Source organism: Odocoileus virginianus, chromosome 25, assembly GCF_023699985.2.
Source record: "Odocoileus virginianus isolate 20LAN1187 ecotype Illinois chromosome 25, Ovbor_1.2, whole genome shotgun sequence".
Taxonomy (NCBI): domain Eukaryota; kingdom Metazoa; phylum Chordata; class Mammalia; order Artiodactyla; family Cervidae; genus Odocoileus; species Odocoileus virginianus.
The window spans coordinates 20,553,613-20,697,791 of NC_069698.1; the positions used below are offsets into that span (position 1 = coordinate 20,553,613).

The 144,179-nt window shown below is 35.7% G+C and overlaps 1 long non-coding RNA gene and 1 other non-coding gene across 2 annotated transcripts; both read left to right on the top strand.

The window, feature by feature from the left end:
• Window positions 1-31,013: 31,013 nt before the first annotated feature.
• Window positions 31,014-103,313, top strand: LOC110123540 (uncharacterized). The gene is made up of 4 exons (XR_002309541.2): window positions 31,014-31,155; window positions 63,940-64,028; window positions 101,947-102,039; window positions 103,225-103,313. It is a non-coding gene; the product is annotated as an uncharacterized lncRNA (long non-coding RNA).
• On the top strand, window positions 64,594-64,700 carry LOC139031140 (U6 spliceosomal RNA). Its single transcript, XR_011483546.1, has one exon. It is a non-coding gene; the product is annotated as a U6 spliceosomal RNA (small nuclear RNA).
• Window positions 103,314-144,179: the final 40,866 nt, after the last annotated feature.

Here is a 144,179-nt window from a genome sequence, read left to right on the forward strand (position 1 = left end):
CTACAAGCAATAAATTCTGGAGAGGGAGTACAGAAAAGGCAACCCTCTTACACTGTTGGGGGAATGTAATTGATACAACCACTGTGGGGAACAGCATGGAGGTTCCTTAAAATCTAAAACTAGACTACCATATGACTTGGCAATCCCACTACTGGGCATATACTTGGAGAATGCCACAATTCTGAAAGTTAAATACACCCCACTGTTCATGGCAGCACTATTTGCAATAACCAGAACTTGGAAGCAACCTAAATGTCCATCAGCAGAAGAATGGATGAAGATGTGGTACATATATAGAGTGGAATATTACTCAGCCACAAAGAGTAATGAAAAGGTGCCATTTGCAGAAAAACACATGGACCTAGAGACTGCATACTTCACCTAGAGTGAAGTAAGTCAGAAAGAGAAGCAAATGTCACATAAGATTGCCTACATGTGGAGTCTAGAAAAATGATACAGGTGAATATCAGGGTGGGTAATGGAGGGTGTGATGAATTGGGAAATTGGGATTGACATATATACACCACTATGTATAAATTAGATAACTAATGAGGAGTTACTGTATAGCACAAGAAATATTACTTGGTGGTCCACGGAGACCTACATGGGAATAAACCCCAAAAAAGGGAGGTGTATGTATAAATATAGCTGATTCACCTTGCATTGTAGCAGAAACTAACACAACCTTTATAAAGTAACTATAATCCAATAAAAATAAAATTTAGAAAGGGGAAAATGATTGTCTTTCTGAAAGCAAAATATTTTAATTTTAATGAAATTCAATTTCAATTGCATGGAATGTGTTTTGATACACATATGTTAAGGAAAAATTATTTGCCTAACTTATTATCACAAACATATTTTCCTGTTTTTGTTGAGAATATTTATAGCTTTTTATCTTATATTTGTCTGTTTTATTTTGAGCTAATTTTTGGTACAAGCTGTGAGATAATAGTTAAGGATTATTATTTCTTGCATATTTATAAATGTTCAAGCACCACTGGTTAAAAATGTATAAATGTTCCATTGTCACTTGTTGAAAAGACCATTCTTTTGCAGTGAGCTGCCTTTGCATTCTTGTCAAAACTAAGTAGACAGCATTCATGTGGGCCTATTAATTGATTTTCTGTTCTGTTCTCATTTTCCATATGCTTATTCCCTTGCCTTGATTAATGCAGTAATCTTGGAATTCTTAAACTTTTTTTTAAGTGTTATTGCTCTTCTAGTCCCATTACCTTTTTGTGAAAATTCTACATGAACTTATCAATATCTAAAGGTAGAATGCTGGAACCTTGGTTGGGATCACATTGAATCTACAGATCAATTTGGATAAACTGTCATTTTAAACTATTGAGTCTTCTGGTCACAGACATAGCATATCTCTCTCAATTTAGGTCTTTGATATCTTTCGTCAGTGTTTTTCACTTTCCATCACACAGATCCTGAGCCATTTTTGTTAAACTTGTACCTAAATACTCAATTTTATGATGCTACTCTGAATAATGTTTAAAAAGAAAAAAAAGCTTTTCCAATTGTTAAGAAATGACAATTTTTTTTTTAAATTTTGTTTTTGGTGTATTGACCTTGTATCCTAAGACCCTTCTAAAAACTTATTAACTTTAGGAGTTTTTGAGTAGGTTCTTTGAGATTTTCTACATAAGCAATTGTGTCATCTGTGAATATATGCAGGTTTATTTCTTCCTTTTCAATCTAAATACCCTTTCTCTTTTGCTTTTTGCTTTACTAGTACAATGTTTAATAGGAGTTGTAAGAACAGACTTGTTCCCAATTAAGGGGAATGTTTTCACTATTCGATATTAAATATCTTGGAACTTGTATATTTTTATAGCTGCTTTTTATCAGGGTAGGGGGAAAAAAAAAAAAAAACTACCCCTAGGTTGCTGAAACTTTGATAATGAATGCACATTGAATTTTAAGTGATTTTTCTTTATTGAGTTAATCATGATTTTTAAAAAATTCTGTTTAAATGATTAAATAACAGAGTGGGAAAGGGTGTTCTCTGATGTTTTAATTAAGTTTCAGCCTTAGGTAGACACTGTTCCTGGTTATGGAGCATGTAACCTCATTGCTCTTGATTCCTCCCTTGGTTTTTAGTTCTGGATTCAGCATGCATTTCTGTCCCTCCTCTAACAGTAGAGAAGTTGTTTGTATGTTTATTTGTTTGCCTGTTCATTTTCATTAGCTATATGGCTTTTCACCACTGCCCAAAGACGTCTGTTTTTTACCCCTTCCGTTCAGATAATAATGCATTTTTCTATATAGGAGATAATGAAGATACAGACATATTTTTTATGTTCTCTCACAACAGCTACTCTTATCTCTAACATATTCAGAAAATTTCTCAATATTCTCAAACATTTTGGGCTTGGTGAAAAGAAAATATCTACAGAAATATGCCAGTCCCCTTATATCTCTGACCTCCATGAGGCGGGCATGGCAGCTTCCTCCAGTATTCTTGCCTGGAGAATCCCCTTGGACAGAGGAGTCTGGCGGGCTACAGTCCACGGGGTTGCAGAGAGTCAGACACGGCTGGGCGACTAAGCCCAGCACCAGCAGCTCCACACTGTCTCTCTGTACTTCTCTTTACCAATGTGTTAACTGTTCCAGTTGCATTCTTCTGCTACTCTCCACCTGTATCTGCTCCAGATAAGTAAACGCTCAAGTCCCGTCTATCCCTGAAGATGCTGTTTATATTTTGTGCTATATGATTACCTTGTAAGCTCAGCTCCCTGATAGACACAAGAAATGTGATGGATATTCATTTCATGTGAATTTTTGTTGTAAGCGGATATGTGATGTTCCTAACTGTCTCTATTCTTGAGTGAAATCTGGAAAGTGAAAGTAAAAGTCTCTCAGTTGTGTCCAACTCTTTGTGACTCCATGGACTATACAGTTCATGGAATTCTCCAGGCCACAGTATTAAAGTGGAGCCTTTCCCTTCTCCAGGGCATCTTCCCAACCCAGGGATCGAACCCATGTTTCCCACATTGTGGGCAGATTCTTTACCAGTTGAACCACAAGGGAAGCCAAAGAGTACTGGAGTGAGTAGCCTATCCCTTCTCCAGCAGATCTTCCTAGCCCAGGAATTGGACCGGGATCACCTGCATTGCAGACAGAGTCTTTACCAACTGAGCTATCCGGGAAGCCTCTGAAATCTGGCAGTCCTATCTTTTGAAAATGCTCTTCTCACCTGTGGAACATTTTCAACTTTCCCACTTTTTACCCTTCCAATGATCTCTTTACAGACTTCCCAAATTCTGCACTCTCTCTTTCCCTTCTGATTAGGTTTTCTTTCAGATCACTTCCTCCAAAATGCCATCTCACACTTCAAAAAGAGTAAAGAGTCCTTTCTATGTGGTATCTCATGACTTGTCCATTAACACTTATTTAATTCCTTGTAATTTCATGTTGCCTAATCCACATATTTATTTTTCTGAAAGCAGGAACTGTTCTGTCGCCAGTGTCTGTCACATTTTGTAGGCATTCAATGATCATTTCTGTATGAAAGGATTTCTATATGGATATCAGAAACAGTATAGACAAGAAGTATGATATTAAAGTCCTCAAGATCAACCTCAACATCAAAATATCACAAATGTTATATGTGTCTCTTAAATATGCAGGAGATCCACACTGCAATAAAATGGGAAAATTTGTGGGTTAGGCAATGAAATATAGAATCAATGGAGACAGACATGCATCATTTGATTAATACCCCTCTCCCCAGTAATGCTTATTATAGAGTAAATTGAAAATTTTAGAAAGAAAAATCAGAGGGAAAAGCTGAAGAGTAATCCAGATATACTCTTGTTTTGGGAAAGCAATAAACACTATTAGAACATTTTTAGTTTTTTTTTTTTTTTTTAATTATCATCAATATCTGTATGGGGCCCTTTGCTAAATCCTAATGTTAATCCTAAATAAACTGTATGTTTTGTGTATTTCTTGACTTTTTCTAACTATAATACAACTGTAAAGTAACAGAAAAGATGTTTAGGGAACATATAGATGAATTTCAAGAGAAGATGGAGACCAGATCCTCATTTGTAGGCAATGCTGGTAGGGGACAGTGAGCAATCCCAGGGCTGACAACCAGGAAACAGCTTACCTGGCCCAAGATACACAGACAATAGGCAGCTTCCCAACACACTAAAGTATATTTCCTTAGGGAATAGATTTAATTACTGTACTAGTAAAATCAATGGATATTCAAGTTATTTCCCCAAAGAATTCAACATTTATTCAACATTTGCACAAGAACTGAGAAAGCCTTCACCACTTTATACTCTGAGCCACAGTTAATTGCAGTTTAAACTTCTTAATTTTTAATATATATTATTAATCATAATCATGAAAAGAGTCCTAAACATTTTAACATAACAATGCTGGACTCATAAAGCTGCAGCCTCTTTCCAGCCTTTAATTGGAGCTAAATTCTCATTTTGCTACAGAGAAGAATTACATTAGATCTACAAATATTCCATAAATTCAGAACTTAACCTTGTCCTCTTTTGCAGTATATCACATTCTGAAGAAATTATCAACAGGATTGCTACCTTGTAAAATAGAGGAGGGAGGGTAAGGAAGATTGGTAGTTTATATCTAAGAACTTGATAGCTTCCAGTAACATCCAAATATCTAAAATTATTTTCATAGTATACACTGATAATCTTTGGCTATCTTTCACACTGAAACTAGGTTTTTGGGACCAAAATCATCAAAGAGTAAAAACATTTGAACACCACACAATAGCTCTTAAGTGAGTCTGTAAACATAAACAGGTCGAATAACTGTTCATACTCATCCCCATCTCTCTATCTCTCTGAATAGCTTTTCTTTTTGCATCTACACACAGCTGCAGAATGGGATTCAGCACATTGTCGTGTTTCAGAGCAAGGGATTTGGAGCCAGATCACCTGTGATTAGGTGCCCTTTTGTACTTCTCAATAGGTTTGTGGCTTTTAATAGTTTCCAACACCTCTCTAAAGCTCAGTTTGCTCATTTATAGATGAGAGGGTAATACTGGCATGTACTGTAAAGGATCGCTCTCAAAATTAAAATTTATGTAAAGCAATAGCCATGGATGTGGGTACATAGTGAATACTCAGGAAATATTAGCTGCAACAATAATGATCATATGTATCATTGAAAATCAGAATTGCGTGATTTGGAACATCTCATTAAGTAGTAAACAAGTCCTCTCTTTTTTTCCTGTAAAGGAAGACTCACATTTCTACCAATTATATTAGGATGTAAAGATGCTCCTTCTTTTGTAATGGGCTCAGTGTCTCTAGAATATGAAAATAGAGATTCTCTTTAGTGTTTATTTTCTTCACTGGTGGCTCAGGTCGTGAAGACTCCACCTGCAATGCAGCAAACCTGGATTTGATCCCTGGGTTGGGAAGATCCCCTGGAGAAGGGAATGGCAACCCATTTCAATACTCTTGCCTGGAGAATTCCATGGACAGAGGATTCTGGAGGGCTACAGTCCATGAGGTCACAAAGATTTGGACACAGCTGAGTAGCTAACACTTTAGTGCTTATTATTTTTGTTTCTCACTCCAAAATGGCCCATATGAGTAACCAGAGAGAAGGATCAATGGTCCTTGGTGTCCAGCAATAGTTAACACATAGATAAAAACTTTCAATTATTTAACTCTTGGTTTTATGGGTGGGACTCTTGATTTATGAAGTAAGAGAAAAATTTTGGAACATGACAGGTCTTTATTTGAACTCTGGATCTCTAACTTACTCCTTGTATAAATATGAAAAAAAAATTCTTTGCCTGTTTTTCCTTTTGTAAAGCTAGGTTAATAACATCTAACTTAGAGTTATTATAAGAATAAAATGATTAATAAGAACTAGGCCTGGTTCATAATCAGACCTTAATGAATGGCAGCTATTATCATTTTCATTTAGTTCAGGTCACTCTGCTTTACTAAGAAATAAACACAAACACAGAAAAAACAGCAAAGATTAATTTTACTATCTTATTTATAATGCAAATTACTGTCCTCATTAAAAAAGAAGCACTAGAATATCCTTTAAAATATAATTATGGAGGTTAAGTAATTTTTGACATGGTTTATTAAGGGAGAAATAAAAAATAAGTAGACTGTCTTCAGTTATAGCTACTGAAGATGCTTCTGTGCAGTTGTTATTAAGAACCACAATTTCAAGCCTATGTCTTCCATTTGACAGAGCAAAAGGTCAATTAAAAAAGCTTTCTTAAATTATTAAACACATCAGGCATACAAACAGATACTAAAATTAATGTCTCTATATCTAGCAACTCAGCTTAAAGAAAAGTCTTTCATAGACAACTGAAGCCGTGGGATGCTTCTCACAGGTACCATTATCTTCATATTCTCCTACTAATAGATACCCTTAATATCACTACTATTCTGAATTTGATAAATCGTTCCTAGAGTTTAAGACAAAAAGTGACCTTGGACTTCCTTAGTGTCTCAGATGGTAAAGAATTTGCCTGCAATGCAGAAGACCTGGATTCAGTCCCTGGGTCAGGAAGATTTCCTAGAGAAGGGAATGGCAACCTACTGCAGTATTCCTGCCTAGAGAATTCCATAGACAGAGGATTTTAAAAGCTATAGTCTAGGGGGTCACAAAGACTCGGACATGACTGAGGGACTAACGCAAACACATAGTGACCTTAATAACTCAGAAGAAATGCTCACTATTTTTTGCGAAGGTTTTAGAACAAAGATATAAGGATTATAAGCTTAAGAGAATTTTCTATATTGATTTCTGTGATTTTAATTTCTCAATTTGAAGTAAATAATACCATAAATTCCCACAATTGCTAAAAGTATATTGGTACCAGAAAGCTAAAGTTATCTCTGAATCATTCAGATAAATTAACATACCTATGTTTTTATTTTTTAAAAAATGTAATAGCATGATAAAAATCTATTCAAATGAAATGAAATATTATATGCAAGTTAACATGCTAAGAATACAGACATAAAAATAAGATTTGATCCTTGTCTTATATTTTGGGAGAGATTGAAAAATAACTGTTTTTTTCCTTTCCTTTTTGTTAAATATTTTATATAAAGGTCTTAGTCTACATTAATCTATAGCTTTTTTAAATGTTTGCCACTCTGAGCAAATTAGTAATGACCTTGCATAGATCTATACAGACACTTGAAAGCTTAATATCTTTTCTAACCTTCAAAGAATATTCTCAGGATGTTTAAAAACATATTAAATTTTTTAAGAAAAAGGCTATTAAATATCTTCTCCCCTCTCCTCCCCCCCCGCCCCCACTTCTTTTCCTCTTGGTGTCCCTATGTTTTTCCCAAGAAAGGACTTTTGCCAACAAAGGTCCATCTAGTCAAGGTTATGGTTTTTCCAGCAGTCATGTATGGAGATGGAGAGTTGGATGATAAAGAAAGTTGAGCATCAAACTATTGATTCTTTTGCACTGTGGTGTTGTTAAAGACTCTTGAGAATCCCTTGGACTGCAAGGAGATCCAATCAGTCCATCCTAAAGAAAATCAGTCCTGAATGTACATTGGAACGGCTGATGCTGAAGCTGAAGCTCCAATACTTTGGCCACCTGAGTCGAAAAACTGACTCATTTGAAAAGACCTTGATGCTGGGAAAGATTGAAGGTTTAAGGATAAGGGGACGACTGAAGATGAGATGGTTGGGTGGTATCACGGACTCAATGGACATGAGTTTGGGTAAACTCCAGGAGTTGGTGATGGACAGGGAGGCCTGGCATACTGTGGTCCATGGGATCTCAAAGAGTCGGACACGACTGAGTGGCTGAACTGAACTGAAATATCCTCTATTGAAAAGAATGTTAAAATGGATTTTCTTTAAAAATGCATTATTTTTCTATTTACAGAACAGAATTCTCTTCCATAATCAAGCAGGGAATATTAATATAGCTAAGCTTTTATTGTGCTGCTGCTAAGTCACCTCAGTTGTGTCCGAGTCTGTGCGACCCCATAGACGGCAGCCCACCAGGCTCCCCCGTCCCTGGGATTCTCCAGGCAAGAACACTGGAGTGGGTTGCCATTTCCTTTTCCAATGCATGAAAGTGAAAAGTGAATGTGAAGTCGCTCAGTGGTGTCCGACTCTTAGCGACCCCATGTACTGCAGCCCACCAGGCTCCTCCGTCCATGGGATTTCCAGGCAAGAATACTGGAGTGGGGTGCCATTGCTTTCTCCAAGCTTCTATAGTGTCAGCTTTAATGTTTTGGTCTCCTTCATATGGTGTCATGTTAAGAGAATGCAGGCATAAGAGAAAATGGTGAGACATATATATATACATATATATATAATACAGTTGGTCCTCTCTGAGTCACTGGAAACCCTTGTAACCAACTTCATGTTATGAGAAAGAACAAGAACATTTCTAAGACAAAACTAAGCAATGTGATTTACAAATCCCTCACAGATCCAAACAGACCATTTTCATTTGATTTCTATACACACACACAAGCACACACTGTCAAAGAAAACAAACATAAATGTCAAGAAAGCCCATATTGGACAACTCTGCTTTTCAGTGGAAAAAGAGCTATATTAACTTGTTTATAACTCCTCTATGGGTACTAGTACAGTATTGCATCTTGCCATTGATCCAAGCACAGATATGGTCTAAGATTCATATATGCTAAATAATCATCCTAAAATCAGATTTTCTGCCAGCATTCCCTGACAGATATGGTCCATTCTACATGTGACATCCTAAATGCTTGAGATAAGATCTATTTTACTAATTGACCTACTAGTAGATCTATTCTACTAATTTGCAAATATATTTCATTAATGATTTTAATAACAGGTAAAGGTACTTACAGTTACACGGGGAAGTTCTTTCTTCAAAACCCAAATTCTGAGACTATACACTGTAGATTTTGGCTTAATTTTGAGAATGGGGCATAGACATGCATATTCTGATAAAGAGCGATGTGTGCATGCTAAGTTGCTTCAGTCATGTACAACACTGAGATCCTATGGACTGACCCCCCAGGACCCTCTGTCCCTGGGATTCTCTAGGCAAGAATACTGGAGTGAGTGCCGTTCCCTCCTCCAGGGGATCTTCCCTGACCCAGGGATGGAACCCAAGTCTCTTAAGTCTCCTGCATTTGCAGGTGTGTTCTTTACCACTAGCACCACTTGAGAAGCCCCCATAGAACTATGTCCATGTATAACTGATAACTATTTGGAATGTCTTTCTGGATCCTGATAAATTATTCAACAATGGACCCCTTGATTTCTGTTATAACTCAAAGTCCTCAAATACTGTTGATCCTGACCTAGACCCAAGAGGCTCAAAGTTTCCTTCCCAGGAAATTGTTGATGGATTATAGAAAAGAAAGTAAATCAAGCATAAGAAATGACACAGTGGTTTTTATTTGCTCCCTACATGGACTACATAAGCACTGAAAGCCAATGTGTAGTGACAGGGAAAAGTAAAATCAGCACATGTGGAACTAAAGATGAAAGACAACTGCAATTTTCAACTTTCTGGTTTGATTACTGTTCTAAGGTTCAACTCATTATGACTGATGACTCAGTTTCATTACAGTTCCCCCTCATGCCTAAGATATCTTAACATGGTTTATTTTATTTTCAAACAAAGGTACTAATTTAAATATAACTTATCATAAACTTTAGAATAATTGGTATGTAACAAAATAATAACCGACTTATGGTCAGGACTATTGTTTGGAGATGGAAAATTGCCATTCCTCCATTCCTCACAACATCTGAAAAGAAAACACTTGCCCTCTCCTTTGCATTCACATTTGAATTAATAAATTTAAGATAGTAATAGATTTTGAAATTCAGATGAACATCACATTCCTTTATGAAAGCAACAGTCACAGAATATACATCAAGTTAAATTCCCTGGCCAATACAGGAATTACCTCCACGATATTTTGACAAGTGGCCAGCTTCCTAATGCTTTTAGAAATTTGTTGTGGTGGTGTTCGGTCTCTAAGTGCTGTCTGATTCTTTGCAATCCTATGGTCTGCAGCACGTCAGGCTTCTCTGTCCTCCACTGTCTCCTGTAGTTTGCTCATATTCATGTCCATTGAGTCAGTGATGCTATCTAACAGTCTTATTCTTGGCTGCCCCCTTCTCCTTTGTCTTCAATCTTTTCTATCATCAAGTTCTTTTCCTATGAGTTGGCTCTCCACATCAGGTGGTCCAAGTATTGGAACTCCACCAAAAGTACTTCAGCGGATATTCAGGGTTGATTTCTTTTAGGATGGACTGGTTGGATCTCCTTGTAGTCCAAGGAACTCTCAAGAATCTTCTCCAACACCACAGTTCAAAAGCATCAATTCTTCAGCACTCTGCTTTCTTTACAATCCAACTCTCACATCCATACATGACTACTGGAAAAGCCATAGCTTTGACCAGACAGACCTTTGCTGGCAAAGTGATGTCCCTGCTGTTTAATACACTGTTTAATGTCTTGTTTTGTCATAGCTTTCCTGCCAAGGAGCAAGAATCTTTTAATTTCATGGCTGCAGTCACTGTCAGCAGTAAAATCTGCCCACAGCTTTCACTTTTTCCCCTTCTATTTGCCATGAAGTGCTATGACCAGATGTCATGATCTTCATAATTTGGATGTTGAGTTTTAAGTTGCTTTTTACTTTCCTCTTTCACCACCATCAAGAAGCTCTTCAATTCTATTTCCTCTTCATTTTCTGCCCTTAGAGAGTATTGTCTGCATACCTGAAGCTGTTCATATTTCTTCTGGCAATCTTGATTCCAGCCATCAGGCCCAGCATTTTACATGATGTATTCGGCATGTAAGTTAAATAAGGAGGGTGCAAATATGCAGCATTGTCATACTGGTTACCTAGTTTCAAATGAGTCCACTGTTCCATGTCCAGTTCTAACTGTTGCATCTTGACCCACAAACAGGTTTCTCAGGAGACAGGGAAGGTGGTCTGATACTGTCATCAGTTCAGTTCAGTCTCTCAGTTATGTCTGAGTCTTTGCGACCCCATGGACTGAAGCATGCCAGGCTTCCCTGTCCATTACCAACTCCTAGAGCTTGCTCAAACTCGAGTCAGTGATGCCATCCAACATCTCTGTCGGCCCCTTCTCCTCCTGCCTTCAATATTTCCCAGCATCAGGGACTTTTCCAATGAGTCAGTCCCTCCTATCAGGTGGACAAAGTATTGAAGCTTCAGCATGAGTCCTTCCAATGAATATTCAGTACTGATTTCCTTTAGGATTGACTGGTGATCTCCTTGTAGTCCAAGGGACTCTCAAGAGTCTTCTACAACACCACAGTTCAAAGCATCAATTCTTCAGCACTCAGCTTGCTTTATGGTCCATCTCTCACATCCATACACGACTACAGGAAAAAAAAAACAACAACATAGCTTTGACTATATGGACTTTTTTCAGCAAAGTAATGTTTACTTTTTAATATGCCATCAAGGTTGGTCATAGCTTTTCTTCTAAGGAGTAAGCATCTTTTAATTTCACAGCTTCAGTCACCATCCGTAGTGATTTTGGAGCCCAAGAAAATATTAAAGCCTGTCCCTGTTTCCATTGTTTCTCCATCTATTTGCCATGAAGTGATGGAACCTGATGCCATGATCTTCGTTTTTCAAGTGTTGAGTTTTAAGCCAACCTTTTCACTGTCCTCTTTCACTTTCATCAGAGGTTCTTTAGTTCCTCTTCATTTTCTGCCATAAGGGTGGTGTCTGAGGTGTCTGCATGTCTGAGGTTATTGACATTTTTCCCAGCTTGTGCTTCATTCAGTCTGACATTTCACATGATGTACTCTGCATATAAGTTAAATAAGCAAGGTGACAGTATACAGCCTTGATGTAGTCCTTTCCCAATTTGTAACCAGTCCATTGTTCCATGTCTGGTTCTAACTGTTGCTTCTTGACCTGAATACAGATTTCTGAGGAGGCAGGTAAGGTTTTCTGGTATTCCCATCTCTTGCAGAATTTTCCACAGTTTGTTGTAATCCACACGGTCAAAGGCTTTAGCATAGTCTGTGAAGCAGAACTTGTTTTTCTGGGATTCTCTTGCTTTTTGCATGAGTCAGTGGATGTTGACAATTTAATCTCTGGTTCTTCTGCCTAAATTCAGCTTGAACATCTGGAAGTTCTCAGTTCACTTACTGTTGAAGCCTAGCTTGGAGATTTTTGAGCATTACCTTGCTAGTGTGTGAGATGAGTGCAATTGTGCAATACTTTGAACGTTCTTTGTTATTGCCTTTCTTTGGGATTGGAATGAAAACAGACCTTTTTCTGTCTTGTGGCCACTGCCGAGTTTTTTAAATTTGCTGGCATATTGAGTGCAGCACTTTAACAGCATCATATTTTAGGATTTGAAATAGCTCAACTGGAATTCTATCACCTTTACTAGCTTTGTTCATAATGATGCTTCCTAAGGCCCACTTGACTTAACACTGAGGAATGTCTGTATCTAGGTACTCTCATCACTTTAAGAATTTTTCATATTTTGCTATGGTTCACACAGTCAAAGTCTTTAGTGTAGTCAATAATGAAGAAGTAATGTTTTTCTAGACTCCCTTATTTTCTTCATAATATAATTAATGCTTTCAATTTAATCTCTAGTTCCTCTGCCTCTTTAAAATCCAGTTTACACATCTGGAAGTTGTCTGCTCACATATTGCGGAAGCCTAGCTTGAAAGATTTTGAGTGTAACCTTGCTTACATGTGAAATGAGCTCAATTGTTGGTAATCTGATCATTCTTTGGCATTGCCCTTCTTTGAGATTGGAATGAAATCTAAATTTTTCCAGTCCTATGGTCACTGTTGAGTTTCCCAAACTTGCTGACATATTGAGTACATCCCTTTAACAGCATCATCTCTTAGGATTTTAAATAGCTCAACTGGAAGTTGGATTGCTGTGATGTTGAATGGTTTCCCTTGAAAATGAACCAAGATCATTGTATGATTTTTGAGACTGTACTCAAGTACTGCATTTCAGACTGTTCCTTTGACTTTGAGGGCCACTCCATTTCTTCTAAGGGAGCCTTGCCCTCAGTAGTAGATATAATGGTCATCTGAATTAAATTCACCATCCTCATTCATTTAGTTCACTGATTCCTATGATGCCAGTGTTTACTGTTGTCATCTCCTGCTTGACTATATCCAATTTATCATGATTCATGGACCTAAAATTCCAGATTCTGGTGCAATATTATTCTATACAGCATCAGACTTTCCTTTCACCACTGGACACATATGCAGTTGAGAATCTTTCTTGCTTTGGCCTAACTGCTTCATTGTTCTTGGAGCTATTAATAATTGCCCTCTTCCCTTACCCAGTAGCATACTGGAAACCTTCTGATCTGGGGGGCTCATCTTCTGGTGTTATATCTTTCTGCCTTTTCATACTGTCCTGAGTTTCTCCAGGAAGGAATACTGGAGTAGATTGTCATTTTCCTTTCCAAGGGACCATGTTTTTTTAGAACTCTTCACAATGACCCACCTGTCTTAGGTGGCCTTTCCTGGCATGTCTCATCGCTTCATTGAGTTAGCCTCTTTGCCACAACAAGGCTGTGTTCCATAAAGGGATTTTAGCAATTAGGATCTTTTTAATCTATGAAGCAATCAATTTTATCATATTGGAGAGTTGTGATGCTAGAATTTTTATCTCATGCTAAAATCTTGCAAAATTGATAGATTGAAAGTTCAGGGAAAGTTTGCCAATGCCTTTTCAATGTGAAAGCTTTTACTGTTAATATTATCGAGGCAATGTTTTCAGAAATGCAGACAAAAGAATCTCGAGGGGTAGAGAATAATTACTATGAGCAATGTGACATGAATAGTTTGATGGTGAGTGAGACAGAAAACTAAGCTATGAAATACTATAAATTAAAATGAAAGTAAAAGCAACGGGGAGACCATGACATTGAGAGCGGTGCTTCAGGTGTCCTTCTCATCTTCTTGGACCTAACTGCACATTAATATTGCATAAGAAATTTAAATTTCTGCATATGAGTTTCTTCATGTTCAAACAAATTATCCAAAAACCTCTTCTCAGGGTCCCTTTGGACACTGACATCCTATGGGTAAATAAAAGGCCATATCACAAATACTTAATGTAGGCACTATACTAATCAATGAGGCATGCGGTGCTCAGAGCACTTGGACTAGAGCTGAACACTTCCACACAGCACTTCATCAAATGCTGAGCCCTGACCTCCCCGTTCTCACGCTGACCCAGGATGCATGGCCGACAGAGAGTTTCAGCGTGCCATCTGTCACATCGGCATCTGTAGTTTGAGGACTGGATGATAGCCAAAATTTCATCAATTGATGTATCACTCTTTCCATTCTTAAAGTCATACAGCTTTAAAAGTGATGTCTTTGCCTTTATCTACATTTTACTTTTGATAAATCATAACTCAGTGGTTGGCAATGAACTAGAAAAGTGAGTGAATAGTAAATCACTGGTACTGACTGTGACTTTTATCATCCAAGAGAAGATGGCCACTCAGTTGGGTCTGAGAGATTGTGAAGTAGAAAAGGCATGTTGAGTGTTTCATTAGCACCACTCCATCCTTCTCTGTGTGAATCCCTTCCTGTTCTTCTGTATTCCCTCTCTCCCTTAGTCTTGTCTATTGTACTGAGCTCTCAATACCAAAACCCTTCACTGCCGCACGGTTCTTCCATTCTGGCCCACTCTTCCACATTCAGGGCCTTTTCCCCTTTATTCAAACTATTCTGCATTGCATCTCAGATTCTTTCATCCCTGCTGAGTAACTGGCTTATGACTGAAATAGCTATTTGGGGCTAGACTATTAATGGCTAATAAAGAATACAATATGGTATCACTCATTTTAAAACTACAAATCTATTTGGTACAGACTATGGATCAATCTTAATGGAGAATTCAGAAATATGTACCTTCATTATCCTTGATCTCTTGGAGATCACTGTCTCAAGAGAGAGAACCTAAGTAAATAAGATAATGTGCAATGAGTGCTGTCAGAAATATTAAGCAACATACATTAAAAGTATAGAGGAAAATTTTGACTCAATGTGGAAGTAAAGGACAGGAGGAAATAGCTGGAAAATCTATAATGAAGACTGTTCTGTTCTCTCTCAGATAGGAGGAGTCGCTCAAGAAGACAAGGCAGAGTATCTTTCAGGAAGAAAAAAGAATATATGCAAAGCACTGTGGTTAGGAGGATAATGCTGGATTCCCTAGGCATAGGGATAAAAAGAGAAAAAGCCAACAGAAACAATCTTTACAAATGATCCTATACAACACATAAAGAAAGGCACTTGGACACTATCATAATATAGTATATGAGTACTGGTAAACATTAGAATGGTTTACATGTTTGAAAGGTCAGTCTGAGGATAGTGCAGATAATGAGTAGAAAGCGTGGAGAAGGAGAAAACTGGAAGCAAATAAAATATTTAAAAATCCACTATAAGTCCAGCCAGAATGTAACAATGAAAATAGGAATAGAAAAAGATGAATTCCTCTGATATTTGTTACTACAAGAATTGGCAGGGGCTGTTTTTATGGAAGAGGAGAAGAGGGCCAGGTGGGTTTGAGAGAGAAGGAAACTGATGGCATCAGAGGATTTGACTTGCATGCTTGGATATTTGGTGGAAACATGAAGATCAGGAAGAATATAGTTTGACACCATTGGAGGTAATTGGAAAAGAGATACAAAAGTATGACATTGGTTTGAATAAATACAAATAAAGTTATTTGTAGAAGATTCAGATAGCAATATCTGAAAATATATGTCTGATAAATTAAGAAAATGGGACTGTCTTGGATTTATACAATTGAAATAATTAGCTAAATATATAACAGTGAAATCACTTATGAAGTGTATGTAGCAAGAAGGAGACAGATGTAGGAGGGATATTTATATTTAAAGAGTATGGACAAAAGGTCAGAGAAGTGAAAAAAATAAGTGTTGTAATAATAGAAAAAAAATTCAAGGAAAAGATAAACAAAACACTTTAAGCACATGTAAGATGATGTTTCAAAGGAGGAAAAACTAGAAAGGAGAACATTGAAAACTGAAGTGAAAGCCTGGATCCAATAAATTTAGAACCTCCAATGTAGCAAGATATAGTTAAATAGAGTACTTTTATTGCATTGAAAACTAAATAGGTGGTGAGGAAATGGAGATATAATTATAGGCAAACATTTTGAGGGATATAGCCATTCATAGTTGTATCTTTAGTCTTAAAGTATAATTTAGTACAAAAAGGGACTCAAATATTCAGTGAATAAAGAAATTTATAAATATAATAATTAAGGTCATTTGGTAATAACTTGCTAAAAAAATCACTTGTCTGATGAATGGATAAATTATATGAAGAAAAATGTCCATGAGAGAAGACCAAGTTTATTAATTATCTATTGTTACATAACAATATTACTACAAAATTAGTGGACTAAAACAATTCATTTTATTTTTTTCCATTTATTTTTATTAGTTGGAGGCTAATTACTTTACAATATTGTAGTGGTTTTTGTCATACATTGACATGAATTAGCCATGGATTTACATGTATTCCCCATCCTGATCCCCCCTCCCACCTCCCTCTCCACCCGATCCCTCTGGGTCTTCCCAGTGCACCAGGTCCAAGCACTTGTCTCATGCATCCAACCTGGGCTGGTGATCTGTTTCACCCTAGATAATATACATGTTTTGATGCTAGAACATCTCTTGAAACATCCCACCCTCGCCTTCTCCCAGAGTCCACAAGTCTGTTCTATACATCTGTGTCTCTTTTTCTGTTTTGCATATAGGGTTATCATTACCATCTTTCTAAATTCCATATATATGTGTTAGTATACTGTATTGGTCTTTATCTTTCTGGCTTACTTCACTTTGTATAATGGGCTCCAGTTTCATCCATCTCATTAGAACTGATTCAAATGAATTATTTTTAATGGCTGAGTAATATTCCATGGTGTATATGAACCACAGCTTCCTTATCCATTCGTCTGCTGATGGGCATCTAGGTTGCTTCCATGTCCTGGCTATTATAAAAACAGTGCTGCGATGAACATTGGGGTGCATGTGTCTCTTTCAGATCTGGTTTCCTCGGTGTGTATGCCCAGGAGTGGGATTGCTGGGTCATATGGCAGTTCTAGTTCCAGTTTTTTAAGAAATCTCCATACTAACAGACAACACTGAAATACAAAGGATCATAAGAAACTACTACCAGCAGCTTTATGCCAATAAAATGGACAACTTGGAAGAAATGGACAAATTCTTAGAAAAGTATAACTTTCCAAAACTGAACCAGAAAGAAATAGAAGATCTTAACAGACCCATCACAAGCAAGGAAATCGAAACTGTAATCAGAAATCTTCCAGCAAACAAAAGCCCAGGACCAGATAGCTTCACAGCTGAATTCTATCAAAAATTTAGAGAAGAGCTAACACCTATCTTACTCAAACTCTTCCAGAAAATTGCAGAAGAAGGTAAACTTCCAAACTCATTCTATGAGGCCACCATCACCCTAATTCCAAAACCAGACAAAGATGCCACAAAAAAAAGAAAACTACAGGCCAATATCACTGATGAACATAGATGCAAAAATCCTTAACAAAATTCTAGCAAACAGAATCCAACAACATATTAAAGAAATCAAACATCATGACCAAGTGGGCTTTATCCCAGGAATGCAAGGATTCTTTAATATCTGCAAATCAATCAATGTAATACACCACATTAACAAATTGAAAGATAAAATCCATATGATTATCTCAATAGATGCAGAAAAAGCCTTTGACAAAATTCAACATCCGTTTATGATTAAAACTCTCCAGAAAGCAGGAATAGAAGGAACATACCTCAACATAATAAAAGCTATATATGACAAACCCACAGCAAGCCTTACCCTCAATGGTGAAAAATTGAAAGCATTTCCCCTAAAATCAGGAACAAGATAAGGGTGTCCACTCTCACCACTACTATTCAACATAGTTTTGGAAGTGTTGGCCACAGCAATCAGAGCAGAAAAAGAAATAAAAGGAATCCAGATAGGAAAAGAAGAAGTGAAACTTTTGCTGTTTGCAGATGACATGATCCTCTACATAGAAAACCTTAAAGGCTCTACTAGAAAATTACTAGAGCTAATCAATGAATATAGTAAAGTTGCAGGATATAAAACAATTCATTTCAGTTTGTGTAGCTCAAGAGCCTGGGCATACAGAAGCTGAGTGCTCTGATTCAGAGTCTCATAAAACTGCTATTAAGATTTCCATTAGACTGGGGTCTCACCTGAGGCTTGTTGTGAGGGATCTGCTTTCAAACACTTTTAATTGCCTGCACTGAATTCCTTGTGAGATTTTGGATTGAGAGCCTCAATTTCTTAGTACTGATTGGCTAGCGTCTATCTTTAATACCTCTCCATATGGGTTTCCCAATAAGGCTGTTTCTTTCTTCAGAGCCAAAAACAGGGAACATCTTCTTGAGAGATGAACACCACAATCTTAGGCATTATAATTAGAAAAATGACAGCCTATTCAGTTCAGTTAAGTTCAGTTGCTCAGTCATGTCCAACTCTTTTCCATCCCATGAACTGCAACACACCAGGCTTCCATGTCCATAACCAACTCCTGGAGCTTGCTCAAACTCATGGCCATCGAGCTGCTGATACCATCCAACCATCTCATCATCTGTTGTCCCCTTCTCCTCCTGCCTTCAGTCTTTCCCAGCTTCAGGGTCTTCAAATGAGTCAGTTCTTCACTTCAGGAAGCCAAAGTATTGGAGCTTCAGCTTCAGCATGAGTCCTTCCAATGAATATTCAGGACTGATTTCCTTTAAGGTTGACTGGTTTGATCTCCTTCCAGTCCAAGAGACTCTCAGGAGTCTTCTTCAACTCCACAGTTTAAAAGCATTAATTCTTCAGTGCTCAGCTTGTTTTATAGTCCAACACTCACATCCATACATGACTACTGGAAAAACTAAACTTTTGATGAGACTGACTTTTGTTGGCAAAGTAATATCTTTGATTTTTAATATGCTGCCTAGCTTGGTCATAGCTTTTCTTCCAAGGGGCAAACATCTTTTAGTTTCCTGGCTGCAGTTACCATCAGCAGTGATTTTGGAGCCCGAGAAAATAAAGTCTGTCACTGTTTCCATTGTTTCAGCAAGTATTTGCCATAAAATGATGGGATCAGATGCCATGATCTTCATTTTTTGAATGTTAACTTTTAAGCCAACTTTTCACTCTCCTCTTTCACTTTCATCAAAAGTTTCTTCAGTTCCTCTTTGCTTTCTGCCATAAGGGTGGTGTCATCTGTGTATCTGAGGTTATTGATATTTCTCCCGGCAAACTTGATTCCAACTTGTGCTTTATCCAGCTCAGTATTTCCCATGATGTACTCTGCATGTAAGTTAAATAAGCAGGGTGACAATATACAGCCTTGATGTACTCCTTTCCCAATTTGGAACCAGTCTGCTGTTCCATGTCCATTTCTAACTGTTGCTTCTTGACCTGCAGATTTCTCAGGCAGGTAAGGTGGTCTGATATTCCTACCTCTTTAAGAATTTTTTTCAGTTTGTTGTGACCCACAAGAAAGACTTTAGTGTAGTCAATGAAACTGAAGCAGAAGTAGATGTTTTTTTGGAATTCTCTTGTTTTTTCTATGATCCAACATATGTTGGCAATTTAATCTCTGGTTCTTCTGCCTTCTCTAAATCCAGCTTAAACATCTGGAATTTTTTGATTCATGTCATATTGAAGCCTAGCATGGAGAATTTTGAGCATTGTTTTGCTAGGGTGTGAGATGAGTGCAATTTCTGCAGTAGTTTGAACATTCTTTGGCATTGCCTTTCTTTGGGATTGGAATGAAAACTGGCCTTTTCCAGTCCTGTGGCCACTGCTGAGTTTTCCTAATTTGCTGGCATATGGAGTACAGCACTTTAACAGCATCATCTTTTGGGATTTGAAATAGCTCAGCTGAAATTTCATCACCTCCACTAGCTTTGCTCATAGTGATGCTTCCTGAGGCCCACTTGACTTTGCAATCCAGGATGTCTGACTCTAGGTAAGTCATCACACCATCATGCTAATCCAGGTCTTTAAGATCTTTTTTGTACAGTTGTTTTTTGTAATTTTTTAGTTCTTCTTTGTATTCATATTTATTTACAAATATATTAACTTAATGTATTTATAAGCATCAAACTTATAAACAACCAGGAAAAATGGACATGCTGCAAAATGTCATGACTAATTTAATTTTTTTTATTATCCCTTTTAGCACAAAATAAGGAGCTGCTGATTCTATTCTTGTCATATAAGGGAAGAAACTACAAAAATCTGATTAGTCACATATATAGTTAATTTGCAGTTCTTCAAAATTAAATGGTTTAAAGGATTGTTTGACTCAGAAGTCAAAGTGCTCCTATAGTTTCCTAAACAGTGTGGAATGAATCATGTTCCTGTAGGGATTTCCCTGTATTCTAATCTTCAACTGCATATGAACTATTAAAGTGTTCAATTGCATCTGGAGAGCCCACACAACTAATTTCAGGCACTAAATAACCGGTGGTGAATAAAAATAGCTAAATGTAATACAGGTATTTATTGAAAGGGAAATCAACTTGTTACACCATCAAATTGACAGTCACTCTGTAAATGATGCACTCTTTGATAAACCTAATATGATATATCAAAGAGAAGAAATAAATACTATTTCTTATGTCAACTCAGTCAACCTACTTCTCCTGAGACCTTGAGAAAAGACAAATTTAAGTATTACATTTTTGTTCTACTTTCCATATTGGGAAAAAAAAAAAAAAAACTGGTTTGAAAGGAAATAGCCACAGACTTTGTAATAGTTTGAAAGTGAAACGTGAAAGAGAAAGTCACTCTGTTGAGTCCAACTCTTTGCGACCCCATGAACTATTACAGTCCATGGAATTCTCCAAGTCAGAATACTGGAGTGAGTAACCTTTTCCTTCTCCAGGGGATCTTCCCAACCCAGGGATCGAACCCAGGTCTCCCACACTGTAGGCAGATTTGTTATCAACCGAGCCACAGGGGAAGCCATAATAACAGTTTAAACTTTACCAAATGTCATTATTACTACTTTTGAATATAATCCCTAAAAAAGTTATTATATCAAAAAATACTAAGCTTGGTAAAGGATTAAAAATGTATCTAATAACACAAGAACATTTATGTACTCTAAATAGATGTCACTCATGAGATAAAAGAATCCTTTATTAACAATGTTTCTCTGACCACTCCTAACCTATAAATTCAACATACATCAGTGAATGACCTTTGAAGGTAAAAACTCTTCCTCATGTAACAGGCATTTGATCCATATTAATGTTTGATCTTGTTACAAAGGTAAATTGAATGAAATCAAAACAATTTTAAATGAGTAGAAAGTAGGATAAGTATACAGATTGAGAGTTGTATACATCTAGGAAACAGAAAAAAGCTAAATTATTCACTTTAAACTATTACAGTTAATACCTTAGATGGCACAACAACCTAATCTTAGTAAACATATCCTTTATGTACAAATATAATTGTTTATAGGATAGACGAGCTCTGAAAAATGTTAAAACTCTAAATGTCTTGAGTATAGATGCAATGCATTTCTTTGCCGTTCATTAATGAAGCATTTCGAAAGAGGCATTTGCCACATGGTCATCAATGTGTATGTCAGGTATCGTCACGAATATAACAGACTCTCAACATTCAGGATACCAGAGAAAAACAGCAAAGAAGCTCTGCCAAATGTGTCCATAGGAGGAAACATGGAAGTAGAAGAGTCATTTTCCTAATTCTCTGAGATACCCACTCCTCTATATCCACTTAGCCATGTTCCTTGCTCAAGGAGGAAGGAGGGGAGCTCTACCCCAAGGCACAAAGCTTCTACTTACCTTTTCTCCCTATATGGAAAAGAAATGAGCACAATTAAGAAGATAGCAATACAGTCAATGTCTTTACATGTTGGTGAGTCTGACATTAATGTTATCATGCAGTGAGTGGACAAAAGTTAATAAAAGAATATGACAAATATTACAGTTAGTGCATCAGTTTTCTAAGTCATCAAACTCCATTCTAAGTACAATTCTTAAGTGCATTTGAAGTTTGAGTGTGAGACCTCGATATCACTTGTGCCTTTTTTCACGTCTTAGGATTAAAGCAGTCACTAAGACAAAGATGATTTGTGTTGAACTGGAGCCTGCCACTAAGACAAAGATGATTTGTGTTGAACTGGAGCCTGCCAGGCTCCTCTGGAGCCTATATGCAAAACAGGAAAAGAGACACAGATGTACAGAACAGACTTTTGGACTCTGTGGGAGAAGGCGAGGGTGGGATGTTTCGAGAGAACAGCATCGAAACATGTATATTATCTATGGTGAAACAGATCACCAGCCCAGGTTGGATGCATGAGACAAGTGCTAGGGCCTGGTGCACTGGGAAGACCCAGAGGGATCGGGTGGAGAGGGAGGTGGGAGGGGGGATCGGGATGGGGAATACATGTAAAAACCATGGCTGATTCATGTCAATGTATGACAAAACACACTACAATATTGTGAGGTAATTAGCCTCCAACTAATAAAAATAAATGAAAAAAAAATTATAACACATACCGTTTTAAAAAATTAAAAAAAAAAAAAAAAAGAATACCTCAGTGGGTTGCCATCCCCTTCTCCAGGTTATCTTCCCAACCCAGGGATCAAACCTGGGTCTCCCACATTGCAGGCAGATTCTTTATTGTCTGAGTTACCAGGAAAGCCCTGCGATACTACTACTCCCTGTTTAAGTAAAGTCAAGTTTTCCTAAAGTAGGTTGAGGTAAAGAACTCATAAAGTAACTTACCTTTTATAGTAGATTATCTTCATCTTGCTCAATTTTAAAAAATATTTTTATTGTGGTCACAATTTAAAATCACATAATAGAAAACAGGCTACTTTAACCATGTTGAACTGTACACCAAGAACATTAACATTGTTGTGCAACTTTCATCATCCATCTCCCAAATTTTCTACCTCCTAAACAAGCTCTGTCCCCGTTAAACACTAACTCTGCATTCTCCCTCCCCACACGAATATACGAATGTACTTTCTGACTCTATGAATTTGACTATTCTAGGCATCCATATGAGTGGAATCAAACATTATTTTCCTGCATCTAATGTATATTGGAGTGAATTTTTAAGGTTGCTATATGTGTTACAAACAGATATGCTCTTTTTTCCTTATGCTATACAGTAAGTTCTTACTAGTTATATATTTTATTCATAATATCAACAGTGTGTATGTGTGTATGTGTGTATATGTGTATGTATATATGAGATGAAATGACATATATTTCATATATACATAATATAGGACAATATATATTGATGCATAATACATAATCAATGTATATTATGATACATAATATCAACAGTGATAAATACACACGCAATCACAGTCTCCTAATAGACCCTACCACCACGTCCCCCTGCCCTGGTGTCCATACTTTTGTTCTTTACATCTGTGTCTCTATTTCAGCTTTGAATGAGGGTCATCTGTACTCTTTGACTAGATTACACACATACACACACACACACACACACACACACACATATGCTGTGTGCTCTGCTTAGTCACTCAGTTGTGTCCAACTCTTTGCCACCCCATGGACTATAGCCTGCCAGTCACCTCTGTCCATGGGGATTCTCTAGCCAGGAAATCTGGAGTGGGTTGGCATGCCCTTCTCCAGAGGATTCTCCCAACCCAGGGATTGAACCCAGGTCTCCTGCACTGCAGGTGGATGTTTCACAGTCTGAGCCACCAGGGGGGCTCTTGTTTTACTCTTTCTTGCTTACTTTACTCTGCATGGCCATCTCTAGGTCCATCCACATCTCCGCAGATGGTACAAGTTCATCCTTTTTATGGCTGACAATACTTTGGCCACCTCACGCGAAGAGTTGACTCGTTGGAAAAGATCCTGATGCTGGGAGAGATTGGGGGCAGGAGGAGAAGGGGGTGAAAGGTGATGAGATGGCTGGATGGCATCACTGGCTCGATGGGCATGAGTTTGAGTGGACTCCGCGAGTTGGTGATGGACAGGGAGGCCTGGCGTGCTGCGATTCATGAGGTCGCAAAGAGTCGGACACGACTGAGCGACTGAACTGAACTGAACTGAATATTCCACTAAAAGTGTGTGCCACAACTTCTTTATATATTCCTCTATTGATGGACACTTAGGTTTCTTTCATGTCCTGACTGTTGTAAATAATGCTATGATGAACATTGGGGTGCAAGTATCTTTTGGAACTATGGTTTTCTCCAGATACATGCCTAGGAGTGGAATTGCATGATCATATGGTAACTGTATTTTTACTTTTTAAGGAACCTCCATTCTCTTCTCCACAGTGGCCGTATCAGTTTATATTCCCACCAACAGTATCAGAGGGCCTGCTTTTCTCCAGGATTTATTGTTTGTATATTTTTTGATGATGGCCATTCAGATCATGAACTCCTTATTGGCAAATTCAAACTTAAATTGAAGAAAGTAGGGAAAACCATTAGACCATTCAGGTATGACCTAAATCAAATCTCTTTTGATTATACAGTGGAAGTGATGAATCGATTCAAGGGACTAGATCTGATAAATTGAGTGCCAGAAGAACTATGCACAGAGGTTCATGACATTGTTCAAGAGGCAGTGATCCTCAAGAAAGATCCTCAGGTGATCTAGTATTGCCATCTAAGAACTTGCCATCTATCTAAGATCCTCCATTATCAAGAAAAATAAATGCAAAAAAGGAAAATGGTTATCTAGAAGGCCTTACAAATAGCTGAGAAAAGAAGTGAAAGGCAAATGACAAAAGGAAAGATATACCCATTTGAATGTAGCATTCCAAAGAATAGCAAGGAGAGATAAGAAAGCTTTCATCAGTGATCAATGAAAAGAAATAGAGGAAAACAATAGAATGGGAAAGACTAGAGATCTCTTCAAGAAAATTATAGATACCAAAGGAACATTTCATGCAAAGATGGGCTCAATAAAGGACAGAAATGGTATGGACCTAACAGAAGAAGAAGATATTAAGAAGAGGTGGCAAGAGTACACAGAAGAAGTATACAAAAGAGATCTTCATAACCCAAATAACCACGATGGTGTGATGACTCACTGAGATCAAGACATCCTGGAAAGTGAAGTCAAGTGGGCCTCAGGAAGCATCACTATGAACAAAGCTAGTGGAGGCGATGAATTCCATTTGAGCTATTTCCTACGGCCATACCACCCTGAACACACCCGATCTCGTCCATTTGAGCTATTTCAAACCCTAAAAGATGATGCTGCACTTCATATGCCAGCAAATTAGGAAAACTCAGCAGTGGCCACAGGACTGGAAAAGGCCCGTTTTCATTCCAATCCCAAAGAAAGGCATTGCCAAAGAATGTCCAAACTACTGCACAATTGAACTTATCTCACATGCTAGCAAAGTAATGCTCAAAATTCTCCAAGCTAGGCATCAATAGTATCTGTAGACCAACAACGTTCAGATGTTCAATGTGGATGTAGAAAAGGCAGAGGAACTGACAGATCAAATTGCCAACATGTATTGTATCATCAAAAAAGCAAGAGAGTTCCAGGGAAACACCTACTTCTGCTTTATTGATTACACCAAAGGCTTTGACTGTGTGGATTACAACAAGCTGTGGAAAGTTCTTAGATAGATGGCAATACCAGACCACCTGAACTTCCTCCTGAAAAATCTGTATGCAGGTCAAGAAGCAACAGTTAGAACCAGACATGGAACAACAGACTGGTTCCATATTGGGAAAGAAGTATGTCAAGGCTGTATACTGTCACTCTACTTATTTAACTTATATGCAGAGTACATCATGTGAAAGGTTGGGTTGGATGAAGCACAGCTGGAGTCAAGATTCCTGGGAGAAATATCAATAAATTTATATATGCAGATGACATCACTCATAGGGCAAGAAGTGAAGAAAAACTAAAGAGCCATTTGTTGAAAGTGAAAGAAGAGATTGAAAAAGTTGGCTTAAAGTTCATCATTCAGAAAACTAAGATCATGGCATCCAGTCCCATCACTTCATGGCAAACACATGCTGAAACAATGGAAATAGTAACAGACTATTTTTTGGGGCTCCAAAATCACTGCAGATGGTGATTGCAGCCATGAAATTAAAAGACACTTGCTGCTTGGAAGAAAAGCTATAACCAACTTAGACAGCATATTAAAAAGCAGAGACATTATTTTGCCAACAAAGGTCTATATTATCAAAGCTTTGGTTTCTCCAGTAGTCATGTATGGATGTGAGAGTTGGACTATAAAGAAATCTGAGCACTGAAGAACTGATGCTTTTGAACCGTGTTGTTGGAGAAGATGCTTGAGAGTCCTTTGGACTGCAAGGAGACCCAACAAGTTCATCCTAAAGGAAATCAGCCTGGAATATTCATTGCAAGTACTGATGCTGAAGCTGAAACTTCACCTGAAGTGAATAACTGACTCATTGGAGAAGACTCTGATGCTGGGAAAGATTGAAGGAGGAGGAGAAGGGGATGACAGAGGATGAGATGGTTGGATGGCATCTCCAACTCAATGGACATGAGTTTGGGTAGACTCTGGGAGTTGGACAGGGAAGACTGGCATGCTGCAGTCCATGGGGGTCACAGAGTCAGACATGACTGAGCAACTGAACTGTAGTGATTCTGACTGGTGTGAGGTGGTACCTCACTGTATTTTTGATTTGCATTCCTCAGCATCACTAATTATTACATTAGTGATGTTGAGCATCTTGTCACATGCCTCTTGGCCATCTGTATATCTTCTTTGGAGAAATGTCAGTTTAGGTCTTCTGTTTACTTTTTTTCCCTCATTTATTTTTATTAGTTGGAGGATAATTACTTTATAATATTGTAGTGGTTTTTGCCATACATTGACATGAATCAGCAATGGATTTACATGTGTTCCCCATCCTGATCCCCCCTCGCGCCTCCCTCCCCATCCCATCCCTCTGGGGTCTTCCCAGTGCACCAGCCCTGAGCACTTGTCTCATGCATCCAACCTGGGCTGGTGATCTGTTTCACCCTTGATAGTATACTTGTTTCAATGTTATTCTCTCAGAACATCCTACCCTTGCCTTCTCCCACAGAGTCTAAAAGTCTGTTCTGTACATCTGTGTCTCTTTTTCTGTTTTGCATATAGAGTTATCATTACCATCTTTTTAAATTCCATATATATGTGTTAGTATACTGTATTGGTCTTTATCTTTCTGGCTTACTTCACTCTGTATAATGGGTTCCAGTTTCATCCATCTCATTAGAACTGATTCAAATGAATCACTGCAGGATCCTCTATGACCCACCTCCCAGAATATTGGAAATAAAAGCAAAAATAAAAAAATGGGACCTAATTAAACTTAAAAGCTTTTGAACAACAAAGGAAACTATAAGCAAGGTGGAAAGACAGCCCTCAGAATGGGAGAAAATAATAGCAAACGAAGCAACAGACAACGGATAATCTCAAAAATATACAAGCAACTACTGCAGCTCAATTCCAGATATATAAATGACCCAATCAGAAAATGGGCCAAAGAACTAAACAGACATTTCTCCAAAGAAGACATACAGATGTCTAACAAACACATGAAAAGATGCTCAACATTACTCATTATCAGAGAAATGCAAATCAAAACCACAATGAGGTACCATTACATGCCAGTCAGGAAGCTGCTATCCAAAAGTCTACAAGCAATAAATGCTGGAGAGGGTGTGGAGAAAAGGGAACCCTCTTACACTGTTGGTGGGAATGCAAACTAGTACAGCCGCTATGGAAAACAGTGTGGAGATTCCTTAAAAAACTGGAAATAGAACTGCCATATGACCCAGCAATCCCACTCCTGGGCATACACACTGAGGAAACTAGATCTGAAAGAGACACGTGCACACCAACGTTCATGGCAGCAGTGTTTATAATAGCCAGGACATGGAAGCAACCTAGATGCCCATCAGCAGACGAATGGATAAGGAAGCTATGGTACATATACACAGTGGAATATTACTCAGCCATTAAAAAGAATTCTGTTCACTTTTGATTGGATTTTTTTGGGGTGAGGCACTATTGAGCTACATGAGCTGCTTGTATATTTTATAGATTAATCCCTTGTCTGTTGCTTCATTTGCAAATATTTTATCCCATTCTGGGAGTTGGCTATCATTTTTTTTTTTAGTAGTGGAGTTTTAGGCCAGAAATTCAACTGACTTTTTCATAAACTAGTCCTAAATATCAGTTTCATAAATATTTTCATTATTTCATTTGTATATATTACTTTACTTTGTTGTAACCACACTTTAAATATGTCTTCAAGTTAAAAAAAATAAACTTTAAAAAGTAAAACCCAAGTTATTTTATAATTTAATATTAATTTTTTTAAATGTACAATTTCTACTTCCTGAAGCTCCATTAGATACTTAACATTGGAAAAATATATGAAAAATATTTCTGCCATAAAATATTGATTTATAATTGAATATTCAATCAGCTTTTATTCTTAAGAAAATAAACAAGATACAAGGTATTTGCATGCTTTCCACCCAGGCTGATAGTATACATCATGGTCAACACCAGAAGTTTATGTTTAAATCTGAGGGAAACTGGAAAAAACCACTAAATTTCTGTTCCTTCCTACAATTACTACATTTTGTCCAGTGTCTCAAAGCACTCAGGGCCTGTCTTCTCCTAGGCACCCCAAATCTTATTTCAAAATATTTCAATATATCCATATTGCAAAGCACTCAGAGAAGGCAATGGCACCCCACTCCAGTACTCTTGCCTGGAAAATCCCATGGATGGAGGAGCCTGGTAGGCTGCAGTCCATGGGGTCACGAAGAGTCAGACATGACTGAGCGACTTCACTTTCACTTTTCACTTTTATGCATTGGAGAAGGAAATGGCAACCCACTCCAGTGTTCTTGCCTGGAGAATCCCAGGGATGGGGTCGCACAGAGTCGGACACGACTGAAGGTGACTTAGCAGCAGCATTGCAAAGCACTTAATGAATTAACAGAATTAATTTTCCATATTTCCATCAAAGTGACTATTTTAAGAGAAAGAAATATTACTTGAGAGATTAAAAGTCAATGATATTCTGAGGTCTTCTGGGGAAATACCTTCTGGGGGATCACCTGAAATTGTATCATAACCCTCACTTAAGCCTTGAACTCTGCCCTCTAAGGGCTAGTTACAGTGGCACTGAGGGAAAAGACCTAGATTTGAAATGACTAAGATAAAAACAATTAAACATATATGCTAATGCTAATAATGCTTATTTTTAAATGGAATGTACTTACCCTAAGGAATTCAGAGAAGGAAGTTTCAGAGAAAGAAAATTTTACCATATAGCTAAAGACTGGATAAGGCTGGAGAAGCAAGGTAAAGCACAGATGAGTCCAGGGTTGTGTAATTTAAAATACAGTAATAACGTACTTAAAAAAAAAAAAAAAAAAACACGTCACTTCAGAATAAGATGATTTCATTATTTCCTTTTAATAAATCAGAAGACTTTAGAACCAAACGGGTTGAAAAATTTCCCTATTCTTTTCTCCTTCAACAAGAGTGATGTGTTTATTATCAGAGAGAGTTGCAAGAATTTTTTAAAAAAATTAACATTAATTGATTTGTTTTCTCATTGGAATTATCTTTTGCTCCTTTCTCACATTTTACTCTGAAGAATCTAGCAGCTAGTATGGTGCAAATACAAGAACTGCTACCCACAAATAGAAACTTACATGGTTAGGAGAAAAAAGACAGGTCTTCTACTTTTTGGGCAGAACATATTTTTTTTTTCCCCCCCATCAAATGACTTCTGAGAGAACAGTTTTTCTTGTTGACCTAGACAATATGAAATAGGATATAGTGGAATAACTTTATAGACTCTGAAACAGAGAAATCTTTATGGGAAACAACAACAAAAGCAAAACCCCAAAATAATACAAAATAGTCTCTTTTCTCCTTACCCCTATCCTTTTGCACTCAGCAGTTCATTCTTTACAACGCAAATGGATTTTCCTTTGCCTTCTTCCCTAATTAACCTTAGCATTAAATTTATTTAACTAAGATGCCCTATAACAAGGCTGGATATAAGAATATGCATGCTACTTCTCTCAAAATGTAACTCCTAAAACAGTTCAAAAAGCATAAGTAAAATCTGTAAAGGTCATTTTATCTTTTAGCAGTAGCATTTTCTCGCTGAGCCTTCTGAATTCACAGACTTTTCTTCCATTTTAGTTTTCTGCCCCTTCAAGCAGGTCACAGTACGAGCCTGATAGGAAAAGAAATGGGGTGCCTCTAATTCACTGCGAGTCTACTTGTGTTTCACTTTCTTCACATTTTACCTTTTGTCAGACTCCATTTAAAACCAAATAACTATTGGCCAAAGCCATGTCCACACAAAAATGGCAGAGTTAGATGTGTCCAAATAAGATCATAATTCTGCTTAGCTATAGCAGTTTACATGACTATGTGAAATACCAGCACCAAGCTAGAAGAAAAGTCTGCAATGAGCTTACTGAAATTGGACCCACCAAATCTATTTTCCTTGGTTTGGCCAGTGGTATCTGAAATCAAGATCAATTATTATCCATAAACAAATAAAAAAATGGTAAACTTTTAAAACATTTTAGAATTTTCATAAGTATGAAACACTTGTAGAGGAAGACATAAGACTACCAGAATATTATATTACATCATTTAAACTAGTTACTCATATAAACAAGTCTGGGCTTCCGCAGTGACTCAGAAGTAAAGAATCTGCCTGCCAATTCAGGAAATGTGGGTTCAATCCCTAGGTCAGAAAGATCCCCTAGAGAAGAAAATGGCAACTTAGGCCACTATTCTTGCCTGGGAAATTACATGAACAAAGGAACCTAGTGGGCTACCATCCACGGTGTCACAAAAGAATCAGACACAACTTAGCAACTAAGCAATAACCAATCTAACCATCATCCAGTACAGAGTATTCTATACATATTGTTGCTGATAACATCTACAAAAGATTTAGTTAACATATGAGTTTTTCAAACGATAGCTAAAGAAGTCATCAGAGATATACATAATACCTTCAAGGTTCTCTTCAGTCTACCAAGATACACTGTATATGTAAGTAAAGCATTCCACAAGCAGAGCACCATAATTTTCCTCTGCCTGTAGTCACAGTTACAGATTGTTATTGAAACTCTGTAACCAGAAACAAAGATGTGTGTTTTAACAAAATCCTATAAATCTGACCCCATTTGAAGAGGACTGATTCTACAACTGTGACCCAAACATGAAATTATAGGAAACAAAAATAGTACTTTTATAAAAAGAAATTCAGAATGATGTATATCTACTAAATGTTGCCTTTGACTCTTCTCACCTTTTACCTTCTATTGTTAAGAAGAGTGTGTTCATTTATATTTTCTCTATGGCAGATGCATTGATTTACAATGAGGCCATGTGCTAAAATTTAAGTTCTACTGTGTATGAAAGTCTGTCAATGTCAAAAAGAATACATCTGTTCTGCTTTCAGTATAAAGATAAGACATGAGAAATCCAGCTACTGGATAGAGCTTCTGGATGTTCTTTGGGAGCAAGTTGGAGCAAAGCTGTAGAACAGGTCTCTCATACTACTCCGCTGAACCGTGGTTACAGCCCTCCCAAAGAACTGGACTTAAACATTATCCTATCTGCCTGTGTTGGTTATTTCTGCAGTTGATCCTGATCAGATGTCAACCTCAACCATCAGCTACACTACTCCTATTTGTATATTCTCTGTGAGGTTAGATGATAATAAACTTCTTTCCCTTCTAAGGAAACAGGAAACCTGCCACAGTGAAGTTACCACTGGCCAGGCATTCAAATGCAGCGATTTTTCAAATAACATCTTGAGCTTTTAAAATCTTCTCTGACAGAAACTTCCACCAGCGTCCCTGGACTAAAAAATCTGGTTTAGGTTTGCAATATATAATATTATCAAAGATACCCATTTACCTAACTGGAAATGGAGCTCTAGTCTTAGGAGTAATTATGTGGCAGAGTTTTATCATTTATACAGTAAAGGAACCTCAAGCTAGAACCCAGAACGGCAGCTCACTTGAAAACCAAAACTTGATTTCTGCCACTCAAACTGTCCTTTGATGTGCACTTTCGTATCTTGTGTGTTTTTATGTTGATGACTTTTAAGATCTACTCTTAGCCATTTTAAAATATACAATTCAATATTATAACAATAGTCACTGTGCTATATATTACATATTCAGGATTTATTTATTTTATAACTGGAAGTTTGTAACTTTGGCTAGCTTTTCTCATTTCATCTACTCCCTACCCTTCACTTCTGGCAAACACCTATACATTCTTTGCATGTGTGAGCTCAGTTTTGTGTTTTCATTGTTTTAGATTCCACATATAAGTGAGGTCACACAGTATTCATCTTCCACTGTCTTATATCATTGAACGTGGATGGAGAATGAGGGTATTGTGCTGTTGCAAATGGTAATATTTCCTTTGTTTTTCTGGATGTACAATAATCTACATATAAATCATGTGATATTTTTATGCCACATTTTCTTCATTCATCCATTGGTGGGCAGTTAAGTTGCTTTTTATGTTTTGGCTGTGAATTTGCCAATGATGTAATGGACATGAGGGTGTATATATTTTTTTGAATTAATGGTTTACTTTCCTTGTGATATCCATTAGTGAGATTGCTAGATTATATGGTAGTTCTTTTTTAAATTTTTGGAGGAATGTCCATAGTGTTTTCCATAGTGGCTATATGAATTTACATTCCTACCAGCAGATCACGTGCTTCTTTCCTCCACGTTCTTGACAACACTTATTCCCTGTCTTTTTGATCACAGTTATACCAAGAACTGTGAGGTAATATTTCATTGTGGTTTTGATTTGCATTTCCCTGTTGGTTAGTGATGCTGAGCACCTTTTCATGTATCGCTTGTCTATCTGTATGTCTTCTGTAAAAAAAAAAAAAAAAAGTCTATTCAGATCCTCTGCCCATTTTTAAATGGAATTGTTTGGCTTTTGGTGTTGAGTTGCATGAGTTCTTTATATATTTTATTTATTTTTTTCATTTATTTTTATTAGTTAGAGGCTAATTACTTTACAACATTGCAGTGGTTTTTGTCATACATTGAAATGAATTAGCCATGGATTTACATGTATTCCCCATCCCGGTCCCATTGATTAGGTTGCCTTTTCATTTTATCAATGACTTCATTTCCTGGAAAAAAGGTTTTTTTTTTTTTTTAGTTTTACAGAGTCCCGCTTGTTTATTTTTATGTTCTTTTTGTCTTATTTTATTGTTCTTAAAGCCAAAAAAGTATTAACAAGTCCACTTTCAAAGAGCTTACAGCCTAAGTTTTCTTCTAGTTTACAAGTTCTAAGTCTTACATTCAAATCTCTAACCCATTTTCAAGTAATTTTCCTGTGTGTGTATATGTGTCAGTCCCTCAATCGTGTCTGACTCTTTGTGGACACGACTATAGTCTGTCAGGCTCCTCTGTCCATGGAATTCCACAGACAGCAATACTGGAGTGGGTTGCCATTCCCTTCTCTGGATCCCCAGGGGTTGAACCACATTACAGGAAGATTCTTCACCATCTGAGCCATCAAAGAAGCCCATAAATGATGGTCAAATTTCATTATTTTACAGGTGGCTGAACAGTTTTTCCAACACCATTTATTGAGACTTTCCATTCCCCATTGCATTTTCATCTTTCTCATAAATTACTTGACCACAAACATATGGGCTTATTTTGTTCCATTGTTATGTGTGTCTGTTTTATAATAATACCATGCTGTTTTTATTACTATAGTTTATAATATAGTTTGAAATCAGAAAGTGTGATGTCTCCAGCTTTACTCTTGTTTCTAAGGATTGCTTTGGCTATTCAGGTTTTTTGGGGGTTCCATGCACATTAAAGATTATTTAATTTCTCTAAGCTTTTATTTTTATTGAAGTATAGTTGCTGTATAATATTGTATAGGTCACAGATATGCAATATAGTGATTCATAATTTTAAAGGTTATACTCCATTATTATATAATGTTGGCTATATTTTTCAATGGACGTGGGTTTGGGTAGACTCTGGGAGTTGGTGATAGACAGGGAGGCCTAGCATGCTGTGGTTCATGGGGTCACAAAGAGTCAGACACGAATGAGCGACTGAATTGAACCAATATTTTTCATGTTATACAATACATCCTAGTACCTTATTTTATCCTTGTTTTATACCTAGAAGTTTGTAACTCTTAATCTCCTATCCCTATATTGACCCCCATTCCTTCTCCCTACCAGTAACCACTAATTTATTTTATATATCTGAGTCTGCTTTTTTGTTATATTCACTAGTTTGTTGTACTCTTTAGATGCTACATATAAGTGATATCATACAGTATTTCTCTTTCTCTGATTTACTTCACTTAGCATAATGCCTTCCAGGTCCATCCATCCATGCTACAACAAATGGCAAATTTTTATCCCCTTTTATAGCTGAGTAGTATTCCATTGTGTGTGTGTGTGTGTGTACCATATCTCTTTTATCATCAGTTGATGGACACTTTGGTTGCTTAGGTTGTTTCCACATCTTGACAATTGTAGATAATGTTGCTGTGAACATTGATGTGTATATATCAAATGTATAGGTTTATTATGTCCAAACTCTGTATTACCCTGTTTCATGTTCTGGTGTCAGAGTAACCCCTCAGTTTTAAGCAGCAAGAAAACCCATATGACTTCTTTGTGGGGACATTCACACAGCTTGACACATAGGTTCATTATATTTCATCAATATGGATCCAGGTAATCACTTCATGTCTCTCCTACTCCTTCAACCTTGCCTTATAATCTTGGTCATACCACATCAGGGGTGTTAATTGACACTGGCTTAGGTATTATTTGATTTTAGTAAGACATATTAAATTTAAAGGAGGCTTCAAGATTTAGGTTAAAAAATCCCTAAGATAGTGAAAAACACAGTGACCACTATTTATTGCCTTCTTAGACTTTCTTACGAGTTGTTTCTTACTAGTCTTAGCTAGGTCTTTCCTCCTGTTATACCTCAAATAATTCTCTTGTTCAGAGGGTCTTTGAAGGAAAAGATGCAAAGATATTCAAGGAGTTTCTATGCTTATTTTAAATTGTGTATATGGTGTCATATGCAGAATGAAAGAGGTTTATTTTTTCTACATACTGCATATTTTATAAAATGTTATATCTTCAATTATTCAATATTCTACATTTGTGTGACACAAATGTGTTTACTATGTACTTGCTATAGCTATGAATATTCTACACTAATAATGTAAAACTTATAATGTACAATTAGCATAATAGTTTCTAATCAATTTCACAGAGCATAGTGCTGAATTATTGCTGAATTTTTACCTTAATTTTTTTTTTTTTTTTTTTTGCAAAGCATTTGTTTCTGTCAAATAGTAAAAAGAATGTACAAGTTTCAGTATGGAGTTCTAATACTTCAATTAATGAGGAGCTAAAAATAAAAGTCTAGATTCCTTGAGACTCTCCAATCTACAATAGTATATGAATATTATTTATAAACTTAGCTAAGATAATAAACTTTCAAAGTTAATGAGGAAACTGTCTTAATTCTATAAATTAGGTTAAATTATTATCTTCTTATAGATTAAAAGTGAATAAGAAGAAACTAACCTTTAGTACGAGGGCATCAGAGGCCAGACAGACTGAAACCGCAATCACAGAAAACTATCCAATCTAATCACATAGACCAGAGCCTTGTCTAACTCAATGAAACTAAGCCATGCCGGGTAGGGCCACCCAAGATGGACGGGTCATGGTGGAGAGTTCTGGCAAAATGTGGTCCACTGGAGAAGGGAATGGCAAACCACTTCAGTATTCTTGCCTTGAGAACCCCATAAACAGTATGAAAAGGCAAAAAATAGGACACTGAAAGATGAACTACCCAGGTTGGTAGGTGCCCAATATGCTACTGGAGATCAGTGGAGAAATAACTCCAGAAAAAATGAAGAGATGAAGTCAAAGCAAAAACAACCCCTACTTGTGGATGTGACTGGTGATAGAAGCAAGGTCCGAAGTGGTAAAGAGCAATATTGCATAGGAACCTGGAATGTTAGGTCCATGAATCAAGGCAAATTGGAAGAGGTCAAACAGGGGATGGCAAGAGTCAACATCAACATTTTAGGAATCAGCGAACTAAAACAGACTGGAAAGGGGGAATTTAACTCAGATGACCATTATATCTACTACAGTGGGTAAGAATCACTTAGAGGAAATGGAGTAGCCATCATAGTCACCAAATGAGTCCAAACTGCAGTCTTTGCATGCAATCTCAAAAATGACAGAATGATCTCTGTTCGTTTCCAAGGCAAACCATTCAGTATCATGGTAATCCAAGTCTATGCGCTGACCAGTAATGCTGAAGAAGCTGAAGTTGAACGGTTCTATGAAGACCAACAAGACCTTTTAGAACTAACACCCAAAAAGAATCCATTCCCTTCATTATAGGGGACTTGAATACAAAACTACAAAGTCAAGAAACACCTGGAGTAACAGGCAAATTTGGCCTTGGAGTACAGAATGAAACAGGGCAAATAATAGCTGAGTTTTGCCAAGAAAACACACTGGTCATTGCAAACACTCTTTTCCAACAATACAAGAGAAGACTCTACACATGGACATCACCAGATGGCCAACACCAATATCAGATTGATTATATTCTTTGCAGCCCGAGATGGAGAAGTTCCATGCAGTCAGTAAAAAAAAAAGACCAGGAGCCGACTGTGGTTCAGATCATGAACCCCTTATTGCCAAATTCACACTTAAATTGAAGAAAGTAGGGGAAACCACTAGACCATTCAGGTATGACCTAAATCAAACCCCTTATGATTATACAGTAGCAGTGAGAAATTTAAGGGACTAAATCTGATAGACAGAGTGCCTGATGAACTATGGACAGAGGTTTGTGACATTGTACAGGAGACAGGGATCAAGACCATCCCCAAGAAAAATGCAAAAAACCAGAATGCCTGCCTCAGAGGCCTTACAAATAGCTATGAACAGAAGAGAAGTGAAAAGCAAAGGAGAAAAGGAAAGATATACCCTATTTGAATGCAGAGTTCCAAAGAATAGCAAGGAGAGATAAGAAAGCCTTCTTCAGTGATCAGTGCAAAGAAATAGAGAAAAACAATAGAATGGGAAAGATGAGATCTCTTCAAGTAAATTAGAGATACCAAGGAAACATTTCATGCAAAAATGGGCTCAATAAAGGACAGGAATGGTATTGCTCTAATAGAAGCAGAAGATATTAAGAAGAGGTGCCAAGAATACACAGAAGAACTTTACAGAAAGATTCTCATGATACAGATAATCTTGATGGTGTGATCACTCACCTAGAGCCAGACATCTTGGAATGCCAAGTCAAGTGGGCCTTATGGAGATCACTAAGAAGAAAGCCAGTGGAGGTGGTGGAATTCCAGTTAGGCTGTTTCAAATCCTAAAAGATGATGCTGTGAAAGTGCTGCACTCAATATGTCAGCAAATTTGGAAAACTCAGCAGTGACCACAGAACTGGAAAAGGTCAGTTTTCATTTCAATCCCAAAGAAAGGCAATGCCAAAGAAAGCTCAGACTACCTCACAATTGCACTAATCTCACATGCTAGTAAAGTAATGCTCATAATTCTCCAAGCCAGGCTTCAACAACATGTGAACCATGAAATTCCAAATGTTCAAGCTGCTTTTAAAAGAGGTAGAGGAACCAGAGATCAAATTGCCAACATGTGCTGGATCATCAAAAAAGCAAGAGAGTTCCAGAAAAACATCTACTTCTGCTTTATTGACGATGCCAAAATCTTTGACTGTGTGGATCACAACAAACTGTGGAAAATTTTGAAAGAGATGGCATTAACAGACCCCCTGACCTGCCTCTTGAGAAATCTGTACACAGGTCAGGAAGTAACAGTTAGAACTGGACATGGAAAAACAGACTGGTTCCAAATAGGAAAAGGAGTACGCCAAGGCTGTATATTGTCACCCTGCTGATTTAACTTATATGCAGAGTACATCATGAGAAACACTGGGCTGGATGAAGCACAAGCTGGAATCAAGATTGCCAGGAGAAATATCAATAACCTCAGATATGCAGATGACTCCACCCTTATGGCAGAAAGTGAAGAAAAACTAAAGAGCCTCTTGATGAAAGTGAAAGAGGAGAGTGAAAAAGTTGGCTTAAAACTCAACATTCAGAAAACTAAGATCATGGTATCCAGCCCCATCACTTCATGGCAACTAGATTGGGAAACATTGTAAACAGTGGCTGACTTTATCTTTTGGGGGGCTCCAAAATCACTGTAGGTGATGACTGCAGTGATTAAATTAAAAGACGCTTACTCCTTGGAAGGAAAGTTTTGACCAACCTAGATAGCATATTAAAAAGCAGAAGCATTACTTTGTCAACAAAGGTCCATCTAGTCAAGGCTATGGTTTTTCCAGTGGTCATGTATGGATGTGATAGTTGGACTATAAAGAAAGCTGAGCACAGAAGAATTGATGTTTTTGAACCGTGGTGTTGGAGAAGACTCTTGAGAGTCCCTTGGACTGCAAGGAGATCCAACCAGTCCATCCTAAAGGAGATCAGTCCTGAGTGTCCATTGGAAGGACTGATGTTGAAGCCTAAACTCCAATACTTTAGCCACATGGTGCTAAGAGCTGACTCATTTGAAAAGACCCTGATGCTGGGAAAGATTAAGGGCAGGAGGAGGGGATGATAGAGGAGGAGCTGTTTGGATGGCATCACCGACTCAATGGACATGAGTTTGAGTAAACTCTGGGAGTTGGTGATGGATAGGGAGGCCTGGCGTACTGCAGTCCATGGGGTCACAAAGAGTTGGACAGGACTGAGCGAAGGAACTGAACTGAAATATAGTACTGTTTATGACCCTTGAATGGAAGTAATTAGAAGGCATCTGTGACTAGATTTAGGGCAAAGAAGAACTGAACATTTATCGACCTTAAGAAGCCAAGAAAGTAAGATCTCAGCAAGGCATTTGACACATTTTTTTTGCTGCTTACCTCTCTCTCTCCCTTTCTCTTTCTAACTCATTTCCTTCTTTCTAGACAAATTCATTTACTCCCACTGCCTCTTCTTTTTCTACTTGACAGAAAACATGCTGCCCAACATTTCCTGAGTATCACAAGTGCATCTGTTACAGAAGGACTCTATTTCTAATTTTATTAATAAAAAAAAAGAAAAAATTGTGAGGAATTACTGTGATTGGTTCAGCTTGGTTTCAGTGCCCACTCCAAACAAACCAATAGTGGCCAGAGAAAAAGGAAAGCCTCAAATGGAACCCAAAGTGATGGTTGTGAAGGAATAGAGGTTTTGAAACCCATAATAGGGTGCTATAATCTAGTGAAAGGGAGAAATGACTGGCATATAAACTTGTTCAACAACCTACACAGACTATAGCTTAATCAACAGCTCCAGACTTCAGCTATATATTTCACTCCTTTAATCAAACTCCCTACAAGTTTTGAGTCATGTTACAAGAAAATAGAAGGAAAAAAAAAAAGAAAATAAAAGGAAGATTTTAAACCTGCAAACAAACAAATTTGTGGATCTGGATTTGAAAAAGTTCACTATTTTCCTGTAGGTTTTATGTACTATAGGTTTCATGTGAAATCTTGTCCTTTTATTATTCGCATGACTGAGGGTCAATGTATTTTATTTGTTTATATATTCTGCAGAATATATTAAGATAGTATAAATTAAAATCAAGTAAAAATGAAACAACACAGCTTCTGAAAATCAGGAAATTTAAAGTCAATTTAGAAATTATGAATAAATTAAAAATATAAAAAAATATCGACAATGTATACAATTCTGACCCGAAATTAATACTTGAACACATATAAAATACACATGGAGAGTGTTTATTGCATTCAAGTATTTCAGTTTTCAGTATTTGGGGACAGGGAGAATAAATATGTAAATTTAGATATTTTAATAAGCATATGCTAATTGCTTTCAAAAAGAAATTTGTGGCTAAATTTGTGTTTTTCCACAGTGGATGTATAACTCAGAATAGAGGGTGGGAGAAAGTTAATGATTCCAAAGGAAAATGTTTTACTTTCCAGAATGTAAATCAGGGAATTTACTGTCCAAAACTTTCCATTACTTAGGCTATTTATTACAGGGAGTATTAAATAACATGAGATGAAAGTGACAGAACAGATTTTTTTGATAAGTACACACTATTTTAAATAGTAGCTTCTGATAAATTGATGTAAATCTAAAACATCTTGAAAATGAACTACACTATTTCAAGTAGCTGAGACCAAAAATGAGACATCTGCCAGAGAGTCAGAAAAAGAACGAGTGACAAGATCAACAGAAGTTGAGTGCCTGCAAGTTGTAAAACATTTTATGGCATGATCTAGATGTTATTTTTTTTTCTTTTTTTAAGTGAAAGATGGAAAGTGATTCCAGCATGCCATATTTCTGGCATGAGGGAAATTTTTAATAGTCTCTACTTTGAAAGCCATCAAAGTGAGAGATTGTGTATCTGTAGTGGTATCTTCAAAAATGGAACGAGCCATTTTTTTTTAAATAAAAATCTGCATCATTTGAGAATGTGGAATAACAGATATGGAGCAGAGAAGGGAGTGTTGCAGTTAATACCTGAGGTGGAGGTGCAGAGGATAAAAGTCAGAGGTTTAGAACTTCCCACTCTGTTCAAGATCCTTTGACCTCTGCTAATTGTTTAATGCAAACTGTATGTTTCAAAAATTCTTGTATAACTCGCTGCAATCAGCTAGGAATTAACAACAGTCAAGTTACTCTGAATAAATGTAGGGCAGATACTATAAACTCCTTAGATTCCCAAGGTCCTAAAATTTTTCTAAAATACTAGAATAAAAATGAAACTACAGAATTGTCTTCCAGATCTCTTCCTCTGCAAAAGGATACCACCACTTTTGATAGCATAACTGCTACTTCTAATTGAAAATCTTGATCACTGGAAATTAGCTCTGATTATCATTGACTGATTATTTCTGCTGAAACTCTCTGTTTCCAAACTTTACTTTGTTAAAGATTTGGCACCTTGCCTTACCGCCAGGGTAGCTGTGGTTTTGTGGAAAAGTCATGTCCGACTCTTGCGACCCCATGGACTGTAGACCACCAAGCTCCACTGTCCATGGGATTTTCCAGGCAGGAATACTGGAGTGGTTTGACATTTCCTTCTTCAAGGGTTCTTCCTGACCAAGGGATCAAAACTGGTCTCCTGCACTGCAGACAGATTCTTCACCGACTGAGCTATCAGGAAAGCCCTGAAAAACTTAAACCCACTGAAGGGGCTCCTATGTAATTATCTCCTTCTAGCTCTTCTGCTCTCTGTTTAGACATGGTGGGGATTTGAACCCTCTGATGAGAATATTCCAGTTTTTTTGGTTAGTCTATCTCTCAATTCAGTTCAGCTGATCAGTCATGTATGACTCTTTGTGACCCCATGGACCGCAGTACCCCAGGCTTCCATGTCCATTACTAACCCCCAGAGCTTGCTCAAACACATGTCCATCGAGTCATGATGCCATCCAACCATGTTATCCTCCATCATTCCCTTCTCCTCCTGCCTTCAATCTTTCCCAGAATCAGGGTCTTCTCCCATGAGTCAGTTCTTCACATCAGGTGTCCAAAGTGTTGGAGTTTCAGCTTCAGCATCAGTCCTTCCAATGAACACCCAGGACTGATCTCCTTTAGGATGGACTGGTTGGATCTCCTTGCGGTCCAAGGGACTCTCAACACCAAGAAGACCAAGGAATCTTCTCCAACACCATAGTTTAAAAGCATCAATTCTTCATCACTCAGCTTTCTTAATAGTTCAACTCTCTTGTTCACATATGACTACTGGAAAAACTATAGCTTTGACTAGATGGACTTTTGTTGGCAAAGTAATGTCTCTGCTTTTTAATATACTGTTTGGTTGGTCATAACTTTCCATCCAAGGAACAAGTGTTGTATAATTTCATGGCCGCAATCACCATCTGCAGTGACTTTGGAGCCCCCCAAAATAAAGTCTCTCACTGTTTCCACTGTTTCCCCATCTATTTGTCATGAAGTGATTGGACCGGATGCCAAGGTCTTAGTTTTCTGAATGTTGAGTTTTAAGTCAACATTTTCACTCTCCTCTTTCACTTTCATTAGGAGGCTATTGGGCTTTTCTTCACTTTCTGCCATAAGGGTGACACCATCTGCATATCTGAGGTTATTGATATTTCTCCCAGAAATCTTGATTCCAGCTTGTGTTTCATCCAACCCAGCATTTCACATGATGCTCTCTGCATATAAGTTAAATAAGCAGGGTGACAATATACAGATTTGACGTACTCCTTTTTCCTATTTGGAACCAGTCTGTTGTTCTATGTCCAGTTCTAACTATCGCTTCTTGACCTGCATATGGATTTTTCAGGAGGCAGGTCAGGTGGCCTGGTATTCCCATCTCTTTAAGAATTTTCCACACAGTCTTCATATCTGGCCTGGAGGATTCCAAGCCATTTTCACTAACATTGACTGTTATACAATACTTCAAATATGTGCTTGCCTTCTTCCTAAAAGTTCAGCTCTTTTTCTCTGTCCTCATTGTGGTTATGTAACTCAGTAAACAGAAAACTGGGTCAGGGTAGCCCTGAATCCTTAGCATTATTTGTAGCAGAAGGATATCCATTAAAACTACTGATCATGTCTCTGGTCCCCAAGACTTTCTTAAGCAGCTTATGATTACTCTACTCACCACTGGTGCATTGTTTAAATCAAGAGCAAAAAATCATGACTTCATTCTCCCTTATCCTATCTCTTAAAAGGGATAGAATTATTAAATATTCCTCACAGTAACCTACAGTGATTTAACTTAGGTTTATTGACTGTAATAACTCTATACCTTAACCCTAGAAGGGAGTGATGGTACTCATAAGATACATGAAAAGTTAACAAGCTAGATTAAAATTAATTTTGAATATGAACATGAAGAGGTACCAAAATGCAAGAATTACAAAATGCATCCCTCAGTTAGCTCACAATTTTGCCTATATTTTATAGTCTGGATCATGATATTTTCAGTGAAAAGTGAATAAATATTGAATAAATCCTCCTCATATAACAACTTACTAAGCTAATTTAAGCAGCAGTTGGACTAATTAAAAAGATGTTAAACAGAAGATATCTAAGTTTAGGTTTCCCATAGCCCATTCTGAAACTGATTGCCTTATTTGGAAGATGATCCCAGAAAACTTGATTAAAATATGGGAGCATGGAATTGGAGGAGAAAAGCCAATATGGTATATTACTGAACTAGTAACCACTGCAGGTAATAGGGGCTAAGGTTTCAAGCACATCTTAAAATTTCCCTCAAGATTGTGAGGAAACGTGTGTATTTATTTACCATTTCCATTTGGTTAAGATTATCTCTAGATCAGTGTTCAGTAAAAGGCTAGATAGTAAACACCGGGGGTTTGGCAAACCACGTGATCTCTGTCACACTATGCAACACTGCCATTGTAATATAAAAGAATCAAACAGATAAGTGGTTAACAAATGGCTATTGTGTTCCTTTATTTACTAAAACAAGTAGGGAGCTGCATTTGGCTTGAGAGTCATGGCTTGACAACTCCTTCCTCTTCTAGACTCTCCATCACCCTGCACAGCATAGCAGAATGTGATCTTGCAACCAGAAAACATCCTTAGATGGAAAGATGCAGGAAGCCATGGGCTTCTGTGGAAATTTCCATAGTGACTTATTGGGAAATTCAAAGGATATATGTAGTAAAGATTATGAAGATAATAAAATTTGAAGTCAGAAAAGGAAATTACTTAAAAGAAAAATAGCAACAGAACTATGTTGCATTTTAAAAATCAGGATAAAGAGGCATCTAAATATTGTTGTTGTATAGTCATTAAATTGTGTCTGAATCATTTGCAATATCATGGACTGTACCCGCCAGCCTTCACCGTCCATGGGATTTCACAGGCGAGAATACTGGAGTGGATTGTCATTTCCTTCTCCAGGGGATCTTCCCGGCCCAGGGATCGAACCTGTGTCTCTTAAGTCTCCTGCATTGGCAGATGGATTGTTTAATCACTGAGCCACCAGAGAAGCCTAACCTAAATACTGGATGTGCCAAAATGTTCATTCAGGGTTTTCCATAAGATATTACGGATACCCCCAAATGAGCTTCTTGGCCAACCCAACACTATGTCAGGAGTCTCAAATTATTTTCTTTTAAAGATAAATCTCATTATGTTGGACACCTTAAATGTGTTTCATGCCAATTATATTTCAATAAAATTAAGTCCTAGATTATAAGAAAAAGACTTTAAATCTTTTTTATCCTGAATGATTAAGTTATAAAATTATTTCTTTTTGATATGTATTATCACATGAACACTAGCTATTGCCTAGTACTTTGCTCTTTATCCATACCACGTCTAATTAGCAACATTGCATAAGAGCATCTCTTATGCCCGCAATGACAATGTGATTATTCCTTGAAAATTACAAATCTTCAGTAAATGTGTGGGGTTTTAAAGACATTTTAAATCAGATAAAATAGAAATTAGTAAAAGATAGGGTAATGAAGCTTGAAATCCGACATCACCTTACCGAATCTCAAATATAAGCATGTGTGACCATTTTGAAATTTGTTAGTACAAAACTACAATTCAAGAAACTAAATTATCACTTTAGAAAATGGCTAAATAAGTTACAAATTATTTACTTTTTTAAACTTAGCATTCATTTTATAGGTATTTCACATTCATATTACATGTAGTTCACAAAGTAACACTTCAAAAACAAGGACTCACACATATGTTCCAGGTGAACCAAATAAAGGAAAGCTGCAGAGATGTAATTTGGGAAATTTTAAAAACACGTTAATAAGGTATTTTCATTTTGTGACTTTTCTAATTTGATTTTCAGTTAGGCTGTACCTGAAGAACTTTGACTTCTAACCATATCTTTATTGAACATAATTTTAAGATAAATGAAAGATCAAAACAAAAATGTACATAAGGTAATAGCTTTTCTACTGCAGTTTTAGAAGACTGTATTAGAGTTCAGTCATAAGCAACAATATTATTGCCTCATAAAATAGCCCAGTAGAGCTAGACTATTATCCCAATTGTGGTGCTATAAGACTTGATGAAAAATGTGTGCAATAACTATGAATGTAAACATGCAAGTGTATTGGATTTTTCTTTTCTTCCACATCAAGAGGTGGAAGTAGCAATACAAGAGAAAAAGAATGAAAAAGTAAAGGAATCAGATGTATGAACCATAAAAACATAGCCTAACAGCAAGTATTATAATGTTGCTGTGATATCTTAATAGAGGAAAATATTGGTGTTCATAATGTACTTACAAATTACTGGTTCATAAAGCTCAGTAGGATGGAGGCACAACCAGGATGTTATCTAAGTCTAGTGGGAAAGTAGAATTAAACTAAGTTTTGAAGACCTTATATCTTTAAATCTCTAATTTATTTACTAGTAGATAGAAGCACAGGAGAGAGATTGTGAAGGACATAGTGTGTGTATATAGACCTTATAAGATGAACTCACCTCAGAAAATAAAAATGGAAGAACAGGTATCTATTTAGAATGCATATGCTATATTTTGGGGCTGAAAATATCACTTGGTTTTTGATTGCCTACAGATTTTGTGTAGTGTTTTTTTTTAATATGTTTGCTTGTTTTCCCATTCCACATCAGTCAAAAATGGGTCTATGCATCTATAATTTTTTATTTTATATATATTGACTTTGCAACTATTTTACTTCCTAAGATAGGTAACTATGGTAGACACAATTCTAAAGTGACCCCAATCACTTTAAAATCACTGAGGCCCTACTTTCCCTTTGAGTGTGAGTACAACCATTGAATTAGATGTGATATCACATTAGGAGTCATTTACTAGTCAGCTGACTTTTAGTTTAAAGAAAAGGTGTGTGGGTGGCTGGGGATATCCTAAGTATGCATAACCTAGCCAGGTGAATCCTTAAAAGGAGATGAAGCATCAGAGAAATTATCCTTCTGGCCTGACTGAAGAAATAAACCAGCGAGTTGTGAGTAAGCCTAGAGGAAGGGGCATCTAGAAATTGAGACTGACCTCGGCTGACAGCCAGCCAGAAAAAAACAGGGGCTTCAGAAACTACAGTCTCAAGCACTGAATTCTGCTACACAATATGAAGGCTAGCACTTTCTATTTTTGGTAATTTTAGTTTTTTACAAATAAATATTTTCTCAACATTTCTAGTGTTTTAAATTGCAGGGTAATAAGTAAATGTTAATAGCATTATTTTTTCCTTAGTTATAACTGATGGAGAGATTTTAATATTTGACTAATTTTTGAAAACTATAGAACAGTTATACTTTTTCCATTGATTATTAAGTCACTCTGCATCATTTCATTGGTAGTCAGCTATTTTGATTATGATGTGGCAGTCAGGGTGTGTGTATCTTTGTGTTAAAGAAAGGGAATATCTTTTCTGAATTGTATTGAGTCTCTTGAAACTGGAAGTTTAAAATTTTCATTAAATTTGGATAAATACTATCATTTCTTCAAATACTTTTATCTGCAAGGATAACTTCGTCTTCTCATCTGGTACTCCAGTTGCTCATATATTATACTGCTTGTTCCTATATCACTGAGGCTCTGCTCTTTTTTTTTTTAGCTTATTTTTTATACTTCAATTTGAACAATTTTTATTGTACTGTTTTTAAAACTCACTGGGGTGGTGGAAATTTGGAGATTCTAATACATTGTTGTATTATTCAGTGAAAATTTTGTTTCTTATATTCCTTTTTACATTTCTGGAATTTCCATTTGGTTCTTTCTTGGTGGTGGTTCTAATAGTAAATCTGAAATTTCCTCTTTGCTCCTCTGTTTTCTTTTTAAATACTTCAAGATATGTCTAATAGCTTTTAAAAATTTATTTGTTTATAAATGAAACAAAGGTGAATATTTTTCAGTGATAAAAGGTACAATTCACAAAGAAGATGAAAGTGAAAGTGAAGTCGCTCAGTTGTGTCCAATTCTTCACGACCTCGTGGACTGTAACCTTCCAGGCTTCTCGGTCCATGGAATTTTCCAGGCAAGAGTATGGGAGTGGGTTGTCATTTCCTTCTCCAGGGGATCTTCCCCACCCAGGGATTGAACCCGGGTCTCCCGCATTGCAAGCAGACGCTTTACCATCTGAACCACCAGGGAAACCCACAAAGAAGATGGACAAATGTATTTAAAATTTTGCATATCATATGTTGTTATTAGATATCCAAAGGATAAAACATTACTAAAAAATATGAACTTTACTGAATTTCAAAATGTAGAATTGTTTAGCTGTTTAAATGAATGTTTTGCTAAGTCCATCATTTTTGTTGTTTATAGTCTATTGGTATTGGTTTATTTTCATTCCTGATAAGGGGTGACATTTTTCCTGTTTCTCTACTACACACTTATATTAAGATGTTCTTACCTGGTGTGTGCTGGACATTTTGAGCACAACATTGTTGAGAGTCTGGACTTTGCTTAATTAATATAGCAAATCATTTTGTTTGGATTGCTAGTTGCTTTACTGGAGGATGACTTCATCTTTCTGAGCTCTTTCCTTGAGCTTTGTTCAGGTGGATCTAGAGTGGTCTCTACTTTGGGGTTATGTAGACTTACCCAAATATATGGACTCTCTGGGTTGTCTCATGAGTGCCTGGAGTTCTCTGTGAGGTTTCTCCAGTCTGACATGTCAGAACTCCTATTTTTCTACTCCTACATAAAGTTCAATATTTGTTCAGCTCACAGAAATCTGGTAGTTATATTTTCCCAGTTGTTATACTTTATCAGGTCTTATGGGCTTGCCTGGTCACTCAGACAGTAAAGAATCTGCCTGCAATGCAGAAGACCTAGGTTTGATCCCTGGGTTAGGAAGATCCCCTGGAGAAGGGAATGGTTACCCACTCTAGTATACTTGCCTAGAAAATTCCATGAGCAGATGAGGCTGGTGGGGTATGAATCTCAACCTTTGAATGTACAGCTTAGTTTTTGGCTCTCTGCAGAGAATTCCTTCTCTGCATTGTTCTTGCCACTAAAGACCCCTGTGTCCCACTGCCTCAGTGACTCTGAGTCCAGTCTATTTCCTCAGCTTGATGAGTCTTCTATGCACTATTTGGCCTTCACTTCCTATACGACAGTCAAGAAAATGCTTCCAGGCTGGTACTGATAACAAGCCTAAACCTTAACTCTCATAATCTCATCTCTCAATGGTCACACTCTTTATGCACAACATAGAATTACTTCATACAACTTATATATACACTTAAAATGTGTTTTTAATAGAAGGGCTAGTCCAGCACAAGTTATTTCATCATAACCAAAGATGACAGTTCTTATTTTAAAATCTATACTGTCCTAATAGCCATATGAAATATTTCATCCTATCCCACCCTCTTCCTTTGAAACACTAACCAGCTCTGCCACAATCTTCCCTATTTATGGACCAGATTTTTGATTCACAATCTGTTTAGATCAATACTAACTAAAGAAAGTGAAGTTTTTGTTGCTTTTCCAAGAAATGCTTCTCAAACTTGTTTGGTGGCAACTGGGAATTATATTTACTTTTTTAAAAATTTAATTTATTGCTATGTATCTTTTATAAATATTTTCTTTATGAAAACTTTGACTTCTAAATAACTTTGAATATATACATACACACACAAGGTATATACGTACTTCATAATCTACATCACAGGCCCCCAACCTCCAGGATCTAATGATTGATGATCTGGAGATGATATAATAATAAAAATAAAGTGCACAATAAATTTAATATGTTTGAATCATCTCAAAACCATCCCCCCTCAATTCAGTCCCTGGAAAAATTGTCCTCCATGTAAACAGTCTCTAGTGCCAAAAAGATTGGGAACTGTTGGACAGAGAATAACCTTTATACATTTGAATCTTCAGATATTAAAAATCTGAGAGATATTTAAGAATATTTTCAACCTAAGATTTTATTTAGATATATACATATGTAATATATACATGCATATGCTATGCTGTGTTCACTCGCTTCTGTCGTGTCTGACTCTTTTTTTTCCCCATTTATTTTTATTAGTTGGAGGTAATTATTTTACAATATTGTAGTGGTTTTGCTATACATTGACATGAATCAGCCATGGATTTACATGTGTTCCCCTTTGTAATACTATGGACTATAGCCTGTCAGGCTCCTCTGTCCGTGGGAATCTCCAGACAAAAATACTGAAGTGGGTTGCCATGCCCTCCTCCAGGGGATCTTCTTGACACAGGGGTCAAACCTGAAACTCCTGCATTGCAGGCAGATTCTTTACTGCTGAATCATCAGGGAAGCCCCATATACATACATGCTATTATGTAAATATATAAAATATGTAGTGCATATATATTATTTGTTATATATTTAATTTGTTTTAGAATATTGAATGAAAATTGGAAAGCATTATATTGAATTCTATTTTACTAGGAAGAAAAAATTTAAGGAATAATGGAAATATATATTTCTTTTTGCTCAAGCTAGATAAAAATAATGAGACTTCTAAAGTTATCTAAAGTTTGTAGAGCATAGGAGAGCAAATGATAGGTGTGAAAATAATACAACAGTTTGAGACAAATTGAAGCAGAGGTAAACAGATTAGAAATTCTGAGTTTGAAAAACAGATACCTTTAGCAGTACTTTTTGTAAAAATGAATCCCCTGCCACATGTTGCAATATAATATAAGAATTTGATATCCCACATGTTAAAACCTTTCTAATATAAATTATTGGAAAATCCAGCATAGCTAATAGGTCTCCACTGCCTTTGACAACAGAAACTTTTAGAACTGGTCTCAACTAATCCTTTATGGTGTCTCAGGGGTGGATCAGCTATTAACTACTCTGAGTAATACAGTCTCCTTAAAAGGAGCTCAGTAGTGGGTCCCGGGAGGCAGGTGCATCAAAGGACACAGGGTAGTACTGGTGAAGCATTTTGCATCAAACTCAGGAGTGTTACTTAGCCATTTAAACAAAATAAATAAATAAATAAAAATTATCTTTAATCAAAGTCTGCAGTTTTACTGGTAACCATTAAGAAATGAGAGTTGTGATATAAACTTGTTAAAATATTACTAGTCTGACAGTTTTTTGTTGCACTGTGATCAAGCTTCTATAGGGAATTGGTAGTCAACACGTTATTATTTTAAGAAATTGCTTTTGTAAGAATATCTTCATAAAAACCTGTTGAGGAGTGGGTGGTTTGAGATCTCACTAATTTATCATTGTCAAACAAGGAGAGAATTTGAAAGAGCAACAGAATTATCTCAGCTATATTTTTTCCATTGATTTTATTTGGTAATACATTTGGGTCTATAATTAGTCATTTTTATTAACAAATATCCATCTATATTATAAGCAAAATATAAATTCTCAAAATGTCTTTATCAACCTAATAAGAGAAGCACATTATAGAAGTTTAAACTGTTCCTAAAAAATCAAGTTTTACTACAGAGAACATGCCATGTTTCAGAGTTATTACAACAATTTGCAATACATTTTGGGATTATCAATAAAACTCAGATTTGTGAATAAAACCCATCATAAATATTCACCATAGTGTTATGTAAGAAAGAAGGCAATGAGTTTTCAACATTAAGCAACAATTCCTCACGTTTAAATTTTTCGACAATAGACACTAAAATGATAAAAGAAAAAATGAAAAGTGTACAACTCTTCATGACATCCCTACATATGTGTATGTGTATGCAGATACACACACATATCTACACACATATTCATATATGAGCTTTTGCAGAGGTGCCAAGTTAATATTCAGAATCATATTGGCTAAGTTAACTCAACACTGTAGAAGCTGAATATTTCATACGTATGAAAATGCCTAATGCAAACTGCACTGTTCTGTGTAATTAATGAGTGTGTAAAAGAAGAGATTGGAAAATGCAAAACATCTCCATAAAGAATTCAGAGGCAGGTGGTTTATTTGTCCATGAAATAAATCTTTAATTAGTGCTCTGGAATATGATTTTGCAAAACAATATTTGTTCCATGTTTCCTACCACAAAAAGAAAAGTCAAGATATCTGCCTTTATTCCTCTGAAATAAATCATTTCTTTATATAATGATAAATGTATACATTAAGAAAATATCACATATATTACAGCCAGAAAGTCTCAACCCACATGCAAAACTCACCATGATAATCTTCTTGTTATTGAACATGTACTTTAGGCTGCTTTTCTTAAAATTTGAGAAACAGGAGGGCATGAAAACAGCAGAAAATGGTAATTCTGTAGTTTGAACCATATCAGAAATGAGACTAGGACAGGGAGAGAATGGCAAGTTGGATGTGAAGGAGACACAAGTTGTAAGTTAGGAAATTCAAACAGGGTAGAGAATGAAGTGATTTAGCAATTTTTTTTTTGTAGAATTCATTGTAGACTTTTCCACAACTCCTAAAATTTATTGAAAATACATGTTTGTAGGTAAATATTGATTATACATTTGGTTCCTGATGTTAAAACCTGAAGCATTTTATTAACTATACTCAATCTTGGTTTGTGATCCACATGTATCGTGTGCCAATAGTCTCATTGACTATTTGATCTGGGCCACTGGGTGCTTTTTATGAGATTAAAACGAGTAGCTGCTAGGAAGGCTTGTCATTCAGTAACTGATGTTAGATTCTAGCTCCCTCTGTGTTGTATGACCAAGCTCAAGGTCTGTTGGTCAAGTATTTAACATTTTGAAATGAACATGTGAAAGAAGTGTATTTCCAAAGGTTAGGAAGACCTACTTATGTGTAATCTAGGAACAGAGTAGGCAAAATGGAGAAAGACAGGAGAAGCAGCAGCCAGCATCAAGAGTCATGGAAATAAGTAGCAGGGACCCATTTGTGACTCAGATACAGAAGCAAAATTTTCAAAATAGGTCTTTCCAATTTTGAGCTGGGTCCTTAGGAAGATTGTCAAGCGGTCCCGATTTTGAGGTTGTAGTTCAGTTCAGTTGCTCAGTCATGCCCAAGTCTTTGTGACGCCGTGGAGTGCATCACGCCAGGCCTCCTTGTCCATCACCAACTCCCGGAGTTTACTCAGTCATGTCCCTTGAACTGGTGATGTCATCCAACCATCTGGTCCTCTGTTGCCCCCTTCTCCTCCTGCCTTGAATCTTTCCCAGCATCAGGGTCTTTTTAAATGAGTCAGTTCTTCGCAACAGGTGGCCAAAGTATTGGAGTTTCAGCTTCAACATCAGTCCTTCCAATGAATATTCAGGACTGATTTCCTTTAGGACGGACAGGTTGGATCTCCTTGCAGTCCAAGGGACTCTCAAGAGTCTTCTCCAACACCACAGTTCAAAAGCATCAATTCTTCTGTGCTCAGTTTTCTTTATAGTCCAACTCTCACATCTGTACATGACCACTGGAAAAACCATAGCTTTGACTAGATGGACCTTTGTTGGAAAAGTAATGCCTTTGCTTTTTAATATGCTATTTAGGTTGGTCATGACTTTTCTTCCAAGGAGTGTCTTTTAATTTCACGGCTGCAGTCACCATCAGCAGTGATTTTGGAACCCCCCAAAATAAAGGAAGCCACTGTTTCCACTGTTTCCCTGTTTATTTGCTATGAAGTGATTGGACCAGATGCCATGATCTTAGTTTTCTAAGATCATGTTGAGTTTTAAGTCGACTTTTTCACTCTCCTTTTTCACTTTCACCAAGAGTTTGTAGAGATGTATGGATTAAGTCAGACAACCTGAGAAGTTAGCTGATTCCTAGTGGGATTGAACTCAAACTTTCAGCCTTATAGTGTTCATCCATTGATTTTGACTGCATGACCTCCAGCAGCTAGGAGGTGAGTCACAGTGATTTTTTTTTCCCCTAATACAAGAATAAAAAATACAGAAAGTAGTGATGAAAAAATATTCTGTCCTTATTGATACAAAGGTCATTTTTAAAAAATTTTTGTTCTAATATGATTTTTATGATGGGAGAACTAAGATTAAAGTTGGTTAGATCTACCAGAAATGCCATGGCCAGTGACAAAAGAGTATACCATATCTAAGACAGAAGATGAAGCAGAAAAATGATCATAACACTGTACTTCACAGAACAAAAGTAAAGAGCCAAGTCATAATAACATCTAGTAAACAACCAGATGGTTGCAAACACTCAACAATCAACAGATTTTTTTTATTTTTTAATTAAACTTTTACAATGAATCAGGTGTTATATTTGTGTAATTAAGTGAACAACATATTCTTTGTTCCAAGGAGTTTAAGATATATTAAAATGTTAGCCCAAGTGAAAGTGGAAGTCGCTCAGTTGTGTCCAACTCTTTGCAAACCCCATGGACTATACAGTCCATGGAATTCTCTAGGCCAAAATACTGGAGTGGGTAGATTTTCCCTTCTCCAGGGTATCTTCCCAACCCAGGGATCAAATCCAGGTCTCCCACATTGCAGGTGGATTCTTTACCAACTGAACTATAAGGGAAGACCAAGTAGATGTGAACAAACTTGCCTTGTTTCTTGATGCTCTCTCATGTTCTTATAGCACCTTAAGGATACTGCAGATTTAGAAACCTTCATGTTTATTAATGATGACATAAAGATGTAGGCAAGTGTCTTGGATTCTGAAGGTAAAAAGAAAAAAAAAAAATATACTTAGAATACCCAGCCAATTTACTACTCTGAACTAGTGATGTAACTACAATGGCAGGCAGAATCACGGCCATATGTTCTCTATTAACTAATGTGGACCTATTTCCTATTTCCCTATTATCTTTCTCATCTGGCTGCCTGTCTTCCCCTAAGACAAAGACTTCAAAATGGAAATGGAAACATAAATGTAAATTTATTCTACACAGGGACTTAGGTCCAGTAGTTAAGACTTTGCCTTCCAGTGTGAAGGATGAGGGTTTGATCCCTGATCTGGGAGCTTAAATCCCACATGCCTTGTGGCCAAAAAAACAAATCATGGAACAGAAATTCTGTAAATTTCTGTAAATATTTACAGAAATATTGTAAGGATGTCTCATCTACACACAATAAAAATTTTCTTTCCTACACATATCTACTGATTGTATTTAACTTTTTATCATAACCTTGAAGATAATCTTTGAGTGTTATCCTAATAGGAAATTAGGTATGTGTTGATATAATATTTATTTGAATAGATATAATGATAGCATTATTTAGGTTAAAGATGGCAGGAATTTCAAATAGAAAGTTAATATAAGAAATACAAGCCTATTTAAAATATTTGGAAGGCTACATTTTAGACATTCACTGCCAAATTCATAGAATTTTTTATTACATGATTTCAGGTAGGAAAGCCATAACTTTAGAATAAATTATTTTCATATACATATAAATATTTGTAAAATTATCATTACATATAATTTGAAAGGAAATGTTTTTTTTTTATTTTGTTAGTTAATTTTAAATAGTATTAGATCCTTCGATTCGAGCTACTATTGAAGTATATGAACTATGAGGATATTGATCAAGTGAGTCCCCTAAGAGTATGATTTATAAATACTATATAACGGATAATGCAGCAGCAGAAGGCAACTAAAGTAGAGTGGGGTAGTAGATTTTGAATTTAAATCACTATCCACATTTCTCACTATTTTTGAGTCTTAATTTTGGTTTGTTTAACAAAAATACAAGGACAGATAAAAATACAATAAAGAATGTATTGCAACAGAAAAGTACTTTCCCTAACTCATACCTTTAGAACATGAAAGAAAACTTACTTATTGCACTGTGGAATGAATTGTAGCTCAGAGAGGTAAACTGACAAGCTCCAGACTATACATATTTTAATAGATTTATAACAATTAGAACCAGATTTTTTCCTACTCTCAGTTCTACAGTCTTTCAAATATTTAAACAATAACTCTTAAACTGCAGAAATTATTTATATAGAATAATACAGACTCTTCACTGTCTACAAAGCTTTAAAAAGCAGTGATTATGCAGGATTGGTTTATATAAATGTAAATTTTGTTAGCAATAAGATTATATGAACAATTTGTTGGGGTTTTGGGGGATTTGATGAAATTAACATTTTTGTTATTTGTGATGAAGGGTTTATTAATTTTTAAAAATACTTCCATATCTAAATCTCAAAGGAATTTAGTCACTGTCAATCTAACCACACAAATAAATGGATTAAATACATGAATGAGTTATTTCTTTCTGTCTGTAATACTGTCTCTCTCTTTCTATTCAATCATCCATCTACTCTAACAATTTATAGTTTTTAGTTTGAGAGAAATTGATTTGTATCCATAATTAATTCCTCACATACACAATTCACATGAGATAGTATCCATTTACTAGAGATGACTATTCAGAATCCTACAGAAGAATATTGTAAGGGCTGTAAGTTTCTTATAAGCTTTTCAAACATCCCTTTCTTCTCACAAGTTCAGAGTGCTTTATCGATATTAGCTCATTAATCTTCACAGCATCCTTGCAAAGAAGACAACAGGTATTATCACTGTCCTACACATGCAGCAACAAATAATAAAAAGGTCAGCTGCCTTGTCTCAGGTTTATGGTAGGCAGTCATGAATCCAAGCACAGCATGAATGCAATGAGGGTATATACACATATCCTGAGCTAAATCCATGGGCTCTGAACTACCTAACTTCCTTAATAAGAATCATGGGGTACTCTTATTAAAATACATATTCATCTTCAACAAACACATTGCAATGCAAAAAACAAAAAAGGGAGCTTGGGAAAATATCCTATAGGTTAAAAGACATCAAAGATATATACATAAAGTGAGTTATATAATCTTTGTTTGGATTATAATTCAGACAAACTGTTAAAACATGCATTTATGAAACAATGGTAAATCTGAACAATGGCCAGATATTTAACAATATTTAGTGATTATTGATGGATTTCTAGGTGTGATGATGTTATTATGGCCATTTTACAAGAATAGACCTGTTTATGAGATATATTCTGAAATATACAGTTGACCCTTGAACAATATATGTTTGAACTGCTCAGATCCACTCATACACAGATTTTAATCAATAATAAATACTATCATATTACACAATCTAAATTTAGTTAAATACCAGATGCCAACCAGAAGGGCAAACAAAGGAAGCACGTGTATGGAGGGATGACTATAAGTTATAAGTGGATTTTCCACTGTACAAGTTTGGGCACCCTTAATTCCTGGATTGTCCAAGGATCACCTGTATATGAGTGAACTGATATGATATCTGGGATTCACTCCAAAATCATACAGAATGTGGTAGAATAATTGTGTGTTAAGCATTTTCTTCTTTCATCATTAGTTGATAAGTGAAATATTTGAGTTCATTACACTAACCTTTGTATTTTTTGTATATTTAAGATTTTCTGTTATACCAAATTCTTTAAAGGGGAAATGACTCTCCCTAATAATTTATGGCTTAATATTTGTCAAGGGAGCTAAGTAAGAATATTTTTCACAAAGTCCCCAGGTGGTTTTATCAAGAGGAAATTCTTGGAAACATCTTAAAGACTCATTCTAAAATTTGAAAAACAAACAAAGAAACAAAATTGACATAAGAGTCAAATATTTTAGCATTTGTAATTTATTTACATGTAATTTTTCTATGCAAAACTTTGGGTAATACACTATTAGTGCTGGTACAAAATAATTTTAAATTTCCCTTTTTTAAGAAAAAGACTCAGGACTGATTTGACAACATCATAAAATAAGTTATTTTGCTAAAAAGTTTCTCTTGAGTTGAGTGGGTTATACAACTCTTATCAGAGATTTTACTAAAAATTAAGACAGCAAAGTTCATTTGCACTGAAAAATGTTTTACATCAGATCAAGATAGTTCTTCTCTGACATAGAATTTTATCAAAGTATGCCCTATTAGAAACAGGAATGGAGGCTGTGACTTGGTTTTGATATATATATATATATATATATATATATATATATTTGGGGAATATATTTTAAATAATTGCTTAAGGAATGGAAAAATCATTTGAAGGTATATATCAACCTTTGCCTATTCAAAGAATCATGTAACTATTTATGCAAATTTAATCTTCAGTTCAGTCTCTCAGTCACGTCCAACTCTTTGCGACCCCATGAATCACAGCATGCCAGGCCTCCCTGTCCATCACCAACTCCCGGAGTTTACTCCAACTCATGTCCATTGAGTCAGTGATGCCATCCAGCCATCTCATCCTCTGTCGTCCCCTTCTCCTCCTGCCCCCAATCCCTCCCAGCACCAGGGTCTTTTCCAATGAGTCAGCACTTCGCACCAGGTGGCCAAAGTATTGGAGCTTCAGCTTCATCATCAGTCCTTCCAATGAACACCCAGGACTGATCTTTAGGATGGACTGGTTGGATCTCCTTGCAGTCCAAGGGACTCTCAAGAGTCTTCTCCAACACCACAGTTCAAAAGCATCAATTCTTCGGCACTCAGCTTTCTTCACAGCCCAACTTTCACATCCATACATGACTACTGGAAAAACCATAGCCTTGACTACATGGATGTTTGTTGGCAAAGTAATGTCTCTGCTTTTTAATATGCTGTCTAGGTTGGTCATAACTTTCCTTCCAAGGGGTAAACATCTTTTAATTTCATGGCTCCAGTCACTGTCCGCAGGGATTTTAGAGGCCAAAAAAATAAAGTCTGTCACTATTTCCATTTTTTGTCCATCTATTTACCATGAAGTGATGGAACTGGATGCCATGGTCTTAGCTTTTTGAATGTTTAGTTTTAAGCCAGCTTTCCCATTCTTCTTGTTCAGCTTCATCAAGAGGCTCTTTAGCTCCTCTTTGCTTTCTTTCATAAAGTTTGTGTCATGTGCATATCTGAGGTTGTTGCTATTTCTCCCAGCAACCTTGATTCCATCGTGTGATTCATCCAGCAGGCATTTCACATGATGTACTCTCCATATAAGTTAAATAAACAGGGTGACAATATACAGCCTTGACACACTGGTCTGTAATGGAGGGACATAACAGCTTCCCACTTTATCTATCAGTATTAATTTTTAGCCCAATTTTCATCTTCCTTTGTGGTGTAAGTTCATGTACAGTTAATAGACTAAGGATTCAAGTGAGAATTCAGAAAGACCTGGCTGAATATTGCAGCTCCAATGCTCCATTGTCATGGAACAAGTTAAATTTATACAGGTTATTTCCTCTTCTCTAAATGTGGAATAGCAATATATAGATGTAGATTTTATTAGATATTAAAAGCATGTGTTTAATACAGTGCCTAGTTCTTTATAAGCATCTAACTGCTCTTTCAAACAAATTAGCAGAGTAATTCACAGATAACATATCAATTTCAGGTGTATAACATAATGATTGGATATTTGTGTATATTGCAAAATGATTTCCACAATAAGTCCAGTTACCATCTGTCACCATGATTTCAACACTTTTTCTTGTGATGAGAACTTTTAAGATCTACTCTCTTGGCAACTTTCAAATATGCAATACAGTGTTATTAACTATAGTAATCATGCTGTACATTATTATCCCATGACCTATTTATTTTATAAGTGGAGGTTTGTACCTTGTGAACCTTATCATTCATTTTGCTATCCATAACCCCTTCTCCCTCACATCAGGCTAGTACTAGCTTGTTCCTCTGTATCTCTGAGCTCATTTTTTTGTTTGTTTTCTGGTTTAGGATTTTGTTTTGTTTTAGATTCTATGTTTATGTGAGATCATATGGTATTAATATTTCTCTAGTTTATTTCATTCAGCATAATTAAGTTCTGTTTCTGCTGTCATAGATGGCAAGGTTTTTCTCTTTTCTATAGCTGAATTATATTCCTATGTATGCATGCATTTACCATATTTTCTTTATCAGTTTATCCATCAACAGGCATTTAGTTTCCTTCTACATCTTGGCTATTGCAAATAATGCTGCAACAAACATGGGAGTTCATACACTTTTCCAAGCTATTAGTTTTGTTTTCTCTGAATAAATACTCAGATGTGAAACTGCTGGATCATATGGTAGTTCTATTTTTAATATTTTGGTGAACACTCAAACTGTTTTTCATAGTGGATGCTCCAATATATATTCCCCTCATAGTGCACTAGGGTTTCCTTTCCTCCATATCCAGGCTAACACTTGTTTTTGTTTTCTGATCATTGGTATTTTAACAGGTGTAAGGAGATATCTCTTCGTGTTTTTTTTTTTTTTATTTCCTTGATGATTAATTATGTTGGGCAACTTTTCATGTACCTGTTGGCTGTCTGTATATTCTCTTTAGAAAATGAAAATTTATATCCTTTCCCCATTTTTCAACTGATTTTTTTATGCTCAGTTGTATGAGTTCTTTATGTATTTTGGATACTAACCTCTTATCAGATCTAGTGTTTTTCATTAAGTCAGTTGCCTTTTAATTTTATGGATGGTTTCATTTCTATTAAGAAGCTTTTTATTTTGATGGAGTCCCATTTGTTGATTTTAGCTTTTGTTGCTTTTTGTGGTAAATCCAAAAAATCTTCACGATGTATATTAAGGATCTCACCACCTACATTTTTCTAGGATTTTATGGTTTCAGATCTTATATTAGTCTTCAGTTCATTTTGAGTTAGTTTTGGGGTATGGTGTAAGATTTTGGTCCACTTTTAGTTTCTTTGGCATGTGGCTGTACAGTTTTCCCAACACCATTTATGCAAGAGGCTGTTCTTTCCCCAACTATATATTCCTCAATTCTTTCTAATAAATTAATTGACTGTATATGTGTATATTTGTAAGTTAATTAACTATATATTTTAACCCATCCCACAATATTTCACATTTTTGATGTCATAATTTACCACTTTTTAATTCTCTATCCATTGACAAATTATTGTAGTATAGTTATCTTTACTAAATTTGTCTTTTATCTTTTATACTAGCTTTGTAAGTGATTAGCATATCACCTTTACCTTAGATTGTTCTGAATTTTACTATATGTTTACTTTTACTAGGAGATTTATTGTTCTTTTGTTTTCCTGTTATTGGTGTCCTTTAGTTTCAGCTTAAACAAGTCTTTTACTTGCCTTATAAGGCTGGTTTGGTGGTGATGGATGCTTTTCTTCTTTGTTTGACTAGAAAACGCTTTATTTCTCTGACTCTGAATGGCAATTTTGCGGGGTATTTATTCTTGGTTAGCAGTTTGGGGGGTTTTGTTTTTTTGTTGTTGTTTGTTTGTTTATTTGTTTAGCAATATCATGCCACTCTCTTCTGGCCTTCAAAGATTCTGCTTTAAAAACCTACAGTTTTATGGCTGTTGCCTTGTATGTAATGAGTTGTTTTCTCAAGCTGCTTTTAAGTTTCTCTCCTTGTCTTTAAATTTTGGCACTAAACTACAAAAGAGCAAATAGACTTCACAGAGAAATTGCAGGCATATTTTAGTCTACTGTTTTAACTTTGTCCTATTGGTGGTAGTTGGTATATAATTCTTTCTCCATGTTACAATCCCATGGGACCTAGGAATGCAAGTTTCACTGGCCACTAGAGCCAGGTGATCTAGCAGGATCCCATCAGCAGCAGCCACAAAAGCCAGGATGCCAGATGTAAAAACTGGGGCACCAGGACATGCAGTCTTCCCTCCAGGAGATACTGGGTCTCTGCAGTGTGCTGAGAGACAGTGTGTGTGAAGATAGCACCCACACTCCAAGTCTGGAGGGGATCACAACTAGCCATTAGATGCATGTTTAATTAGCAGCCTAACCCTCAGGACACAGCTTTGAAGATGAGTCAATAGGCCTCTTCATAGAGAGACTGTAACCTCAATCTATTGCTTCTCTGCTTTGCCCTGGGGAGTAGTAGCTGATTAAAAACTTTCTCTATTTGATACTTTTCTGTGGGATTCACAAGAATTAGTTCCACTGGCCAACAGAGTCAGGAGATCTAGAGTTGTCCTGTGGGTGTCAACCACAAAAGTCAGGACACCAGCAGTGAGTACAAGCTCCTTTCTAGGATATACTGGCAATTTGGAGCAAGCCAGAAGGAGATCACAAAGATGATGCCAGTCAGCATTCATCCCCAGAGTGTATTTCAGTAGGCATCTACATGTGTATTAAATTAGATGCCTGCCCCTCAGGCCAGTGCTTTAAGATAAGCACATAAGCCTTATTAACAGAAAGTCTGGGTGCTTTTCAGTTAGCTACCTCTGCAATGCTCCCTGCGAGGGTAGGAACGCATGCACAAACTCTAAAAATGTTTTCTTAGCTCACTATAGCCTTGTTAGTCTTGTGGACTCAGGCCCTGCAGTCTTTCAAAGATAGATGTTTTGGGGCTCATCTCTCAGGTGCAGATCCTAAAATTTGGGGTACCTGAGGTGAGGTTTAAACTCTTCACTCCTCAAGGAGAATTCTGGGTTTGTGAGTTCCCTTCTGACTGTGGATCAATGACTGAAAGTGGAGTTTACAGTAGGACTGTCTCAGCCTTCCTACTGGTTTTGATGTGGACTTTCTTCTTGTTTGTCCAATGTGTAGGAGTCACTTAATTAGTTATTGGTTCTCTTTCAGAGTAAATTGTTTATGCATAGCTGTATATTTAGAGTGGGTGGGAGGATGTCAGTTTAAGTTCCTACCTCACCATCTTGAACCTGAATGCCTATATTAATTTGCTACACTGTCCCACTGTCTAAGTGTAAGTGAATTATACATGGACTCCTTCACTCTGGGTATCTGTGTCAAATGCTCATTTGGTGTCATTCTTTGTTCTCATTGAGGATGCATCAGTGGACAAGAAAAACAATTTTTCCATTATCATCGCTTGTACTGAGAGGAAGAAAACACACAGTAAACATAAAAAGCATCACCTGATAGTGATTATTTGGCAGAAAATTATTCAAATGATGAAAGAATGTGACAGGTTTAGACTAGATGGTTACAAAGTATCTTTAACATATGAGTACTAAGAATGAACCTATTTTGCAAATATTGGACACAATTTTCAGATAGAAGGGGAAAGAATTTAGCTAATCCAAATAATGAGAGAAAAGGATCAGTGTGGCTGAAACAAGCTGGGAATCAGTACCTTGGGAGCCTAGAACTAAGCAAGTAGGACTTCAAGAGATAGGCAAAACCTGGAAATTTTTCCTCTATCGAAGATGCTCAGGGTTTTACACAAGGGAATGCTGTCATGACAGTTCATTAAAAAAAAAAAAAAAAAATCACTCTGGCTTCTAGGAGAAAAACAGATTATAGACTAAGTATGTAAGAAGAAAGTGCAGCTCAGAGGCTACTGTGGTATCCATGAACATTAATGGATTACAGTGAGTGACCTCTTCCAACCTACTTCAGCCAGGTCACATCAGTGCTGTAAGGATTCTGGGGCCTAATAAATGTGTCTTTAGAAAATTATCATATATAGCACTAGTCACAGCTTATCAGATTACTTTCTGCCATTACAGTTGTCAATAGCTGGGACTTGGTACAGAGTGTGCCTTACCTATAAGTGGTGATCAAATGTTCCTATTTCCAGACTATAAGACAATGGACTCTTTGTTGTTGTTGACTGTTGAAAATGCTATCATTTCTTCTTCATCCTCCTCCTCTTCCTTTTTCCTCTTCATATGATCTTAGAAGAAAAAACCATGATGAGTAAAATAGATCTACCTCAAAGTTAGGGCTTCTAAGTTTTTTTTTTTTCAATCCAGTTACAAAATAATGTAAATTTAAATTGTAAAGAGCTGTGATTGAGCTAGATACAGCCAGATGGTCAGATGAAGGTCATGTAGTGAGATAATTTAAATTCATTTAAATTTCATTTATTTAAATAAAAATGTATAGTATTTATTTAAAATAACAATAATATATTATTTATTTAAAATTGAAAATACATAGTGTGTGACAGGCATCTAATATAATGTAGGAAAAAAAAATGGTCCAAAACTTTCAAAGCTTTTACTTATGTTTTGTTATAGACAAGCATTTGCTTTATATTTAGTGGTGCTGACACTGGGGGAAATTTCAGGTGGAAGCATTTTAATTATCTTTTTTTTTTTTTTTAAAGCTAATAAAGAGAGTAGAAGCAAAGATATTCCTAGGAGACTTAAGTATTATAAATATGCCTATAGTTGTTAATACTAGTTGATCCTCTGTTATATTAAAAGCAAAAAAAATTTAAAGACACTGCAAGCTAAAAGACAATAAGGGTCATTTAGTTTGCCTTCTGATTGATAAGCAACAGTTTTTCTTATAAGTAATTTTAGCCATGTATATCTTTCTCCTTTCCTTAATATTCACAGAAAACTCATTAAAGAATGACTGAATACTCAACTCTAATTCAAGGCCAAAAGAAAAAGTAAATGTCTCCTACCTTTGAAAAGCTGGACGGTGAAGGAGTTAGAAACTTCGACAAACTATTTCAATATAACGTTGTTAGATATCTCTTTCTACACTAAACAGCCAACCAAAGAAAAAACTAAAAAGCCTTTCCTTTCACATTTTCTATGATCCATAGAAAACAGGTCTCTGGTTTCCCTCTAACACATTTACTTTTCTAAAATCACTTAGTGCATTTTATTTTCTAAAACTTATTCATGTCCTACATGCTGGGAAAAAAAAGAAAAAAAAGTTTTAAGCCCTTATTTTATGGGACCTCAAATAGCTCCTGCATTTGACTTGATATTTACTCCTTCCTTCTTTAAACTCTCAATTTCCTTGGTGTCTCCTTCACTGTATATCATTGAGCTTTGGAATGTTTGTACATGATCCTTCCATGTTTTTTTCTTAGTATCATTTTCTCCCCCTAACCATCCTTGGGCTTTGAAATTGACCTTTTGCTCATTTTATTTTATTTTCTAGGTGCTCTGGTTCATGAAGACTTGCTTGCAGAGGTCTCCAACATCCTCATCTCCAGCATCTCTTCAAATAAAAGAGCCAATATAACATGAGTAAGTAAAATCAGAATTTTGTTTAAAGGTTTAATGATTTTGAAGTATGTGTCTGTAACTCAATAGCATAATACAAAATATTAGAATTACTAACATCAAGTATATTATTTTAATTTGCACTTTACTTTTCTAGTGGGCAGAAATTGAATTTGGTATATACTTGGCAGACTGCTCATAACATGGTTAAAAGTTAATATTGTTCCTAATCCTAGAAGCAGATAATGTTAGGAAAATATGCTCTATTAGAAGTAAGTGTCTCATATTATTAAATTACCATTGTCTAGAACATTAGTAATGTTGAATTGTGGTCGTATATTCTGGAAGAAGTAATTTACTTTGAGCAAGCAATAATTTACCTTCAAAACTGAGCTTTGTTTTTCTGACTGTAACCGTAATTGGTATCAGCTAATTTCCTCGCAAAGGGTCGGATGCGACTGAGTGACTGAACTGAACTAAACTGAATTCAAAGAGTGATGTTAATGTCATTTCCTTTGGAAAAATGCTGTGTATTTGCTTAAAAGGTAATGACAGTCTGTGTATATATAGGGATTCAAGAAAAAGCCCTGTGCTCGCTTCGGCAGCACATATACTAAAATTGGAACAATACAGAGAAGATTAGCCTGGCCCCTGCGCAAGGATGACACGCAAATTCGTGAAGCGTTCCATATTTTTACTATTACAGTATACTAACACATATATATGGAATTTAGAAAGATGGTAACGATAACACTATATGCAAAACAGAAAAAGAGACACAGATGTACAGAAGAGACTTGTGGACTCTGTGGGAGAAGGCGAGGGTGGGATGTTTCAAGAGAACAGCATGGAAACATGTATATTATCTAGGGTGAAACAGATCACCAGCCCAGGTTGGAAGCATGAGACAAGTGCTTGGACCTGGTGCACTGGGAAGAGCCAAAGGGATCGGGTCGAGAGGGAGGTGGGAGCGGGGATCGGGATGGGGAATACATGTAAATCCATGGCTGGTTCGTGTCGGTGTGTGGCAGGAACCACTGCAATGTTGTGGAGTGATTGGCCTCCAACTAATGGGGATAAATGAAATAAATAAATAAATAAATAAATTCTGTTACCTAAAAAAAAGAAAAGAAAAAGCCCTCAAGAGAAGATAAGGAAATAGAAATTTGGTGATTATTATGCTTGTCTGTGTCTTCACCGGAGCATCATTCCATATTCAGATCTAGATAAACTATTTAAAATGGGTAGGTGGGCCTCAATTCACTTTCACAATTTCTCAATTTTTCACCAAGTGGTCAAACATTTTTGGAAACCTGTTACTAGTCATAATGAGAGTTTTCACATCAAATATGGTGACAGAGGCCCAGCACTGCACATGCTGACTGCTGTCACAAAGGCTGAACACTGGAGATCAGTAAGCAGTATTTGGCCTGCAGATGTTCTTGTTTAACCTGCTGACATCACCACCATCCCCTTCACTCTTTATTGCTTCTCATTCCCATCTGGGCCATATACCATTAAGTTTACAATCATGCTTTGTTCAGCCTTGTTGATGGGCTGAAACATAACCTGCAGGAAAAAATAGGGAGAGAGAAATAAACTATCATCAGGTCAGTTCAGTCGCTCAATCCTGCCTGATTCTTTGTGACCCCATGTACTGCAGCACCTATACGTCATCAGCTCCCAGAGCCTGCTCAAACTCATGTCCATCGAGTGGGTAATGCCATCCAACCATCTCATCCTCTGTCGTCCCCTTCTCCTCCTGCCTTCAATCTTTCTCAGCATCAGGGTCTTTCCCAATGAGTCAGTTCTTTGAATCAGGTGGCCAAAGTATTGGGGTTTCAGTTTCAGCATCAGTCTTTCCGGTGACTATTCGGACTATTTTCCTTTAGGACTGACAGGTTTGATCTCTTTGCTGTCCAAGGGACTCTTAAGAGTCTTCTCAAACACCATAGTTCAAAAGCACCAATTCAAAAAATAAAAAGCACCAATTCTTTGGCGCTTGGCTTTCTAAACTGTCATGGAATAGCCCAAATAATAAAGTGAAAGAATATGGTGAATTTGGATTTGATTTAATCGGTTTTATTTATTCAAAGACTTGTCTAATGCGTAAACCTGAGAGAGAAATTATGGGTTTTCCAGTTGCTGCATTTAAAATGATGAATATGAATGAAATCATCTAGGTAGTGGTGTACTTTTGTTTCTAATCCATAAACTCTTTGTGGTAAACGCATTTAGAAACAAAATGTATAATGCTGGTAAAAGTGAAGTTCAATGACTGAGATGTATATGGGAGTATGTGCACTCTATGTGTAGAGTCTGGAAACCACACAGGAAGAGAAAACAGTCTAGAATGGAGCTTGGGTCTTTCCTGGTGTTCCAGTGGCTAAGATTCCCTGTTCCCATTGAGGGGGGCCAGGTTTGATCCCTGGTTAGAGAACCTAGATCCCACATACTTGAAAAATAAATGATCCCTTATGCCACAACTAAGACTCAGAATATTCTTTTAAAAAGCAATGGAACTCTATGGGATATCTGCATTTGAGTGTCAAAAAGAAAGGAGAACCAGCTGGTGGGGAAGTCGGAAAATGAATATTCAGTGTAATAGAAAGAAAACCAGAAATTAGCATGGAAGGGAGTTTTGAAAAAAAAGGCATTTGATCTGACAAGGACATTGAGTCCTTTACATTTAGCTATTTATTCACTAAATAAAAAGAGAAAATTAAATGAGGTGAAAAGAAATCAGATAGCAATGTTTCTAGGAGTAAAGGAAGTTGAGGAAGTAGAATTTTATAATAGAGAAGAATGTAGTGGCAACAGGTTGAAGGAAAAGTAGAGTCAAAAGACAGGTTTGTTATTTTATTTTGGCATGTTTACAGTTTGAAGGAAAGGAAAAATATGGAGAATTAAAGCAACAGAAGAAAGGGTGAGAATAGGCATAGTTTGATTAGATGAGAGGTTGAGTGATAAACAAAACAAACAAAGGGATTCACATTTATAGAGGACAGATGTTTATGCATTTATGGAAGAAGGAAATTACAGATAATTTGAAGATCAGAGGAGTTCATAATGGATAGTCTTTATTGTCCTTGTGATATAGAGTACACAGAGTTTGTTAGAATGAAGAAGATTCAGCCTATAAAACAACCTTATGAAATTTAGGATATTTAAAATAAGGATTGAGGAATTTCCTGCAAGAAAGACATTAAAAATTGTAGCCTAAAATGAAATACTCACATGGTTAAAAACTGTTCTAGGGAAGCCAAAGTCATAGATCCATATAAGGGACAGTTAGCTTTGCATTAAGAAAAAAAAAAAAACAAAAACAAAGCCCTCCTCATGATAATGGATGCTCCTCGTAATCGAAATCCTTTGCAAAATATGTGCTACAGACTCATTTAAAGGAGCAAGAGACTGAATCAGCTCAGAGCATGCATATGGAGACCTGGAAAAAGTATTAAGAATGTACAGTATTAATCAGATAGTGATGGTACAATAGTAAAGAATCTGCCTGCTAATGCAAGACATGCATAATAATCTAATTGAAAAACAAGTGAAGGACCTAAGTAGACATTTTTTTTTCCCAAAGAAAAAAAATGGTTATCAAATAAACAAAAATTTGTTTGAAAAGATATTTGTACCCCCAAATAATAGCAAAATTATTTACAATAGCCAAAATATGTAAAGAAGCTGTGTTCAATGATGGATGAATGGATAAAGAATAGAAGGTATCTTGGATCCCTGGTGTCTCAGCTGGTAAAAAATTTGCCCACAGAGCAGGCGACCTGGGTTCAATCCCTGGGTCAGGAAGATCCCCTGGAGAATAGAATGGCTACCCACTCCAGTATTCCATGGAGAATTCCATGAACAAAATAGCCTGACAGACTACAGTCCATGGGGTCACAAAGAGTCAGACACGACTGAGCAACTAACACTACTACTACTATCTTCAAGTTAGTGCCTCCATTTCCTCTAGATAAATACCCAAAAGTGGAATTGCTGGATCATATAGAAATTCTATTTTTAATTATTTAAAGAACCTCCATACTGTCACCCTCAGTGACTAAGCAAATATACATTCCAACACAAAGCACACAAAGCTTCCCTTGTTTCCACATCCTCTCCAATATTTGTTATCTCTTGTCTCCTTGATGCTATCCATTCTAGCAGGCATGAGATGATATTGTGGTTTTGAAGACTAGTGATATTGAGCACCTTTCCATATACCTCAAGAACCATTTAATTTCTTTGGGAAAAAAGTCTATTTAGAATTATTAATTTTCTTGTTACTGGGTGATATGAGCTTTATTATTTTGGATATTAACCTATTCTCTGATATATGGTTTGTAAATCTATTTTCACATTCTGTAGATTGCCTTTTATTTTGTTGATCAGTTCTTTTACTATGGAGAATCTTTTCAGTTTTATGAGAAAGTGAAAGTTGCTCAGTTGTGTCCGACTCTTTGTGACACCATGGACTATAGAGTCCATGGAATTCTCCAAGCCAGGATACTGGAGTGGGTAGACTTTCCCTTCTCCAGGGGATCTTCCCAACCCAGGTATCGAACCCAGGTCTTGCTCATTGCAGGCAGATACTTTACCAGCTAAGCCACAAGGGGAGCCCAAGAATACTGGAGTGGGTAGCCTATCTCTCCTCCAGAGGATCTTCCCAACCCAGGATTCAAACCAGGGTCTCCTGCATTGCAGGCAAATTCTTTACCAACTAAGCTATGTAGTCCCACTTGATCATTTTTATTTGCTTGTTTCTTTAATTGCTCATGCTATAGATGTCATATCCAAAGAACCATTGCCAACATTTATGTCAAAAAGCTTTTTTCCTCTTTTTTCTTCTATAAATTTTATGGTGTCCAGCCTTACATTTAATTCTTTCATTCATTTTGAGTTTATTTTTGTGGTGTTATAGGTGTCTAGTTTCATTCTACTACATGTGAGTATCCAATTTTCTCAGCACAGTTTATTGAAAGAGCTCTTTTCCTCCATTGAGTAGTCTTTGCTTCCTTGTCAAATATCAGTTGCCCATATATGTATGGGTTTATTTCTGGGCTCCCAATTCTTTCCCTTTGTTTATGTTTTTGTTTTTATGCCAGTACAATACTGTTTTGATTATTATATCTGTTTAATGCGAAGAATTGACTCATTGGAAAAGATACTGATGCTGGGAGGCTTTGGGGGCAGGAGGAGAAGGGGACGACAGAGGATGAGATGGCTGGATGGCATCACCGACTCCATGGACATGAGTTTGAGTAAACTTGGGGAGTTTGTGATGGACAGGGAGGCCTGGCATGCTGCAATTCATGGGGTCGCAAAGAGTCAGACACGACTAAGTGACTGAACTGAACTAAATTGAATATAGCTTGATTTCAAGAAGTATGATGTCTCTAGCTTTGTTCTTCTTCCTCAGGATTGGTTTTGGATATTCAGTATCTTTTCTGGTTCCAAACAATTTTTAGGATTTTATTTTAACTTCTGTAAGAAAATGCTATTGAAACACAAATAAAGATTGCATAATTTCTATTAACAGCTTTGCATACTATGGGCATTTAAAAATATTAATTCTATCAATTTATAAACATTAGGATTGTTGTCATTCAGTCACTAAGCTGTGTCCAACTATTTTTGACTTCATGGATGAAGCATGCCAGGCTTCCCTGTCTTTCACCATCTCCTGAAGTTTGCTCAGATTCATGTCCACTGAATCAGTGATGCTTTCTAACCATCTGATCATCTGGAACCCTCTTCTCTTTCTGCCTACAATCTTTCCTAGCATCAGGGTCTTTCCCCACGAATTGGCTCTTTGCATCAGGTGGCCAAAGTATTGAGGTTTCAGCTTCAGCATCAGTCCTTCCAATGCATATGCAGAGTTAATTTGACTGATTTGATCTCCTTATAGTCTAAGAGGCTCTCAAGAGTCTTCTCCAGCACCACAATTTGAAAGTATCAATGTTACATAGGAACCTGGAATGTTAGGTCCATGAATCAAGGTAAATTGGACGTGGTCAAGCAGGAGATAGCAAGAGCAAATATCAACATCTTAAGAATCAGTGAACTAAAATGGATTGGAATGGATGGATTTAAGTCAAATAACTATTGCGGGCAAAAATCCCTTAGAAGAAAGTGAGTAGCCCTCACAGTCAAAAAAAGAGTCCAAAATGCAGTACTTGGGTGCAATCTCAAAGTGACAGAATGATCTTGGCTCATTACAAACCAAAACATTCAACATCACAGTAATCCAAGTCTGTGCCCAAACTACTAATGCTGAAGAAGCTGAAGTTGACTGTTTCTATGAAGTCCTATAAGACATTCTAGAATTAACACTCACTCAAAAAAAAAAAAAAAAATGTCCTTTTCATCATAGGAAATTGGAGTGCAAAAAGTAGGAAGTCAAGAGATACCTGGAGTAACAGGCAAGTTTGGCCTTGGAGCACAGATTGAAACAGGGCAAAGGTTTACAGAGTTTCATCAAGAGAACACACTGGTCACAGCAAACACGGGGTTCATTTCCATTTATTTGTATCTTTAATTTCTTTTATGAGTGTCTAGTAATTTCAGAGTAGAAACTTCTCACTTCTTTGGTTAAAGTTATTCCTAAGTATGTTACTGTTTTTGGTGCTACTGTAAATAGAATTGATTTTGTTCTTTTTCAGTTAATTTTTTGCTAGTTCATATAAACTGTTATATGTTTTGTATGTTAATTTTATATCCTGCAACTTCCCTAAATTTGTTGATTACATCTAATAGTTTTTGGTGGAGTCTTTAGAATCAGTCATCTCTAAATACAGCCAGTTGACTTCCTTTCCAGTTCTGATGACTTTCGTGTCTTTTACTTAGCTGATTTTTTCTGGTGGAACTATCAGTTGAATAGGAATGGTGAAAGTGGGCATCCTTGACTTGTACCTGATTTTAATAATGTTTCAAACTTTTATTGTTGAATATAATGTTAACTGTGAGCTTGTCACATATGGCCTTTATTATGTTGAGGTACATTCCTTCTACACCTAATTTTTAAAGTGTTTTTACAATGAACAATTGTTGAATTTTGTCAAATACATTTTGTTAATTGAGATGATCATATAATTTTTAAATTTAATTTTATGAATGTGATGCATCACATTGTATGATTTGTGTAGGTTGCATCCTCCTTGCATCATAAGAATCAATTCTACTTGATCATGGGGAATGATTCTTTAAATATGCTGCTTAATTCTGTTTGCTAGTATTTTATTGAAGATTTTTGCATTTATGTTCATCAAGAATAGTATTATGCAGCTTCTTTCTTTTAGTATCCTTCTTTTGCTTTGGTATCAGGGTGATAGTGGACTTCTAAAATGAGTTTGGGTATGTTCCCAACTCTTCAACTTTTGGGAAGAATTTGAGAAGGATTGCCTTAATTCTTCTTTAAGTGTTTGGTTAAAATTACCAAATACTTCTGGTCCTGGATTTTCCTTTGTTGGGAGATTTTTGATTACTGATTCAATATCCTTAAGAACAATTCATCTATTGACATTTTCTATATCTTTCTAATTAGTCTTGTTAGGTTATATGATTCTAAGAATTTCATTCTATCTAGGTTGTAAAATTTCTTCATAGTAGCCTTTTACAATTCTTTGTATTTCTGTGATGCCAATTGTAATGGTTCATTTTTCATACATAATTTTCTTGATTTGGGTCTTTTCATCTGGTTAATCTAGGTAAAGATTTGTACATCTGAAGTTTATCTCTTCAAAGAACCAGTTATTAGTTTGATTAACTGTTTTTGTTGTCTTCTTGCTCTCTAGTTCAATTATTTTCCCTCTAATCTTTATAACTTTCTTCTGTCTGCTGACTTTGGGTTTGTTGGTCTTCTTTTTCTAGTTTCTTGAGACTAGACATTAGAGTTAGGTTGTTTGAGATCTTTCTTGTTTCTTGATGTAAGCTTTTACCATTACGAACTTCTCTCTTAGAACAGCACTTGCTGCATCCCATGTTTTTGGTATACTGTGTTTCCATGTTTGTTTTTCCAAGATAAAATTTTAGTTATCCTTCAATTTCTTTCTTGATCTATCGGTTATTTTAATTTCCATGCATTCATGATTTTTTTTCCATTTTCCTCCTGTTATGGATACTTAGTTTTATAAAATCATGGTCAGAAAAGATTCTTGATACAACTTCAGTCTTCTTGAATTTGATAAGACTTATTTTGTAGCCTAACATATGGTCTAGCCTATAAAATGTTTCAAGTGTACATCAGAAGTATGTGTATTCTGTTGTCAGCTATAATACTTTGTGGATAACTGTTAGGTCCATTTCAGTCTATAGTGTGGCTAAAGTCTGCAGTTTCCTTATTGATTCTGTGTCTGTATAATATATCCATTGTTGACAGTGGGATATTAAAGTACTCAACAATTATTGCAGTGCTGTTTATTTGTTCTTTAATCTGTTAGGCTTTGCTATTTTAAATGATCTGATATCAGTTTCATAAATATTTACAATTGTTATATGTTCTTGATAGATCAGCCTATCATTATATAATGGCCTTCTTTTTCTTGTTTTACCATTTTAAAGTCTATTTTGTTTGATAAAAGTATTGCTACCCCTCCCTTTTGGGGGTTACAATTTGCTTTAAATATATTTTCCAGTTCTTTATTCACAGTACATGTGGGTCTTCAAGAATATTTTATACATAGCATATTGTTGGATTTTTATTTAATCCATTCATCTATTCTGTGTTTTCTGATTGGAGAATTTAATCTATTTACATTTATAACAGTAATTAATAGGTAAGGGCTTACTATTGTCATTTTGTTCATTGTTTTGGCTGGTTTGAAGATTCACCATTCCTCATTTCTTGCTCATTTTTTGTCCTTTAATGATTTTTTGGCATCACTATGCTTTGACTTCTTTACCATGTTTTTGCTACAGGTTTTACTTTTGTGGTTACCATCAGGCATAGATAAAGTGTCTTATAATACCCTATTTAAACTGACAACAACTCAACTTGAATAGTATTTTGAAACTTTCCACTTTTACTTCTCTCCCAATATATTTTTTGTTATTTCTGTTATAATTTATATATTTTACGTTGTGTATCCAATAACAGATTGCTGAAGTTATCACTATTTTTACTGTTTTTTTTTTAAACAGTTGTAAATGAATTGCACATAACTGTTACCATATTAAAAAATCTAACTTTAACTCTATATTTAGCATTACCAGTGAGCTTTATGCTACTTCTTATATTTTTATGATACTAATTATCATCATATGCTTCCATTTAAAAATCCTTAGAAATTTTTATAAGGTTAGTCTAGTAGTGATAAACATACTCATATTTTGTTTATTTTGAAAGATCTTTATCGTTCCTTCAATTTTGAAGGACAGCTTTGCTGGGCATACAATTCTTAACTGACATTTTTTTTTTCCCCTTCAATATATCATTCAATTTTCTCCTGGTCTGAAAGTTTCTGGTGTGAAATCCACATATAGACTTATTGGATTTCCCTTTTATGTAACTTTTCTCTCTTCTCTTCCTGCTTTCAATGTTCTTTCTTTGACTTTTAACAGTTTCTTGTAATGCGTTTTGGTGTATCCCTGTGAAACTCAGCTGTGTCCGATTCTTTGCACACCCATGGACTATATAGCCCTCCAAGCTTCTCTGTCCATGGAGTTCTCCAGGCAAGAATACTGGGGTGTGGAGCTATTCCCTTCTCCAGGGAGTCTTCCAAACACAGGGATCAAACCCAGGTCTCCTGCTTTACAGGGAGATTCTTTATCACCTGAGCCACCAGGGAAGCTGGCACTAATCAGATCCAAGCTCTTTGGGGTTCCTAGGGCCCATGAACCTGGATGTTCATTTCCCTTTTCAGGTTTGAAAAGTTTTCAGTTATTGTTGCTTTAAACATACCATTTGTCCTTTTCTCATTCTCTTCTTCATCTAAAATTTCCATAATACATATATTATTTCTTTTGATTGTGCCCCTTAAGGCTCATCAGCTTTCTTTACTCTTTTTAAATTTTTTTTTTCTCTACTGAATGGATAATTGCAAATGTATTGTCTTCTAGGTCACTAATCCTTCTGCATAGTTAAGTCTGCTTCTGAAGGTTTATACTGAATTTTTCAGTTCAGTCATTGCATATTTTAGCTCCAATATTTCTTTGCTTTTTTTGGTGGAGATACTTTATATTTTATTGTTGAACTTATTTGTTGATGAATTGTTTTCCTAATTTTATTGAGTTATCTGTGTGTTCTTTTAGTTCAGTAAATTTCTTCAAGGGAATCATTCAGAATTATTTATCTGACATATAATATAGCTTCATTTTTTTTTAAAGTGAGTTACTGAAATTTCATTAGTTTCCTTTTATGGTGCCATGTTTACTGACTACCCATGGTCTTTAATTGCTTACATTGGTATCTGCGCATTTGAGTAAGTGGTTAAGGAGTTTCCTCTTTCAGACTTGATAGTCTTGCTTTAGCAGAGACAGTTCTTCAAAAGTCAACCCAGTATGGGTTTCTAGATGTGTCCACTGATAATGTTCTTGGGCAGGTAAGCTTGATATTGGGTCCTATTTTGGGGTGAGGCCACCGCAGATGCTCTGAGGTTAGAGGTCAAGTGTGTGGCACTGGCTGAGGACAGTTTGGTGGGACTGTTGGCTTGGTTCCCTCCTAAGCAAGGATGGGGATGGTAGCCACAGTTGCCTGAGTTCTCTGCTGAGGCTTACTAGATGGTCAGACTAAATATTGTACTCATTAGTAGGTTAGACTATAAATTAGCTTCCTTGCCTGGGGACCAAAATAGTCCCTAGGGCCTACATGGTCCATTGGTTAGGGATGCAAATCAAATAAGACTATTCACGGACTTCCCTGGCCAGATGGCACGTTTGGTTTTGCTCTGCAGACAGGAAAGCTGTGGGTTGTGGTCTCTGTTCAAGTGCCCCTGTGTAAGCAAGACTGCTGCATGAACTAGACAGCTTCCCATGTGCTCTGATTAAGTTGCCTGGTGGGGTGGACTGAGTACAATATTCAGTAATGGGCAGGGCGAGCAATTAGCTTCCCTGCCCAGGTGGAGATGGAAAACCATCTCCAAGTTTAACAGAGCTCTTTATATGTGTCTTGACTCAAGCTAATCAATGCTTAAAGTTCATTACTGGGCAATGACACTAACGTTGCTCTTTGGACAACCAGCTCTGCCTATGGTACTGTCTGCTCAAACTTACTGGGCTACGCATCTTCCAGGTGTTCTTGCCAGTCTTTCTGGTTGGGGGGGAGGGCAGGAATTACATTTAATCATGACCTAGCTATGATTCAGTTCCCTTCTGATGGCTTTCCCTCCTAAGCAGGAAGCAGACCAGACTCCAAGGTCAACAAGATTCTTCATTTAAGGACACATATCAAGTAGGTCTGCATCCTGCTGAGTTCCCTGGTCAGACCATGCCATTGTTTTGACTCTGCAGATGAGCAAAGCAGCTGGCTGGAACTACTGCTTGGGTGGTTCAAGGAGGAACTTTATTTTCAAAGATCCAAGTGCTAATGATTGCAAGACCCTCCCCACTATTCTTTCACAATCCAATTCCCAGAGGTCAAGCCCTGCAGATTGCCCTGAAATCTTCATGAGGTGAGACTGGAATAGGGGCTCCCAAGAAGTGACCCACATGCTTGGAGAGTTAGATCTCCACCTTGTGCTCTTTTCCCACGGAAGGATTCATCATCTCAGAGGAGGTCTCTCCTTACTGCACAATCCTGGGGAAAAGAGCAATGTAGTCAGTGGGTAGCTGCTCCTTTTACCCTTCTAACACAGTCTGTCTTGGTCTCTGTGGTTAAGGGGGGCATGCTTCAGCTTCATTCCATGTTCTAGGATTTATTCAGTGGTGTCTTGTCTATGAATGGCAGTTAGTTGTAATTCTTACGAGAGGAAACATGTCAAGAATGTCCAGTGTTACCATCACAGTGACGTCACTCTCACACATTTATAATAAGGGGTTTTGGGACAGAATTTTGACTTTGATTCATGATCTTCAAATATAGTATGTGTTATATTTTCTCCACTTTAACTAAATTAATTAGTCCTCTTCCAATAAATACATATTAGAAGAACTTGTACATCAGAACTTGGTGACTTGCTTATTCTGTTCAGGTGTGTGTTTCATGGTTTAAGGAAATTTAACTTTCACTCTTGTTTTCAACAAGTTTTATTTAGTGTCTATGAGGCCTAGTACTAGGAATAAGTGTGCAGTACTGAGTAACAAACAATGACTGTTATGGGAATTATAGTCTGAACCTTTATTAAGCATTCTTATCTCGTGTTAAGTGTTAGAAAGGAAACAAAGCAAACAATATAATGCCTACAAATTATAGTAAGTGCCATGAAGACAGTAAAATTCTTGGGGAAGAGAGTAAATTGAGTGGCAGTTTACTTGTCGAAATCTTCAAGATGAAATCTTGGAGTGGGGAAAATATTCCCTTCAAAGGAAGCAAAATATTGATGCAGTCACTGGAGGTGGAAAAGGACTTGTTACATTAAAGGAAATTTTAAAAATCCAGGATGGTTTTAGGATACAATTTCATGTCCAGATAGTGACATTTAAAAGCAGACAGTGGCCAGAATCACACGGGCCATGCAAGTGGTTTTGGAAAGCAGTCAAGGAGTATTTTTTTTTTAATCACATAATGTTCTATAAGAGTACTAAAAGTGTTATGTGTAAATATGGAATAGAATTCATAAATCTCAGAAATAACATCTTAATTGGGATTAAAAAAGTGCCAGATATCAACAAATGGCATGATACTCTTAACTACAAAACTTAAAAAAGGCATGAATAGACAAATTATCTTTAGGGATATGCAACACATAAATAAAAAATAGTTTGGAAATCAAAGCAAATTAAGGATGCTGTGTGCTGTGCAGTTGTTTCAGTCATGTCAGACTCTTTATGACCCCACAGACCGTAGCCCACCAGACTACTCTATCTGTGGAATTTTCCAGGCAAGAATACTGGTGTGGGTTGCCATGACCTCCTCCAGGGGATCTCCCCCCCAACCCCAGGGATTGAACCTATATCTCCTGCATCTCCTGGCATTGCAGGTAGATTCTTTACATGCTGAACCATCAGGGAAGGCCCAAGTTAAGAATAATGGTAACCTCTGAGAGAAGGCAGAGTGTAGGATAATACAATGCATTTAATAACATTTGAGTACTTAATCTTGGTATCTGTTCAATGTTGATTATATTATTTTGATTTCTAATTTTCTAAATTACTACTAGTGTTTTAAATATATCAATGTTTATTTTTAAAGTAGACATTAATAAACCAGTCAGGAGGTCTGTCAATTTGGTCTTGACTAGTGGAGTAGGTGAGGGAAAGGAATGCGTCAAGGACAGTTTCTAGGTATGTGGTTCTATTAACATGAGGAAGGGTGTCACTTCTTCCTGAGATGGAGAAGATTAAAGGAGGTCTAAGAAAGACAAATGTCTGGTTTGGTTTTGAACGTCTTGAACTTGAGAGACCCATCTTAGCAGAGATGTGAAGCAGGAGATGGGGCTTAGAAATCTTTCACTCAGAAAAAATGTATGAAGATGTACATTCGGAAACCATAAGTTTATAGAATGCATCTGAGGTCATGAAAATAGGTATATAAGAGGGAGAGAACAAGAAAAGGAGGAATAAAAGATGGTGAAAAGAACTCCAGCTTTAGAAATCCTTTGAGGGAGGAGCTGAATTTGAAAAATAAGAGTAAAGGGGTAACCCTAAATACAGGGAGGATTATGCAGAGAGTTTTGTTTCAAGTATTCCAAGGGAAAGGACTGTCTTAAGAAGGAAGAAGTGTTTAACTTTGTTGAATGCTCTTAATAAATATAAAAATGACAAAAACTATTTCTACTTCATTTTGCAGTACTGAAATAAAGACTCTATTATGTGTAACTTTTTGTTGTTGTTGTTGGTACAAGAACAGATTCCAGATTGGAATGAGTTGAAGAATAAATGGAACATAAGAATATGGAAGTTGAGCTTTAAAAACATCTGGAGAGATAGAATAGTAAATGGAAATGTTATTGTCATAATATTAGAGATGATGAATGTGCAATGATAATAGAAACAGGTTGATGATGCCAATGAGTGACAGTCAGTAGTAGTAATTTCTGGGAAGCTAATAGGACTAATGGGATATAAATATACTGGGATATCCCTTATAAATGGGATATAAATTTTACTGACCTTTGAATGAAAGAGAAGAACTATGTCCAGAGTACAATGGTGAAGAATTGGGATATATGTGAATATGACTAAATTTGTAGTCTTTGAAGCAAAACTTATCATTTGGGGGATATTCTCCTTTCAGTGAGGTAAAGGTAAAATTGAGGGAAAGGAAGGAAAAGGAATAGAGAAGCTTTGAATCAGTAGGTAAGGCACTGTGGACTAGAGAGAAAGAATAAGCTAAATATAGAACATGCAGCACTCTTGCATGACCTGAAGTAACTTCAGAGCTTTGTGGTTATTCTCAATCCACCTGGCTTTGATGTCTCTCCTGGAATTTCAAATAATAAGCCATCACTCACCACACCATAATAAGATCTTTGTCCTCATCTATCATTTTCTATTAGTACCATCATCATTATCCAAGTCACCCAAATTCCAAACCCTAGAGACACTGATATCTTCACTTCCTGGCAGCCAATCAGTTCTTAAGTATAATTGTATCTCAAAAACTTGCGTGTCTTTTATCATTTTTTCTTATGCAGGTACCACACTAGCTTAGAATCTTATTAGTTCTTACCTCCCAATTAGTTCTTACCTCCCAGTTTCCCAAATTCCACTTAATCCACCTGTATACTGTGTTTATATTGTCTAAAATGCAGACTGAGTAAGTTTCATTTCTTTACTGAAAATCTTGGAAGATTTCCATGGTTCTTTACACCACCTATAACCCCTTAGTCTTATATACCTGGATCTTTGTGATATGATTCAACTCTGTTTTGCAGCCTCATCTTTTTTTTTTCAGGGCTTATACCCCATGATTATGCCAAGTAAATATATATTTTATTACCTATCATATCTGACATTTTTATTAAGTAATTTTTCACTAAGCTCTGGGTCTTACAACTGTAATACTCCTACCTTCTAAGCTAATTTTTTCCATCTGTATGTTAAACCAAATTCAAATCCCATCTTCATTATGGTGTATTTTCTCCTCTATGCTTCTATTCCCTTCCCCCAGTTTCCTATAGTCTTCATTTGTGCTTTTGCATGTTTGTTAATTGTCATAGTCACCTCCATAGAACTAGATGATATGGATTCAAATGTTTTTTTTGTTAAGTCGCTCAGTCATTACCGACTCTTTGCAACCCTGTAGATTGCAGCACACCAGGATTCCCTGTCCTTCACCATTTCCCGGAGCTTGCTCAAACTCATATTGAGTCGGTGGTGCCATCCAATCATTTAATCCTCTGCTATCTCCTTCTCCTCCTGCTTTCAACCTTTCCCAGCAGCAGGGCCTTTTCTGTGTCAGCTCTTCGCATCAGGTGGCCAGAGTATTGAACCTTCAGCATCAGTCCTTCCAATGAGTATTCAGGGTTGATTTCTTTTAGGATTGACTGGTTGGATTTCCTTGCAGTCCAAGTGACTCTTAGGAGTCTTCTCCAGCACCACAGTTTGAATGAACCAATTTTCAGTGCTCAGCTTTTTTTATTGTCCAGCTCTCAAATCTATACATGACTACTAGGAAAACCATAGCTTTGATTATGTGGATCTTTGTTGGCAAACTAATGTCTCTGCTTTTTAATAAGCTGTCTTCTTTGTCATAGCTTGTCTTCCAAGGAACAAGAATCTTTTAATTTTATAGCTGCACTCACTGTCTGCAGTGATTTTGAATAAAGTCTGTCACTATTTCCATTGTTTCCCCTTCTATTTGCCATGAAGTGATGGGACCAGATGCTATGATTTTAGTTTTTTGAATGGTGAGTTTGAAGCCAGCTTTTTCACTCTACTCTTTCACTTTCATCAAAAGACTCTTTAATTCCTCTTCACTTTCTGCCATTACATTGGTGACATCTGTATATCTGAGATTATTGATATTTCTCCTGGCAATCTTGATTCCAGCTTGTGCTTCATCCAGCCTGGCCTTTCGTCTGATGTACTCTTCATGTAAGTTAAATAATCAGGATGACAACATATAACTTTAATGTACTCTTTTCCCAATTTTGAACTAGTCCATTGTTCTAGGTATGGTTGTAATAGTTGCTTCTTGACCTGCATATAGGTTTGTCAGGAGGTAGGTAAGTTGGCTTGGTATTCCCATCTCTTTAAGAATTTTCCTGTTTGTTGTGATACACACAAAGGTTTTAGCATAGTCAATGTAGCAGAAGTAAATATTTTTCTGGATTCTCTTTTTCTATGATCTGACGAATCTTGGCAATGCCATCTCTGGTTCCTCTGCCTTTTCTAAATCCACATTGAACATCTGGAATTGCTCAGTTCACACACTGTTGAAACCTAACTTGAAGGATTTTGAGCATTACCTTGCCAGCATGTGACATGAGTGCAATTGTGCAGTTGTTTGAACATTCTTTGGCATTGTCCTTCTTTGGGATTGAAATGAAATCTCACCTTTTCCAGTCTTCTGGCCACTGCTGTGTTTTCCAAATTTGCTGGCATAATGAGTGCAGCACTTTAATAGCATCATTCTTTAGGATTTGAAATAGCTCAGTTGGAATTCCATCACCTCCACTAGATTTGTTCACAGTGATGTTTCATAAGCCTCACTTGTCTTCACACTATACGATGTCTGGCTCTAGGTGCTTCCATTTATTTTTAATACTCTATTACCTAACACAGTACCTTTCACAAAATATCTATTTGCCAACCCACATTGAATATGTTAAAAGCTGTCTTTTATAATATATAAAAACTAACTTTTAATGACATTTTAAAATGTTAATGCAGAGTTATACATTAAGTCTTTTGAATCTTACTGGTAATTATTGTCAGGGATTTTTTTTCACAATGACTGAAATCTAAATAATAAAGTAATTCATTCATGTTTATTTATTTATCTATTTTAAGATAGGAAATTGAGGCTTTATTGACGCACACCAAAAAAAAAAAAAAAAATAGACCTAGTTGGAATGCCACAGCAAGAATAAAGAAAAGGAATATAATAAATGAAAGGAAGTTTGGAGGGGAGGGTAATGCAAGAAAGATTTTTTTTCAAAACTTTAGCATTGGGCCAATCCTGAAGAAAGTAAATTTATAGAAGAAGTACCATGGCTCAAGAACTGAATTTACAAAATAGAACAACCTTTTATTAGGTCCAATTATTTCCCTTTAGGAGATTAATTGACTGAGATCAACTAAGTACTAAAATATGTATATATTGAAAACAGAAACCACACATACAAGATGTGATTCTTAAATCCTATTTCATAATTTTCAAAAACATTTGAAATATACTAAAGTATTTCCTAACACCATTTACAAAATAAAAAGCTTTTTTTCTTTATTGGAAATTGCATAGGCATATTTGTGTCAGCAGGAACCGCTGGATGGCAACAAAGCGTTGTAATTCATAGATGCCTATTTTTATTCCACATTTTACCTTGGTTACCAGAAATATTTCTAATTCCATATTAAGTACAAAACTATTATATAATCAGTTTGTTACCTCAAGGTTGGATTATGGATTTGAATTTTTGTGAAGTTTTAAATTCATGCTTCAAATAAATATACATGCTTAGTGGAAATAATATTTGTTACATTCATTGTTTATCACTTCAGAAAATTGCAAAACCACAGTGTTTTAAATCTCTGGTGGAAAGTAAAGGCACCTTGCCAGAGATCCAAGATGCTATAAATGTAGAAACAGTAAGAATAATAGCCTCTGAAAACCAGGAAAAATAATTGATATATGATTACATCACAGGATCAGTAGATGTTTTCTAAACCCCATAAATGAATGCAAGCAGTGTCCCATTTAGGTTCAACAAACCCCAAATGTTTGAAAATTACTCTAGAATACGGAGTAGATTTTTTTTCCTTATAAAACCATATAACAATCGGTAGTAAGTTTCTTTTGACCATGCCCCCCTGACTCCTGAGCTTAATGAAACCATCTCTCTCTCCATAGATGGAGGAAGGAAGACAGATGATGATGATGCTTAGACAGGTAGATAGAGATAGGGAGACAGATAGATATATATTTGACCCTTTAACAGCACAAAGTTTGAAATACATGAGTCTACTTATATACAGTATTTTACTTTCAATAAATATACAGTCGACCCTCCATATGGGCAGGTCCATATCCAGGGATTCAACCAACCTTGGATCTCAAACATTATAAAACATAAAATCCACAGTTGATATAATCCATGAATGCAGGATTTGTAGATGTGAAGGGACAATTATGGAAAATGAATATCCATAGATCTTGATATCCATGGCAGGTCCTAGAACCAATTATCCTCTGATATTGAGGGATGACTTTGTGTGTGTGTGTGTGTGTGTGTATCCATCTATCTTTCTATATATATATATAATTTTACATATATAAGTATATTATATACTTATATATAATATAATGGTAAAATGGTAAAATATAATGGTAAAATAATTTGTAGTACTTTATAGCTACCTTTACCTTTTTATTATATTAATAAACATAATATTATTCCATAATAATGATAAAATAATATAGTAATTTATAGCTTCCTTTATCTTTTTATTCCACATATCTGTGTCTACAATTAGCAGCATTTGTTGTTCAAAATTCTAACCAGGTTCTCTCTATATTTTGGGTAGGGGAAATTGATGTTGAGCCAGGGTCTAGATTCCTACTAAATATAGCATTTAACATACCTGGAATTATTTGCATTGTTGTTGTTGTTCAATTTGCTAAGTTGTATCTGACTCTTTCTGATGCCATGATGTGTAGCATGCCAGGCTCCTCTGTCCTCCACTATCTCCCAGAGTTTGCTCAAATTCATGTCCAGAGATGTTACCTAACCATCTCATCCTCTGATGCTCCCTTCTCTTTTTGCCTTCAATCTTTCCCAGAATCAGGGTCTTTTCCAATGAGTTGGCTCTTCGCATAAGGTGACCAAAGTATTGGAGCTTCAGTATCAGTCCTTCCAATTAATACTTAGGATTGAGTTATTTTAGAATTGACTGGTTTGATCTCCTTGCAGTCCAAGGGACTCTCAAGAATCTTGTCCAGCACTACAATTCAAAAGCATGAATTCTTCGGTACTCAGCCTTCTCTATGGTCTAGCTCTCACATCTGTGCATGACCCCTGGAGAAATCATAGCTTTGACTATACAGACCTTTCTTGGCAAAGTGATGTCTCTGCTTTTTCAAGATGCTGCTAGTTTTTTCATAGCTTTCCTTTCAAGGAGCAAGTGCCTTTTAATTACATGGATGTAGTCAACATCTGGAGTGATTTTGGAGCCCAAGATATTAAATCTGTGACTGCTTCCATTTTTCCTCTTTTCTCTGCCATGAAGAGATTGAACTGGATGCTGGATGCCATGCTGATAGGTTTCTGTTTTTTTTTTTTTTTTTTCTTTTAATGTTGAGTTTCAAGCCAGCTTTTTCCCTCTCCTCTTTCTCCCTCATCAAGAGGCTCTTTAGTTCCTCTTCACTTTCTTCCTTTAAAATAGTAACATCAACCTATCTGAGGTTATTGATATTTCTGCCAGTACTCTTGATTCCATCTTGTGATTCACCCAGACTGGCATTTTGTATGTTGCACTCTGCATCTAAGTTAAATCAGCAAGGTGACAATACACAGACTTGTTGCACTCCTTTCCCAATTATGAATGTTCTTAGTTATATTAGTAATTAGTTCTTCTTAGTTACATTAGAATTAGTTCTTCTATGTCCAGTTCTAACTGTTGCTTCTTAACCCACATACAGGTTTTTCAGGAGACAGGCAAGGTGGTCTGTTACTCCTATTTCTTGAAGTTCTTGCCACAGTTAGTTGTGATCCACACAGCCAAAGGCTTTAGCATAGTAAATGAAGGAGAAGTACATGGTTTTCTGGAATTCCCTTGCTCTGTACATGATCCAACGAATGTTGGCAATTTGATCTCTGGTTGCTCTGCCTCTTTGAAACCAGACTGTACATCTGGAAGTTCTCAGTTCACATATTGTGATGTTGAGTTGTTTGCCTTGGAAGCTAACAAAAATCATTTTGTCATTTTTTAAGGTTGCACCCAAGGTCTGCATTTTGGACTCTTGTTGACTATCTGGGCTACTCCCTTTCTTCAATTGTTTCTTGCCCACAGTGGTAGAAATAATGGTCGTCTGAATTAAATTTGCCTGTTCCTGTCCATTTTAGTTCCCTGATTTTTAAGATGTCTATGTTTACTCTTGCCATCTCCTGCTTGACTGCATCCAATTTACCTTTATTCGTGGACCTGATATTCCATTCCATATTCCAACTTTTCCTATGAAGTATTCTTCTGTATAGCATAAGGCTTTATTTCACCACCAGACACATCCACAAATGAGTGTTTTTTCTGTGTTGGCCCAGCAGCTTCACTCTTTCTGGAGCGTTTAGTAACTGCCCTCTGCTCTTCCCTAGTAATACACCAGACACCTTCCAACCTGGTGGGGGGGGGGGTTCATATTCAGATGTCATTTTTTTTTTTTTTGCCTTTTCATACTGTTCTTGGGTTCTTCATGGCAAGAATACTGGAATGGGTTGCCATTTCTTTCTCTAGTGGATCATATTTTGTCAGAACTCTTCTCTAGGACCCACCCGTCTTCACCAACCCTGTGCAGCATGACTTAATAGCTTCATTGAGTTACCCAAGCCCCTTCGCCATGACAAGACTGTGATCCACAATGGGGATTTTTTGCATGATCAGATATTTATATTAGGTTACATATATATTGGTCTTCTTGAACATCAGCTTAAGGAAAGACAAACAGAAGAAACATGTTAATTTCTTTATAAGAAGATCTTCATTAAGAAGAAACTAATAATGATGTCTGTCCTTGAACCTGATTGTTAGGTCTCTTTAGTGTTCAGTATGGTCTATGGGCCTCTCCTCAGGATGAAGTGAGAAGGATGCTTCTGTGAAATTTTGCATTTCCAAAATTTTTCCCTCTTCTTGATTACCTTTATCTTTACTTTCTCCTTCATCATTTTATTTACTAATTCTTCCATTATCTGCAGGTACACCCTTTGGGGTCAGAGACTGATGCTATAATTTTCTTCATATGTATTGTCTTGGTATAATCTTATTCACTTTAAGTCATTCCTACATTGTACAGCAAATAGATAGATACATAGGCTTTGGGTTTTTTCCATCTGATGGTAAGGTTTTATGAAACTTTGGACTTTTCATGCTGTATTTTTATACACTGATGTTACTTCCTATTTTATACTCACTGCTCCTGCAAAGCATGTATTTTTATTCCTTACTACTGAACATAATTACTTAGTTTTCTCTATATTCTTTGTTGTTATAATTTCTAAAAAAGATAGGGGCTATGCTACTTGCCTTTGAATCTCTAATGTCTAACACCATATCTGGCACCAAGTGACTGTTAAAGAATAAACCTGTGTAAGGAAACATTTTTAAAAACAAAATATTTATACTATAAATTAGTAAGCTAATGGAAGGTCACTAGTATTGTCCTTTAGTAAAATCTGTGCTCTGGGTTTCTGATGAATTTGGATTTTGACTGAAATCAATAAGAAAAAAATGAATGAGGAATTAAAGAATTTAAAATATTTTAAGTTGCTACCCTGGAGTTGCATCTGGTAAAAGAAACTGACAGGAGTATCCTTTATAGTCCTTAAAAAGTGAAAACTAGAATTGAAATCATAAGTGGTAAAAATTACTAGAAAAATTTGCTGCCTAACACACATTGATATAATAGGCATAATACAACCCTTTGTTCAAGTATTTTTACATGACCAGTATTTGCTCTGATACTTTACTTTTCTTAATAGGCCTATTGTTAACCTGTTTAGGGATCAGGGAAGTGGCAATAGGAATAAATAGTGAGTCTTCATTTTTGTAATGCTGCCCCAAAGACCTTAATCAACAACTATTGATTTTAAGTCTAGAGGGAGGTCAGCCACAGACATGTACATTAATATTTATTAAAAGTGGTAGGTGAGCTATAATAAAAATTAGATTTTCTATTTATCTGTACTTAGATAGCAAGGAAATTAAAGCTATAACAGCCCCAATAATTGATTTCAGTTATTTTCTTTAGCTTGGCAAGATTCAGGTGTTTAGTTGTGAGTGAATTCAGAGGAGATGGTTATAAGAATCAGACCTCAGAACAGAGGGCTCCAATACTTTTTCACAAAATCAAATTTAAGGGGCAAGCAGTTATCTACATAGCAGTAGCAAAGCAATCTTAAATTCTCTGTAGTCTACTTTTCCCCCTTCTTATTCCATAGGGGATATGGAACTTACAGAAGACTAGGAAGAGTGATAAAAGGGAACTTGGAATGACCCCACATGTTTAGGAAACTTATATAACTTAAAGACAGAGAAGTCAACGAGAAAAATACATTCTAATTAGCAAAGGCAAAGGTTAGCTAGTTTCTCAACTGAGAAAAATACATTCTAGTTAGCAAAGGCTAACTTTATATAATGAATTGTATGTTAGCAGAATTATATTAAGAGAGCGAAAATAGGAAAGAAGTAAACATCAAAGAGTTTTATGTATTTCACTTTCTAAATTACTCTCTCCTACATTTTTAACACCTCAGTATTGATGGACTTGCTTATTGCTGAGGTTAGGGAGGTAGAAGGTATAGTGAGAACAACGGTATGGACAAAACTATATGGTTTAGTTTACTGGGCAATCTCACTCTGAGGTTCCATGGGTATTATGACAATACTGTGGCAACATGCAAAAACATGTATTTAAAACTTTTCTCACTCTTACATTCTAGAGATTAGGCAGAAATTCAGACTCTGTCCTTGTCATCTGTATCTTTTACTCACAGAATTATTTTCCCACAAAACACAAGGCAACAGAAATGTGAAGTGCATGGCAGCAGAAGGGAGATTCGCACTTACAGTCAGGTTAAAATAGACTTGCAGTCCCGTATAGTTTGTGTTACTATTAATTTACCTTTATATGATTACTTAAGGCCTCTCAAAACATTTTCATATGTCATTAGAAATACACAACAATTATCTCCAAGCTATCAGTTGCTGAATGATGTCATCATGAGGCTATCTCTCATGATAGCCTCCCTAACACTAAGACACTCAATTCAAGCGACCACTGCCAATGGCTAATCAGTGATCTTTGGGGAAACTAAATATCAGTCGTATCTGACTCAGCAGCCCTGTGGACTGTAGCCCATGGGCTCTCTGCCCATGGAATTTTCCAGGTAAGATTATTGGAGTGAGTTGCCATTTCCTATTGAAGGGGATTTTCCCGACCCAGGGATCAAACCTATGTCTCTTATTAGTCTTAAGAGACATTAAGACATTAGTCTTAATGTCTCCTGCATTAGTAGGGGGTTCTTTACCATTTGTGCCACTTGGGAAGCAGCCAAATGGTAAATCCTTGTTGCTAATCTATTTTATGTATAATAATTTGTATCTGCTAATCCCATACTCCTAATTTGTCCCATCTTCCCTCTCTCTCCCTTTTGGCAACAAGTATTTTCTATATCTGTTTCTGTTTTGTATATAGATTCATTTATACTTTTAGATTTTACCTAAAAGTGATATCATATAGTATTTATCTTTCTCTATCTGATTTATCACTCACTCAGTTGCTACAGTCATGTCTGAGTCTTTGTGACCCTATGGACTGTAACCTACCAGGCTCCTGTGTTTCTGGGATGCTCCAGGCAAGAATACTGGAATCGGTTGCTCTTTCCTCCTCCAGGGGATCTTCCTGACCCAGGGATTGAACCCATGTCTCATGTGTCTCCTGCACTGCATGTGGCTTCTTTACCACTCAGCTTCTGGGTGATCTGACTTATACTTCACTAAGAATATTATTCTCTATGTCCATTCAGGTTGAGCATCTTTTCATGTGCCTGCTGGCCCCGTGTATGCCTTCTTTAGAAAAATGTCTATTTAGGTCTTCTGCCTATTTTTTGATTGGGGTGTTTGTTTTCCAATATTGAGTTGTATGAGATGTTTTAGATATTAACCTCTTATTGGTAGCATTGTTTGCAAATATTTTCTCCCATTCCATAAGTTGTCTTTTCATTTTGTTGATGGTTTTCTTTGTTGTGCAAGAGCTTTTAAGTTGTATTAGGTTCTATTTGTTTATTTTTCCTTTTATTTATTTTCTTTGGGAGACTGACCTAAAAAAATATTGCTATGATTTATGTCAGAGAATGTTTTGCCTATGTTCTCTCCTAGGAGTTTTATGGTGCCGTGTCTTATATTTAAGTCTTTAAACCATTTTGAATTTATTTATTTATATGGTGTGAGAGGAGTGTTCTAATTTCATTGATTTATATGTAGTGGTCCAGCTTTCCTAACATCACTTGTTGAAAAGACTGTCTTTACTTTGTATATTCTTGCCTCCTGGGTCTTAGATTAATTGACTGTAGCTTTTTAGGTTTATTTCCGGGCTCTCTATTCTGTTTCATTGATTGATTATTTATTTCTTTTGAGAAATTACTAGTCCAGTTCAGACCAAAAGCCCCTGCTCATAGCTCCAAGACTAATTTCAGACTTTGTAACAAGTGGATATGTCTGTGAAAGCCTTGGTCAGCAATTACTCAGGAAATAAGAGGACTGATCCCATAGATTGAAAGAGAAGCATTTACAGCTGACAATGGTTGGAACAAGTAGGCTGACAATGATTTTGGATAAATACTGTAGTTTGGATGAATGACTCAATCTGTGGTTTGTAGTGCCTCAAGTTACATTTTCTGTAGGTGACTGAAAAAAGGAGGAAAAATCCTATTTAACAAATAGATATATTCATCAATCTTCATTTCAACATTTATTGTGTATAGCCAAGCACTTGGAATCTCTTCAAAACATTATACAGATAAATGAAACTGAAGTACATTTAGTGCATTTTTTTTTTTTTAAACTAACTGCAGGGGTCATGCTAAGTTATCTCTTATCACTCTTCTCATTCAGTAACCCTCCAGGGAAGACGATTCAGACTTCATTTCTAATAACATAGAGCCAACACTCATCTTCTCATTGTTTCATTCAAATACCAATTTCACAAGCTTTTAATTTTCTGGGATCTGTTTAGTACATTTAAATGCAGATACAGCATAATAGAATTATCACAGCTCAATTTGTGTTACTCATTAACAAATAATATTTATTAAGCCTCTTTAAAATAGTTTATATCTATAGTCATCTTGGTCTTTTATGTTTTCTATTCTAAATTATTGCCTCCAATGATTCCTCTTTATTGTTATAGCTTTAGAATTTTAAAAACAGGCCTTTTCAAGATAAAAAAGATTAAAAAAATAAAACAAAACACTGCTCTAAACATGTATGGTAGATATCCAGTAAAAGCACACAAAATATAAAATATATTTTGTTAACATCTCAAATGTGCTATGCTTTAGTATATTTTCAAGGGCACTTTTTAAATTATCACTAGTGTAAATATAACAAGTAGGAAATGGCCAATTAAAATTATCATAGCAAACTGGTCAAAATATTGTGTAACACTTTAGCAGAAAATTGAACTACTGCATGCAAACCATGATATTTTCCACTTTAAGTTACTAATGAGTGAACTGATATGCTCAAAGGAAATATTAAATAATTGATACTCACCACCAACAACAAAAAACTTTTGAGCAAAACTGGAAAGCAGTAATTTTTAAATTAGGTCATGATCATTAAAGCTAATACACAGCACTGTATAATCCTTGTTTATCAGTTTTATGATCTATTACCTTTAATTTCTCCCTAACAAAAGGAGGACTTCTGCACATATATCCTATTTTTAACTGTATTTTTCAAATGAAAAATAAATGCATTCTCATTGAATATATTTTTTAAAATATTTGGAAGAGAATAAATTTCTCTATCATCCCCAAATTAACTTTCCAGAAAAAAAAAAAAAATAGTGTGTGCAGATTCCTATGTATTCTCCTAGATCTTCTCCTGTACATATACAGATAAATAGTAAATTCTTATACATTTGTGTGTGTGCATGTAATTTTATGTGATCATGGTATAAATCCTGTTTAGTACTGTGATTTTTTTCACTAAATATATTACTGATACAATTATCCATATGAGTATGTATTTTTTTAGTGTTTTTATTCTGTATTTCAATGTATAATTATTCATTTCTCCATTTAACTGCTGTTTGAGTTTTCTGCTTCACAATGCCTATCATTCATGCGGCAATGAGTATTCTCAACAAATTGTGTACTTAAGACAAAATTCTTTAAAAAACGTGTATTTTTAGATAATATATGCATTTTTAAAAAATATAAATAACTAAATTTAAGGTGGTCAATATATTAGTTTGATATATTTATATGTTATAGTATGTGATTGCCACTGTGATAATAATTAGCATCTCTACCATATATGCATATTTCTTTTTAATGGTTAGAAAAATTAAGTTCTAGTCTCTTAGGAAGTTTGACAAATATAGTATTGTTGTCTATATTCACTATATACTGTGCATTAGATCTCTAGAGTTTATTTACTATTTGTTGCAAATTTGTACCCTTAAAAAAACATTTGTCCTATCCTCCCATCTCCTGGTTACTACCCTTTACTCTCCCTTTTTACCAGTTTGGCTTGTTTATATTTCATATATAAGTGATACCATACACTTCTTGTCATTCTCTATCCCACTTATCGCACTTAGACTGATGTGATCAAGGTCTTCCCATGTGTCACAAAGTGAAGAATGTCCTTCTTTCCCATGGTGATAATACTAATATTTATATCACATCTTGTTCATCCTTTGATTAACAGGTGTTTGTGCATCATGTCTATTGTCCAATAGACATGTCTAATAGACATGTCATCATATTTATTGAATAATGCTGCAATAACAACGTGGAAACTACATATATCTCTTTGATATCCTCTCTTCACTCACTTTGTGTGTATACTAAACAAGTGCAATTGCTGGATCATATGGTAGATCAATTTTTTTTTTAATTTTTTTAAGAAACTCCATATTTTTTCCATAGTGGCTGAACCAATTTACATTCACACCAGCAGTATTTAGGTGTTCCCTTTTCTCCACATCCTCACCAACACTTGTTACTTCTTGTCTTTTTTTATAATATTCATTCTGATAGGTATGAGGCATGAGGTGATATCTTGTTGTGGTTTCCATTTGTATTTCCCTGATGATTAGCGATTAGTGACATTGAACACCTTTTCACTTACCTGTTGGTTATTTGAATGTCATCTTTGGAGAAATATCTATTAATTCTTCTGCCTATTTTTCAAATCTGATTTTTGTTATTGCTGAGTTGTATGAATTCCTTTTATATTTTGGGTATTAACATTTTACCTAATATATGGTTTGTACATATTCTGTCTGATTCTACAGGTTGTCTTTTCATTTTGTTAAATGTCTGTTTTACTGTGCAGAAGTTTTAAAGTTTGATATAGTCCTATTAGTTGATTTTTGCTTTTGCTGTCTGTGGCTTTGAATCATATCCAAAAAAAAATCACCTAAACCAATGTCAAGGAACTTGAATTTTCTTCTAGGAGTTTTATGATATCTGCTCTCTTGCATAAGGCTTTGACCTATTTGGGTTAATTTTTATGAGTGCTGTGAAATAGGAGTTCAGTTTTATTGTTTTTGTTTTTATCCTGTTTTTCCAATACCTTTTGTTGAAAAGACAATTTTTCCCCCATTAGGTGTTCTTGGCTTCATTGCCCAACATTAGTACACCTGGTATGCAAGGGTTTAATTCTGGATGTTATTCTGTTCCATTTGATCTATGTCTACTTTTGCCAGTACCATAATGCTATTATTTCTATAGCTTTTTAGTGTTTTGAATTCAAGAAATGTGATGCTATCACTCTTCTTTCTCATGACTGCTTTGGTAGTGTGAGTTCTTCTGTGGTATTATACAGATTTTAGGGTTTTTTTTTTTTTTTTTCTATTTCTATGAAGAATGACACTGAGATTTTGATGTGGTTTCTGTTGAACTGATTTCTGTATATTGATTTTATATCCTGCAACTTTACTGAAATTGTTTAGTCCTAGTACTGTTTCCGTCTTCTCTTTGGAATTTCTGTATACAAAATCATATCATCTGAAAATAGTGAGTTTTACTTCTTCCTTGCCTTTTGTTTCTTGTTCTTGCCTAATTGATCTAGCTAGGATTTCCAAAACTATACTGAATAAGAGTGGTGAGTGTGGGCATTCTCTAGTTTCTTGTTTCAAAAATTCTTGTTTCAATTTTTTTTCAGTTGAGTATAATGTTAGTTGTGGAGGTGTCATTTATGGTCTTTATTATGCTGAGGTATCTTCCTCCTAAACACAGTTTGATGAGGGTTTGTATCATGAAAGGATGTTGGATAAATAATTATAGTTTAACTTTTTGAAAGACAATTATGGTCAACTAAGTATATACCCCTTATCCTATGTGCTGAGCACTGTTCTAGGGACTGCTGATATGGAATTTCCTATCTTGAATCTTATACTTTAAATGATGAGAAATACATAAAAGTTACTAAACCAACCAACACAAATCATTTCAGAAAGTGATAAATAACTGAGGAAAACAGATGGTACAAGGTGATTAAAAAAGACAACACAGGCTATGGAGCAAGGCTAGATTAGAGGATGATGAAAGGTCAGAGAATGATATTTGACATGAGACATGAAAGGAGAAGGAAAACAAAGGGAGTATTGTTTCAGGTAGAGGGAACAAATACTCCAAAGCTGGAATGGATTTGTTGTGTTCAATGAAAAGAGAGGAAATAAAGGAGACACTAATGCAGTGAAAAATAGAGAAGCATAAAATGATGGCAAAAAGTTTGGTAGTTGATGCTATGAAGCACTGGTTATTGAGTTTAAAGCAAATATAGAGAACTTGTTAAAACATATACACAAATACACAGTTATATTGCTGGGGTCTCATTCTAGATCTCCCAATTCAGTAGGTTTGGTGTGGTGCCCCAAATTTTCATTTTTGAAAGTTTAATTGAAATATAGTTGATTTACAATGTTATGTTTAGTTCAAGTATACAGCAAAATGAATCAGTTATACATATACACACACACATATATATAATTTTTTAGATTCTTTTCCATTTCACACTATTATAAGATATTGAGTATAGTTCCCTGTACTATACTGTGGTCCTTGTTATCTACTTTATATATATAGTAGAGTGTATATTTTAATCCCCAAACTTCTAATTTATGCCATCCCCTTTTTCCCCTTTGATAACCATACATTTACTTTTTATGACTGTGAGTCCATTTATATTTTGTAAATAATATCATTGGTATCAGTTTTTTAGATTCCACATATAAGTGATATCATATAGTGTTTTTCTTTTCCTATTTGATTTACTTCATTTAGTATGATAATCTCCAGGTTCATTCATGTTGCTGCAAATGGAATTATTTCATTACTTTTTACAGCTGAATAGTGTTTCATTGTATACATGTACCACATCTTTCTTACCCATTCATCCTTTGTTGGACACTGTTTCCATGCCTGGCTATTGTCAATAGTGCTGCTATGAACTTTGGAATTCGCTGGTGGATCAGACGGTAAAGCGTCTGCTCTCAATGAGGGAGACCCGGGTTCGATCCCCAGGTCGGGAAGATCCCCTGGAGAAGGCAATGGCAACCCACTCCTGTACTCTTGCCTAGAAAATTACATGATGGAGGAGCCTGGTGGGCTACAGTCCATGGGGTCGCAAAGAGTCGGATACCACTGAGCGACTTCACTTTCACTTCTCTTTCACTTTCATGAACACTGGGATGTACGTATCTTTTGAATTAGCATTTTCTCCAGACATATATGTAGGAATGGGATTGCTGGATCATACGGTAACTATTTTTAGTTTCTTAAGGAAATTCCATACTGCTCTCCATTGTAGTTGTACCAATTTATATTCCCAGTGGCAATGTAAAAGGTTCCTTTTTCTCCATAGCATGGCCAGCATTTATTATTTGTAGACTTTTTGGTGGTGACCATTTAAACAGTTGGAAATGGAAAATTCCATTGTAGTTTTGATTTGCATCTTTTTAACACTTAGCAACTTTGAGCGTCTTTTCATATGTCTGTTGGACATTGGTATGTCTGTCTTCTTCGGGGAAATGTATATTTAGATCTTCTGTTCTTTTAATTGGGCTTTTTGTTTGTTTGTTTGTTTTTTACATTGAGCTTTATAAGCTGTTTGCATATTTTGGGAATTAACCCCTTATTTGTCGCATTATTTGCATATATTTTCTCCCATCCAATAGGGTTTTTTTGTTTTGTTTTGTTTTATGGCTTCCTTTGCTGTGCAAAAATTTTTAATTTAACTAGATCCCATTAACTAGATCCCATATGTTTGTTTTTCATTTTATATCCATTACTCTAGAAGACGAATGTAAAAACATTGCTGTGACTTATGTCAAGAATGTTCCATTTTTCTCTTGGAGTTTTAGAGTATCCAGTTTTATGTTTAAGTTTTTAATCTATTTTGAGTTTAGTTTTGTGTATGGTGATAGAGAGTATTCTAATTTCACTCTTTTACATGTAGCTGTTCAGTTTTCCCAGCACCACTTTTTGAAAAGACTGTCTTTCCTGTATTGTATATTCTTGTTTCCTTTGTTGTTGGCTAACTGACCATAGTGTGTGAGTTTATTCTTGGAAAGTTCTGCAAATTTTCCTTTCTAATGAGTTCCCAGGCGGTGCTGATACTTCTGGTCTGAAGACTCACCTGGTGAAATAATGGTGTAGATCTCTGAAGACAGGAGAGGAAATCTGCATTTACTGTGTTGTTCCTAAGTGGAATGGAAAGACATTAGTTAATCCGAAGCATTTGAGCCTGAAAGAAGAATTAATTGAAAGAAGGGATTAAAGAATGAAATTATATTATATGCTCAATTTATTTTTATCTTTGGCTCGAAATGTTGGATCTATGAGCAGGAAACGATGCCAGGATTCTTGGCCTCCTGAGGCGAGGAATTCAACCTCGGGCTTGTAACAAGACTTGATCACTCAGAGCTTTTTGTGTAATAAAGTTTTATTAGAGTATAAAAGAGAGAAAGTTTGTGGCATAGAAATCAGAAGGGGACAGAAAGAGTGCCCCTTGCTAGTTTTTAGCAAGGAGTTACATACCTATTAGCAAGCTGCTAATTAGAGAAAGGAAACACCTCAAAACTGAGAGAGTTGCACCAGGCCCCTCACTCACAACATGCATTTTGAGATAGCATTGGCAGATGGTGAGTCATCCAGGGCCATGAATCTTGAAGAAAGGCATTTTCCATAAGAAAAATGCATTGTTTAGCTCAAGATTTGACATAAAGTTGAGTTCCAGTAGAACCAGGTGACAACACAGGATTAGAAGAGAAAAAAAAGTCTGCCACTTGCAGTTTTATTTCCTCCTGCTACCTGGGAACCTCTGGCCTCCCTACGGAGGCTATTAACACTCTCAGGCTCTAGAACATATCTCCTGTAGATGGAATAGAATTAGAGCTTGTGTTTTCTATTTTTAAAACAGTCTGAGATCTCTGTCTTTTGATTGGATAGTTTTATCTATTTACATTTAATGTTATTATAGATATGGTTAGATGTATGTCTACCCTCATGCTTGTTCTATATGTTTCATTACTAATTTGTTCCTCTATTCTTCCTTTACTAACTTTGATTAAGTGGTTGTTTTCTAGTATAACATTTTAATTTCTTTAATTTTAACTATGTTTTTTGAGTTATTTTCTTAGGAGTTGCTTTAGGGTCTAGATAGCATGGCATACTAATTTAAATGACAGAAAATGCTAATAGAAAATAATGCTCCAAAATATACGTAGTTTAACACATAACCCATAACACATAACACATAACACATAACTTTTCACATTCCTTCTATTCTGCTGATGCAAGACATTTAAAATGTAGTACCTGGCTGGGCGGCCAAAGCAACATTTCTGCATGGTAGAAGTGGTGCCCAAATATTTTGTGGGCTAAAATGTGGGGAGACATGCTAGTAAACTACTTTGACAATTTAGGGTAGAGATTTTAGACTAAGACTTTACTGGAAGAGGTAGGAAAATGATAGATTCAGAAGGTGTTATGGAGATAGAAGCAATAAATCCGCTGTAAGGATGTGAGTGACACTGTAGATGGTGATGTTATTTACAGATATGCAAAAAAGGTTTAAGAAAGAATGAATTAGTTTTTGCCACATTAATTCCAAGGTGCTAATTATATATCCAAGTGAAAACAAAGCAGGTATTAGGTGATATGTATTTTGAGTACAGTAAAGAGGTGAGTTAGATATATATACTGAAAGTCACTGGCATAGAGATTATATATGTGAAATCATAAATTACATTTTCTCAAAAGAAAAGTCAGGTTAAGATTTGAGTGCCAGTGACTCACCAACATTTTAGAGGACAGAGATGACTAAGGAGCAAAAGAGACTAAGAGGCAGTAGACAGTTTAATAAAGGAAACACCATAAATATGTATTGTCATGACAAAAGAGATAACATTATTAGAAGAAGTGTAGTGAACTATGCCAAATATTTCTGACTTTTCAAGTAAGATAAATGTTACCAAGGTCATTTGTGACCTTGAAAAGAAGTTTCAAATGCTATCATTTTACTTAATACAGATGTTGTACCTGCTTTAACATAGATTGGGGGTGGGGGAGTGATTCTCTATGTCTTCCAAAGATAAGTCACAAAAGAACACATGCCTTCTTCATGGGTGTCTTTCTCTCAGGACACTCCTGATGTGAGGAATTCCAGACTATTCCACTTGCAAGGATTATTAGAGAAGGTCATGTGGAGACAAACGAGATCCACAAGTGACAGAACTTATCACATTGCCAGCTATGTAAACAAACAAGCTTTCAGGTGACTCCAGCCTCCAATTTTCATACCTCCAGCTGAGACCCCATACGTTTGGGAGGAGTAACACATCACCCCTGCAGTACTTTTTCCAAAGTCATGACCCTCAATAAGACAATAAATAGTACAAAATGCAATGGAGTAAAACAATTATGTTTTGTAGCCATGGTAACTGGACTATATAACTAGAATTCAAGGAGCAAAGAGGAGATAAATGGGGCTGAGGAGAGGGGACAGAGAAGAACATGTTGCTAGAAGATGGGTGAACTCTCAAGTGCTTTGAAGGCCTTTATAAAGACTTTGGCTTTTATTGTGGGATAGGAGAATTTGGAACATTCTGAACATAGGAGTAGCATGATGTATGTCAAAATATGTGTTTGCTGCTTTTTGACATGGCAGATTTTGGGCGTTCTTTGTGTTCATTATTATAAACTAATACAGCTCTGTTACAGTAACTTTTTACCCAGTAGTAACTTTCTACTTCAAAGTTCTTGGAAAAGGAACTTTAGTTTCATAGCAAAGAAGTCATAAAATACAGTAGGCAATTCTATATGATTTTCACTTCAGGTTCCTGTTTTTATGAAGGAAGCTATTTACAGATAACTAGTAAAAGGCATTAACCAAGGTGGCAGTCTTAATATTTATCTCTTCTTCTAATTATAACAAAGATGAACACATTTTGAGCAGAATATAATTTGGTTGTATTGCAAATTCTTATCTAAATTAATACTCAAGAAGGGAAAAAATATTTTGGAACTGCAAATGTCTCTTAAATTCCAGCACAAATGTTGTGCTCCAACTTTGATGCCTGCTTGAAAATGACCATTCGTTTGGATAAAAATTGAAAATACCAGAAAATATCAGAGATATGCTACTCTAAAACTTGGTTTTAAAATTTTCTAAACACTAATAATATGTTTGATTTAGGTTATACCTGAATGGTCTAGTGGTTTTCCCTACTTCCTTCAATTTAAGTCTGAATTTGGCAGTAAGGAGTTAATGATCTGAACCACAGTCAGCTCCCAGTCTTGTTTTGGCTGACTGTATATAGCTTCTCCATGCTTGGCTTCAAAGAATATAATCAATCTGATTTTGGTATTGACCATCTGGTGTTGTCTGTGTGGAGTCTTCTCTTGAGTTGTTGGAAGTGGATGTTTTCTATGACCAGTGTGTTCTCTTGATTTCCTACTTTCACATTCCAGGACATTGTAACAGGAGGCAGTGATCAAGACCATCCCCAAGAAAAAGAAATGCAAAAAATCAAAATGGTTGTCTGAAGAGGTCTTACAAATAGCTGAGAAAAGAAAAGATGTGAAAGGCAAAGAGGAAAAGGAAAGATGTATCCATTTGAATGCAGAATTCCAAAGAATAGAAAGGAGAGATAAGAAAGCCTTCCTCACTGATCAATGCAAAAAAAAAAAAAAAAGAGGAAAAGAATAGAATGCGAAAGACTGGAGAACTCTTCAAGAAAATTAGACATAAAAAGGAAAAAAAAAAATCATGCAAAGATGGGCACAATAAAGAACAGAAATGTTATGGACCTAACAGAAGCAGAAGATATTAAGAAGAGGTGATAAGAATACATAGAAAAACTATACAAAAAAAGATTCTCATGACCCAGATAACCACAATAGTGTGATCACACACCTAGAGCCAGACATCCTGGAATGCGATATCAAGTGGGTCTTAAGAAGCATCACTATGAACAAAGCTAGTGGAGGTGATGGAATTCCAGTTGAACTATTTCAAATCCTGAAAGATGATGCTGTGAAAGTACTGCACTCAATATGCCAGCGAATTTGGAAAACTCAATAGTGGCCACAGGACTGGAAAAGGTCAGTTTTCATTCCAGCCCCAAAAAAGGCAATGCAAAAGAATGTTCAAACCACTGCACAATTGCCCTCATCTCACACACTAGCAAAGTAATGTTCAAAATTGTCCAAGCCAGGCTTCAACAGTTTGTGAACTGTGAATTTCCAGATAGTCAAGCTGGATTTAGAAAAAGCAGTGGAACCAGAGATCAAATTGCCATCATCTGTTAGATCATTGAAAAAGCAAGAGAGTTCCAGAAAAATATCTACTTCTACTTTATTGACTATGCCAAAGCCTTTGACTGCTAAATTCTTAAAGAGAAGAGAATACCAGATCACCTGACATGCCTCCTGAGAAACCTGTATGCAGGTCAAGAAGCAACAGTTAGAACTGGACATGGACAACAGACTGGTTTCAAATCAGGAAAGGATTATGTCAAGGCTGTATATTGTCACCCTGCTTATTAAAAATATATGCAGAGTACATCATGTGAAATGGTGGGCTGGATAAAACACAAGCTGAAATCAAGATTGCTGGGAGAAATATCAATAACCTCAGATATGCAGATGACATCACTCTAATGGCAAAAACAAAGAACTAAAGAGCCTCTTGATGAAAGTAAAAGGAGAGTGAAAAAGTTGGCTTAAAACTTGACATTCAGAAAGCTAAGATCATGGCATCCAGTCCCATCTCTTCATGAGAAATAGATGGAGAAACAATGGAAACAGTGACAGACTTTTATTTTGGGGGGCTCCAAAATCACTGCAGATTGTGACTGCAGCCATGAAATTAAAAGACACTTGCTCCTTGGGAGAAAAGTTATGACTAACCTAGACAGCATATTAAAAAGCAGAGACATTACTTTACCAACAAAGGTCCATCTAGTCAAAGCTATGGTTTTTCCAGTAGTCATGTGTGGATGTGAGAATTGGACTGTAAAGAAAGCTGAGTGCCGAAGAATTGACACTTTTGAACTGTGATGTTGGAGAAGACTCTTGAGAGTCCCTTAGACTGCAAGGAGATCCAACCAGTCCATCCTAAAGGAAATTAGTCCTGAATATTCATTGGAAGATCTATTGCTGAAGCTGAAACTCCAATACCTTGGCCACCTGATGGGAAAAACTGACTCATCGGAAAAGACCCTGATGCTGGGAAAGACTGAAAGCAAGAGGTGAAGGGGACGACAGAGGAGGAGATGGTTGGATGGCATCACCAACTCAATGGACATGAGTTTGAGTAAGCTCTGGGAGTTGGTGATGGACAGGGAAGCATGGTGTGCTGCAGTCTACGGGGTCACAAAGCGTCAGACATGACTGAACGACTGAACTGAACAGTATGTTTAGGGTTTCTCAAGTGGTGCTAGTGATAAAGAACCCATCTGCCAGTGCGGGAGGTATAAGAGCCACAGATTCTGCCCCTGGGTTGGAATATTCCCCGGAGGGGAGGGCATGGCAACCCACTCCAGTATTCTTACCTGGAGAATCCCATGGACAGAGGAACTTGGCAATCTATAGTCCATAGGGTCACAAAGAGTTGGACATGAGTAAACTGACTTAGCATACATGCACACAGAAGTATGTTTGTAACAAAATCAATGTTTTTCCATGAAAAATGATACATTATCATATTTGTAGTTTTATAAAAAAATATTTTTACCAACTGTATTATTTTTTCTGGGATGAAAACATCTTAAGTTGCCATAACTATAAATATTGACTATAACAATATCTAAATTATTATGTTTCAGTTCTTTTATGAAACTTGTAAAATAAAAGACAGGAAAAAAAAAAAAGATAGGACATCTACTGTAATTAAGTAGTGAGCAAGTAGAACACATACTTTCCAGAAGGTATAAAATAACCTTAATGAAGAGAGAAGATCTCAACACACACAGTCCACTTATGATGCCTCCGAATAGTTAGACTTCCAAACCATTAAATCAAGTATTTAACAAAATTTGAATCCAAAGAGACTATTTTTTTCTTTTATATAACAAACTAATTATACTATCATGGAGCAGTTGGGGGAAAAGCCAACCTAAAAATCAAATTACAAGATAAAATAAGCACATGCTGAAACACATGATAGTTTGTTTTTAAACAGCATCTATATTTTTAAATGGCATAATTATTTTTGATACTGTATTTAGTGCAGCTAACAGTATTGCTTCAAAAATTTTAACTAACTCACAATAAAAGATTTTCATAATGCACCTCTGCTATATGTGTATATCAGAGGAAAGAGTCATTAGCAAATGTTTTCCCACAGCTACAGATTTAATCAACACAGTTCAGAAGTGAAGTTAAAACTCATGATTTCCACGTCTAAGTGAAATCATGATAGCCCTAAAAGTTTTTCCTTGATCTCATCTTTACCACCTATGAGCTTTGAGTGTTGTCATTTTAAGCTAGTATTATGAGAAATAAATGTAAAAATCAGGTCCTCCCATCAGATGAAAAGTACTGGAGTAAGAAATGAATTTGATTTTCCATTTATCCTATCATCATAGAAAGTTTCATTGTTTAATATATATATATATATATTTATTTTTTAATGTTTGAAGTTGACCCTAGAAACTTCCAGCTGAAACCACCATTTCGATTTTTTTTTGCTAACATTTTTATTCAAATTCACCTTTTGGTAAGCTGGTTTGAGGTAATTACATTTTTCTATATGTGAGGACTACAGACTGTAATGAAATAATCCCTTGCAGCCAACCTGTTTCTTAATACGAGCAAAGTTAATTTCAGAAATGACCTTGAAGATTTGACAAAATTATTATAAAATACTCATTTATCAGAAAAAAATTGGCATTGCACTATTTGAGACAGATTTGCACTATTTAAAGATGTCACTCAAGATTGCCCTAAAAGTCAAATAATTGAGTCATAATATAATGTACTATGAATAATATAAAGGACTTTCTCTATTATCAGAAATGTGGGTCTTTGGTTTTCTGATTCCACAGTTTATAAAGGAACTAAATTTTTTTGAAGGACCTAAATTTGTTTGAAGTAAAATTATTAAAAATAACTTTTTATGCAGTGGTTATTGACCTGATTTTATGAAAACACCTATTCTGTCTCCTCTCCCTCCAAGGAGGTTTTACTGAATTTTATTTCTTATGTATTTATTTGCATTGTCTTCCAATCAGTGAATACTTGTTTCCTTGTTGTAAACATCAATGCCTCAGGGAGTGAAACCCAGAAATCAAATCGAATTTGATGTTCATCTTTTCATTTATCAGGTAAACCTAGTTATCTATATTTTAAAAGCATATAGTACTATTTTATAGTATGTATAACACATATACTTCTATGCATAAAGAATCATGTGTATAGTATCACATGTGTGTATAGTTACATTTAAATATCCTATCATGCTAGATAACAATAGAGATACTACACAATTGTGAATGGAATTACATCTGATGATGGGAGGGTGAAAGTACACCCTTTAGCAGAAGGGTGAAAGTACAGTGCCACAATGAGAAGGATGAAAGAAAATTTACACCAGAAATGAGAAAGGTACTTGTTGAAAAGAAACGGAATAATAAGGAGCAAAACATTTACTTAGTTACTGTGCTTAGTGAACAACTCATTTTCTGTCCTTACCCCGTATTTCCAGCATGAGGATTTTCCCTTGGATTAAGTTGGAGAAGAAAATGGCAACCCACTCCAATATTCTTGCCTGGAGAATCCCATGGACGGAGGAGCCTGGTGGGCTACAGTCCATGGGGTCGCTAAGAGTCGTATACGACTGAGCGACTTCACTTTCAGTTTTCACTTCTCATGCATTGGAGAAGGAAATGGCAACCCACTCCAGTGTTCTTGCCTGGAGAATCCCAGGGACGGGGGAGCCTGGTGGGCTGCCGTCTATGGGGTTGCACAGAGTCGGACACGACTGAAGTGACAGCAGCAGCAGGTGGTGGTCAACACAATTTTTTTCCATGAGTGATTTTCCTTTTCTAACCCCATTCCTAAAAAGTCATAGACTTTTATAATAGACTTTCCATAATAACTTCAGGAAAATTCTGAGCTTAATATGATCAGATCTATGTGGGACTTCAATGCAATATCTCATACTTTGAATCTACTTGATTGCAGTTTGTACCCTCTTACTGTTGTAGTTCAGCAAATTTTCAACACTTACTGAGACTGCTGAGCATAGCATCTTTTATCCTATATATATATGGTTACTGGAAAATAAGCATCAAGAAATATACAGATAAATGGGGGGAGGGCAAAAGAGGATGGAGGTGAGGAGGGAAAGATTGCTGTAGCTTTTAGTTGCAAATAGTCATCAGGAAATTTATAACTGGCAAGGAAAAGAAAAGAGGGAAACTTAAGTATGGATTTACTGTGGGAAAATGATGAATATGAGAAGAGGAATAATAATAAAGCCGCATTCTGCACCATGATTATCTGTTTAGGGGAAAGGTCTACAAAGATAAGAAGAGGATTTAGTTGAGAAAGAATGGAAGACAAGAGGAAATGTGAAGAGGAAAAGTGAAAAGAATAGAGAGGTAAGACAAGATTACTTTTCATAATAACTTCTTTAATAATCTTTGGTCAACATAATATTCAGAATGAATGAATGTCTATAATAATAGGAATGTTTAGCTCTTCTATGGAGTGTAAGCTACTTGGTGGCAAAGACCTTAACAGATCTTTCAATAATCATGTAACACGATTACATGAACCTTGTAGGAGATCAGGAGACTTGAGGTGTCTGTTGTGATAACTCTAGAGTAAACTTACCATCAATATATTAATATAAAAAAATAGAAATGAATCAGTGACTTCTTTAGTAGGACAACAGGATGCTGTAACTATTAATACCTCTTTTTGCAATTTACTAAAAAATACACCTAGTCACTTTTATATTTTTTTCTTTGTACTGTATTTTCTGCATATGTAAACTCATACCCATATAATCCATGTGGAAAAGTTATGGGAAAACCAAGTCTGGTAACAATTCACTGAATTCAAATGTTAAAAGAGTACTTGTGGTGATTTAACACAAATTTAAATTTTGTCATGATTTCAAGCAGAATGAAGCACTCTGCTTTAAAATTTAAAGATAATTAGGAGGAAATGATTTTAATTAAATATAGGCATATATTTGTGTAAGGAGATTTGTGAGGGTGTTTAAGCAACTAAACCGAAAGATTTTGAGGTCAACTCAACAGTAGTCATATGATAGATATCATGAGCCAGTTGATAAGATCACCTCAATCAGGAAAAAAAGAAAATAATAAAGGAAGAGTGATTTTTAGGAAGAAAATAGTCTTACTAATAGTAGCTTTAAGCCACACAAAGCAGCATGGTGACATGACTAACAGTGTGGGAGATATTTTGATACATGTGCATAATGGGGAATTCCCTGGTAACTCAGTCAATAAAGAATGTCTGCAGTGCAGGAGACCAGAGCTCAATCCCTGGGTCAGGAAGATCCCCTGGAGAAGGAAATGGCAACCCACTCCAGTATTCTTTCCTGGAATATCCCATGGACAGAGGAGCCTGGCTGGCTACAGTCCATGGTGGTCATGAGTTGGACACAACTTTGCAACTAAAGCACCACATGACGAGAGACATACAGAGAGTATGTGTTATTTTCAGCTTGATATATAATCCTAGAATCTATACAAAGAATAGAGTCTTTTTCTAAATAAGTTCTATTTCCTCCCAATACAGAAAATACTTGTACAAAAATATCTATTACTGGACAGTTTCAGGAGCTCCCCTGGTGGTTCAGACAGTAAAGAATCTGCCACCTATATGGGAGACCAAGTTTCCATCCCTGAGTTGGGAAGATCCCCTGGAGAAGGGAAGGGCTACCCACTCCAGTAATGTGGCCTGGAGAATTCCATGGACATAGGAGTCTGGAAGGCTACCATCCATGGGGCTGCAAAGAGTCAGACACAGCTGGGTGACTTTCACTTTTATAATTTTAAGCTAAAAAACATTGCATTTCTGACTTGACTTTAGTTATTCCTTCTAATGGTTCATGTAATAAAATTATTTTCTTGTCCAAATAGCAGAAATGTGTGGTTTTGATGGGAGTAATATTTCATTATTCCATCTCTTTTCCCAACATAGTATTGCTAATTGTAAATCACATAATAATGCTTTCCATTTTTCACCATAGGATTTGGCTTGCTTTAGTTTGAAGTATTTTTTCTTAAGATATGTATGATGAAATTCCTTCAGGGTAACACCCTTGTTTTTATGCCCTATGCAAATGAACAGAAAACTTTAAGTTTTATTTTCTGAGAGTGTTTAGATGTCTATCATTAATTCATACTAAATGAAGAGCATAGTCTTTAGTTTTTCGCTGTGGGTTTCCGGTAACTTCAACTTGAACTTATAGAATATCAGATACACCCAAGCTTGAATGCAAGTCCAAAATGTAAATAACCTTAGTCTTTTCTGCTATATGTGTTTTGTTGATGTATGTTTCATATAAATATACATATTTACATATTTTATCTTCACAGGAATTAGCTGCATGAATTCACATATATTTGTCCATGTCATTGAACTATAAAATTAAATAAAAATCAAATTTTGGGTAAAATCAATTCACAAGTTTAGAAGGTATTGGCATAGGAAATGACAATCCACTCCAGTGTTCTTGCTTGGAGAATTCCATGGACAGAGGAGCGTGGCATGCTGCTGTCCATGGGGTCGCAAGGAGTCAGACACAACTGGGCGATTAACACACACAGAGAAGGTGTGTTTATATGATATCCATAAAAAATTATAGCATTGTATTTATGTTTCTGTAACAAAGAAAATAACTCTAAACCAGAGAAACTCCGACAAACTAGGAAAGGTTTAAGATATTCAAAGGAGAGTCAGCCCTGATTCATTATTTTGTAGATCATTAAAAAGTTATTTTGAATGACCTCACTTAATCATCGTGTCACTACAGCTGATTGACCTTAGGTAAGTCACATAGTCTCTTTGATTTCAAGTATCCTTGTCTCTAAACTTAAAAGGCTGAGTTTGACAAATTGCCCCCAAATAGAGCTGAGAAAGGGGAAAAAAAGGAGGTTCTAGAGGCTGCATGACCTTTGCTCTGGAAAAGAGAGGCAGAGAGGTACAGGATGTCCCTAAAGTGTATTTTATGGTCTGAAAGTGTACTGATAATTTTATATGAAAATCTCAGAAAATTATAATAAAATTAATACATACTTAGTATCCTACAAAGACACAGGAATGCCTATTTAGCAATAATAAATATTTCAATGACAGATACTGTATTAATATAATGCATTATTTTAAAAGATAGTCACGGCATAAGAGAAAGAATAAGATTCAGAATGAAATAGAAACGTTTTAGTAGTAGGCTGCTCCAGTAAAATGTATTCAGGTATCTTCACCTTAACCTTGAACATGTAGTTTCTTATTACCAATATTTAATAAAAGCAAATATGTTTTCCTCAAGACTAGACATAAGTTGATTTTATCTGGATTACTTCTTACAGTGACAGTGCACGGCAATGCTCAGTAATTTCTTTTCGAATGTACTAGATACATTTTTGTAGAACTCTGATTGTGTACTTTTGCTACCCATGAGAAAGTAACATAACACAGCATGGTGGTTAAGATTATGAATTTTAGAGCCACATTAACTGGATCTAAACCTTGGCTCTGATACTTGCAAGTTGTAGGGCTTAGGGTAGTGACATGAGCTCTTCGTGAGAGTTTCTTCATCCAGCTTTTGTGAGGGTAAGTGGTGGGTTGGATATGAAAGAACACAGCCCAGTGTCAGACACAAAGTTAAGTACTATAAAAGTGCTAACTGTTTGACATCATAATTATCTTTTTTTTTCCCATTTTTTTATTATATAAATGAATATATTCAATTAGAATTTTTCATGTGTCATAACCTTACATATTTAGGCTATGGATTTCACTAGTCACACTAAGGTCTTTTTAACAGGAAGGGCTGGGATAAATGGAAATCTACATTTAACCCATCATGAATCATAAAATGTACCTCATTTCAAATATAATGAAAAGCAGAATATATTCTTCAAGACTCTGTTTACAATGGATGAAAACTTTCTAACAAGAGATAAAACCTGCATGTTTCAGATATGGAATAAAGCATTTAATCCACCTGTGAAACAAATATGCATTAAAAGTCTGTCTCCATGACATTGAACATCCTCTTCTATAAATATGAAACTGTCCCTGCTCTCAAGGAGTTTACAGTCTGTAGAAAAGATATAAATTATCATATGCAATTATGCTCCAAGGAAATAAGAAACTTGGTGATATTCAAAGAGAGATCATGGGGAGAAGTCACAAGAAAAGCACCATATAGCACATAAGAGGGGGCAAATTTGGAGTAGGGCAATGCAGGATGAATAGGATAGAAGGTGAACATTCCAGCCAGAAGGAATAGTGTAAGGAAAGGCAGAGAAAAGAAACAGCTGATGTGAAGGCAATAATTAAATAGTATTGAATTTTCATGAGAGTGAAATAAATTCACAAATATATTTAAATAATTCTCTTATCAAGAAAAACCTAACTATAATGAATGAATTTCTATTTTTTCTCTTATCAAGAATACTAACTCATTATGCTTTACCAGAATCAGTAATTAGTGCTACTTAATAGAGAGAGGGGGAAAAAAGATGTGAAATAAAAACCCCTTTGGCTTAGACTTTCTCCAGTTTAAAAAAGAATTGATGTCTTTTGAGTTAATGGTCTCATAAAAAAAAAAAAACAAAAAAACAAGAGCAGCAAGAGCAAAAACAGAGAAAGTTCTATTTTCAGGTTGAAGTAAACATTAAAAACAGAGGAAGACTTTAAATATGCTTAGAAACTATTTTCTAGCTATTGAAATATAGTATAGAGCAGTACTTTGTAGTAGCATGGAATTACTTTTAGGAAAGTAACTTAATCAGTTTTGTTTCATGTTTAAACCTTTCCTTACTAACAGAAAAGAATCAACATTAAGTAGGAGAGTTTGTCGTGAATTCAAATGAATGTTTTTGCTTTTAGGATATTCTCTTACTGCTAAGCAATCCAATAAAACATAGCACCTGAAAGAACAATATTGAAGCATTTTCAAACTTTTGGAAGGAAGGAAAGACTGAGAAGAAGAAATGAAGGGGTGGGAGGAAAAGGGAAAAGAGGAAGGTGAAGGTGAGAGAGCAGAGATTTTCTAATAACAGAGCATTTTTATATCTCTAACAAAAATATTCTCCTTGAAAGATTACTTGCTCCAGTGGTTTTAATGGACATTTTGTAGGGAACTGGTGGCCTTGTTCTCTTACTAAAATTCAAGGCCACTGAGAAAAACATATCTTTTCCCATGGAAACGAGCAATTTCATGAACCTTCTAGGGAGCATATGGTCACCACTAATCTACTGACTTAATCCTCTCCTTTGGGTCTCTTACTCTATTTCAGGTTATCTATCCTTTGCCTCCAGGCAGGACTGCAACTAAGCCATGTAAAACAGATGCGTTTCTAGCTAGTCAAGATTTCCAGAGAAGTCATTTTTACAGCCTCTCAACATTAATCAAAATAACCAGCCAGCCCCAGAATTTAGAAGGAAAAGCAAAATGTTCCAAGTAGGCAAAAGTTATTGTTAAACAAACACAAATTAAATACTTTGCATACTACATAAGGGTCTTTACAGATCCAGATCTAGGTTTTCTTTTGTTTTTGAATGTCTTTTTTGTTACCACCTTCTTAAATCTTTTAAGTCATAGTGGCGATTCGCCCCTGCCCCAATCAATTTAATACTGAAAAGATTTGAAATGGTATTTCCTAAATAAAAATGTGAACTTTTACAAAGGGAAAAGGTATTTCGCCCAAAACAAAATTTAAATAACATATGAGAAAAAGTCTAAGCTGTTTAACTGACTTTTAAGACTTCCTACAGCTTTGCATTTTTATATCATCAGGTTTTACAGCTAATTTATTTTGTTCTGCACAATTCTTTGTCAGCTTTGGCAACTCCCTGTGTGCCAAACAAAAACACCCATTCCCAGGCTTTATAGACATATACCCTCCACATCACACGGTATCCCCATTCCTTATCATCATGCTTAAATCTAATGCATCTGTAAAAGTCTCACAGAAAGTGATCCATGCAAAATGCTGCCTCCTCCTACAGACTGAAAACAATGATAGCAGCGTTTATTAAACTCTATCATTATTTACTATTTACTAGCTAACATAGTTCAAAAAACTATGAGAATTATAATGTACAAACTCATCTATTTGAAGAGATAGTCAATGAGCTAAGTATTATTAACCCTAATTTAAAAATGGAAAGAAATAAACCTAAAGATGAATAGTAATAATAACATGTTGTTGTTTAGTTGCCCATGCCAAACTCTTGAAACCTCGTGGACTGTAGCCTGCCAGACTCCTCTGTCCATGGTATTTCCCAAGCAAGAATACTGGAATGGGTTGCCATGCCCTCTTCCAGGGGATTTTCCCATCCCAGCGATCCAACTCATGTCTCCTGCATTGATAGGCAGATTCTTTTACCACTGAGAAACCAGGGAAGTTCCCAGAGAAAAAAACAGAAATTTGTTCATTATAGTTAGGTTGTCCTTGATAAGAGAATTATTTAAACACATTTGTGAATTTACTTCACTCTCACCCATGAGAATTCAATACCATCTGATTGTTACTGCCTTCACATCACCAGTTTTATCTCTGCCTTTTCTTAGACAATTCCTTCTGTCTGGAATGTTCATCTGCTACCCTGTTCATTAGCAGCAGTTTGTTTGACTCTTGCTATGTCTTCTGCACTGTTCTAACATTATCCATTTTCCTTTTCTATTATAGTAAGCTGCTACCCAATGAAATAGATTAGTGATGAACAAATATTTTCAAAGCAGGATTTGATTTTCAGTGTTTGGTTTGATATTGTTAAAAATTCTCTGTAATTTCAGGACACTTACCAGATCATGAAAAAGTGAAATTTTCTCCTCAGTGAAATGGCACTCTGAAAGAGGAACAATATAGAGTACTGATCCATAACTATCTACTGAAAAGTAATAGAATATTAATAGTATATTGACACTTCTAAAGAATGTTGATCTCAATGTTAAACATTGTCATGATTCAAAATAGTCACTGAGGGAAAAAATAATCAAAAAGGATGGTAGGAAACTTTTGGACGCATATTTTATGGCATAAAATATGTTTATGGCTTACATTGTGATGATGATTTCACAGATGTATACTTCTCCCCTAACTCAAACTGTATATATTAAAAACACAGCTTTTTGTATATAAATTATACATCAAACTTGCTTTAAAAAAAAGGAACTGTTGAAGAATCTTATAATCTCTGTAACTGACTATATTGCTATAGTATCTCTGAGCAATATATGTATATTTATTATACACTATATATATAACCACATGTATATATACATATATATGCATATGTATATATATATATTATTAAAAGCTGTTCTTGTGTTAGTTTAACTTGATGCATACTTTGAAAAAAAAATAAGAATTTTTTGTGCCCTAGTTCAAATAGTTTTTAAACAGAATCTTTTTCAAGACTCTTACCATATTCTTAAAGGAAACACTACAGATGTATAAAAACAAGGTTCCAACCTTAAAGGTTTTACTTATGTAGGAAAATGTTTTACAATTTAAAAATGATTTTTTTTCTTCATACTTTCTATTACTTAAATGGTACGTGCTATCCAATATTGAAAATATAAATCTACCTCAGTTTGGTTAGGAAACATTTTAAAAGTGATTTTATATGGGCAATTTTTTCTCCCCCAAAATATCTTGTCAAATCAAAGAAGGACTCTCTTTCATCCAAGCATTGAGTAAACAATGTAGACTAACCTTATATTAAAGAAAATCTTTTTCTCATGTTTTGTTCCTGCTAAGAATTCTGTATTAAATAGAAATGCCTCACTCTAGGGATGAAGGGATTTCTGTTGAATATGATGCATTTTCTTCTGTGGAAATTGTTTTGGGATTCTTTAAGATAAAAGATCTATACAAAAGTTATTATTATTGGTTACCTGTCTTGGTTCCTTGATTCTTATATTGGCTATTTCCCAAAGGTAATTTTCATTAAACCTTACACTGTAACACTTCTAACCCTTCATGTCTTTGTGTTTGCTTCAGTCGGTGCTACTCGGACTCAGAAATGTACCAGGAAAGAGAGATTTTTCTTTGATTGATTTAGGGAAGCAGGTGCAAAATTTTGTGACCTGACTTTTTTTCCTGCAAGTCTTCCCTTTCAAGTCCCTTAATCTGATATAAAGGACAAGGTAGTTTCTAATCACACTCTAATCTCTATTGGTCTAAATCCAAATAATTTCCTTCCGCACCCTGCCTGGTTGAGACTTAAATCCCTTATTATTCAATGATCCTATTTTTAAACTCTGCTTGGGAAAGCAGTGGTGACTTTTGATGCTAATCCTATTCAGTCCACTGACTCTATCCCCTTCAGGGATATGGCCAAGGATTTTTAAGGGGGTAAATATATAGCTAGCTGCATAATAAGAGAAAGAGGAAGCTAAGTTAGAATTTTGAAAACTACACAGGATAATAAAAAATACAGACTTGCTATTAAAACCCAAGTATATTTATTCTGATGAGCTATCTATTCATTCCATTGGAAATAACTAGTTAAATCCTTTAGTCACAGTTTTTCATGGCCTAGGAGTTCATAGCTACAGAATTGGAGGATAAGCATTTAATTTTATATTCAAGGCAACAGCACAGGCAAGTCCTCAGTCAAACCCTTCAAATGAAAACTGAACCTGACCATATTCCATATTCCATATTCAAAACATATTCTAAACAAATATGTTAATTACTATGATACATAACCCTTCGAGTGTTCTTTTTTGGCTTTCTATGGCAGTTAAAACTGCCCAGGAAAATAATAAAAAGAGATACAGCAGAGAAATCTCTGGACTGAGTATCAGGACACCTTTGATCTGCATGTGGCCTGAATTACAGAACTGCATAGCAGGCAGAGAACTGAATCTTTAGGGGACCCCTATATCGACCCAGAAGATGAGGAAAAGGGGATTTTGAGATCCCAAGGATGAGAGAAAAGTCTTTTATTCTTTTTTTTCCTATTTTTCTCCTCTCACCTCCAATCTCACATCTGCCCTAGCCCTGGAGATACACTGCTATTGTGCCGACGGTGGCATAGGCTCCTATATACCCTGAAGATAGGAGACACTTATCTTAAGCCTAAAGAACCCCTGTGTTCTGAATCACCACTGTTTTGCTCTTACTATCTAACACCTCAAGGATGAGCCCAGTCGTGTGGAATTGTGTGATAGCACAGTGGCTAAACTTCTGAGAGAAACTATTTTTCCATCCAGAGGAGCTTGGATATGAGAACTTGGGAACTGAAAATTGTGGATGGAATACTGAAGAAGTGAGAACTGGAGAAGCAGGTTCCCTAATTCTGTGTATGATCCTGGGCCTGACCACACCCCCAAGGTAAATACTCAGCTAGTTAGACAGGGCTAAAGATTTGAGAATTGAACTGTGATATAAACCACCAACCAGATATTATAGTCAGAGGTAAATTACTGACTAGCTCATGGCTCATGCAAGGCAGACATAAACACATAGCAGAATGTATACATATACTGACATTGGAGCTTCTGCCCACAGAAGATGAAATAGACATTGCCTTCTGAAACTAATTATTTTAACTGTCTGCTAAATAACAACAACATGGATTTGATTAGGGCCCATGATCCACCAACATAATATTGCAAATGTCCAGAGTACAATCCAAAATAACATGCCAAAGTTGAAAGATGAGGGAACAAAGGAAAAACTGACTAATCACCAAGTAAAAACACACAAAAAAAGTTAACTCAAGATTGCCATGACAGTGAGATTATCACTCAAGGATATTATAAGAACTCTTAACACATAATCCACGAAATAAACATGTCTGAATGGAAAATAGAGTTCATATCAGAAAATAGGAACATCATAGAAAAGATCTAAATGAGAATTTTAGAAAGTAAATATAACTGAATATTTTTAAATGTTGACCTCAATAGCAGAATAACGATGAAAGAAAAATTAATCAGTGAAACTGAACATGAAGCAGTAGAAATTTTCTAATGAGAAGAGACAAAAAATAAAAAGAAAAATCAGTGAATTAGCCCCTCCCCTCCTACTCTATATTATACAAGAAGTTCTAGACAGTGCAGCAAGGAAATAAAGAAAAATTAACAAAATAGAGGTTAGAAAAGCTGAACTAAAGCTATCTCTAGTAACAATTTATAATTATCTATGAAATTTTAGGGAATCCATACCAAACATTCATAACGGATAGGTGAGTTTAGCAAGATACCAGGATGCCAAATTAACAGTACAAAAGTGTCCTTTCTAATTAATAGCACTGAACATTTGGAAATCAAAATTTACAAGAGCACATCCACAAAATAAAGTACTGAGCTATGAATCTAGCACTCTGTGGCCTGAATCTGTCTGATAGAAGCTCTAAAACATGGGTGAAAAAAACCAAAGAAGATCAAATAAATAAAAGAGATGTACTAAGTTAATAATTGGAAGACTTGAGAGTATTATAGCACTATTCCTCCTATATATCAATGTAATTCAAATCAAAATTCCAGCAGAACTTTTTATAGATATTTACAAAGATTATTCTAAAATTTATGTGTAAAAGAATAAAAAGAGTTGAACTCACTCTATTCAATTTCAAGACATTATAAAGCAACAGTAATCAAGACAGTGTAGTATTACTGAAGAACACACATCTATCAATAGAACAGAATGGTGAGTTCAAAAAAAGACCCAGCATATATGAATAATTGATTTCAACAAAGTTAAAATGGTAATTTAAAGTTAAAGGATAGTCTTTTCAACAAATGGTACTCACTGAGAAGGTAATATTTTTAATTAATATTGGATCATAATGAATTCTACACCAGTTGCATTCTGTAGACAACTGAGGAACAATGAAGAAAAAAAATTGTGTTTTATATATCATCCATGATAACAATGTAGAAAAATTAGAGAAATGTTAGTGAAAATCCCCTAATTTTAACCGTAAGACTTATTTTATCTTTAAGAATCAGCCTAAAAAACCATTAGGCAAAGGAGAAAAGAAAAAATATACCCATTTGAATGTGGAGTTCCAAAGACTAGCGAGGAGAGATAAGAAAGCCTTCCTCAGTGATCAGTGCAAAGAAATAAAGGAAAATAATAGAGTTGGAAAGACTAGAGATTTCTTCAAGAAAATTAGAGATACCAAGGTAACATTTCATGCAAAGATGGGCTCAATAAAGGACAGAAATTGTATGGATCTGAAAGAAGCAGAAGATATTAAGAGGTGGCAAGAATACACAGAAGGACTATACATAAAAGATCTTCATGACCCAGATAACCTGATACAACATATGCTGATATAACATTTACAAGTATGGGAAATAATGTATTTTTTAATTACTGCATGAAAATTCTGAAAGTTAGCACTAGTGATAGTAAGACAGTCATACTAAATATATATGGATAAGAAAAAGCAGAAATTCAAAATGGCAGTATTGGGTCTATTTTGAAGCAGCTGAAGTCTTATTCCAAGACTTCCTGAAAAAATGGAAGGTATTATTATGGTATAAAGGCATTGGAAACATGTTTCCCAGTCAAAACATCTATTGAAAAACACATGGAAAATAATAACTAATTTCTTTTAAGTGAATATAATTTGATGGAGGTAAATTCAAGCAGTTATTTAAGGTATATGTACTTAGTAATACTGTTTTTAATACTTTAATTTTCATCATAAATAAAGTATGCTATTAAATGTTCACACCTTTTATTGAAAGCTTAAAATGATCTTGGTATTTGATTTTCAAAGTATAAAACACTGTTGGCTTATGTATTATAGCATTATAGGATAGATCTCTTCATAAATTATTTGTACTTCTTATTTTCAATTTTATAAGATATACTTCCATTAAATATATATCATAAATTATGGTTTTAAGATTAAAGTGTGAAAATATAGTTCACCCCTACCCTTAAAAATATAGAGGTTTCTTTATAGAGAATCAATATTGTACTGAGCCTTGTCTCTTAACAGGAGTTAAGTAACAGGTACTTTACAATTTAACTGCCTTAAGGATGCTTCTGGCTTTTCCATTTCTATTCTCTAAATTTTGCCTCATTTTAATTTTTCATTTTCTCTGTGGAGATAAATTTAATCTTTTATTATTTGTGCTTGTATGTGCTTGAACAGAGGCCCCAAAACCCTTTGCTCTTTTGTACTGTTGTTTCCTTTGAAAACTATTACTGACAATTCTGGGATTTTTTTCCCTTTTCCCCATCCCTTTACTATTATAACATCAAAAGGAAAAATGGTCTGAGAAGAAGCTTTGAATATTGGAACTTCTGTACTTGAATACAGCGTTATTGTCCACCTTGCCCCACAATAATAGCTAGGCTTCATCCAGTGTACAATAGAAGATTCAGGACCCACTTGCTCTGATCCTTTAAAGGGCTAACTGCTTCTCAGCGTCTACAGATATGGAGGCAGGGCAGAGGGTACATTAAGGTTAGTGACGCCCTCTTTATATCTTACATATTTGTAAATTACATTACAAATTATTAATCTATTCTCATAACAATCTAAGAAGTAAGTGTTGAGGACAGTCATTTCCCTTGATTACAATTGAGAATGCTAAAGTTCAGAGAGCTAGGTAGAGTGTCAGAAATCACTCAGCAAGAAAATTACCATGTTATTATTAAGGACAGAACTGAAACTCCCCCTCACTTCAGCCCAACACTTGTTTACAAAACACTACATTTAAAATAAGATATACTGAATGAGATTCTATCACCATAGAATAATTCTTGCTCTGATGTTCATGGCAAGAGCACTAAACTTGACTTTATTGCTTTATTATATGTAAACTTTCCAAAGCATATGTGTAATCTGATAATTAAGTGAAATAACAGGGCTGTTAGTAAACATTTTTGGTCAAAATAGCTAGTAAATCAGGTAATCAATGTAATGTAAGTTTATTATTCTATCATAAGGTTGTTGACAATACTTATAACTTGACTTTATACACACACACACACACACACACACACACACACATATCCCTTAGTTAATTTAAAACATCATATTTATTTCCATGATTTACACATCAACTTGGATATAACATTATTTACAAAGGGCACAAAAATCACCTAGATATCAATTTTGCCTCATCATTTTTTGACTATTCATTTTTCAATATCTATAGTTTCATTTTCTTTCCCACACATTGAATCATAGATACTTGTATTACTGATCTCTGGTATCAATATATTATGTTCATGAAAAAGTATTAAATTATTTTTAAGAATAGAGACGCTTTTATAATTTCTTTTACATACCCCAAATACATGCTATTTGTTGAACTATAGTAGACACAGAGCACACACACAGACACACACACACACACACACACAGCTATATACACAGATTACATATTTGCCTTAATTCACTATTCACTGTTATTGAGCACAGCATCTCTTATTTATGTTTATATATCTGAATGTTTCCTGCCTTCATTTTTAGAGGTATTTTCATAACTAATCCATAGAAAAATAAGACAAAATAATGCAAATTTCTCTATATTTTAATCATAGTGCACTTATATTTGAGGATGTGTGGTAATATAACTAGTTGATTTTTACATCTCTATTACAGTAAATTGCAATTTTTAAAAGCTACTTCTCTACATAAAGCTCATGGTATAAGCAAACAAATGCCAATTAAATTTTTCCTACATATGTTTCACATCTTTTTACTGTTATCTTCTTTATACAGCCTGCACTCACTTTTTATAGTGGACATTATCCTGTTGCTGCTTAATAAAGGTGTTGCTCTTATTAATTTTATGATATCCTTCACTGAAATTTAATTTACAAACACACACAAACCACACAAATATTCTATTGCCAGTACTTGGCACTTATTATAAGAAAATGGAATGCCTTTAACAAAACAATTTTTGGTATCTCAAGAATGGATAATAAAATAATTTTTACTATGTTAACAGAAGTCACAGAAGAATTATGTAGTTAGAAGACTACATTTTATATGGATATTTTAATTTAAGTCCCATTTTAATTATTAATTATCTATAATATTAAGTAATTCAGACTCTAGTAGAGCTCCTTTATTGGCAAAATGAGTATGCTGAGTGAGGAAAAGACAGATTAATTAATTAAAATTAGTATAGGGTAACTACCTAATTATTTTTGAGAAAATAAACTTGTACAACAAACTTATTCTCTCTTTAAATTCTATGTGCTTAAGGATTTAATTGTATATATTAAAACCATTAAAAAAACTAAAAGGTTATTTTATTTTAGTTGCTTATTTTAGAATTGTGGAGAACATAACTCAAAAGCCACACAGCAAAAATGTAGTTGATAAATTTTAAGTATACAACTTTTAGCAAAATACAAGCAATTATAAAGGACACAGAATAAGTTAGATAAAATATACAGAAAACAACTTTATAATAATTTGCATTGTCTGAAAATTCTCAAGAAAGCAATGTAAAATTCTAGTCGGATGGTGGTAACTAATTTCATGTGTCAACTTTAATAGGCACCCAAATATCTTGGTACCCAGATATTTGAACAAATTTCACAAAACACTCTGAAAATATATTTTGAGTGGGGTTAACATTTTTTGTCTTTGAGAGGAGAAGATTGTCTACCATGATGTGAGTGGGCCTATCCAATCAGTTGGAGACCTCTAAAAAAAGACTGACATCTCTTAAAGAAGAAATAAATCTGTCCATAGCCTACCTTAGGTCTTGAACTGCAGAAACTCTTTCTAGAGTCTTTCGTTTGCTGGCCTACCCTGGATATTCTGGACTTGCCAGTTTCTACTATCTCATTCCTTAAAATAAACTCTCTGTATATGCACATCTTATTGGTTCTGTTTCTCTGGAGAACCCTAATACAGAAGGTGAAATATTTGGAAATGCTACAAGACAAAACTACAGAACCACTCTGAGGGATGCACCATGATCAAGGCCAGAGATACAGAAAACAAAACAATCAAATAATAAAAGTCCTCTAAGAACTCATTTCACCCAAACACACAAAATAAAACATGCTAGCTTAAAAAAACCCACTCTGAGGTACATAAAAAGTCAGTTTCATAGTAATGTTTTTTCCATTCCATGTAATATGATATTGCATAGTAATATAAAACAGAAAATAAAATAGGTATATTAATATTATTACAGTCATGAAAGAATAACTGAATGATATGGAAGGTAAAAACTATCAGGCAGATTTGAGACAGACCCAAATACAGCAATTAAAAATGAAAACATATAGACAGTAAAATTAAAAAATGTACAATTGCTGCTTCTGCTGCTAAGTCGCTTCAGTCGTGTCTGGTTCTGTGCGACCCCATAGACAGCGGCCCACCAGGCTCCTCCATCCATGGGATTTTCCGGAGTGGGGTGCCATTGCTTTCTCCGGTATAATTGCTAATTTCTATAAATTAGGAATAGTTGAAGAGAGGACTGGAGAACTGGGTCACTGCATTCATTAGCTATAATGTGGAGCAGAGAGATGAAAAAATATGAGTAGTGAGAGACACTGAGGCTAAAACGAGATAATCTAGCATACATTTAGGTTCTCAAAGTAAAGTATGAAAGAGAGGCAACATTTGAAGATTCCATGAGGATATACACATCCCTTATTTACACCATATGTCTTGTCACATCATGGTAAAACTACATAATAATAAAAAAGCCACTAAAGGGGAAGATGGCTTATTTGCAAAGGAACCTTAGACTCAAACTTGAATTCTCAGTCCCAGCATTCAAAGAACATGACAAATGAAAATAACTTCAACATGTTGAATGAAAGTGCATATAAATCTAGAAGGCTATACTCTGGCAAATTACTTCCGAAACTTAAGTTGAAAGTTCTAATGGAAACTGAACAATGTTTGCTGTTTCTGGATCCTGGCCTATTATTCAGCTAGTATTCATCAGAATAGCCACAGGAATTGTTAGAACATTGAGATAATTCCATCAGTTGGAAAACAGCTGATGCTCTAAGACTTCTGATTGTCTCTCTGAATGACAGAGTGGAATAACAGAAACAATGGTAGTCAGACAAATCACCAAGCATTTGGTTAAAAATTAGGCAAGAAATGACTGCATCAGTTCAGTTCAGTTCAGTCGCTCAGTCATATCTGACTCTTTGGGACCCCATGAATCGCAGCACGCCAGGCCTCCCTGTCCATCACCAACTCCTGGAGTTTACTCAAATTCACGTCCATCGAGTCAGTGATGCCATCCAACCATCTCATCCTCTGTTGTCCCCTTCTCCTTCTGCCCCTTATCCTTCCCAGCATTAGGGTCTTTTCCAATGAGTCAACTCTTTGCATAAAATAGGGCAATTATGCCAACTAATATTTAAATTATAAGAATAAGATACTGTTATTTTCAATAACAGAATTGGTCAATAATAATTGAAAATATCAATAGTAGCATGCCATTTAAAAATCAAATCATTAGCTAGAATTCTTCTATCTTCCTAATCCACATTTGAAAAATACATTTTGAAAATATCTAGGCCCAATTATTTTATAAGAGAGTATTTTAATTTTTTTTAAACAGGTATTTGTCTTATTCAAACTATTTGAATTGGGGCAAAAAGAGTACTATACCAAATAATTGTAACTCTGAGATCAAAAACTAGGCAAGGACCTAGGAGAAAAATTATAAGTGAGTTTAACTTAAAATATAAGTGTAAAAATTCTAAAACATAATTTTAAGTGAATAAAATATTAGCAAATCATCAAGTCACAATTATTTAAAGGATATAGAATTTAAGATTTATATTTAAAATCTTTACAAGGAAAATAACTAACTCAATAGGTGAAGAAAAGCTATTTTATAACACTATTATAATAAAAAGTAACACTCAAACTTCAGAAGAATATACTTAAATGAATTACCATTTTTCACATCTAGTGCTGATAAGAATTCAGAAGAGAAATAAATTGCTATGTTCTTTGTGATTATTATTTACTAGAATCTATAAAATAGTGCATACTCTTTGACTAAACAATCTTTCCTCTAGTAATCTACACTGAAGGAATGATTCAAGCACTAATCAACTTCTGTGAAGAAGAATGTTCATTTTGCATTATCCATAATAGCAAAAGCTGGAAACAACTTAAATCAAAAAGTGATTATTTAAGTAAATTATGGTTTAGTAATGCAAAATCATATTATGTAGCTCGGGAATGAGATAGTTCTCTAAGGACCAGCATAGAGTGCAACCATGATATAGTGTTGAGTCAGAAAGTAAGTACCAGAACCATATGAATAGTGTAAAGCAATACGTATTTTTAAAATTCTATCTGTTTATGTATTCATAGAAAAACATCTAGAAGGATAGACACAAAACTATTTATAGTGGCTACCTCTGGGACATGTGGTTGGAGTGAATTTTTATGTGAATTTGTTTATTATGGCATACAGACCTTTGCATTGTTGCATTTTAAGCACCAGTACTACTTTTAAATAATATTAGAATAAATGATCATTAAATGATTAATTTTGCACCTGGGACATAGATCACCAAGCTTTAACTCTCTACTCCTTTCATATTCATTTATTAAAACCTCACCTCTAGTTAAATAAAACACCTTGTTTATTCCACACTTGCTCCCTATACCTGAACATGGCTAGATAGAAACAATCCATCCTGGTGACCATTCTGACTTTAAGTTCATAATCACAAACATCAAGTGTGGTCTTTAGTGATGCCAAGAAATCAAAATTCATTTCCAAAATTCATTCAATATCCCCATGTTCCCAAGAAAGCTATTTTCTTTCTTCTTTCTTTTTCAGACTTTTAACTCCATCTTCCCTGTCCTTGCTTTCTATTTGAATAAGAAAAAAAGGGTCAATCAGGAAGGCCTTGCCACCAGCTGTAACCAAAGTCCCTAACTCATCCATGATCTTTCCCTTCTGTTACTATGGATGAGTTATGTTCTAAAATTAACATTCCTCAAATGCATTGCATTTTCCTTTTTCTCATCTACATGGGAACACAGCTTCTGCATTTCTCTTACTATTTCTAGTACCACACCAATGATAATTTCTCCCATTTTCAAAACAAAAAAATCAAAATAAAAATTTCTTGTATCCATCTCCTCTCCTGACAGTGACTTATTTCTCTGCCCTATTTTTACAGCAAACATTTCAATGTTTTGTTCCCTAACTACTTCTCTATGCCCTGCTTCCATTTACTTTGAGCTCACTGCATTCAGCCTATTACTACTACTGGTTTACTCAAGATTGCTCTTACCAAAATCAGCTATCAATAGCGAATCCTCATTTCCCATCTAACTTGGCAGATCTAGACATACTCTTGACTTTGCTTCCATATTATCCTCCCAGTTTCTTCCTAACGTACTGGCTATTTCTTCCCATTACTGTTCTTGGTTATCCTTTCCCATTCTCTTGTCTTGCCTATTTGAAGGGCCTTAGGGATTAGTTCTTGCTCCTCTTTTCTGGGTTTTCACTCATCTCCTTGGTTATCTCGTTCAGTCCCATTGACTTAAGATCTGCTTCCATGCTGACAACTCCCAGATATGCATCCCTAGTTTAGACCTCTCCTCTGAACTCCATATTAAATGCTATAGTTGCCAATTCAATATTTTTTTTAGGAGTCCCATAGTCTTCTCAAACTTGCCCTTCCACATTCTCCTCCTCCAGTCTTTAACTGATTAAGGTAAAATCCTATGGTCACATCCCACAGCTAGTCTGTCAGAAAATGCTACTGTCTTTACTTTTAAGCATGCTCAGAAACCGATCATTGCAAACTATCTCTATCATGAACACCCTGGTTCCCACTATCATTATTATTTAGCTAGGCTATTTCAATAGATTCCAAGTTAAATTTCTGTTTTTCTTTTCTCGCCTACTGCCTCTTCTCAACACAGTTCAGTGTTCTTTAAAAATAGGTCAGATCATTGGTTTTTTTTGCCCCAAACCCTCCAATCATTCCCCATTTCACTTACAGTAAAAGTGAAGGTTCTTACAGTGACCTAGGGGACCCTACATGATCTGTTTTCTTTTTATTACTTTTCTGACCCTTGTCACCTTCTATCTTCCCCCTCATGTCCTATGACTTACTGAACATGCTAGACAAATGCCCTTCTGAGTGACTTTGTGCTTGCTTTTTATTCTGCCTGGAATATTTTTCCACTACACAGGCACACAAATGGTTGCTTTCTTATCTATTCCAGCATCTTGCACAAATTCTACCTTTTGATTGGCAACTTCTTTGGCAGCCTCGTTTAACATTGTAAAGCTCTCCCTCACCCTAGTATTTCTTAGTCTTCTCTGCTTTATCTTTCTCCAAGGCATTTATCACTATGAGAAATATTTATTTGCATGTTTTCCTTTACTATAATGTGCCCCCAAGACCGTTTTATAATATTTGTTGTTTAGTTGCTAAGTTGTGTCCAACTCTTTGTAAGCCTATGAGATGTAGTGCACCAGGCTTCCCTGCCCTTCATTGTCTCCCAGAGCTTGCTTAGATTCATGCCCATTGAGTCAGTGATGCCATCTATTTCATCTTTATAATATTAAGAAATTTTAAATTTATTCTTATATGCTCAGCATCTAGGATAAGCTTAGAAACAAAAGTTTTTCAAATATGTCAAATGAATGGATGAATGCTCCAGGTCTATCAGACTCAAAACAAGTTTTTTGAATGCATGAAAGGACATTAAAGAAAATTAAATGACTTAAAAATAAATGTAAATACAATTATAAATCCATTTTCTAAAATATCCAATAAAATAATACCAGTTATTATAAAGGTTGTTTACCTATTAAAATAAAATATTTAAAGTCCAAAGTGGTATGTTTTTCAGTTAATGGCTCAATGCAAAGAAATAGAGGAAGACAATGAGTGGGAAAGACTAGAGATTTCTTTATGGAGAAGGCAATGGCAACCCACTCCAGTACTCTTGCCTGGAAAATCCCATAGATGGAGGAGCCTGGTAGGCTGCAGTCCATGGGGTCGTTAAGTCAGACTCAACTGAGCGGCTTCACTTTCACTTTTCACTTTCCTACATTGGAGAAGGAAATGGCAGGCCACTCCAGTGTTCTTGCCTGGAGAATCCCAGGGACGGGGGAGCCTGGTGGGCTGCTGTCTATGGGGTCGCACAGAGTCAGACACGACTGAAGCAACTTAGCAGCAGCAGCAGCAAAGATTTCTTCAAGAAAATTAGAGATACCAAGGGAACATTTCATGCAAAGATGGGCACAAAAAAGGAAAGAAATGGTATGGCCCTAACAGAAACAGAAGATATTAGGCAGAGGTGGCAAGAATACACAGAAGAACTATACAAAAAAGATCTTCATGACCCAGATAATCACGATGGTGTGATCACTCACTTAGAGCCAGACATCCTGGAATGTGATATCAAGTGGGCCTTAAGAAGCATCACTACGAACAAAGCTAGTGGAGGTGATGGAATTCTAGTTGAGCTATTTTAAATCCTAAAAGATGATGCTATCAAAGTGTTGCACTCAATATGCCAGCAAATTTAGAAAACTCAGCAGTGGCCACAGGACTGGAAAAGGTCAGTTTTCATCCCAATCCCAAAACAGGCAATGTCAAAGAATGCTCAAACTACTGCACATTTGCACTCATCTCACACACTAGCAAAGCAATGCTCAAAATTCTCCAAGCCAGGCTTCAACAGTGTGTGAACTGTGAACTTCCAGATGTTCGAGCTGGATTTAGAAAAGGCAGAGGAAACAGAATTCAATTTGCCAACATCCGCTGGATCATCGAAAAAGCAAGAGAGTTCCAGAAAAACATCTACTTCTGCTTTATTGACTATGCCAAAGCTTTGACTGTGTGGACCACAACAAACTCTGGAAAATTCTTAAAGAGATGGGAATAGCAGACTACTTGACCTGCCTCCTGAGAATTCTGTATGCAGGTCAGGAAGCAACAATTAGAACTGGACAAGGAACAACAGACTGATTCCAAATAGGGAAAGGAGTATGTCAAGGCTATATATTGTCACCCTGCTTATTTAACTTATATGAAAAGTACATCATGAGAAACCCTGGGCTGGATGAAGCACAAGTTGGAATCAAGATGCCGGGAAAAATATCAATAACCTCAGACATGCAGATGACATCATCCTTATGGCAGAAAGTGAAGAAAAACTAAAGAGCCTCTTGATGAAAGTGAAAGAGGAGAGTGGAAAAGTTTGCTTAAAACTCAACATTCAGAAACTAAGAAAATGGCATCTGGTTCCATCACTTCAATGCAAATAGATGGGGAAATAGTTGAAATAGCGACAGACTTATTTTTGGGGGGCTCCAAAATCACTGAAGATGGTGATGACAGCCATGAAATTAAAAGACATTTGCTCCTTAGAAGAAAAGTTATGACCAACCTAGATAGCATATTAAAAAACAGAGACATTACTTTGCCAGCAAAGGTCTGTCTAGTCAAAGCTATGGTTTTTCCAGTAGTCATGTGTGGATGTGAGAGTTGGACTATAAAGAAAGCCAAGTGCTGAAGAATTGATGCTTTCGGGAAAAGACTCTTGAGAGTCCCTTGGACTGCAAGGAACTCCAACCAGTCCATCCTAAAAGAAATCAGCCCTGGATATTCATTGGAAGAACTGATGTTGAAGCTGAAACTCCAATACTTTGGCCACCTGATGCAAAGAACTGACTCATTAGAAAAAACCCTGATGCTAGGAAAGATTGACAGCAGGAGGAGAAGGGGACAGCAAAGGATGATATGGTCGGATGGCATCACCAACAAATGGACATGAGTTTGAGTAAACTCCAGGAATTGGTGATGGACAGGGAAGCCTGTCATGCTGCAGTCCATGGGGTTGCAAGGAGTCAGACACAACTGAGCGACTGAACTGAACTGACTAATGGCAAATGGACTAATTTTATTCTTAAGACTAGATACTTTTGCTATATTTTTAGATCATCATTTAATGAGAGTTGCAACATGAAAATTCATAGATTTATGAAATTGAATGTGGCTCAGTCATGTACAACTCTTTAAAACCCCATGGACTATACAATCCATGGAATTCTCTAGTCCAGAATACTGTAGTGGGTAGCCTTTTCCTTCTCCAGGATATCTTCCCAACCCAGGGATTGAACCCAGGTCCCCTGCATTACAGGCAGATTCTTTACCAGCTGAACTTCAAGGGAAGCCCTATAATCAATCATTTCAAGTCCAAAGCATTAATTTTCTCAGTTAATGGCAAATGGGCTAATTTAAGACTAGATACTTTTGCTGTATTTTTCGATCATTATTTAATGAGAGTTGCAACATGAATTCGTCTTTGGCAGGAACACAAAATGCATTGAAGTATACCTCTGATGTATGCAGCAAATATTTCTATCAGCATCTGACTACAACACTATAACTTAAAAAGAAGATTTTTTATTTTTAGCTTCTTATCTAGAAATATGTCTTATAGAAAAGTTGTTGCCTGGTCAGAAAACTTTGCAAATCTCTACAGGTATAGACTCCTATCAGAAAGTAAGGAAATCATCACATAGTAGACATGCAGAGTCAGTGTTAAAGTAACCTATTTAATTGGATTTAACTGATGATTTTGTTAACTTTCTTGAGCATCCAACCCTTTATTCATAAAACACAAAGTAATGTGCAGAGGAACTAAAAGGCCATAAAGCACACATGGATATATTGTTTCATTTGGTATCCTGAGCTCTTTGTAATCATTTTTTTTTTTTCCTCAACTGGGTATGGTTTTTGAGAAACAAATTTTTGAGAAAATTGTTTTAGTTGAATATATAATCAGTATCATATTCATAAAATTATGACCTTTGTAATATTTTGCATTTTATCATGAATATTTTTCAATATCACATTATTTATGTAAGTTTATAGATAATTTCTTAGAAGCTTAATACATCATTTCTGAATGTATGTGCATCCAATAAATCTATGCTCACACATACACGCATAAAAAGAATATATTAACTTACTTTTAAGTATTTAGCAAGTCAATAGAAGAACAAAGGTAGTTTTCCAGACATCTTTTCTACAACCAAATATCTACATGATCAAATATAATTTGCTGATTAATATCATAAAGGACGGGACTGATAACAGACTTTTAAAATAATAAGTGAGATTCAGATATTTGGGAAAAAGAAGAACCATTACTAAATTATCATAGACAAAATCAGAAATGAAGGCAACTCAAACTACGGATACCAAACTATGTTATAAAGAAACAAGTCCCCCAGGTCATGTCTATTTGGGTGAACGCTGTGAATATTTTTTTCTCAGAGTAGTACCCCAGATAAGCCAAGGACCTGTTCAAACTTCAGTGATCTGCTGACGATGCTCAGAGTATGGCAGTTTCACTTTTGAGGAATATTAATAAAATTTTGGGGATTATAGTGTAATGGAATTGATTTGCTTATGCAATTCTAAGTAATTTAAAAAAAATTGTTTGAATGATAATATTCTGTTTTGTTTCCAACAGTAAATAAGGGTATTTAAATTATCATATTTCTCAACCAAAATCTCCTAGGTTTAGAATCATACTTATTACATACATGTACAATATCTATCTCCACTCACAGGCACTTCTCTTTTTTTTTTTTCCATTTATTTTTATTAGTTGGAGGCTAACTACTTTACATCATTGCAGTAGTTTTTGTCATACATTGAAATGAATTAGCCATGGATTTACATGTATTCCCCATCCCGGTCCCCCCTCCCACCTCCCTCTCCACCCGATCCCTCTGGGTCTTCCCAGTGCACCAGGCCCAAGCACTTTTAAAGCCTAAAGTTGAATTTGTAAATCCCCAGTGACTTTAAGTGATTCCCTATCAAACTTGTAGATATCACAGTAAAATTCTAATGTGGCAACAGCAACATTTCTCAAACAGGACCATCTCTAAACTAAGGCACAGAGAATTCACAGGTTCTGTATCATGTTTTAAAATATTCTGTTTTCATTTTGACAGCATCTAAAACACTCAATATACCTGAACTATCTGAATGACCTGCCCTAAAACCAAGATCTGACAAAGGAATTAATTCCTTGTTTTTTTTTTTTTTTAATTCACATTGACACCACTTTAAGCTATTTTAATTTGCAGGGTAACAAATAAAAGAATAATGGTGACTCAATATGATAAAATCCATTTACCCAAAGAAAATGAAAACACTAATTCAAAAAGATATGTGTCCCCATGTTCATTGCAGCAATATTTACAATAGTCAAATTATGAGAACAATCCAAGTGTCCATTGGTGGATGAACAGATAAAGAAAATGTAATATACACACATACAGGTATATTATATTCAGCCATAAAAAAATGAAACGATATTTGTGACAACATGGATAGATGTTGAAGGCATTATGCCAAGTGAAATAGTTAGAGAAAGACAGGTACTTCATTTATGTGTGGAATCTAAAAAGAAAAATATTCCATTATTGCCTTGAAATAAATAATATCACTGTGGTACAGTAGCAAAGTTTTTATATTTTAAATTAGTATGTAACATATAATATTTTAAATTCAACAAAATAACAAGTTCAGAGAATCAAGTTTTTATTCATTTTTGAAGCATTAAATAAGAAATTATATTACTCATTTATGAAATTTATGTTTATTAGCATTTAAGTGGTTTATATGAGTGTTCGTCTGTGTGGATCTTATACATGTAGGAGAGCTACAAGCTGGAGAAATGTATCACTACATTCATACTTGCACATACTTAAGTAGTAACCGTACAATAAATATAAAGCTAAAAAAAATAGAAATGGTTTGTCCATAATGAAAGACTCTTGACAATGTCTTTTCTTTTAAAATGAACTTTACATTACTCAAGAACCTTGTCCTGCAACAGTCTAACTTTAGAAGTAAACCATCTGATAAAGTGACCACTCCCATCACGTGTCTGATAGGCACTGAAATGTGACTCCTCCGCACTGAGACACGATGTAAATATAGGTAACATTTCAAACTTTAATGACATTTTTACATGTAAAATATTTCATTAATAATTTTATACCAATGCCATGTTGAAATGAAAATATCTTTGAAACGTCAGATGAATAAAACTTTAGTAAAACTGATCTTACCATTTCCTTTTACTATTTGAATATGGTTTCTAGAAAGCATACTATATATGTGGCCTGCATCATATTTCTCTTGGGTTCTTTACAAGGTTACCTGCTTCCTTATGTCATGGGCACACTTACTTTGGACACTTCTTGATTATCTTGAACATACTAGTGCTTTTTATTCTTCTGTATATTTGCATATGATATTACTTCTTTTTGGATTGCCCTTCTTATCTTTCTATTCTTTAAGAATTCATAATAACTCTTCACTACTTAATTCAGGCTAATACCTCTGGAACCTTCTGATTTTTCTAAGTTAGATTTCTAGCCCTGTGCATGTCAATATCTTAGCACCTATCACATATTACAACTGTTTTTCTTCATGTTTGTTTTCCTGTGAGATCTTGTATTCCAGGGTATTGTTTTAACTAGCTTTTCATTCACAGCCTTTAGGCCAGCATCTAGTGAATGCTCTGCACACAGTGAATGTTCAGTAGATAATAGTCAAATGAATTATTAAATGAATGAGAGATGAATGATTATAGTTGCAGCTGAAAGTGTATATGTTACATTCCTGTCTAACTACCTCTTATGTCATTTGGCTTATCTTTGTCCTACTGTCCTATGCAAGGTAGACTAAAGCCAAAGAAGTTTAACATATTCTTTACAGCTGTGAATTTATCACTGATGTTTCTGAGCTCTTGTTTTGTGTAATTTATTTCACCTATGGATTGTCTCTCCTCATACATGCTATTTCTATCCCTCACTTTATCCACCCATATATGGAATTAAGCCATTTTCTAAATACCCAAAAACCACACAAAGAATTGTGTGTGTAATAGATCTTATTTAAGACTTGCATTGGTAAAAGGAGTTTTGTTTACAAAAATAAACCAATTTCAAAAGAAGCATCACACAGAACTACTTAAAACGTTTTTCCTAGATTGTCCAACACTGGATTTTTTTTTTTTTTCACCAGAAAGGGTTGCAAACACATTTTTTTTCTTTTTTGCCTCTCCTATATCTTCCCTGTAAAACTCCTGTCCTCTCTCTTGAATGTCCAAGAGGTCTCCTTATACATATTAGACACTGATTTACCTCTCCTGACCTTACTTTCAGACTCAGCTTCAGATGTATTCCAGAGCTATCAAGCGAATCAGAAGGATGAAAATATCTCTTATTTGCTCATATATACATCATGACTATACATTTACGCTGGAAAATACAGTTTTATCCTCAACAACACATAAAAAACACCATCACAAATATAATTATGTTTTTGCTAGTGGATTTAGAACCAATTGAAATAAATTCAATATTTGTGAAAATAAACATCTAGAAAAAGATTGTAATTTTTGTTTTGTATTTTATGGTTTCTAAAACTAATTTGTTATATCCAGTTTAATACGTTTTGGGGATAAATATGAATTACCCCAGAGTTGGAATCTTGTGTTAGTCTGCAATATAGTTAACATTTTTTAAACTATCAAATGTATTAATATATAGTAAGCAAATTCTAATAAACTAATCAATAACAGGGTAAAATAAGAACTATCTTCTTAAAGTAACTGGCATCAAAAATTCTAGAACCACAATACATAAGTAAGTCTGCTACTTCAACAGAAAATAACCAAGAGTTTAAAAAAGTAAACATGAATATTTTGATAAAGTCCATTTAGTGTTAAGTACACATTTGGGCTTCCTGGTGGCTCAGATAGTAAAGAGTCTGCCAGCAATGTGGGAGACCTGGGTTCGATCCCTGGGTTGGGAAGATCCCCTGGAGAAGGAAATAGCAATCCACTCCAGTATTTTCCCTGGACAATCCCATGGATGAAGGAGCCTGGAGGCCTATAGTCTGTGGGGTGGCAAAGAGTCAGACATGACTGAGCAGATAACACTTTAACTATAACCACATATTTAGGGCAGATAAATATAAAAATGTATTCAGAACAATTTCTTATTATATTACAAAGTAATTTGAACAAACAAACAAAGTTCAGTTTTAAAGAGCAATTTGCCTTCCCACTCCAGGCTTTCTATTCAGCGTCAGCTCAATTTTAAGGTTTGTGTCTCACTATTGCCTTCCAGTAATGATGGGAGTATAAACTAGATCAAGAACAGGAACCAAGATGTTGAGAAAAAAAAAGAAGAAAACATTCCAAGTTATATTTAGAAGGTAGAGTCAATAAGGTATAAAATGAATTGGCTGTGGTAATTGAAGGAGCAATAATAGGAAGAGCCTCACCTTTTGAGATTCATGCAAATAAAAGACCCACTGATGGGCAGGAGTGGCAGGAAACTAGAAAGTCTTCTTGGTGATCTCTATTCTATGTGAAAATTAGAAAGTAATTGAGAGATAAAAATATAGAACTTGAAGAAAAGAATGTGAAATCAGAATTGATCTTCTAGATTACAGAGAGAATGAAGGGATAAAGGTCCAGGATATTTCCACACAGCTAAAGAAGAAGTGTGTATTGTTTTTACACCTAAATGTATTTATTTATCCTGATACAAAAACACAAGTTTTCTGGATCAGAGCACAAACTGATTATTTACTCACATGTCAATCATAGTGCTAGCTTTCTATGCCCTAATTCCCCAGGTGGAATGCAACACGAATCAGATATATCCTTCTTGTCCTTCTCATCAATACCACAGGGGAGCATCTCTGAAATTATGCATCTTGGAACTTATAGAGGTCAGCTGGCCCATTTAACCCTCAACCTCTCTGGAGAGAGAATGACCTTTGGTTTGGAAAGCAAAATCACCCTATTTGGGAAAAGGAGGTAAAGTTTCTTAGATTTATTCTCATTTGATATGTAAATTAATGGTCCACTGGAATTGTCTGAATCTCTCTCTCTCTGTAAGTCTTGTAGGCAGAGCAATATTTTTTCTCTGCTCTCTTGAGGTCTCTGGCTGAACTTGAGAATTAAGTTGACATAGACAGATTAATAGGAGAAAAGTATACACAGTTTATTTTTATATGTACATGGAAGCCTTCACAGGAAAATGAAGGCCCAAACAGTGCCTAGGTTCCCTAAGTTCTGATATACTAGATTGAAGAAAGAGTAGTAATTGTGAAAAAAGTAAAATATTTAGGAAGACCAAAGGAGGATAACAGTCATTTTAACAAGATATGTTTGTACAGATTCTTCTCAGCCTCGACTCCCCTTCTTTGGTGATGAGAATGTCCTTTTCCTCCAGGTTCAGGGATGGCGTCTTTTGGATAGGACTTACATTTCTTGTTTCAAGAAGAAAAGTGAAAGTCAGATGCCTCTTTTGGTACCTGCTGTTTTTCTAAGTACCTTTAGATCAAAAACATCAATATATCAAATTGGCCTATTTTGGGGTGGCATGTTCTGAACCCTTTCATTCTGTCTTTACTTTTCAAGACTTGTTTTCCACTCAAACACTTCTTTAACCAACGATCCAGCAATCTTTGTTCCAAAAGCCCCATTGGTGCAGAAACATGGAAATATTCAAGAAGCATTGTTTTCTGACAACAGAGTAGTAATGTGGGTCAAGATGAATAATGCAGTCCATGGATCAGGTTGTTCAAGCAATGACTGAGGATGAGAAAAATTAAGGAGCTAGGTGGATTAACCCCACAGACTCCCTATGTCTCATAAGGACAGAAATCAAAGTTTTTCAAAGCCCTTTAAAATCTGTTGGAATGTCCTAGTATAAAGGAGTATAGCATGTGTAGAGGCTATGAATCACAAAGAAAGAGGGCACTTTATAATCAGGCAGGAAATAGTTGAAAGCCCATAGAATTTTGACACCCCCCTCACTTTTGAATCATTGGAAAATAAGTAGCTTTTTAAAAAGAACCAAAATAAACAATGTTATAGAGAGAGCTGGGTTTGAATTGGAGCAAAATGAGGCTGCATATATTCTGTGATGTGGCTGAGTAAATATTGTTTACCACAAAACTAGCATTTCAGAGACCTCAGGAGAAAGGAGAGAGAAGAAAACATTTTTAGGACAAGAAGTCAAGATAGATAAATGGGAAAACCTCCTGTTTTCTGTATTCTACCTCCCTTCACTTCTGAAACCAGACATGTTGTTTTTTTTCAAACCAAGTAATTTTTCCTATTCTCTGTGGATACTAACTGGGTGTGCCCAATTCTGACACTGTTGGAGGTGACACCTCCACAGGTGAAGGACTCAGTACCATAATGAGGCAAGTAGTAGATGGACCCCTCAGTGTAAAATAATTGAAGAGCCATTCTCTGTGGACCAAAACTCCAAGACTAGAATAGCAGAACAATTGAGGGAGGAGGCTGGGTCCTGTCCAGATCACGTATTTCTCCTTCTCCAAGCCAGGAGATTTCCCCAACCACACATGCACAGAAAGTCTCCTTGGAGGTCAAAGGGAAGTGATGCCAAGGGATGCTTTACCCATATGCCTTTTTGGTAGAATCCACCTTGGCTAAGAGATGCATGTGCATACTTGGGAGGATCCTAAGATATGGGCTCTGAACCAGGAAAATCAACATGATTGGCCAAAGGAAACCCAGAAAAGTTGCCACATGAAAGTAATTCATACTGCCATGAGGGTGCAACTCAGGAACTCTCTCTCTGAGCCCAGCTGTGTGTCTATCCACACATATTATAGTCTTTTCCTCCTAATAAATACGTTACTTGCTCCACTACTTTCTGTTATGTGTCTCCACTACTTTATGTTAATTTACACAAAGCTGAAGAGCCAGGATCCTTGCCACGGACCACTGATCTAGAGGCTAGGGCCTGTGCTCTCATCACCACTGTGGCCTGTCTTCAATCTTTGGGTCAGGGAACTGAAACCCTGCTTTAAGCCACTGCAGGCTAGCAGAGGCCACCTGATATCAGGAAGGCTGCCCGACCCCAACCTCAGACCCAGTCACAATTTTTAGGTTGTCATCTGTATTTCTGATCAAGCAATTATAAATTGAAAGTTCCCACAACCCCTCTACTGAGGTTCAATAATTTGCTGGAATGGCTCACTGAACTCAGGAAAGCACTTTACTTAGTGTTACAGATGTATAACCAAGAATATATTACAGGATAAAAATGAACAGGCTGGTAAAGAGATACGTATGATAAGGTATGTAGGAAGGAGTGACTTGCTTTTATACCCTCCCTGGCCAAGCGACCCTTCTCACACCTCCATCTGTACACCAACCCAGAAGCTCTCTAAATCCCTTTGGTGAGGGTTTTTTAATGGAGGCTTCATTATATAGGCATGAGTGATTAAATCATTGTCTGTTAGTGATCAATGCAACCTCCAGTTACTTGCCTATCCCTGGAGGTTAGAGGTTGGGGCTAAAGTTTACAACTCTCTGATAACATTTGGTTCCTCTGGCAATCATACCTTCATACTTAGGGGCTTTCAAAAAGTCACCTTATTGACATAAAAGGAGGTCTGCATTGGTATTTGTTATGCATAACAAAAATATGTATTTCATGTCCATTGTCCTAGAGCTGCTTCGGGATCTCAAGACAGAAACCAAATATTATGATAAAAGATACTCCTATTGCTCTTAGAAAATTAGGAAATTACACTTAGAAATCATTTAGGAAACTACAAGAGTTTCAGAAGCTCTGGCCAGGACCCTGGAGAGACTCTTTACCCCCACCCCTAACAGGGTAAAACACCTGTAGATTCTTTCCCTGTAAACCAAAACTCCAAGATAAGAATAGCAGGATAATTAAGGGAGGAAGCTAGGTCCTCCCAAGGCCACGTTTTTCTCATTCTCAAAGTCAGGAGACCTCCCAGACCACACAGGCACAGAAAGGTTCCTTGGAGGTCAAAGGGGGAGTGATCTTCAAGGGATGCTCTATGCATATGCCTTTTCAGTAGAATTCATCTTGGCTAAGAGATGTGTGTACGCACATGAGAACACACATGAGAGGATCCTAGGATGTACCAAATATGGACTGTGAACCAGACAAATCTAAATGACTGTCTAAAAGAAACCTGGAAGAGATGCCTATAAAAGTAATTCAAATTGCCACCAGGGAATAACTCAGTGACTCTGAGTCCACCCCTGTGTCTATCCACATGTACTATACTTTTTGTTTTCTCCCCCTCTTAATAAATACTTAACTTGCTTCACTACTTTCTGTCTTTGTGGAAATTCTTTTCTGCAAGCCAAAGGGCCAGGGCCTTGTCACTGACCACTGGACTACTGGCTAGCATCCGGTGTGCTCAGGACCACAACCCAGCCTCAGTGTCCAGCTGGGAACCAAACCCTGCTGCAAGCCATTGCAGGCCAACTCCACTCAAGATCAGAAGGAAACTGCACATATTTGCTATTATATAACAATTTTACAGTAGACGAAGTTCCAACCAATGCAATGACAGATTTGAAGAAGGGTCGATGAATTAAAGGTGCTTTTTAACAGACTGAAGACTATAGGAATTTTTATCTTAATTTCTTTGGATAAGGATCTTTAAAACAAATTCATTTATCTTTTAACATAAGCATAGTATTTGAGTTAATTTTGTTAAGCAGTTATTTGCAATGCCTGTTATTTTTTTCAACTTCCTAATTTATTTGTAACTAAGCTTGAATTTATTGTTCACAAAGATGAAATAATAGTAGAAATTATGTGTGAAGAGAATGTTGGAAGCATCTCCACACAGTGATGTGTATGCGGCAGGGTGTACATAAAGTTTCTGAGAGAAGCCATGCCCTATATGCCTGGACATGGAGAATAAGGAGCAGGGAGTTCTCAGATCAGCCTTAAATAGACACTAACAAAAAATAAAGGAAGCGAGAGATAAACCACTACTATTTATACCTTCTTCCTATTTCTCCCTTACTCATCTTCACTTGCTCTTTTTCCTTATTTTTTGCTTCTTACCTATCACTCTATTTTTTTTTTTTTTTTTTACCTATCACTCTTTACCTGCTTTTTTCCTCCACTCTTTTTCCTCTTCTTACTACTTTTCCTTCATAGTCGTTGGGGTTAACATATACACACTACTATAAATAAAATAGATAATCAGTAAGGACCTACTACAACACAGGAAACTTCACTCAATATGATAACTTTTATGGGAAAACAATCTGAAAAAAAAAATGGATGTATATGTATGTATAAGAGAATTGCTTTGCTGAAGCTAGCACATTATAAATCAACTACACCCCAACATAAAATATAAGTAATTAAATAAAATCTGCATTTCAACAACTGCTCATTGGTTTTAAATCATGCGACTCTATCTTGAGATATTAGTCAGTAGGTGGAAGAACACTAAATTGTCATGATCTGGCCTATACTTTACTACTCAGAAATGCAATGCAAGTCCAGTGTTAGAAAAATCATAATGATATCTGCATTTTCCTGAGAATGTAAGGGCATGTGGGAGTTATGAGATGTCTAGAGTGCTTATCTGTGACTCTTATGCTTTTGAGGATGCAATTTCTGACAATGTGCATCCTTAAAACACTTTCCTTTTCATTAATATTCTTCCCTACACTTTAACCCATACGGCAGAATGGACAGCTATACATTTATTCAGTTTATTGAGTATTGCTGTTGTTCAGTCACTAAGTCATGTCTGACTCCTTGTGATCCCATGGACTGCAGCATGCCAAATTCCCTTCACTATCTACCAAAGTTTGCTCAAATTCATGTCCATTGAGTTGATGATGCCATACAACCATCTCATCATCTGTCACCCTCTCCTCCTTTTGCCTTCAATCTTTCAAAGCATCAGGGTCTTTTCCAGTGAGCCAGTGCTTGCAGCAAGTGGCCAAGGTATTGGAGCTTCAGTTGCAGCATCAGTCTTTCCAATGAATATTCAGGGTTCATTTCCTTTAGGATTGACTGGTTTGATCTCCTTGCTGTCCAAGGGATGTTCAAGAGTCTTCTCTGGCACCGCAGTTCAAAGTCATCAATTGTTTGGTGTTCAGCCTTCTTTAAGGTCCAACTCTCACATCTGCACATGACTACTGGGGGAAAAAAAAAACAAAAACCATAGCTCTGATTGTACAGAACTTTGTCAGAAAAATGATGTCTCTGCTTCTTAGTATACTGTCTAGGTTTGTCATAGCTTTCTTTCCAAGGAGCAAGTCCTTTTAATTTCATGGCTGCAGTCATCATCTGCAGTGATTTTGGAGCCCAAGAAAATAAAATCTGTCATTATTTCCACTTTTTCCCTTTCTATTTGCCATGAAGTGATGGGACTGGATGCCAGGATCTTAGTTTTATGAATGGTGAATTTTAAGCCAGCGTTTTCACTCTCCTCTTTCACCCTCATCAAGAGGCTCTATTTGGTTATTTTTATTTCAGAATTTCTTTTTTAACTTAATCAAGAAATAGGGTGCCCCCAATCTTTCATTATAAAAACAGGACATGTGAAATTAGAAGGAAAAAAAAAAAAATTTGCAAAGTATTTTAACTTTTTTCAGGGTCATTTGAGTTCAAGCTTTGGGCAAAGATTCAGGCTAGTTCTTATTTTATCCAAACTAGTGCATTCCTAATCACAATGCTAGCAGCCAGCTGTGTTGATTCACTTGTATCTAGCACATGTCTTTATTGTACTACAGAGAAAAAGATCATTTCATTTTGTGCTCAGGCAAGGGTATTTCATCAAAAACAAGACTGTCTCTTATTTTTGCTATATTCCACATAATGTTTGTGAATGATAACACACAAAAAATTGTTTTTTAACTTAGTATATGACTAATTTTAAAAAACATTTTGCTTTTCTTGGATATAAAAATAGAAGCACTTAATCTAATGTTTATTATATAATCACTTATAATACAGAGTTAACAGCCTCTACCTAAAGTCACTGGTTAATGGAATATGCCAAAAGATACCTCAAACCACATCAGATGTTAATATAAAACTGTCTGTCCTGTTTTTTTTTTTTTTATTTATGTACATTCAAGAAAAGGTAGTATAAATGTGGGGATTGACAATGCCCCTACATATTGTATTTGTTCACATATATAAATGCACACACACAGGAATATTATTCAGCATTAATTTAGTATTAATTTGTTCCCATATTACTGTAAAGGGAAGTCACTTTTAAATTCACTTCAAGAATAAATTCAGCTGAATTTATGTCTTTATTTTTAAACGAATCAAAGTGTAGTGAGACTGAAAACTGCTAATATCCTAGAACATTATGCATTAGAATGTTGTTTTAAGATACAATTTTAAAAATATCTAAGATCATGGACAAATCACCTGCTCAATTAAGTGTTCCATATAAAAATCATATGTAATCCTGGCTATAATTATGTTGTATTTTTCAAGTACTCTAAGATTGAAAATTACATAAAACATGTCTACAAATAAATGCAAGTCATGTTTATACATAGATGATTGCTAGGCTCTGATACAAATGATCTGAAAAACATTGTTAGAACATATAATCTGCAGTAAATTCAAAAGTCGTCTACATTATATCTGTAACAAAGTCATTTTAATTACCTCGATATGTTAAACTACACTACAAAAAAATATTTCAGTATTCCTCTAGAATTGTTTTGTTTAAATAGATTTCTGAAACACTGAAAACCTACATCTTATTTTTATAACAAAAGACTATTTGAATAATGTATGTGTATTTAGTTGTTCAGTCCTGTCCGACTCTTGGCAACCCCATGGGACTGTGTCCATGAGGCTTCTCCAGGAGTGGGTTGCCATACCCTCCTCCAGGGGATCTTCCCAACCCAGGGATCGAACGAGGTCTCCCGCTATTGCAGGCAGATTCTTTGCTATCTGAGCCACCAGGAAAGCCCGAGTACTGTGTGGTTCAGCACTCTAATAGCAAAATAACACAATATCTCATAACTGTTATGAGAAAAACATAAAATAATAAAGAACAAAACAATGCATCCTGTTACTGAACAATGTAAACTGATGCTCCAATAAAATTGCCTTTCTCATTTTTGTAACCACCATCCTATTAAATAAATCAGTAAAAAGAAAACAGCTTTGTCAGAGCTTGTACATAATTCCAGTTCCCCTTCTCTCATTTTTCATCAAGTCTCTGTCCCAGAAATTTGCGGTCAGTGAAGGGCAATTCCAGTAGGTGGAGTAATCATAAAGCAAATACTATGCATTGCACTATAACTTTCTGCTTCTATTGTCATTTGGGCAGAAATTAGCATAAATCAGATGAGGTTAATATAGAAATAGAAAGTATAAGTATAGATAAATGTATTACTATTTAGAGTAAGTGTATTGCTGTAGAACAAAAACATATTCCCTTTAGTCTTCAATATTCTCTATATTTTTCCTTTTCACTTTCAAAAGTTCCCTAGGGAAGCTGTGTTTAATACAAAAGCCTGCTTATTATTAGTAGCTCCAAATTTGACAGACAGCTCCTGAGTAATGTACTGGGGGAAATCAGAGAGGACAGACTCAGGCGACTTCAAGGTTGGTATCTGGGTATTTAGATTTTAGAGAATTTTCTAATAAACTCATAGCCTTCCCAACCCCCACATCTTTAGCCTGGTCAGAGCCTTCACTGTCCGGAGCAGAAGAATGGCGGAGAGATCTTTGCCAAGTGCAAAGAGAGACAGAGAGAGAAGGCAGATATTGAGGTTCTCCATGCGTTTATCTATATTTCTCCTGGGGATTAAACTGCTGTTATGGGATCCCTCTCCTAGGGATGAAAGCTCAATATGTCTATCAAATATGACTACAGTTATCCACCAAATATGTATATGTGATGGAAAATAAATTCAATTGCTGTATTTCCATATCTATACTTATATGTGTATCTCTATACATAAACTGGAAGAAAAAATGAATGTTCGTACTTATTACCATCTTTTATAAGTTATAATACAGGTCTTTCTTCCCCCCCAACTCTGGTCATAAATCCTGGGAAAAGCTTCATTTGAAAAGTAAAAATGTCTCTGGTATCCAAAGGAAGGCCCTAGGATTACTTTCTGAATGGACATCAATCCATAATGTCCCTACTGATTGTTTTTCTTCCTGTGTGTATTAATTTAGAGACTATTTCAGGATGCCAGGATAGCCAGGTTTAGAATCATGGCAATCTTGTCAAGTGGAATTTGTGAGCCAATGTCTTGAAATCTAGGTAACATATACTACTGCCGTGATATACAGAAACATATAGTGTCTTCAATGTTTTTCTTATGTTCAAAGTAGTACAAATAAACAATTAAAAACAATTCAAATAGGGATGTTTTTTTGGTCTATAACATTTCTTTTTGTTATATCTATCCTTGTCTTATCAACTGAATAGATAGTATTTTATCAAAATGCTGAATGAGAAAATAGTAACATAAGCTATGAATTCCATATTCTACTGTATCATTTCCTATCAAATATTTCTCCTTAGGATAGTTTAATAACACTATAGTTACATATCATCACAAAATTTAAAAAAATGAATATGGCTATCAAAGTTACTCAAACAAAATGCACGTATTTAGATTCGTCTTCTCATTTATATTCTCTTTATATGTACTTAGCTTGGTTAATTTAGGAAAAATCTACAGAATGTGATCTGTACACTTCTACATTCTATCTTAACTTGCCTTAGTGTGAATCATTAGATAATTGAGCACAAAATTCCAAAATTCTGAAAGTACCCCATAATAGCAATTTTTACTAACAAAATTAAATAGTGGAAGTTAATAAAAAATTTAATATCTAAACAAAAGTGAATCTTTAGTCAAGACTAATCTTGATTCTTTTTATAAATGTTAAACAGAGAGAAAAATCAGTACTCTTAAGTAATTATTTTCCACCTAATAATCAACTCAATTTTTTGTCATTTATCTTGTCCCTATAAATCCATGCCTCTCATAAGTAGGTAACCAATTTTTTTTCTGTCTCACAGCTACAGAATCCCAGAGGACACATTGACATTTTTCCTTCATTTTGAAGGGATAAAAAATTAATGAGTCACTACTAGAGGGATAAAAGTATCTTATCAGGGAATAGTCAACCAATTAAGTGCAACATATTTTATTAGAATATGTTATGTTGGTGGGAACACTCCTTGTCTCTGATGTCATATTTTCATATGAAGACGCTTGTGTTAGAATACTAATCTTTGGTATACTCCTCATCTTTTATATCTCTTAAGAATATGCTGTCAACAACTATCTGGTTCATATTTCTTGACTTTGCAGAAATAAAGCATTGAAAGATTAAATTTCTAAACACTTGCTTTAATTCTCCCCCACCTCAACCAGTGAGAGACTTGAAACAAGCTGCTTTGTGTTTAATAAACACAGCTTTTCCCTGGGATGGATGGTATCAAGGCATTTACAAGTTTAGGAGGAGGTGGTTGCCTGGAAGAAGAAAACAATAGTCAACACATTTTAGATACAAATTGAAACTGAATTTTGTACTTTTTTCTAATAATTTTTATATTTCTTGTATCTTAGTTTTCACTTTGTTTCTAATTGAGGAAGGACAGAAAGGAGTGCTATATATTGACACCCTTAATCCCTAAAGATAGATTTGACATTATGAGAACCTCTCAGCTGAATATAATTAAGTGTGAAATAAGGAGCAAGAACAGCAACAACAAATATGGTTTGTTATTGTTTAGTTGCTAAGTCATGTTCCACTCTTTTGTGGCCCCATAGACTGTAGCCCACCAGGCTCCTCTGTCCATAGGATTTCCCAGGCAAGAATACTGGAGTGGGTTGCCATTTCCTTCTCCAGGAGATCTGCCCCATCCAGGGAATCAAGCCCACATTTCCTGCTTGGAAGGTGGATTTTTTACCATTGAGCCATCTGAGAAGCCCACTAAATATGGTGCCAACTTTGAAATACCTTAGACTTTATCTGAAAAGAGGATATCACATCAGAGAAATTTTATATGGCATCTTATAATTATTAGTGTCTTCTGGGCTTCCGCGGTGACTCAGCTGGTAAAGAACCCACCTGTCAATGCAAGAGACACAAGAGATGTGAGTTCCATGCCTGGGTCAGGAAGATCGCCTGGAGAAGGAAATGGCAACCCGCTCCAGTATTTTTGCCTGGAAAATTCCATGGACAGAGGAGCCTGGTGGGCTGTATAGTTCATGGGGCCACAAAGAGTTGAACAGGACTGAGCATATGCACACACACTGTCTTCTGAAATTACTTACACCCAGGAGACAGTCATAAAATAACATTACACTCTGTTGAGTGTATGATACTTTGTTCCTTGGTAAATGAGATTCTTAAATGCTTGGGCCTTCACTTAGACCTCTGTAATATTAACATAATATATTGGATATTTCCTATTAAGTTTTAGTTACTGAATCATGAAACATACCACTTACATATAAGTGGAGGCTATGCAAATAGAATAGTTCATTATGTTAGTATATATTGCCTTGAAGCTTCCTATATACGAAGTTTCAGTTTACTAACATGTGTCAGTGAAAGCACAGATAATGCAATACTACTTAAGATTATGTCAACTGGCCATAAGTCAAAATGATACTTTCAAAAGAACTAAAAGTACTTTTTAATAACTCAGTCAAACTTCTGCAATGTCTTTCACTTCAAACTGACATGAAATATAGATTATTTTATAATTTCCTTGAGAGAAAAATATGTAATTCTTATTAATTTTATAATCATCTAAAGACCACATCAGTTATCTTGAATTTGAGGTAGAAATTAAAACAGGAAGACTAATTTGACCATATTGTCCTATTAATATATGAAGGCATAAAATTCAGGAGAAATAGCTTACCAATAAAGCAAAAAAAAAAATCTTTATGCAGGCTATTGTTCAAGGACAGGAAGCAGACTTTCCATAAAAATGTAAAAGATTAATGGATTTGTGGATAGGAATGTATTTTTAGAGACTCATTCCTAATCTCTCTGACATACAGACACAGACTTGTATGACTTTAAAGGCATAACATGATTTAAAGTAGAATATTATATATGGTACATTGTGACTTGAAAATGATGTTTCCAGTGTGAATGTAATATTAGCACAAAGAAAGTACATCCTGAAGAAGGAAAAAATCATTATGTGGTAAGTTCCATCTCATCTAGATGGCAAAACAGGTCATGTCAGTCATGAAGGACAATTCCAAACTATTGCAGCTGAGCAAAATTCCATTATAAATCATCTCAATACACATAGATTCAATTTTACAAAGTCATCAAATCATGACCTCATTTTGATAGTGATATATGACATAACTATAGATCTGGTTTCATTACTAACTAGCTGTGCAATTGCAGATCGACACTTCTCTTGTTTGAGGATTATTCTCTCCATCTATAAAATAAAAGGATTAGAACAGATGATCTCTAAAGGCCCCTGGAGAGTGAATGTTCTATGTTTGCTTTCCTAAAGACACAGAAAATGTAGCAAGAATACCATTCTTGCTTCTCAGTGTCAGGACTCTTTGATGAGATTATATTGCATTTTAAATGATGAATAAAAGAGTTCCAGGTTCAGTTAAGCTAGATGCATCAATTCCCTAGAAATGTGAGTGAATTCTTCACCAGCTCAGGGAAGAAGAGTCACCCATCATTGATTTTTAAAGGAGATGTTTCTTGATATTTGGGAATTTTCCAATTCAGTTCTATATGAGGGACTAGTTTGCATTACACACACACACACACACACACACACACACACACACACACACACACACACACATATTACATACTAAAAATAAAGATACATTGCCAAGGTCCAGCCTTGGCAGGACCAGGAACACCCAAGGGATGAGTGGCATCGGCGAGGAAGACAGACAGACAGACACACACACAGAAGATTGCGTAGAAGAAGTAGCTTTTTTTTTTTTAGGATAGCTCAGTTGTTATAGAATGAACCTTACGCCCCCTTAAGTCACCACATATTACATCAGATATTGGTTTGTGCTTCTGTCAATATTTTTTTCCCATGTTTTACCCCTATGCATTCATCTAGAACGTTTCCGATTACAGGGTTTATACTTAAATGTCCCGTACATAGTCTTCTTGCCTCAACGGCCTAACATTCTCACTCTAACAAAAACAATGTTCCACAAATCTCAGGTATAGTGTAAATTCTTTGGACAATAAAACAATACATGAGAAGGGTCACAGTAACATGTTTGACATTTCTGAGAATTGTACCATGAGAAACACCTGATATTTTTCTTTACCTGAAACCGCAAAATCTCAATTTACAATGATTAACTATTAAACGGCAGAAACACCTCTATTAATAGTGAGATAATGGCAGTGAAGCTGGTTAATATAAATCTTCTATTGAAATCCTATTTACCCCATTTTCTAATTTTACAAAAAAATCCATAATATCCCCCATTGTTTAAAGAAAGGGAAACAATGAACAAATAACAGCAACGAAATAGCAATAGTGAAAACCCTTTCAGCCAAGGAACAAGTAAACTAAAGCAGTATATCTACTTCTAAATATAAATACCTCTACTCTTTTCTATTCTAGAACATTATAATCTTTTAAGCAAGCAGCCAAACTATACCTATGGCCTTTTCTTTTTTGACTTGATGTTATGGCCATATCCTGAGCCAGAGCAATCATGAGCATTTCCAAAAAGGCTTGGACTTTTCCAGCGAGGCCTTATTACTATATATTATATTCCCCAAATTAATAGAAAGCCCAACAACAGTAAGACCGGAGTAAGAAAGGGACATTCTGGGCCCCCGGGACAACCTCGAGGGGAAGCGCTGCCTTGCAGGTTCCTCTCTCGTCCCGTGACCTTGTCACGGACTGGGTGCATCCCGGTGGCTCCCGATAATACATAATGAAGAATGTAACATCCCCAATAGTAATACTTCAACAACAGTCTCAAACCATTAAATATTTTAAATTAGAAAAGGAAGTTATATGTTCATGAAATAGTCTATTGCAGGGTTTTTCAACTTCAGCACTATTTATATACTGGACTGGATAATTTCTTGGCATGGGGGCTGTTCTGTGAAAAGTAGGATATTTAACAATATGCTTGGCTTCTAGATGTTAATATAGAATTTTCCCAACAAATTGCAACAACCAGCTGTTTCCTGGGAGAAAAGTGGTCTCTGATTGAGAACCACTGGCTCAATACAATGCTATATATGTGTGTATACTATCACAAAAAGTCTAATTGTTCTCCAAGATGTTCTGATTTCAATACTTCAGGATGAATTATTTCATTTAGGTTTAAACATATGTTACTACATTTAGTGTGGACTTCTAGACATATAAAAGTTAGGAAACAAAGATTATTTTAGCTTTGCTTT